The 144179-nt window shown below is 39.2% G+C and overlaps 1 protein-coding gene across 4 annotated transcripts; it reads left to right on the forward strand.

The window, feature by feature from the left end:
* Positions 1-8865: 8865 nt before the first annotated feature.
* On the forward strand, positions 8866-102877 carry KHDRBS3 (KH RNA binding domain containing, signal transduction associated 3). Of its 4 annotated transcripts, none has more exons than XR_010070085.1 (12): positions 8866-9382; positions 32917-33035; positions 44340-44456; positions 49735-49881; positions 54980-55119; positions 64477-64587; positions 65972-66164; positions 77376-77458; positions 93863-93921; positions 97860-98009; positions 99383-99439; positions 102162-102877. XR_010070085.1 is itself a non-coding variant. In XM_063327581.1 (10 exons), the coding sequence occupies exons 1-10, from the start codon at positions 9295-9297 to the stop codon at positions 97949-97951; spliced, it is 1149 nt and encodes a 382-aa protein (XP_063183651.1). In that variant the 5' UTR covers positions 8866-9294; the 3' UTR covers positions 97952-98627. The 4 variants fall into 4 exon arrangements, 1 of the variants encoding a protein (XP_063183651.1); XR_010070086.1 differs by having other exon boundaries at positions 64480-64587; XR_010070087.1 differs by lacking the exon at positions 64477-64587 and having other exon boundaries at positions 102162-102876.
* Positions 102878-144179: the final 41302 nt, after the last annotated feature.

The raw sequence follows: 144179 nt of genomic DNA on the forward strand, positions 1-144179 counted from the left end.
ACACTATAAAAATTCCAATACACTTTTGCAATTACAACCCGTCCTTCTGGATTTTTTTTTTAACATGACAGGTAAAACTGATTTTTATCTTTAAGGTGAAATTTTGAAATTACCTAATCTCTTTAAAGACAGCTAACAAGATATCACCTTATAACTGTAAAACAACATGAGGGGTTGTGATAAGTGTTGTGTTGTTTCTCCCCTTATCTCCGTGGAATGCTACCTGACACTGTGACCACTCAGCATTTAAACAACACATGATATAAATATTGTTTTCCTCCTACAGTGACACAATTAATGGGAGGATGAATCTTGATAAACAAGTTTAATTGATACTTCCATCCAGACTACTTTATCTCAAATAGAGAAATAAATATATGGCTACACATTTAATAAAATTATTATAAAGTATATAATTATTACAAAGAACTCAGGATTTCTGTTCTAACGCAGTATCATATTGCAGAGGAGGCACTTTAGATTTCAGTTCATGCCTGATGTAAAAGAAAACCTAAAAATGAAATCAGACTGTTACTGAAATGGAAAATACCTAGTCTATTTACTGTCTAAAACAAGAAATGCTAAGCTTAAAGAGATAATACTTAGTTTGGTCATTGCAAAAATTTAGAGAAAGCTAAGTTTAAATAAGGAAACATTTTACTTCAAAATATAAGACCAAAATACAATGATTAGAAGTTCCATTTGAACTGAACTTAAATTTATCATGTGATGGATTTAAAGAGCGATTTTCTTGTGAGACAAAATTCATAACTATAGCATCTGGTACAACTCTGCCTTGCAAGCTTAGGTACTCTCTTTTTCTATTACTAATAATTATCAATATATATGCAGCTGAAATATTTTTCAAAACAATTGTTTTGCATTTGTTGGCTACCTGCTTTGTGATATTACAAAATTAAGCAATGAGATACACACGTAACACATCAACATTTCAGTGTGGAGCTGGTATTGATAGGCGGCTTGAAAGCAATGGACCTTAGAAAACAGAACTACTTTGTGTTAAAAGTGCAAATGACGTTATTTGGAGCTTGACATAAAAACACGCTAGCCTTTTCAGCAATTGCTAGGGAGCTGAGCAAATCTCTGATGGCAACTGTTTGATGATTCTATTTCTGTGCCTTAATTCTCTGCATCACAAAAGATACCAAGAACATAGGATAGTGAGAACATTTTGCACTGCTTGATCCTTCCATTGTAGGACGTACGCCTGGCAGAGTGGGAGCACTTACAAAATCAATGTTTCACATACTGATTTGCCTGTATGCTTTGAGCAGGAGCTGAGCCTTGCTGTCTTTCCTGGCGAGTTCATCCTCTTTCATCTGTTGCCTGTAGAAGGTGCAGAAGGAGCCTGCTCCCATTCCTAAAACAGAAGACGAACGAGTTAAGAGTGCTTTATGATATTTTTTTTCCCAACAGTTCCTTTGGGGGTCTCCTACAGCTGCTGCTTTGCTTCGCTTCCTAATCTCACATCAGATACACAGGCTCTTGAAGGTCACATAAAAGCATTATTATTTTTATGTGTAATTTGGTCTCATCACAGTCTGCAAAGTTTTCATGAAGTATGTTCTGGCTCACTCTCGTAGAAGTAGCTGGTGTAGGTAAACACCCGGAATAAAAACTCCCATCTTACGGCATTTTAAACACATTTTTTTATGAAAGAAAAATGGACATTTTACTGTTATTCCTCCTCCTCCTTAAGAGAAGTTTAAGAAATGCTTTTTATAAAACTGCTTCATGATTACTGTGTCTGACTTAACTCTGTTTAAAAGCAAATGCAATAAACTACCATCACCAAATGGCCTCTATTATATAATAACTTCAGTTTACCCTAGCTCTCTGAGGATCTGAGCAGTCTGAACAATGATATTTTCTGATATATTATCAGAAGAAAAGAAACTATCTGCAGTTTTCATGCAGAATACTGAAAGAAATGGGCCACGGGCAGATCAGAAAAGAAGTACTGCAGAAAATAGTGGTATATAGAAGATATTAATGCAGCAGATTTCTTTCAGGGTTGGAGTGGATAATATTCTTTATCCTGGACAGCCACTCATTCCACTAGGTAACAAGGAAAAAGGCAAGGGTATTTTTGAAGCTCAGGTATCCAGTAAAATCACACAAGCAGACAGGAAAACACAGATTATTGTTCTGAACTGAGTTCTGTTTCTTTTTAAAGAAAACATCACCATACAAAGCTAAATGTTGTGAGACACATCAAGGTCTTACTAAGACAACTGATAAGTTATGGCTGATGAGGCCTTGGTAGTTAGGAAAGACAGTCTGTGAAAGACAGGCTTTTAATAGGATTGAATATAAGAAAAAAAAATTAGTAACAAACAATTTCACACTGGAAAAAGCTGTCCTAAGAACAAAGAGAACATTCATTAGCACACAACACAATGTGTGAAAAAAGGTGCAACGAGGAAGAAGACAGGTATAACAAAGACAAGGGTGTACGGGATTTGGCATCACCCACGTTCAGAGCAATAAAAGAGGTATGTGGGAGGACCAGATGCATCAAGGTTTGTAAGACATGTTGATTGTCCAGCACTAGAGAAAACAGTCACAAAGTGCACAAAGCAAAACACTTTTGTAAGCATGCTACACAGGAAAATAGGAAAGTAAAGAGCATACAATTTTGCAAAAGCTCCTAGCAAAAGAATAGTACAACATTCCTTTATAGCTACAGTTCAGGATCAAGAAAGTAGTAATAAAGAAGCATTTATATTAAAATACGACATAAGAGAAAAAGAATATAAAAAAAAGACTTTTCACCGTGATAATATTGATAACTTTTGCATCATTAGAATTATATGAAGTGAGTATTAGCAAGCACATAAAGGAAAATGTCAAAATCTAGATTTTTAATAAGTGCACATACAAAGCCAATAGGGGGACAGAGAGCTGTAAAAGCACTGCACCATATTTAAAACAGAATTAGAAAAGATTCTTTTAAGCTTACAAAATACTTCAGAGCAGAGAAAATAAAGTTTGTCATGACGCCTACAGGCACATCATATGATCAAGGGATATGTGCATGCAGTTCCAGCACTGTGTGCACTGTTACCATTGCCATTAGCAATAATGCCTAAAGGAAAGAAAAAAGCCCGTTGCATCATGGCATACATGAATATAATGAAAAAGGTGGTGAACTCACTGCAGTGTATTGCCTCAATTACTGCAGCAGAAACTGGAGAAACTGTTCTGATACAGTGCATTAGCTTTTAAGACATAAAAAGGACAATGAGGTGGAATGCTAAAATTTACCTGCTACAGGTGATGTAATTTTTTTGCTCTCCAGGTCTCATACATTCTATGTACTATGTGTTCTACCCGTGACACCAGGAGTTCAGGCCACGCAGAGTATAGCAACCCACTTTCCAGGTCTCTGGAAGACAGCAGTTCAAGAAAATATTTTTATCATGATTGTTGCACATGAGATTATTAAGGAAGGTACAATGATATACTAGAAGGACTTTCTGGAATTAACCATTATTGGTACTACACTGAAACAACATCAACAACAACAATAAGATTATGGCAAAATCTGAATGTCAAAGGCAAAAGGTATGAGGAAATGCAATCTAAAATTCAATTACACTTGGTGAAAAACTGGTGTTAATCATTTTGGTTAGATCTAGGAATCTAACGTATCTAACTTTCCAGAGTTAGGGCTTAAAGCAAGTAAAAATATTTTCTTCTTACAAGAGCTGAAGAACATAATGAAGATGATGACTAAGACTGGCAGAAATCTAGAGCGACTGGGGAGGGAAGGACAAAAATGGTATTAGGATCACAGTCTGAATGATTTCACAGATGATGTTTTCCATAACATGAAAGATTTAGTCATTTACTTGTTCTACTGTAGTATCTTAGCTCATTCAAGGAAACACACTGTAGGCCAATGCATAACAAGGAGAAGTTAAGTGTAGCCCCTCATTAATGTAAAATTGTGGTCATCATAAGAGTAGTTACTTGTGGATATTACACCTTTTTTTTCATCACAGATATGGGTACACCAGAAGAGTAGAAACTAAACATAATCAGTTCAGATTCAACAAAAATCTTGATAAACCTTTGGCTCTTTCAGTGCTGACCCTGTAATGCAATATGAAAAATACGAATGTACAACTTGAATGAGGCATATAATCCTTAAAAAAATCTTTTTTGCTTATCTTTTGTACAACACAGAATCTTTGAGGTTGGAAGGGACCTGTGGAGGTCATCTGGTCCAAAGCCCCTGCTTAAGCAGGGCCACCTAGAGACATTTGCCCAGGACTACGTCCAGATGGCTTTTGAACATCTCCAAGAAGGGAGACTCCACAGCCTCCCTGGGCAACCTGTACCAGTGTTCAGTCAGCCTCACAGTAAAAAAGTGTTTCCTGATTTTTTGAGGGAACCTCCTGCATTTCATTTTGTGCCCATTGCCTCTGGTCCTGTCACTGGGCATCACCGAAAAGAGCCTGGCTCCATCTTCTTTGCACCCTCCCTTCAGGTATTTATATACATTAATAAGTTCCCCCTGAGCCTTCTCCTCTTCTGCCTGAACAGTCCCAGCTTTCTCAGCCTTTCCTTATAGGAGAGATGCACTGGATCCTTCATCATCTTTGTGGCCCTTTGTTGAACTCTATCCAGGAGATAGAGTTGTCTTGTACTGGGAAGCCCACAGCTGGATACAGCTCTCCAGGTGTGACCTCACCAGTATGAAGCAGAGGATAAGGATCCCCTCCCTCAACCTGTGAGCAACAGGCCTCCCAGTGCAGCTCAGGATATCATTAGCCCTCTTTGCAGCAAGGGCACATTGTTGGCTCATGTTCAACTTGGTGTCCACCAAGACCACCAGGTCTTTTTCTGACAAGCTGCTTTTCAGCTGGGCGGCCCCCAGCATGTACTGCTGCCTGGGGTTATTCCTGCCCAGGTGCAGGACTTTCCACTTCCCCTTGTTGAACTTCAGGAGGTTCCTGTCAGACCATTTCTGATATTTAATACCATAAAACAAAGTATAAAACAAATGGAAGACTTGGATGAACAGGTGCATGTTTGCAGGAAGAAAATATCTTGTGTTAGGAAAAAAAAAAAGACTTTCCAGCATATAAATTCTTTGCCACTCTATTTGTAGTCACTATGTGAAAACAATATAACAAATCTTTTAAAAGAAACAACCTTAACATAGCTGATAAAGAAATAAGCTTTACTAAGGACAGAAATTGCCTAACCTTTGAACTATGGGGCAAAAGGTATAAAAGAGAAAGCCATGAATCTTTAGGAGAAAGCATCCAGAGCTTTTGAAAATGGTTCATGATGGGATGTCTTGATATGACAGTATACTCTGTCTATTTTTTCATGCTTTAACACACATGCTAGTATAAAAAGAAATAAATGGCCACATGAATATTGGAGAAAGGTAATTTCCATGTGCCTAATACAAATTGGCAAGTGATATATCGGAATACTAAGGAAGCCAGCACCTACTTAGCAACATGCTAATCAGAACTGTGGTGAGTCACACCAAGGACATATTCACTAGATGTGGTATTTGTGACAAACTATTTCCCAAAATAGACCCTGCTTCTATAGGTTTTCAGCTGTGTGCATGCTAATGAGCTGAAGTCTCAAATAATTAATGGTTCCGTAACAGTCTGTTGCGGTCTGAGCTTTAAATCAGGAACCCAGAGGTACATCAGAGGTGAGAACTACATTAGAGCCATGTAAAGTCTACCATGGTCAGTGGCAGCTTGATATGATCATTGAATAAATGGAGTAACACTAGTCATACGAAATAAAAATACAAGTGAACAGTAATTTAGGTAAAATTACAAATATTTAGGTATACTTAAAATATTAGGGACAAAGACTTGAATGGTGAAAACACTGCTTGTTATGCCAACCCAGCAAACAAGGAAAATGTAACTGCAGCAATTTCTACAGAACCTACACACCAGAGAGAGGATGCAGCTGTTTCAGCCTCTTCACACACAGTCCTCAGGTGTCCTGTTGGCTCCATCAAAAGGTTCAAGAAGAAAGAAAGTGAATCTCATCTCTGAGAGTGAAGGTACTAACATGTCCTAATTCTTACATTACATATGAATATTAATTTTGGCATCTACAGGCACACTGTCAGGTCAGACAACTGGTGCTTTAAGGGAAGTAATGGACATTACTCTGAGACCGGTTCTTGATTGATGTACGCCAACCAAATTAACTTCCTGAGGCTACCACATGCATATAGACAGCACAGCGGACCTGTAAAAAATTCTGTTTAGTTTACCATTGGGAAGTAAGGATAAAAACATTTAAATCATTGATTTTAAAAGTTTGGACTCCTGACTTTTAAGCATTTGTGAGTACTAAAGCTAATACTTACTGGGCAGTTCCTTGATGAAGCTGCTTTTCCAGCTTTGTGTAGATTTCAGTAGCAAGAAAGCAACCAGTCCTTAAGAAGTTGGTGTTTCCTGGCTTTCCTGGAGAGCAAGAGCTATGCTCAGCAGGGTGTTCCCAGCTAACCACATCCTAGGCTGCTTTCTATGGCCTGAGGCTCGTAATTTCCCATCCTTTCTGTCCTCCTCTTGTTTTATTACATTCCAGTGAATTTCACTGGAGAAAACAATATACTGCACTTGTTATGTGCAGGTTTGAGTTTGAACAATAGGGTAAAGTGTGGATTATTTTACAGTTCCAATATTATTATAGACCTGGTGAGAAACAAGTCTTTAGACATCCAGTAAGTCTTTCTCTATTGTAAACCAGAGGGAATTGGTATAATTCAGGAAGAAATACAGTGGTTTCTTGAAACACCAAATGTTTATTTAATCAGTTACCAGGGAGAACATGATTCTTTCCAAGAAAGGGACATTGTGTTTTACACCATTTGTAATAATATAGCTATCTCTGTCTGAGGTCCTCTATGCTGTAGAGGAACTTTAAATACATTTTTGGCTTTACTGGCAAAGATAGGGATTATTTTGCTCCAGGTCATTCAGTAAAGATTACACTCCTACATATTGTTCTGTGTCAAAGTCATATGTGTCTGCCTGTTTTGCAACAGATGGCTGCATTTCAGTAGTTTTATATAGAAGATGTATATGGAAGGTTGAAATAAAACATTCATTGTAATCCAACTTCTTCCAGTTCCTGGTATGTTTTTGTTGTATCCATCAAGCTTGATGTCATGCTGGAGAATTTTTAAAATATAACTTTGTAAATTTGTTTCTGTTAGTCCTGGGTCAAGATTTATTTGCAACAGTGGTAGAGAGAATGTAAATCAAGTATACTTCATATTGTAACATATCAGATGTTGGTTTATGAGATATTCCAGTCTGTAAAACACAAAAAGAAATAAGATACCTTAATATATGGCCTTTCTGTTTTAAGGGTAAAAGAGCACTTGTAATTCTGAGAAGGGAGCCTTAACCTCTGCTTCCGAGCTTTGAGTGATTTCTCATGCTAGCCTTTGTTTCAGAGCTTTTTTTCTCCCCATCTTGCAAGGACATGATTAAGATACATTGCAAACTTTTTTTTTTTTTCACCAAATACAAAAGTAAGTGTGTGATTATTTGATTCACAGAGATAAGAATATTTTCAGTGGTCTTTTAACTGTAGCTTGTCACTTAAAAGTTTCTTATTGACTTTTCTAGTAAACGTTATACAGAGAATAAAATGCAACAGAGCATAAAACAGAGAATAAAATGTTACTTCAGCATTATGATTTCATCTTCAGTGATTTACTAATTTTCCTCTTTTCTTAGCAATTTTGCCCTTGTGCTCTGTTTCAGAGAACAGTTGGTCTCGCTTCCTTTGGGCTTATTGTCACCAAAGATTCATTGATGAAACACCTACGGTCTAATGAGGAAGCTATGTAAAGCCTCAAAGCTGAAGATCAAAGAGAATAATGATCTAACATACCAAGTGTATCCACTGAAAAAACAGGAAAATAGGCTTCAGCAAGGGCTCTTAAACTTCACTTCTCTTTCATGGAAAATAGACTGCTACTGAACCACAAGCCCACTTACAATGGCCCATTGGTGTAATTCAGCAGAAATAACATTTTTCTGGCTAGTATTTACGAAGTGCTTTGCATTACTAGAGGTGTAAGTAAAAAATGCTGGATAAATTAAGAGCACCGCTGTTTGGAGGAGAAAAAGAAGTTAAACCCGAGATTTTGCTCCTCTTTTAAAAACCAGTCTTGCCTTTTTTTAGTTCCCCCTCCCCTTGAGATTTGAAAGGGAGGGTCAGGACTCTCTCCGGGCTACCCCGAGCCCCTCTCTCACCCTCTGCGGGCTCGGCGATCGGGTCCTGAGGAGAGGACTGGGCTGGGGGCAGGCGGGACCCCCTTCGCCTCGCTGCAGCTCTCCACTCAGGGCGCTCCCGCAGGCCGAACGCCCCCCCAGATCCACCGGTGCCGATGGGGCGATCGTGTGTCGAGGGGCCTGTGAGCTCTCGGAGGGACACAGCGCCAGCTCTCCTGTGCGGGGAGGGTCGGCTGAGGGTTTTAATGGGAGATCCCCCGCATCCCAACCACCCGCCGCCCGCTACGCTCCCCCTCAGGAGCCGCTCTGCGCGTGTTACCTCAGCGCCCCTCCCGCCCGCCGGCGGGGCGGGGAACGACAAGAGCGGCCACCAATCCGAAGCTGCGGCCAATGTCTGACTGACAGGCCATATCACCCAATGGGAGCGGCCATATGAGTAGGCGGGGCGATAGTGCACGGGGCGCGACTATCACCGCCCGTTGGGCGGGGCAGCGCCCCGGGGCGGGGCTGGGCGGACAGGGGCGGGGTTTATGGGCGGTTAGGGGGCGTGGCCTCGGCAGGGATATTTAAACCTGGCGCGGAGGGGGCTTGCTGGTTCAGTCGGCGCAGCGCCGCTGGAGGAGCGGTGTGAGTGCTCCGTGCCAGCTGCCTCACGGGCTATCTGGTGGTCTACGCGCCTGTGTGCGGGGTCCTGCCTGGGTCAGCGGCTCCCGGGGCGCGTCTCTTCCTCCTTCTCCCCCCCGCTTCCTCGTGCGCCTCCGCAGAGGGATTTCTCAGCGTCCCTTGTCCGGTGTTGGGGGGGGGCGTCCCCCCGGCCCGCACCTCTTCCCTCCCCGCTCCCGGCCGGAGGCTTGCGGCGCTTCCCTCTGGATGCGTCCCCGCAGCCCCGGGCGGGAGGCGGCCAGCGGGAAGCGCTGCCACCGAGGATTTACCGCCACTTGGGACTCGGACCCACGCCGCCGCCGCCGCCCCCTTCCCCGCGGGGGCACCCGGCGCTCCGGCTCCGCCGCCGCTCCAGGCCGCCGCCATGGACGAGAAGTACCTGCCCGAGCTGATGGCGGAGAAGGACTCGCTGGACCCGTCGTTCACTCACGCCCTGAGGCTGGTCAACCAAGGTGAGGGCTGGCGGCGGCCGACTGGGGCCGCTTCGTCCCGCCGCGGGGACGAGCCGGAGTTGGTGAGGGGGTGACTTTCCGCTTTGCACCGCTCGGTGGGGTGGGTTTTTTGTGTGTTCGGGCTGTTGGTGTTTACAGGCTCCTGCCCCTTCCCCTCCCTGGGCTGCGGGGAGCAGCTGAGGGGCCGCTGCCCGGGCTGGGCTCTGCCCGCCCCAGCCCGGCTTCCAGGGCTGCTCCAGCGCATCCCCCCGGGCGATGCCTCCCCGCATCTCGCCTCTTTCCCAGGTGGTTTTTACAGCCGCGAAGGCGTGATCGCTCACTGCTCGAGTTACACGTTATTCCGAGTTGGATGGTTGGGTAGAACAGCTTGGGTCTTCAGCGCTCTGCTTGGGCTTCCAGTTGGTTAAAACGCCAAAAGGTTTTCCTGTTTTAACCCTGCTGATGTGTTTCTGAAAAATAAATAGCTTATTGCTTAAATATGTGTGAGCCTTTTTAAAAAGGAGCCTACAACTGATGCCCTTTCCAAGGAACTTTTGGCTCTATAGGTATAATATTAAGGAACCAACAATACCTTTTGGTGAATCTTTTAAAAACCTCAAAGCATATTTTCTTTTGCAATTATATAACTCCAAATAATAAGTGATTCTGACCTGTTCTTCATCTGACATGTCAGATATGCGTTAAAGTGCTAGCTCTTTGTTTCGGTGATACTACACTGAATAGAAAAGTAATATGTGGTTTACAGTGTGATCTAATCTAAATTTGGCAGTATTGTATAATCGGCAGGTGACTTTCAAGTACAGCTCTGTAGAGGCAAACACTTGATACAGTGCTTGGGGTGGTCAAGTGAAATAAGTTACCAACTGATCTTCTAATATAACTTAATGACAGCACAAATGATTTTGGCTTCAATTGAAGTGCTTAGAGCTGTGCTAGTGTACTTTACTTCCTATAACAGGAATAGGTGTAAATCAATGTGGCTCCTTTTAATGCGTTGTTGTAGGTTTTTGATGAATAGCAAATGCCCATCACTAAATCAGAAGGAGAATCAACTATTGTCTGAAATATTCTGGAGTTAGGGGTAACTGTCAATGTTTCAGCTGTAGAATGTGTATGCCATGTGATTTGTAGCTGCATGTCTTTGGATGGTTGGTATTTTGCATATTTTTTCCTAACTTCATGAAAATACTACTGTTGATAGTGGGAGAAGGAGAATTATGTTAATAAATACGTATTTGTATTGCTTCCTGTAAATAAACTTTTTTAAATTTAGCTTGATGGCTGAGAATTTAAGGCTGTAAATTAGTGAAGTTCTTCTCCAGCTGCTGAAGGAACAGTCTTTTTTGCACATGTAAATTATTTCAGGAAGTTACAGGAGTATGTGACTTACTATTTTACAAACAGTGTTTATGGAAGTAGATATGACACTATGACTTTTATCAAAACTGACTTTTTAGGACCATGGTAATTTTTGAGGTTTTCACTGAAATGAGAAATTAGAGGGCAGATGAGCTTCTGCCTGCTTTTATCATGTAATACTTGGTATCTGCATGCATATTTTCAGCTCCAAAAATAAATTATATTGCCAGTGAAAAAAATAATGTGGATGGATGTGGATCTAATGTCTTTGTTCTAGTATGTCTCTAGATTTTTTGCTTACTTTGAGAGTGAAGTCTTACATTACATTTGAAGTATTTCACATGTTAGAGATAGCTAAAAAAGATTAAGGAGTGTGACTGTCAACTGGTTAACTGTGTTTTGAAATGCAAATTTGCATACTATCTATGTAAAATATCTATTTTGGGCAGTTGTAGAGTCACCAAAAAACCAAATAAGGTGAAGTGACTGTATAATACAGTTAGGAAATGTAAGAGGAGATGTTTCACGAACCCATCTTGTTATGACACTAACTTTGTCAATGATGGTTTTTTCTTGATTGTGACAATTTTGTGCAGCAAAATGAGGGCAAATATTAGTGGAAATGTATATATTATAGTTCTCACTTGTACTTCATGTGTCAGGTCCACTGAGTTTTTTTCTATGATAGTTCAGTGAGCAGGCAAATTAAATGGCTTGTCTAACTTCTTCAACTGGGTTTGTTTAGCTTTTCAATTTAGAATGAAACATGTTTCTCAGTTTGGCTTCTTCCAGATATGTGTGAGAATGTCTTAGCAAAGGTTTTAAGTGCTTAAAATAACCAGCTTAATTATGTAATAGCATTTTGATGTCATAATACAGATAGTAAATGTAATACTACTTAAACTGGAATACTGTAGATCAGCCAACTTTCTTCATAAACTCAAGACTGATTTGTAAGACTTGTATGGTTGAATTAAATCCTTCCAAGATGCTGAAGGAATTGAAGTGCGTGTACTGTGTAGATGGAAGAGCCAAACTGCTAACAGATTTCTAACCATGTTGAAAACTGGTTTCTAGGGAAAAGTCCCGTGTTTAGTCTTCCAAAATCTGTTAATTATACTTCTCAAATGGAAGTGGACACATCTGCGTATTATGCATATAATTACCAATTATAATTTGGGTATATACAAATTACATAATTTTAAATGTTAGAGGAAAAAAGTGGAACCTGAAATGCTTTTAGAGTTCCAGGGTAGCCCTTCAGTTGAAAAAGAACGATGTGGAGGTAACTGGAATGCTGCAAGAATACTCTCCAGGGCAGTATTATTAATCTGTATTTCAGAATTAAGAGATGCTAGCATCTCTTCTTTCCCTGACAAAACGTTGTTTTAAGCATTTTGAAAGCATTAAAATCAAAGATCAGTGTCCTTCATTGTTCCTGAATAGTGCATGGAAGTATTGATTTTTTTTTTTTGTTGAAAACTCTGCTAAAGTATTTGACTTGTCTCTTTGGGACAAATATATAAGATGTATTTCTTAAATTTTGCTTTAAATGGTCATTGAAACATTCAGCTGCTGCTTAAATTTTAGAACAGGAGACTAGACTATATCCTTCACTCTCATTAAGATGATTTACTTGTATACTTGAACATTAAGCCTTCCTGAAAAGGGATATTTTTACCTGTAAACCTTTAAACATGTTATAGATTGGCAGAAGACTTATTTTGCGTGTGTAGTAAGGTGACCATGCTAATAGGATTACTTTGCAGCTGGTACAGACAATGGGAACTGGAACATTATGTCCAATTATTATCTTATTATAAGTTCTGTAATTGAAGAACCTTGGGAAATAGGAGTTTCTGTGAAGTGTGAGTTTAGAACGTGTTTATTTGTATTTTTCCTATTTACAGCTGATATTTATGCATAATCTGAAAAATATATTTGTGTGTGAAAGTGATGCTTGTTCTGCAATCAGGCTGGTTCTTTGTGTGTATCATTGCAAAGCACTGAGCAGCTTTACTTTTTAACCTTTTTGAGACCTTTGTTTCGGAGGCTGACTGTTTGCATGTGGGGTTGTATGTAAATGTGCAAGTGCAATGTTGATTGTGACAACTTAATTTGCGAGTGATGCTGGTAAAAAAAAAAATTTGGAAGATCTCTAAGAGAAGAGTTACTTTATCTTCATTGCCTTCTCTCACATCTATGCATAGTACTGATTCATGACAAGTATTTTGTGAATATTGGGTAAAGTATGTGAAATTGCAGATGATAGAAGCTAACTGTAAATAAAACATGTTGATACCAGACAAGTTTTGTCACAGGGGAGACATTAAAATGAATGCCTGGCACTTGTTTGATCTGTGTAATGTTAAATATGTAGGTAGAGAGGACTCTGTAATCCAAGTTAGGGCAACTGAAATCCTTGTGAGTCCTGGTGCCATTGCTGAAAGACCGCTTTTACTTTTCTGTAGGCTGTACCCATGGTATTTGTCCTTCCAAGCTCATTTTAGCTACACTGAGATTTGAGGTGATGTCTTAAATTGGCGAGGCTACCTTTAAATTATTGTCAATGAGATGATGTACAGGAATAAGAAGGCTTTCCATCAGTAGATGGCTGTATGTGCTAGCTCTATATCGAATGACTTTGTGCCATGTGACTAGCAGTGATCAGCAGAGGCTTGCTGCTGCTTGTGTCAAATTCTGAGTAGGAGTTCAATAATCAAATAGACCAGTACCTCCCTAAATATCAGGGAGACTGGAGTGTGAGGAAAAGTGTACTGACTTTCTGCATTGTGGAAGATATTAACTCTCTGATTTTTTTTAGCAGGTGAGGGATAGCTTTGTAAAAAATCTTTGAAGTAGGAACTTATAAATTAAGGTTTCATACTGTTATTGATTTTGAATAAATATGTCTTGTTACGTAAGGGCTTCTGGGTCCTTAGCAAGGACTTTCTTTAAATTTTCACAGATCTAAAAGATGTATTTGATTATATGTAGTGAAGTGACATGTGTATGTTGTGATACAAACAATCAGTTTGCTACTGAATCATCCACTTTCCTCTGAGGACGGTCATTTCATGGCATGGAACAGATGTGTGGTGCTGCTTGTTCCCAGTCCCTAATGGTGTTACATGTACTCCGTTGCAGAATAACCTCAAACTCTCCTTTGTTTCTCATTGTAGTCTCAATCATATGAGCAACACTTGTTTCAAGTGTCCTTGCTCTTGGAGGCTGGAAAAACACTTTATGAAGGTCATAGGCATTTTGTAAAGCAAATATAACTGAAGAAAGATGATTGGGTTTTAAGATTACTTGGAGTGTCTTATTGATTTGAATAACATAGTAAATTTTGTAATATGCCTTTCAGAGAAAGATTTTTTTTTTCAGACAGCAGGTCACTTTAAGTCATCTTTCTTAGAGGTTAACTAGACAAAAGAAACTCTTCCGTTGTCTTCTAGTAATCAGACTTCAAAACAGTTTATGAAAGTGTTGGGGGGGGAATTAGTTGTTTGTCAGGCTCAGTGTGATGAGAAATTTAGTGACAGTAACGGGGAATGGATATGACGTGATGGTAGAACCATAAAAATCACAGAAGGCTGATGTTGGTTCTATTTCTGTTTTCATAAAACAGCATGAAAAGTAATACAGCTCGGAGTCAAGAAGGGATATTTCAGAGACTGTCCCTTGTGTCTCAGCCTTCCTTGTTCAGTAACACTTCAGAACTTCATGTTTTTCTAATGGTTGGCTATTTGCTTTTACTACAGTGAAACTGTATTGGGAAAGTCACAGGACTTATTAACAATTAGATTCCAGTCTTGGTCCCTTAAAAGGCTGGGGAAGTGATTTATCAGGTATTCCAGTCATGTTAACAGGGCTGCTGTGAAATGCAGCTGAAGATAATCATACATACTTCACCCTAGGCTCATCTGCTCTGAAGCATGACTCTAGCCTGCAGCCACTCACCAATGATCACATTTAGTCTAAAGCTGACTTCTAATTCACTTGCACACTTACTTTGGCAGTCAATGAGAGAGATCGAATTTAAAGGTTTCAAATTTAGACTGACATGGTTTGTCACTTTCAATCCTTTTCGACACCAGCCATGCAAATTAAAACTGTAACCTTCTGAGTACTTATTTACTGGAGAAATCAGAAAGAAGGTCACAGCACCAAATGGCTGCTCTCCTGGCCTGTGGCTTGTTTGACTTAACTTGCATGTACTTAAAATCTATGTATGTGACCTTCCTGCCCTCTGAGTTTTTCCCCCCTCTGACTTGAAGGGTAATTAAGAAACAAAATTTAGGATGTGCTTTGATTTGAAAGAATTAGGTACCACAGTTCAGACCTGAGTAGCTTGTGTAAAGTATTCAGTGTGGTACTGCATGACTTTTTAATTAGCATTTAGCAGTTTCAGTAAAAAGCATGTTTAAACAGATGAACTGGTAACTGACATGCCTAATATTTTATGGTGAATTAACCAACTGTTCTTAGCTGAGCTCTGCAGGAATCTTGCAAGCTTAGTGTTTACATTATTAATACTGTTTTTCAAATAGAAAATTATAAAGGATGTTTATACTGGGCAAGCGGAGTATCTTGATAAAGTGGGGTTATCTACCCCTGAGAGCTGGGAAGGCCAGTCTCACCTGCGCAATGGGAGCTGCATGGTGGGGCTGGCAGTAGTTCTGGGAATGGCTTAAAAGCTGCTAATTGTGAGCTCCATGTGCATCACTAGCTAGAAAATGAGTGTCTTTATGGCCTTAAGCTAAGGCTCTAAGCACTTACGGACTAGAGAATTTCATTTCATTGTGACATTCTAGGGCCAGAAATCATGCGTCTTAATCTTGAAGAAGATAACGGGAAAACTCACAATGCTTTGCAAGCTTGAGAAGGTCTGTAGGCCTCTTGCTAGTCTGCCTTACTGCCTTCACAGAGGTAAATAAAGGTGCTAAGAGGCCCTTCAAACTGGTAATGAGGTGTCTGGCCAAAAAAGTGCGAATGAAAAAATAAAGCACAGTGCTTTAGCAATGGATGATTAACTCTTAAATAGAAGAACGGGGTAGACTTTGCATCTCTTGGCATATTTAATTCAAAATGAGATGCATTTCTGGCCACCTAATCTTTACTAAATTGTTAGGCTCTTTAAACTGCCAGTGACTTGGGATATACAATAGGTATACACTGGCTATTTATGGTAAGGAGCAAATTAAAGAGTAGCAACTGGGGAGGTGGAATGAAGAAACATTTTTGTTAAGCTGAGACAGCTGTATTTTTGAGTGTTTCAACAACTGAGCAGTCCACGTGTTATTCTTTGTGTTTATCCTATCTGAAAATATTCCTTTGCTTGAACTCAACTCTGTCATATTTATCACTTACTGTTCTGTTTTGTGTTATTTTTATCCTTTTACCTTTTTGTCAAGGTAAAATTAATAAGAAACTGGAAAGTTAAATGGATTTCCTTCCTATTCTCCATTTCCAGTTGCTGTTTTGCTGGCTGCCTTCCATTTCTTATTTTGATGTGTTTATCAGGCTTTTGGCTTCAGCTAGCAGCTCTCAACAGGAACAAAGTTGCAAGGCAGCAAACAAATGTCAGTTTAATTCTTGCAGTTGGTAAATCTTTCACTTTTTTGGCCTATATAGGTGTTCTTTTATAGGTCTTCATTTTCTATGAGGCATTTCTTGACAAAATAATTGGAAACCAAAAAGATTAGAAATCATTTCAGTAAACCTATTGTTCTTGCACTTAATCCAAAAGAAAATTTGTTATAACAACTGCTGCTGTGCTGATCTTGGTATAATGTACTGACAGTGAAAATCCAAAGTTGCAAATCCTTTGAGGATTTACTGATTTTCTTCAACTTTATTAATCCATTTGGATTGTACAAAAGGAGTAGTCAGTAGAGGAAGATGCCTTTTCGTGGACAAGACAGAATCTAGGAGGAGGTCAAAATTGCTTCTGTTGCTCTGATGCTGCATTTACTGAATGCTTGGAGAGTAAATGCATCTGTAGTATCTTACTGCCTCATCCAGTAATGGTGCTCTAGGAACCAGATGTGTTTGAAAGCAAAAAGTTTTAGATATTTTCGGCCAGTTTCCCCTGCTGCTTTGTGATGGTGTTTTAAAAGGATGTAGAAGTGGAAGGACTGCTTTTAATGCAGTTATTCTTGCTTTCATGTGTTGTCTTTTTCCAGTTAACTGATAAAGGACAAAAGTTGTTACTGGTTCCTTTTGATCAGTGTCCTAATTAACTAGAGGTGGCAGTGAAGCACTGCTCTAGGCACTAACTAAAGTACTCATCCTTTCATGGTTTTTTATGCTTAACTATACCTTACACCTCTTCCTGAGTTTGAAGGAAAACAGATTTTTTTCTCTTCTAGACTTGACTTCACATAGTTTGATCACAATGCTCTTGGTCCATTTGTACAGTCATGGAAGTTCAGAAACCTAGAGTGGTTTTGCACTTTACTAATTAGTGACTGCTTCATGACCACTTCCAGCCTGTGTGGTTTTTTTTTTTAGGATCAAGAAGTCCTAATTTCAAGGAAGAAGGAAGTATCACAGTGACTTTTCTGTCTTCCTTACAGGGGTTCCCCAAAACTTTTGTGGTAGGTGGAGGAGTTGTTCAAAGTGCAATGGTTTCTAACTAATGATTAGACTTGGTTTCTCCCTTTAAATCCTGATGTGTGTGGAGGAGCTGATCTGCTTCACAGCAGATAGATTTCAGTGGTATCTTTAGCTCTAGTTAATGCTTGCTGCTTTTCTAGAGATATGCTAATTGATATCCTAGGCTGACTGGCCTGCAAGGTGAAGTGTGGCATCTTAGTACTAGATTTTAAGACTGGGAAGGACCACTGTGGTCTGACTTGTCTTGTGTAGCACAAATTGGTCTTAAAGATTCTTTTCACTTACCATATACCCTTGACCTTTTTATTACACCATGCATCTGTGGTCTGGAAAAATGATTAGGTTTTTATTGGCCTACTGTATAAAAGCATACAACAAAGATTTATGTTTTTAAAGCTTACTGTATCTGTTCTTCAGATATTTTTTCTGCAGACACTTGAAATATTCACAAAACCTCTTAATACCATGTGGAACAAATGTTGGGAATGACATAAGTGTTGTAATATAAAATGCTTGTGAGGGAACTAATGATCCTTTAAGATTTCTTCCAGCCTTTTTTTCTGTGAATCTGGGGATCTTGGGCAATTATGAATATGAACACATTTTGGAAAGAGCAGAAGTGTTCCACAATAGGTTTCCCTGTAGGATACCTACAGATCATCTTAAATACGGTGATGCTGAAATTTTGAAGATGCGATGATTTAAGATGCGATGCAGCTGCGCTTCTCCCCGCGGTGTGGAGCCGCGGTGCTGCTGCGCTGCCCGCAGGGAGAGCCGGTGCCCGGCCCGGGCGGGGGGGATGTGTGCGTGTCAGCCCCGCTGCGGGGACCCGCACACGGGCGCTGGGTGACAGCGGTCTCCGCAGCCAGACGTGTTCCGTCCACATCCTAAGACGCAGGTCCCTGCTGAAAGCGGACACTCCGTTGATTGCGACTTCAGAGTTCGAGAATCATTTTGCCAATGTTACTTTTCACATAGCGGATATAAACGGTTGATGCTCTAGGTGTAAAGGCTTTAATTGGTAACTGGTCTCTTTGAAATTAGCATTGGTTGCATCTTTCTGCTTGGCCATCTTGGACGTATTTGTCCTTACTGCTCATACCTCAAGCATGAGTTTAGGCTCAAAAATAGACAGAATGTTGTGGCTGTAATAGAACTGCCTTATCTTTGGACACAGGGCTTCCAAATTGATTGAGATGTGGATGGGGGCTGAAATAGCTTTGGCCTGTGCTGTTCTCTTGATGTATGCTTTAACTAGTAAGATTGCTGTTAGTCAGTCCAATTTGATAAGTGTTGAATGAAGTTTTAAAAGAAGTACTTTGCCAGACTTTTAAGATCTAAGCTCTTAAAATCCCGGAAAGTTTAGAGTTGGAAGAGGCCTTAAAAACCATCTAGTTACAACCCCCTGCTATGGGCAGGGACACCTCCCACCAGACCAGGCTGCTCAGAGCCCCATCCAGCCTGGCCTTGAACACCTCCGGGGATGGGGCATCCACAACTTCTCTGGGCAACCTGTGCCAGTGTCTCACCACCCTCACAGTAAAGAATTTCTTCCTAATCACGTTATGATCAGCTGATTAAATGGAGAGTTCAGGGAAAGTTCTATAATGCTGCTTATAAATAGTTTGTTCATAGATACACTTAAAGAATTTACAAGTCTCCTGAAATAATAGTCCTTGTTTGGAACACTAAGTAATAGGTCATATAGTTCAACATAAGGTTAATTAAAATTGCTGATGTGTGTTTCATTATCATATAAGTGGTAAGTAGCTGGCTGTGAGATCAGCTCCATGAAGAACTCTAGACAAATTAGCCTTTCTAAATTAATGCCCCTGATAGAAGAAAATGTATGTGATTTTCTTTCTTAACTAGTAGATCATAGTTTCTTTAGACTTCAGTGGTATGCTGAGCATTATGCTAACATAATGTATTTTCTGCCTCTAAGTAGTTTGTAGGACCTCCAGACACTGCTGCCTTATTTCTGTCAATGTGCTCAAAGCAATGACCAGAGCTTTCAGTGGCTGGTTGTATTGGCTGGAAGGCTACCTGTTACGATGGCTTGCATGAAGGTGATGCTGAGAAGTTAGCGGCTCTAGGCACTAACTTACGTACTCAGCTTGCTGGGTGGACTCCTGCTTGGTCTTTCTGCTGGGGAAAACAGTGACATGGTTAGAAAAAATTAATCAGAAGTACTTTTCTTTGCCACTTGAATAAGTAGGACATAAAACTATAGGCTTTCTGTACAGTCCTTTCAGAATCCTTTGCTTAACTTGGTATTATTGTATAGGAGTAATACCTGGCTAGAGCTCAAACCAGGAGTTTGTAGTGAGTAAATTTTTCAGGGTAACTCTTCATTATTCATAAGTCTGCAAGTCGTGCTAATCATGTAGGTATGCCTTGTCAGCATTTGTATGAGGTATTTTTGGGTACCTCATTTGGAAGGCTTTGGTGCAGTTATCAAAGGAGAGATTTGAAGCTTTTCTGCAGAGTCATCTGAAAAAAAGAGTGCAGATACATAGAAAGCAAACATAGTCCTTTTATTCAGATTTGGCACCTTAAAATGTGGCTGTGCATACTTGTCAGTAACGGATGTCAAGCTGTGTTGTAATGAAACAAATGTTAGAGCATTATTTTCCCCTTCATTTTATATATGACTAATTAGCTATTTGAGCTGTATCAATTATAGTCAATCAGCTTTTTGTAATAACCCATTTTCCCTCTTCACCTTACAGTATTTCATCCTCCAGACAGCTATCCTGACATGGGAGAAATTTTTACATGTAACTAATTGAAATACTAACAGAGTAGTGAATGGCAATTTCAGGCTAGGCTATGAAATGTAGAAATAAGAGCAGATGGCTCCTTCAGAAAAATAGATTAAAGAGAATAGATGCTCCTGGCCAGCTATGTACTTAATCCCTTGCTTCTTGTCCAGAGGTACTGCCAATAGATAGGTATTATGCAAGAGCAAAATAAAAGCTGTATGAATTTAATGAAAAGAAGCTTTTCCTCATTTGCAGCTCTTTCTGATAATTTAGTTTTATGTTCATATGTAAGATATGCAATAGTAAATTGAAATAATAACCTGTTAAACTAGCTGTGTGTTCCTTTGGAAAGGGATACTACAAAAAGGAACAATCCTGGGAATGTAGTTCCATTTATATTCAGCAAAGATTCATTTTAGCATTTCTGGTATTTCCTGGCTCTGTGGCACGCTGAGTCTTCAAACCCTCAGGTCAGATTTTGTAGAGGTATTGGTGCCTATATTTCTCCTGTTGGTTTGACAAAGACTTTAACTTCCCATGTTAAATGTCTTTTCCAGATTTATTATTAGTGGGCAGTTGGATCTTTTTCAGTTCAGTTAAGCACCTTTTTCTTGGGTTTATGTGAAGTAGCACATTCCAGCATTTTAGGTGGTTAGTCTGTTTGTAACTAGGTAAGTCATTCCTGCACTTGATCCAAAATCAATGAATCAAGGAGGAGTAGTGAGACTTGAAACTTAATATGCACATGAACCATTCTTTAGGAAGACTTATTTGTGGGACTATAAGAACACAGTGTGACTTCTGTTCTGGTCTTTTGTTCTTCCCAAATGCACTCTTATGTTTTGTTTCTCTCCAGTAGCAAGGAGTGATAGAACAATTTACCATATTAAGAGGTTATTGCTTTCTCTGGAAACTGGAGCATCAAAATTTCCTTTCCCATACAGAAGCAATTCAGACATCACTGGACCAAGAAATAATGGCACCTCAGGTTCTTGACACGTACATGTTGTTTCTTGGCAGACAGAAGTGGTGGAGGAGTAGGAATTTGAATATATGGGATTATGAAGGCAGGTGGGGGGGCAGGCAGGGCAGCTGCCTGTTTAGTAGCATTTTCCCAGCACTACTGATACCAGTGACCAGTTTGGCTTTAGTTCTGGTGTCTCAGCTTGAATGTAGGTGTACGTCCCTGGCTGTGAATTGTTCCACTGATCTTAAAGATGTCACCGGCCTGGTGCATGTGACACTTCCTAGTAGTTGATTATTCTGTGTGAAATCTGTAGAAATGTACTGGAATCTGCTATTCAAACTATTAAATACAGGAATTACTCCAATAAGAAAACTCATAACACAAACTGTCATCACCAGGAAAAGCTGTAGTGTTCAGTGAAAGCTGGGATTTTGAAATGAGCTGGATTAAAACTAAAACCAGTAAGATTTCTAAAATTAATTCATCACATAACTAATGAGATGATGTGGCTTCTGAAACTGTGCTTTTCCACAGGGCAGTAGATGTACAAGCTGCCTTTTTTTCCCTGATGATCTATCTTGCTGCAACCAAGGCCTGTAATGGATGACAAGTAATAAAAGTACTGCCTAAATAACTGTATCAAAAGTAGTGTTTTGCCTCTTGTCTGCTGGCATGGGAGTACTAGACTTCTGAAGGATGTGAAGCTTGTTAAAGTAATCCAGAGTGATGTGCTGTAGTTAGTCCCTTTTGTTCTATGTGCACCAACTAACTTCCATAGGTTTGTTTCATACATCTGTGGGCCAGAATGCACAAATACTGCAGGATCTTTGGGTTGTTACCTTTTCCATAAGTATTCTGAAAGCATTTTTCAAATTCTTGAGCTATACTTGTTTTATGGATTTAAACGCAACCCATCCACAATGTTATGTCCTTTCACACCCGCCTGCAGTTTCATATTCTTTCTGTACAAGTTCACCTCTTCACCCATCTTTCTTGCACATTAAGAGCTTGTGCTTTAGTAAAGTTGCAGCAGTGAAGTCTCAGGAGTCTCAGAGCGGTTTACATCAAAGGACCAGGAAACTTGTGTTAGAATCAACAAGCTGAGAAAACTATGAGCAGCAGGTTGACTCAATGCCGATATGCATGAAAGTAACTGTTGAAAACAGAATATGCTGGAGTAAATCTTTTACAGGCTCCAAAGCAGTGGTGGCATTCACTTGACCAGGGCAGTGCCACAGAACATATAGATGCTTTTCTCAATTTCCGTAGTTAGAGTGAGATAACACGTGTTGGTAGTGGTTACATTGGATTCAGTGGGTATGAGTCTTCTAAGCTGTGACAGTGGCTGGTGCTAACTGAGTTTCACTGAATTCAGTGTAGGAATTTAGATGTAGTACAGGTACTTGTGATAGCCTTGTCTCTGTTCCTTTCTCTATCCCTGTGTGAAATATGAACAATGACAAGTTTTCTTATTGGACAGAAAGTCTATTTTTGACAGTATGGTGTTCTGGGAAGTGATGGGAAGAGATGTGTGACTTTAGAAGAATGTGTACACTCCCAGCCATGCAGAGCAGAGTAATGGTGGGGCTATGGAGAGGGGAAGTAAAGTACTGCCGTACACTGCATCTGTGCAAATCTGTTCCTCTGGCCTATTTGATGATAATCCTATGATGCAACATGAAAATGTAGCATGCTTTCAGGTTGCACACAAATCATGGCTTTTTGGGCTACAGTATTTCATGAGAAATATGCTTTGGGTTGGGGACATAATTCACTAGAACTAGTATTCTTTAAAAATACCGAAGATGGAAAAAAGTCTTTCCTCTAAAAACAAATCCTTTCAAAACTTTTCTTAAAAAAACAGTAGAAATCAAACAAGTAGCTTGCTAAAACTTAGAATCATAGAATCTTCATGGTTGGAAAGGACCTTTGAGATCAAGTCCAACCATACACACACCAAAAAAAACCAACACACCACCACAACCAACCTACTATCTCTGCCCTTCAAAGCATGCCCTGAGGTGCCACATCTAGATGATTCTTAAATACCTCTAGGGATGGTGACTCAACCACCTCCCTGGGCAGGCTGTTCCAGTGCCTGACCACTCTTTCAGTAAAGTCATTCTTCCTAATGTCTAATCTAAACCTCCCCTGCTGCAACTTCAGACCATTTCCTCTGGTCCTGTCATTATTCACTTGGGAGAAGAGGCCAACACCCACCTCTCTCCAACCTGCTTTCAGGTAGTTGTAGAGGGCAGTGAGGTCTCCCCTCAGCCTCCTCTTCTCCAAGCTAAACATGCCCAGCTCCCTCAGCCTCTCCTCATATGCCCTGGTCTCCAGACCCCTCCCCAGCCTGGTAGCTCTCCTCTGGACATGCTCCAGCAGCTTGCACCAGTGCTGAATAGAGAGGAAGGATCACCACATTCAAAGTACTGGCAATGCTGTTCTAGTGTAGCCCAGGGTGATGGTGGCCTTCAAGCATACATTCCTGGCTAGTTACCTTGGCTTGTTAGAACTCCTGTGTCCCTGTTTGTTTGCCAGTCTGTTCTGCTGCATGGAGTTAGACCTCCACAGATCAGACTTTGCACTTTCCTGTGAACTAAATGAGATTCCTGTCTGCCCATTTCTACAGCTTGTCAAGGTATTTCTGAGTGTCATCATAACCCTCTGGTGTTTGAACCGCTTCTCCCTGTAAACTTGGCTGAAGCTGCACTCTATCCTGTCATCCAGGTTGTTGGTGGTGTTACATAGTACTGACCCTTGGAGCATACCACTAGTGTCTGGCCCCCAGCTGGACTCATTGAGATGCCACTAATCACAACCCTCTGGGCCAGACAAGTGTATTTAGTCCACCTTGCTGTCTGTCTGGCCTGTACCTCCTCAGTGTACATGAAGATGGTATGGGAGACAGTATCAAAAGCCCTACTACAGATGAGATGGACAACCCATCAGCTGCTTTTGTCTCATCTGTGGAGGTCAGGTTGCTGATGCAGAGATATCATATTGTTGAAGGCTCTGTTTGGTATGGTTTGACTTCCTTGTCATAAGCCCATGCAGACTACTCAGTCACCTTGTCCTTCATATGCTTGGGAATGTTTTTTTCAGGGCTGTTTAATGCATCACCTTCCAAGGGATTAAGGTGGGTCTTACCATTATGTTGTTCCCCAGATCCTTCTCTTTGCTCTTGAAGATAGGACTGACACTTGATTTGCCTTAGTCATCAAGACCATTCCTTGATGACCATGACCTTTCAAAAACGGAGTGGCCTGTCAATGACATCAGCCAGTTCCCTGGGTGCTTGTGAATGTTTCCTGAAATATCTGGTTTAGTGATTATTTCAAGTAAATTGTGACTTAGAGGTGTGAATTGTGTTTTATTAGGATTTATCAATAGGATATGACACCTTACTGAATTCAGGGTTGCCAGAGTGTGAGGCCGTACCCTGGCCTTCTGTTGGTTGAGATGGAGGGTGCTGGCAAAGCTCTAGAGTTGCTAAGACTGATTTTTAGAGAAGTAGGGGAAGCTAATACTGCTTTGTCTTGCTAATAGCTACATAAATCTTGCATAGTACTAGGTAAACAGTGGTACACTTGTGTAACTATCAATTATACAAAATATGGGGATGGACGATACCCTAAAAAAGATGTGTCTTGGTGTAGTGTAGGTATCTTCCAGCATTAAATGTGGTTTGTTTGAATTTGGCAGATTTTTAGACTGCATTGCTTTTGCCGGTGCCCTGAAAGGCTTTAAATATGGTCTTTAATAGTGCACAAGTCTGCCTTAGAGTTTGATAACTGGATATGCTATGGTTAGTGTTTAAGCTTGGCAATAGTTTAAAATGCATGTTAAGAGCTGCAGGTCATATCCATTTTCAAATGAGATCTGAATTATGCTTTTCCTCCTTGTTGAAAGTTGTCAAAGGAATCACAGAAAGTTTATTGAATAGTGCTGTGTGCATAATAAGGAAGAAAGGATATAGACCCTTCTTGATGACTAACCAAGATGACAGGTTAAATCTTGTGTAAGGGCTATCTGATTGTGTTCATACATATACATGAAAAAGATGGATCAGCTTTTTGTAAGGGCTCTTGATACAAAATATTAATTTCACTTTGTCTAAGCCCTATGCCCCAAGTAGTAGATAATCTTTATGATGGATCTCCTTCTGAAGTCCTAGATTTACATTTGAAATACACATCCAAAGTAGCTTTTTATCTCTGCTGCCAGTTGTCGTGTTTTCAGATGCTGCTTTTTGAGGAAATTACTTAATACGAACTCTTCCACTTTGTTCCTACCATACCATCTAAATAGTTTAGAGGGCTTCCAGAGCTTTGTGGCTTGGGGACTTTTTGTGCTGTCATATGGAAGCATGAAAAAGTATTTGCAGAAAGAGAATACTATTATCTATAGGCTATTGCTCATTAGACACAGTGGGTAAATACAAGACAGCATGGGTCCCTTTTTAGACACCTTCTCCATATTGGAAGAATCATTGTATGCCTGAGGCTTAAAGAAACCTCTGAAGGTCCAGTCTCCTGCTTAAACCAGGAGAAAAGCCAATGCTCTTGTCAGTATTTAGGCAGTAAGGTTAGGTGTTCCTGAAGCAGGGAGGACCAGGGAAGTTGAGTGCTTTTGTCCTGCCAGGATGCAGCATCCAAGTTTGAAGTGCTTGACTGAAGGACACTGGATATTCAGTGTGTATAAGTTGCCTTTGGAATTTTCTTATTTTTAAGTTATGGAGCAAATGAGTTGATGTTTTTGCAGTTAGCAGATTCCTGACTGTGCTAACGTACAAACATTCACGTTTAAAGAAAATTGTCAACAGTAGGTAAATCATATGTGAAATTTTAGCACTTTGTTATAAGTTCAGAAGTTCTCCTCACAATGAGGTAAATAATAATTTTCAGTGGGGTAGGGTGGGTATATGGGACTGAAGCCGATGTTTACATCTTGTTCTTTCCTTAGCAAGACTGACTGAATGTCTGTTCATGTCTTAAATGTTGCTTTTGACAGTTTCTACTGTGGTACTTTATTCCTAATATTAATCAGTCTGAATGGATTTTAGTATAGTCATTTTTGATGTGGAGGTAATAGGTGTTCAATTAGTTTTGAATTGCTTAAAAAAGCCTATTCAAAATATTTGTCATATTGGTGACTGAAATGTATTTTCAGATCAGTGCAGACAGTAGTACTTAGGCTGTAAAATAGAACTTACATTGCCTGTGAATGCAATTTAAATAAAGATTGGTTTAAGTCCTTCAACAGGGTTATTATTAATTTGAGTATGCTGAATGTTGTAGACATCATTCTAGCATGAACCACTTATTTTATTGTAAAGTCAAATTAGATTCATTGTCAGTTGCTTCCACAAAATTAAGGTGGCTTATAAAAGACAGTTATTCTGAATTCAGCTGTTGTAATAATGTGCGTTTGTTGAAACAAATTCCTGTGTTTCTTATGCACAGTTTGTGCTCATAACATATTACTTATGCCAGTTCAGAATTAGGACCTACTGTGGAGGCTAAATTTGTGATTTAAAAAGGCTTTTTTTGATGGCTGAGGAGGATACAGAGGTTTTTTCTGAAGTTCATGGAGGTATGGGGATGGCTGCAGTAATGGGGCAGCTGCATTAAAAATGGAAAACTTTGTTGCATTTTTGATTTGAGTCTTATAGACACATTCAGGATAGGTCTAGATGTAGCCATTCCTGATATATTTAACTCCCTTACTTTCAAATTTTTGAGGCTATATTTTATTTGCTTGATTACTCTAGTTCTTGTATTTGCCTTTTTCAGGAAGCTACGCCAATCAGTATTTGCTTTGAAAAAATCTTATGGATGGAAAAAGGGATGTTTGTCGAAGTGTTTACTTCAGAAAATGTTTAGCCACTGCTGTCTTAATATTATTTTTTTTTCTGGTGGATTGGGATGCTACATATAATTAAAACTGAGAATTCTGTGTATCGTGTGACTATGTAGAAAAAAAATGCTTTAACTAGGCTATGCTAGACATGTTTTAAGATACCCAAAAGCAGGAGGCTAAGTTTATCTCCTGTTTAGTGTGAAAATTGGGAGGGTCATCCAGATTCATACTGGCCAAGAGGACAGAGTGGGTAGTAGGTCTCTTAGAGGCTGCCTTTAGGAAATCTGTGGGGTTTAATAAATTTCAAGAGGCTTTCTAAAGTCTTAGTGTATTGATTATAGGCCAAGTTCATGTTGTGCAGTACTACTGTCAGCTGAAAGGACAAAAACCCCTTGTTGGAGAGGTACTGTTTCCGATAACTTTTAATTGCCCCATTGGTGGGGAGGAAATAAATGAGTCCAGTGTAAGAGAGGTATAATCTGAAACACAGCTGAGACCATTTTATGACAATGAGATCAAGCTGTCATCAATGTCATTAAAAATTGGACCTATCGTTGGGTTCATTCTGATACTGCACTTTGGATTTAGCAGAACAAGTCATGGAAGGACTGTGAGCAATAAGTCAACATCCAGCATAGCAGTCTTCCTATGAGTTGGCTTCATTGCAGATGTTCTGTCTGTTACTGTTTTCAGAATAGGTGTGCTTAAAATGTGCCTTCTGAGAATAAATATGGATTTTGTCACAATGAAAACTTTCCAGTAAGAAACACGATAGACTGCTGGGGAATTTTACACAGGATATAAAAGTAATTTCTTAATCCCAAAGACTGTTTCAAAAGTGCTTGCTGATACTCTGAACTGGAAGGATTGTAGAAAGTTTGAGGAAACTTAACTGATATTGTCCATGGTTTTTCCTCCATTAAGGAAAAATTGTTTTTGATATGAAACCCTGCTACAACTGCCTTGGAGTCCCCTCCTCTGGAAGCCTGTCTCTTACCAAAGCTTGGGTGTGTTCCTTAAAGGAGATCTTTATCAAATCTGAACTAATAAGCCAAAGTCTGGTTTTATAGTACTATCACTTTAATATTTTTCTAATGTGAAACCATAAGGGATCATACTGTCAGACCCAGTATCCATCTAGCTCAGTGATGTATCTCCAGCAATGGTCAGGAGCGGAAAGTTTTTTTCAAGTAAAAGGACAGGGAAAGTATATAAAGACACTTCCACAGCCTTCAGTTTGTCTTAAGAACTTTCTGAAGTGAAGATGGTGGTTTTTTTGAGTTAACTATGAAGTCTTGAGAATTTGCTAAGAAATACTATTGTTATTGGGGCATGCTTCCATAGCTATGTAACAAACTTGTTTGGTTGACTTGGTCTAAATTTTGATGTTTCTTTCTCTTAGCTACAAGCTAATACAATTGGAATTGTCCAAATAAAGCAAAATATATTACTGCTGTTGTATAGTGTTAGCAATTTCCAGACCTACTTCAGTGTATTTGTCAGGCATTATTTAGGAGTATTTATAAAAAGGATAATGTTCTTACAGTACTTGCGTTTTCAAATTTAATGTGAAAACTATTTCTAGTGAAATTGCAATGATGTTCTGTCAACACCTTGTTTTCTGAAGCCATGATCATTTGCATGACCTAGAACTTGAGCTGTGGATTCTTCACATTCTTCTCTCTAAAGTAGAAAAAGAATTAGTATGAAATTATTTGGATTTAATAGTGTCTGATAAGACTCCTGGATCTGAGAAAAATAATTAGAATATTTCTTAAGGACTTGCAGACAAATTTACCTTGCTCTTGTTTCTCCTGATCTTGAGTTTTGTAAACATTGTATTAAGGACAAATGCAGTAAACTTTATCTTTACTTTGAATTTGACATTTGATCTTACATAGATTATAGTGGTTTACTACAGACAAACACAGAGCATCACTTTGTTCCACAATAAAAGCAAGTGTATATATTGGCTGAGAGGGAGCTGGAATGCTGGTTTGTAGTTCTGCTGCAAGAAGATTAATTCTACCTAAAGATTAACATGAAACAATTCTACTTTGTCATTATCTGATGTATCTAGCAACGTTATTTGGTGAATTAACTGAGGAGTAATCATTGCTTAGATCTCTCTGCTATGATTAAATGTAAAGGAAAAAAAAAAATCTATGCAGTTATTACTTCATCCAGTTAAATTCGTGGGCTGTTGCATTAGCTGCATCTTTGGTCTGAGAACATGGGATTTTAATCTCTAGCATTATGGGAAGCTTTAATCACATGTTTATTTACTATTTGTGAGCTAGGAAATGTCATTGCTTCATGTAGCTAAGCAGTACAGAATGTAATCTAAGGATTAAGAGAAGTCAAATCTTCCTATCCATTTGACCTTGAAAATCTGATTGGATTTCCTGTGTGATCTGGCATGATTTTTCCCTAATTATCTAAAGCTTGATGTATGTGAATGATAGATATTGAATGAGCTGTGCAGATACGGATAAAATTCTAATGCTTAACTTCATTTCATATTCATCTTAGATCTCAGTGCAAAGAAATGACAAGAAAAACCCAGAAAAATTTGAGATAAAATGTAGTCTCAATGTAAGATATTTTTTCAGTAATTCAGTGGCCTTGACTATGTTCACTCAAATTGAAAGTCTTGTGATAGCAAGTGAATATGCATAAAGTTTAAGTCAGTTTGATTAACTTCAGACTATAATAGGAAAAAATTCTTTTATTTTGTAGTGCTGTGGCAATGGGCTATGGCTGTTTATTAGGAGAAAGCTAATTCATTTGACTTTAAAACAAATGGGGAAAACTGATCTGTATTGCTGGGAGCTGATTGGAAGCCTCTTATGGGTTTCAGTAGCTTCTTCAAGCAACTGAAAAGTTGATGAAATGGTGAAAGTTAAAAAATAAAGAAATAGTTCTTAAAATGGTCAATAAAAAGCCTGTAGCTGCTTGGGGTAGGAAAACTGATCTTGAGAGTAATGAATGGATTTACTTCAAGTTGTGATTACTACAACAAGAAGGGAATGTTCTTTCTATGACTCTAATTTTTTCGTATTAACTAAATCAAAATACTATAGAATTAGGAGTGTTTCTAGCACCAATCAATTTGTCGCTGTCAAGTCCTTCAAATACTGATTTCAAATAACTTATTTAAGCTAAAATATTTAGGAAATACAAGTACTACTGTATTGATTTTGAGGAATTTATGCAGCTGGCTCATCTGAGGAATGTTACTGAGACATGGTTAGAACTCTGTTCTTAACTCCTCAAATGCATTTTAATCTTGACAAGTCCATTTGAGACATCTGAATGTTCCTGAAACAAAACTCACTTTGAGGTTTAATGTTTCTTGGCAATTTCTAAGATCTTTAAACCACTGTTCATCCATAAACTTGTGGTTGTAATTTAAAATCCTTACTACTTCTGGAAGTACAATTTTTATGAAATTAAATTTTCAGGTAAGCAGGGGCATTGCAGTGTATGCAGTTGTGTACAATAGTATATGACTTAATAGGAGAAACGAAATGTTTGGCTTTACCAGTTCATAAAAACGTGGTGGGCTTTGATGTTAAAAGTACTTTTATTTTGTAAGTTTAGATTACTTCAGGAAAAAGTTCTTCATTGTAACAGTAATTATAATAATTGAAAACTTCTGAAGATTTTGTGTCAGTCTACCAGGAGTCTTCAGTGCCACTGAGCTGTTCCAAAATAGTACAGCACAGTGCATTAATTTAATTTTTAATCCTGAGTGGAGTTGAACCATTCTTTTGAGTTTTTTTCTGAACAAATTCTAGTCCTAACGTTTAAGGCAAGACTAAGTGAAGTCATATTAAATTTTTTTGTAACTGCATTTGCTTCAGTCATAACAAAATGGTTGTATTTTTATTACAATTTTAATATTTGGTATTTCTTAGAGAAAAATGTTGCTAAACAGCGTGCTTCAGATCAGTTTTGAGCTTTGAGTATTTATACTGTTAATAGTGTATACAAACAGCAGCATTAAAAATCAGTGTTGTGTTTGTTTTCCACTTGTAAAATATACAAACCTCTAGGTATCCAGTCTTGTTTTCCAAGAGAAATCAAAGACCTTTATCATAACTGCTCTTTTTTTTGTCAGGAGGCAGGGATGTTAAAAGTAAGTTTATTTGTATTTGAGTGCTGTGATAATACTACACCCTTATGTCTGAATGTGATATTAAGAAAGTTTGACTTCTGAAAAATACCAGTCACCTGCTTTGAGTGGGGCCATCATGCCCTATAAAATTTCAGTCTTAGTTTTACCTGGAAATGAACCTTCAAAGTAACTTTACATCTGTTCAATTGCCCATAATTCTCTTGTCCATAAAGTGGCATCTACAAAGAACATGTAAATTCCATTTTTACCTGTATTCAGCTGTTCAAATATGTTCCTTTGTAGTTGTAGGCTGAGGGGTTTGCAGTTTTTTTCTGAGCATGCTGTGACATAGGGGACACTTCAGAGGAAGGTTGCTTTACAGAATAATATTTACACTACCAGAATCCATAAGAATCAAAAACCTCCCAGGGACTTGCCAAGAATTGACAGTATAGCTGGGGAAGGCTTTTCTTTCAAGAAGCCTTCAGGTAGTCTGAGGTTAGTTTGGCTTTCTTAGTTCCTCAGTCACTGAACACTAACTTGCATAAGTGCAATTTATTTCCTGTTCTGTACTAGTGAGGTGAAAACTTACATAAAAGACTGGAGTTTCAGTTATTGGGAAAGAGGTTAGCATCTTAATTTTTATGGTAGGTGGGAATGGACTGGTATTAATTACACAAAGCTGCTAATGATGCGTGGGTTTTTTCAGTAGTAAGAAATGTGTTGGTTTGCTACTCCTTCTGTTTTTCTACTGGAAGTCATTTCAAACTAAATTGTCTTTTAAATTGTACCTAAAAGATGCTTTCTCCTTGTATTTTTTGATCAATTTCTTTGCACTTAAAGGTTTTTGTTAACTGTCTCCTGTTGGCATAACACCACATTCCCACTAAGGAAATGTCAAGGTCTCGATAAATGTCATTAACTTCCACTGGTTGAGTAGAAGGGTGTTTCTTTTTGTGAAAAAGTAACAATATGTAAAGATTTGTGAGGGCAAATGCTAGATGTCCATAGAAGAACTTTGGTTGCACTTCTGAAGTTGCTCGTATTTTGGTATGTCCTGTGCTAACATGTTTAACACTGCAACTTGCAATGTTGCTGGACTGCAATAGAGCAAAGACTTCAGGCAGTGCTTCATTTTTAGTCTCCTTGTATGCTCCTCATGTTTCTCCACCACTGAAATCTACAATTTTTCATTATCACACTGGAGAGTCAATATTTGGAGAGAACTAAATCAAGAGTCAGTTTTGTGTGTACCTCTGGAATGAGTAGAGTCATGCAGTTTGGGTTTGAACTTCTAAATCTCTCTTCTAATTCTGTTGTCATCGGTATAATGCTAATCTCAGATTTTTGGATATGAGCTATGTGCCTCAGTTGCATTCCTGCAATATTGAAAGATTGATTTGACACTTGCTCATAAGTGTGCTGTAGACAACCACCATTGAAACTGTACTTTGTTTATAGTATAAAGGAATAAAATAGTCCAGTATTAAATTATGCTGTAAGTTTTTGAATTTAGAAATGAATAAAGGTACTTAAGAATAGTATTTCCTGCTTGAGCCATGTAGAACAAATGTATCCTAAGTATTAAACTAAGAGTTAGCATTTAAAATGCAATGCTAATTCAAGGTGCTGATATGAACATGAGTATTGAAAAAGCAAAACATGGTTAACCCCACTGACCTATGTAACTAATTATAGGTATTAATTACACATTATGCCATATGCATTATGCCATACAGTATTAATTTTAAAGTTTTTAATTTATACTGCTTTTGAAGATTCTTAGCTTTTAGATTGTTGTATTAAACTGAGAAAATAACTAACTCTTTTCCTTTAACAGAAATTGAAAAATTCCAAAAAGGTGAAGGAAAGGAAGAAGAAAAGTATATTGATGTAGTCATCAATAAAAATATGAAGTTGGGACAAAAAGTCTTGATTCCAGTAAAACAATTCCCTAAGGTAAGACCAGTTTTCATATATGATAAATCTAAGTGCTTATAAAAGATACTGCACTAATCTTAACTAGTTTTTTTAACTGTTACATTGAAAATAGTATTGACAAGCTCTACTATTGCTGCTCTGCAGTCTGTTCTATAGAAGTTCTAAGGTAGGAATGGCTCTTTTTGGAATAAATGTGCAGGAATGTGGTGCTGGTCGCACAAAAAAAATAGTATGTTGGGAACAAATGATAAATGAATCATGTTTTCAGGATATCAGGATCCTCCTTTTCAGAATAGCAAAGGGAATGTAATATTTTTAAGTTGACTCTGCCAGGCTTTGAAACTCTCTTATTGTAGGTAGAAATACAGCTTAAAATGCACTGTTAAAGGAACTCGCTGTGTAAACTTTCTGCTTATCCTCTTAAGTTTCAGCCATTGTTAGTTAGTCTAGAATTAGTTAAATCTGCACTACTAAACTATACAGTCTATTCTGGAGGGGCGGTGGCTGTTTTGTTAATATCTTTGACCACCACGAATGTTTAACACTACTGCCAAGTATTACCCTGTGCTAAAATATTGCTACCTGGAAGCATTTATCCAACATCCAGTAGGCTGTGGAACTTTATTCTTTTGGTTAGGTTTTAAGGTTTGTTATGAAAAATCAGATTAGCATTCTCTCACTTGTTTGGAATGACTTTCTTCCTGCTAGAAATGTCAAGACTGCTTCTGTTTCTGCTCCTGGAGGAAAGGAATTCCTTCATTCCTTCCTCCATTTCTTTAGGAAGACTTTCACACTATCAGTTTCTTCCTCACAGACTATGCTGAGTAACTTGCAGGGATGGCTTTGCTGTTCGAAGTTTCATGAAATACTATTTTGAATTCAAGATTGCGTACCATTTATATGTGGGCACCTCTTTGGAACTCTTGACTTAAAATATATCTTTATGACTGGAAAGAGCTATGTACAATCATAGATATAAAGATGGGAAGGTAAGGGAAAGGGGAAGCTTACATAGCGTTTGTAATCAGGGTGTTTGTCTTACAGATGTTGATGTAGATATGTGGGCTCAAGGGGAAGAAAAGGCAAAATTGATATTAAAAAGGGAAGCAGTGCCTTTTGAAAGGCTCTGTTGCTTCTTTATGTAGTGTCAACTTTCTTTAAAGGACTAAATACTGGAATTCTTATTTAGGATAGCTAATAGGAAAGCCCTTGCCATCTTTTGAATGGGCAGGTGTGCTCTGCTGAGTAATCAGTGGTGATGGTCCATGGAGACTTCAACTGTCTGAGCTGGAGGAAAGCCTGGTATGTGCTATGGAAAGGAACCTGAATTTATATCCAGGTAGATCTTTGTAATGCTGTATGTCTATGTTCAGGCCAGCAGGATCCAGGGGGCAGAGTACAACTGCTGTGCAGAATAGACATGCCACGGGAGTTCCCATGGCTCCACTTGGACTTTTTCCACACAAAGCAGAATATGGGTATCTCTGTGTACATAAATCTCCCTTTTGCCAGAGAAAATAAAATCCAAAGTATTTTCTATTTAACCATATTTTTACCTCAATACGGGGGGTGTGTTTGTGTCAGTTTTTCTTGGAAATTTCTGTTTTATTACATACAGATGGATATTTATTTTTTAAGCTTACTCGTTAAAGATTCCATATAGTCAAAAGGATTTAAAATTTCTCACTGTGTAGTCTGGGAGGTAAGCATGAATTCAGACTTATGACAGGTACTCTTGAACTTCTCTGAAAAACATCCACCCTGAACCACAGTCAGTCACTGCAGTTTAGTATCACTTGTTTACTAGGACCAGGCTTCTGGTTTGTATTTAGATTTATTAGATATCAGAAATAATTGTATGAAGTGACATAGCTTCAACGTGGCAGATAGAGCCTTATTCTGGCACACTGTAGTCTGCAGTGAGTGACATGAGTTTTGAATGCCTGTACACAGGGGAACAAAGTCTCTTTGCATCCTAATATTTGCTCTGAAAACTAGTCCTCTTCCTGTTAGGTGTGTTCAGAGGAGGACTCAGAAATGAGGGGTGCTTTGTCAAGTCTTTTGGTGTAGATAAGAAATCATTCCAGCCATCGTGGTTTCACTGAGCTGTATTTAGAGTGCATGGATTGTATATTCAGATTCTGCAGAACTTAAGCAGAAAGCATTATGTGGTGCTTATAAACCTGAAATGATGTCTCATGTAAATGCTTTATGCCTCTGTGCCATTCTTTTCTGTGCCTGTATGCAGTCTTCTAGACCATTTTGCCTACAAGAGATGTTAGTACTAGTGCAAATGTGTCATTTGCCAAAGCTGCCAAGTGATACTTCCTCAGAAAAATAGTTACAAGATTTGGTTCTGATTTATGAGCAATTTTCTCCTTCCTCCTGATCAGGATTGGTGACACATGCTTCAAAAGAATGAAGCTTAAGACTTAAATATGGATGAAATCTGTGCTCTTCTGCATGTGAATATTGAATTTAGAGTAGTTTTCCTGGCAAGCTGGTGTCTGTTTCTTTATGCCTGCAGTCCACACTAATGCTGTTAGCTATTGTGCAAGATCCTGAAAAACAAACCTTCAGTATTTCAGGAGGTGTGAAAGTTCTCACACCTAATTTCTCAGTTAGTAAACTGAGAATGTGCTATTTGAAGCTGATCAAGTCACTACAATTGATAAATCTGCCAAACTAACATCAGGGTAGCAGTTTGGGTTGAATCTGGTAAACTCAGGTAGCCAGGAAGTGGTGAAGAAAAAATATTTGCCTTTATGAATAGAATAGTGCTTTCCCAAATAAGTGTTCCTGCTCTTAAACAGGATCAAAAAAGCAAGTTATTAAAGTTATTAAATCCTTAACAGGTTTATCTGAAAATGAAACTTAATTACAATGCAAGTGATTTTGCTAGCAGAAACTTTTCCTTTGTTTATATTTGCCAGTAATGACTCCAGCAAGCAAAGATGACTGCTGCTTATACAGATAGGATTAATGAGATTTCAGTCATAATTTGTGATAAATGATGTCTCTGGACCAAAGCAGTCCACCAGTGCACTACCCCCATTCAGACAGCTTCCTAGACCTGACACAGGGTTAACTAAGTTTCCTTTAAGTATTTCATTGCCCTTTCCCTCTTCAAAACTTCTCTCTGACTCCTTGAATAAATCATAACAGCTTCAACACAGGTCAGGCAGCCCTAGCTCTGATCTGATCAGCCTGGCATTGTAATGCCTGCTCACATTACCTGTCCTGTCAGATATATTCTCACGGGCTCAGAGCTGGGTCCTGGGCAAATTCAGCCTCATTACCTCTGACAGCCCTGGAAGGTGACAGGTTAACTGCAGCAGAAAGCTATTCCACTGAAGTTCAAAGCAGCTGGGTTTCTATTGGAAAAGAATCTGGTAGACCTCAGGTTCAAAAATGTAGCTATCTCACTTTTTTGAGCATCTTTGCTTTCCTTGAAAAAACCTTAAGAGTTTCTGGTCTTCTGCTTGGTGTGCTAACAGTTGTCTCTGTGCTTAACTTGCCTTCTACCTAACAGCTCTTGGTAGCTTCTGCGGTGCTATATATTTATATCCTTTAGCTGGGACCTTTTTGTCTTGCTCAGACTTTGGCAATGCTAACAGGCCTGATATCTCATACTGGAGCTGGTTGGGCTAAATGGTTTTTTTGTTGGAAGACATGAAAAACACCTTCATGATAGAAGGTGATAGAATAACCAAGACAGCCTGAATTTTGTCTGCTTTATGAAATGATTTGTCAGGATAGTCCTAGGAGTTAATTCAGTTTCTGCTTGAGGCTGGTTGTGCATTTGAATTAATTTCTTCATTTGTGTTCTTTCCAGACTCTTGTATACATTAAAAATACCTTAAGTCTTGATATGGTGACAATATTCTTACTTGGTAAGACGAAACCTTGTGGAACCTCTTCTGTAGATTGTAGGTTCAGTCAAGTCTCTTCAAAATCTGATCGTATACAGTCTGTTTATGAATTTTTTTAGATTGGTCCTGCTCTATGCATTTCTTGGAGAAGTCTGAATTGCTGTGATAGAGAAATTAATCTGAAGTATTTAGGTGAGGCTTGAATAAGCTTTGGTAATGCGTCTACGATCTTACTGTAACTGGGATGTGCTAGAAGCAAGGATTAAAGAGGTTAGGGCTTTTATGTAACCTTTTGGGAAAAGAGCCAATTTCTTGAGGTAGGATTCAGTTCTAAATCAAGTTATGTAGGAGTCACATGGATGCTGTATGTCTAAACTGCAGTTAGCAGCATGAGATCTTGTCAGCTTAGGTGATGGAGTTCAGGGTGATTTAATACATCTTGCTATTTGATCAACTGAATACCTCAACTGACTTTAGGTGAAGTGTGAAAATGTGACCCATAAACATGTACTTCATTGCATTTCATGCTTGAAAATAGTATTCAGACTTGCACAGACTTAAAGATAAAGGTAGAAAAAGTGAGCTGGCCATGGCAGGTCATGATGTGGTTGTCTTGGGATAGATCCAGAGAGTCCTTTCACCCATACTGCTGTGAAATCCCAGCATGTGTGAAAGCTGTTTCATAGCTTAGATATGCTCAAGTGAGGCAGGAGGGTGTTATCCCCCTCCCATGCATTTAATCAATATGCATTGTGAAGTAGCTTAGTTTCAGAAATCTGATTTTGCTGTGACAGTCTGTGAATTCAAGTGTTCTGAATTTGGAGGAAAAATAGCTTCCATGGATGGCAAATAAAATGATGATGGTTTTTCATGAGATGGATCAAAACTATGGGAACAATTACTTCCATTTTGTGACAGGCTACCATTTAAAAAAAATTACTCATAGAGCTACACTTAAATACTGGGTAAATCTCAGAAGTTGGTAAGAAATGGTCTGTGGTGTGTTCCCTGAGGTGATACTTTAAATATATATTCTCAAAAGTTACTGACTTAAGGAACTGTATCCATGTAAGTCTTTTAGCTCAACACTTAAAGTGAAAATACCAATTTTAAAATGTCATTGTCATATACAATGTATCTGTAGTTATGTAAAGTCATGGAGAGATTAATATTTTAAACACATGACTAGAAAACAATTTTTCAGAATAGCTTAGCTCTAAAGACTAAAAGGAGGAATGAGAAAATGTTGTTGTGTAACCATAAGTGACATGGAGGAACAAACATCACATGTAATGCCAGGGATAACTTTTGAGTGACTCTATAGTAATTGACCAAGCTTCCTGTTGTGAATAAACGTTTAAAGACCTATTACAGTGTTGTGTGAAGGAGAGAGTAGTTTGATGTGGTACAATGTAGAAGCTTGAAGTATTTACCTTTCTATAGGAACCTTATTTTCTTCAAATGGGTAAGAAAAACCTTGCTGTCTTCCTGGTTTCAGGTCATTGTAAGGGAAAGTGCTCTGAATCTTAATTTAAGTAATTTTGTTTTCCTCTAGTGATCCTATCACAGAGGAACCATTGCAGGAAACTGATATGCCAAGAAAGCTTTCTATGGCTTTAATGACAATGGCTTGCTTAGGGCTTTACAGGAAAGCATTTGGTCAAGTGTTTATACTTTCACTAAGTATTTTAAGCTGGATGAACCATTCTCAGCAGACTTGTCTTGGTGGGGATAAACAAGGATTACTTTTCCTATTATATCCCCCTTTCTGTAACATATACATTTAAAACACTGTAGCATTGGTGTTAATTCCTTTTTTGCTGAAATTCATGTAGTAGATTAAATGCTTACAAAAGAATGTATACTCATTTGTGTCATTTTTGTTGCTGTGTTTTCTCCAGAACTGTTTTCAGGGAATAGTTTCATGCAGTGATGTAGTAAGGAAATAAATCTCTAGATAACTATTGAAGTCACTTTGATTTGGAGGTTCTGGAGAAATGGGTGTTAAGCAGTGATACCCATAATCTCCATTGTACTATATCTGCAAAAATGCTTCTTAAAATGAGGACTTATGAATATCTAAAGGAGAAACCATTTTCAAACAAAAAGCTGATTATTGATTCATTTTTTATATATTTTTATATTAAAAATGTATTTGAAACTGGAGATTTTATAGTTATGCAGCAGTTTAAGATAATCTCTGGAAGGGAAACAAATATGTTTTTAGTATGGTTAAGCAGTATCTGTGGGCCTGTAGACGCTGTGGCCAAGGGTTAGAATCCTATATCTGAGGAACTTGAAGGGGCTGTTGCATTTCGTGGTGTGTCTTTAACCATAAAGTAAACCTGAGCTGTAGATATGGGAGGATGTGTTTGCAGTGATCAGAGGTTTTAGGAAGTAAGAACACCTCTTAAATCCTGTATCCTTTTGCTCAGACTAATGTGTGTCTAGTGATGCTTTGTCATGATGTAAGACTACAGATGTTATAATTTATCACAACCAGAGTGTTATTTGGCTTGAACTGTAGCTGGGTGGTAACAAGTTGCTGGTCTAGGAGCAACTTTGAGTTGGGGTCTTTATTGTTTTATATACCATTATCTGTAAGAACCTGATCCTTATCTAAGACATCTGAAGCATTTCAGGGTACAGACAATCCTTGATTTAACACAGATGATCCATCCAGTGTAGAATAACATTCATGGCTGGCTCTTCAGAGTTCAGCTGTTGTGTAGAACTGTGACCATGGCAATAGCTTCCAGCCCACCTTGCTCTGGAAAGCAGTGTGACTGCTTTAATACAAGGTTAAACTGAAGTTGGTGAACTTGAGGACGATTTTGTGTTTATGGCAGTTGGCAGTTTGGATATGATCGAGCTGTACTAGGGAGAAGCGTGAGGGAAGAGGAGAGTCTGGCATGTCTGACTCTGAGCCAGAGCTAGTGATTATGACTGATCTGACTTGTACAGAGGTGCTCAGATATCTTTTTTTATTACTTTTCAGTGCCTCTAATTCAGAGAGTTTGTAAGCTTGAGTTCAATACTAGACCTGAATTTGGTTTTTGTTCTTGGGCAAATAGACTTTAGGAATGTGAGGTGTGGGAAGTACCTATGAAACTTGTACATGAGCTATCTTGTGTAAGAGCTAGCTTGGATCGGCCAGGTTTATCTGCTTCTGGTTCACCAGCAGATAGGCTGGATTTGTTAATTTTGCAGTGAAAACTTGTGTTGCTGTGTGTCAGCTTTGTAACTTTGTGTCCTCATATTCCTTGAATACTGGTGATGAAGTGTATAAATAATGATAGTAACTTAGTGGTTTAACTCTGAGTGTTTCTCTATCTCTGAAATACATAAAAAAAACCCAAAAAACAAACAACCCTTTTGCTGATCAGATGTTTCCAATTTGATGTAAAAGGGGAAAAAAACCCAAATAGTTCGAACAAAATCAGTGCCTGTTCAAAGTAAATCTTTTTTTTCTACTGAAAGGATTCATTCAATATCATAAATGGGTTTTATTTCTGGAATAATCAACTGAATATTCCAAAGCTTTTTAGCTTTATGTTGGAGCAAAAAGGCTTTGGGAGTGCATTGTAAGCCATTTTTTAGTAACCTTCACTGTTTTTGTCTTTAAGCAATATCTAGAGGTATGAGCTTTCAAATCAGCAGAAATTCAGACTTGCAGCACAGGTTTCTCATGCTTCAGACTTGTCAGATCTAATATTTGGAGCCCCAGTGCACAGGAAAGAATAGTTCAGTGGATCTCAGGATATAGCTAATACATTTTCATGTTCATTTAGTGTGGTATCTAGAACATGTCATCTGTGCAGCTACTTGTATAGCTACCATAATGTCTAGCTTCAATGCTGGAGATTTTTTGGTTTTGAGAAGATGGCAGCTTTTAGTGGCATTAAAGCTTTGTAGGTCAAGATTTAAATAAACTATTTTGCTTTAATTAAAATGAACAATACATCTGGAGAAAACAATTGTGCTTTGGAACACCCAAGTGTTCTCTGAGCTCCAAAGCTGCCTAGTTACTTCGATTACATACAAAGTGGATTTCACTTTTGTTGCAGATATGCACTGCCATTTGTCATGATTTGTAGTTTGTATTTTCATTGTCAGGTAGTTGTTTGTTCCAGTTGGGAAGTGATATTCAGAGCTATGCATTGCATACTAAATACTTGCTTGCCTACTCCTACATTGCAGTCAAAAACTTTGAGTAACATTTAATCTGAATATTTTAACTAAGATTACTGCTAGAAATTTAGACTATATCAGACTGTAAGTATTCAACATCCTGAAGCAATTTCAGCATACTTCACTGTAAATGAAAAATCTTTTTTAAATGTATGCAGTGTTTATTTTTGTTCCTAATAACTTACAAGGCTATTTTAAAGTAAACCTAAGTAATCTTAAGTAATGCTTGAAAAATTGATGTGGTATTCTACTACATGAAAGCTTTCATTTGAGGTTAACTATGAACTCCCGGTTTATAAGTAATGATCCTTTATTAAAGGAAACTGTTGACAAGGAATTATTGCCTTGTGGAAGTCCAGACTTGTTATGAATTGTTTCCGTTTGTTTGCTTTCTTTGCAGTTATAGATTCAGTAATAATAAAATCAGAAGTCCAAGTTGGAAGTGACCTCTAGAGAACATGTGGTCCAGCCTACTGTTGAATATTCTGAATGTCTGAATATTCTGAATATACTGTTGAATGTCCTGAATATTCTCAGCAAGGGAGTTTCTACTATTTTGCTGGGCATCCTATTTCTGATGAATGTTTTCCTTGACTGTATCTTAGGACCTATAAGGAAAAAAGGAATATACCTAATAAAATAAACTTAAGGAAATTGCCTGAGGAATTCTTGATTTGGCCTGATAATTTCAGGAAAGACAAGTTCATGCAGGGCCTTAAATCTAGTAGCTTCTGTTGACTATAGTCATCCATGAGCAACGTGCTCAATTGTGTCTTGGTTCTAACTCTGGTCCACATTGGGTGTGGAACTTGCAAGTACTAAGGGGAATAAAATTATATTTTCATATTTAGTAAGCTTTTAATGCTTGCATTTCTCTTTGTCTAAAGATGAAGTAGGTGAAATGGAGCTGTAGACTTCCTGAGCTGTAGGGTGACTGCAGCTGGGCCTTTTTTGTGTCAGCACTTTCTGTGTAGCAACAAAGGATTGTTTTGAGCTGCTACCCCATAGTCAAGTAATTTCAAATTCCTCCAGAGGAATAGGGAGATAAAGGAGCCCATCTTGGCCCTTTAGTGACAGTGAAAGGAACAGTCAAAGAACTTACAAACCATTTCATAAATTTGAGGCCACAAATAAGTAGTTTAAAGAGCAAACAGGGTTAGCATCACTATTTTTCTTGTGTCTAAAAGCATCTTAACATGATGGTGTTGCTTGAGACTCCAACAGTTTGAGTATCTTGGTTTTACAAAGTTTCATTTGGAACAGTAAACATTCTTGTATAGCACAAGGGTATGGGGAATAAGGATTGTGGTCAGCTCATAACACTTCATCTCTGATACTCTTTCCTCCTCATGGTCTTTCCCTGCTCCATTGGGGGTTCCTCCCATGGGTTGCAGTCCTTCATGAACTTCTCCAACGTGGGTCCTTCCCACAGGCTACACTTCAAGATCTGTTTCAGGATATGTCCCTTCCTGAAATACTGTACCCTGTGGAACAGACTGCTCCAGTGTAGGTCCCCCATGGAGTCACAGGTCCTGCCAGAAAGCCTGCTCCTCATGGGTTCTTTTCCATGTGTCACAGCTCTTGCCAGGAGCCTACTCTGAAATGGGCTCTCAGTGAGCTGCACTTCCTTCAGGGTATGTCCACCTGCTCCAGTGTGGGGTCCTCCATGGGTTGCAGGTAGACAGCCTGCCTCACCATGATCTTCACCATGGGCTGCAGGGGAAACTCCACTCTTCTACCTGGAGGATCTCTCTTCCCCCAACTTTCTTCACTGACCTTGGAGTCTGCAGAATTTTCTCACATTCTAACTCCTCTCTCGGCTTCTGCACAGAAATTTCTACCATTTCTTAAATATCTTATCAGAGGTGCTACTAGTGTCACTGAGGCCTCAGCTTTGGCCAGCAACAGGTCTGTCTTGGAGCTGGCTGGAGCTGCTCTCTCTGACATGGTGTCAGCTTCTGGCATCTTCTCACAGAAGCCACCCCAGTAGTCCTCCTGCTAGCAAAGCCTTGCTATGTAAATCTAATACAGAAATAAATCATTACTTTCAGGAAGTTTTTACAACATTCTGCACAAACTTCCAAGTGTAGCTGATGTTTATCAGCTCCTGTGAATTTTTTCCCCAGTTAAAATAGTTGTCTGCATACTTTTGGTGAATACTGAAGTCTCTTCTGTAACTCTTCTTCAAATTTCATATACTTTCCAAAATGCAATGCAGTGATACACAAAAGCAGACTGCTGAATGTACACAGCTTTTCTCCCTGTGTGTGGGGCTGGGACTATATGCCCTATGGAGCATTGCTCATAAGAACTTTCACACATCCTGGCTTTAAGTACACTTTTGTGTCCTTGAAATGACAATAGGCAGTGTCTCCTTTCTTGTTGTCCGTTTATGAATGTTTTTAATACGTGTTTTCTTTAGCTTAATTTCCCTCTGAAGCACCTTCTAGGTTGAAAGAGCACCAGCTGTACGTTTTGGTGTTTTCAATATATGGAAATGGTTGGATTTTCCTTGTCTTCCTTTATTTTTGTGGCTCACCACTTCTCCCTAGTTGTCTCAATGGTGTAATGCCGTGGTTATGAACCCCAACTGGTTTTGGTAAACTTCAGTGATAATGGGGGTTGTCTGGCAGTTGAGAAGATCTTGAGTGTTGGTTCTGGTTTGGGACTAGACTTAAATCCTGATGTTCTCTGGATTTAATTCCCTGCTTGTTTTTTAGTGTAGGGTATATTGTATGGGTTGCTGTATTGCTTCATAAATCTTCAAGGGAGGATAAGGCAATTAAATATTTTCTGTCTTCAGAGCTTTGGTTGGTTTGTACAGGTTGCTGTATTACTTCATAAATCTTCAAGGGAGGATGAGGCAATTAAGATACTTTTTTTGTTTGTTTTCAGAGCCTTGGTTGGTTAGTATGCTATCTGAGATTGCTGCCAGCTTTGTTTTTAGGTGCCTGGTAACAATTGTTGAGAATTGAATTGCAGTTTGAGCATATCTGTTCTCAGTGTTGAATGTGATAAACAGAATGTTCTATTTATGCTATTTGAGTTCTTTGAGTTCAGATACATCTGTGTTTCTGTTGGCAGCTGGTGGAGCCACTGGCATGCTGTTAACTGTCCTACACATTTATACTTAATGGCTGTAGCTTATGATCTAATACTTGCTTGCACCTAGAACAAAAAGTTGCTTCAGTAAAATATTCCACTTCATTTATGCTTAAAAAAATCCAGTGAGCTTAATGACTTTTTTGTTTTCTTGCAGTTCAACTTTGTGGGAAAACTTTTGGGTCCACGTGGCAATTCTCTAAAGCGCTTACAGGAAGAAACACTGACAAAAATGTCTATTTTGGGAAAAGGTTCTATGAGGGACAAGACAAAGGTAAGACCTGAGTATGCTAGTAGAGTGCTTAATACCTGGATTTTGTAACTTTTCTAAAATCTTTGGGGGAGGTGAACAAACACGGTGACAAAAATTGGGGAGCAAGTAAAAAGCGTAGGATATCCTTGTGTTGGTTAGATTCAGATGGACTCTCTTTGCCAAGAAGTCCGTTCTCATGATGAGTATTTTGAGGCAACCATGAGTTGTACTTCACCCCCCCCAGCTGTGGTGCTTGGGGATGTAAGTGGAGCGCTACCAGTGGCATGTTCTAGATTCATCTTGTACAACTTGTAGCAAGTAATATGCAAGTGAACATGGCAGTGCCCTTCCTTTTGAAGGAACCTGACTTCTAGATAGAATCAAGCGTTTTTATGTAAAATATATTGTCATAGAATAATAGTCATAGAATGGTTTGGGTTGGAAGGGACTTTCAAGATTATTTAGTTCTAACCTCCCTGCCATGGGCAGGGACACCTCCCACTAGACCAGGCTGCTCAAAGCCCCATCCAGCCTGGCCTTGAACACCTCCAGGGATGGGGCATCCACAGCTTCCCTGGGCAACCTGTTCCAGTGTGGCACCACCCCCACATTAACATTTAACATTTAAATTTAATATAATTTCATAAAATTTCTAGACAGAAAGAAAAACAGCTGATGAAAGGAGATAAAATACAACCAAAAAAATTTCACAGTTCTGAGGATGACTTATGCAGCTTAAGCAATTGGCAAATTGCAGTTGTTCCTATGGGAGACATTTGGTTATAGTGGATGCATACATTACAGGAGCCAAAGTAGACAGCAGAAGAGAAACTCTTAGCTTGATAGGTGTATGTACAAATCAGTTTCACTCTTTACTGAAATAAATCTGGGTAAATTTGTAGTAGATATGTGTACATCAGTGAGGAGATACCATGTCACCTGTCTGGTAAGCTGCATTTTTTAATTGGAGTATTCCTGATGATATAAATTAAAAAAAATGGATATATTTCTTACCTGTAGCATACCATGTTTTATAGGCCTCCAGTGAAATCTTTCTGTGGTTACGTAGTCTGAAACTTAAAAGATACTGTGTGCTGTAAAGACTGATAATGACATGCATATGGAAGAGTGATTTGGAGGGCTGGCTACTGAATTTCCTAAACTATATATTTTTCAGGACATTTCTTCATCAGCAAAATATAAATATGTGATTTAGACTATTACTCTTTAACTTGGTCAAAGCCAAGAAATTTCATTATTCTGTGATAATTCTTCGTTTTAATTCCTTCTTGAAAATATTTTTATTAAATAACTTAAATATAAATTATGTTTATACAAATACATAAAGGCTTGAAGATGAGAGGGATTTTTTTGAATGGGAGCTGTTGATGTAATAAATAATACAGATAATGCAACTCTACATAATTTTGAAAAACTACAGTGCTAGTAACTTTAAAAGGAAATAAGACAGTTCAACCAGAAAAGAAAAAAATATAAACTAAACTTGCTTGAAGCTAGAATGACAAAGTCTCCAAGTTGTTTTAAGTGATACTTGGTGAATTTTATCAGTTACTGTGGCATGTGTAACATTCTTCTGTTGCTATATTATATGTTTCTACATAAAAACATGATGTGTCATGGAGTAGGAGGGCCCCTGAGTGTTTCTAATGGCTCTGCAGTATAAAAAGTTTGCTTTATTAAAAGCAGAAGCTTAAGCTGAAAAGTTCAGATCTTAACTTGGGTCAGAATCCTGGGGAAGAATCTTAAAAGTTTGTTTGAATCATGTGAACTTCTCTTGTTTCCTTTGGTAATGAATTAATTGTTCAAATTTTTATTTGGCTTTTTCTTGGTTCTTTAGTTGCCAGTCTAGATAACAGAATGTGTTAGATTAGAACGGACCTTTAAAGGTCATCCAGTCCAACCCCCCTGCAGTAAGCAGGGACATCTTCAGCTAGATCAGGTTGCTCAGAGCCTCACCAAGCCTGGCCTTGAATGTCTCCAGGGATGGGGCCTCCACCACCTCTCTGGGCAACCTGGGCCAGTGTCTCACCACCCTCATTGTAAGGAACATCTTCCTAATGTCTAATCTAAACCTGCCCTGCTCTAGTTTAAAACTGTTACCCCTTGTCCTATTGCTACATGCCCTTGCAGTATTTCTCCAGCTCTGACTGGAGAGTTGCCTTTTTTGAATGTCCAGTGTGTTTCCTAATAGATTTGGGTTTAAGAGCACATTGGGGAAATCTTTTTTCCTGTATCTTTCTTCCTTACTCCTTTAGCTGAGTTCTAGAATCAGTCTAGTTTTCTATTTCCATCACTTGTCAACATCTGGAGGACCTTTTCATGTATCTACTTGTGATATCCAATGTAAAAAAATCAGTAAATTTTTTAAATTAACGTGATTTTTTCAAGTTGTGTTGTCACTTTATCACTGACTTTTCACTAGTCAGTGCTGAGATACCTTCTCTAGACCACTCAGGCTTTCATGTGTCTATGGGTGAGTGAAAAATTAAAAGAACCCATTTCAGAATTTCTTTATTCATTACAAGACTGTTTTTATTGTGAATCCAAAGAAGTAAGTTAAAACCTTCCACTCAAATTGGTTATTCATATGTTAGCAATAGTTTGGGACTGGTACAGGCCTTTCAACTTGAGTATTCTGAATGGTTTATAAAATCAGACAGAAGCCAAATTTAAGGTAACGTGAAAAATACCAGGTAGTGCCTAAAGAAACTCAGAACTTCAATCAGTGATTTAGTGAAGAAAATGGACAGTAATATGAGCATATTTTGATATACTGCTATTCAGCTTCAGATTTAAAGCAGTGGACTTCTAGGGATGGTATCTGGTTCTTGGTAGCTTAAAAAGTAGGATGAAAAGCAAAAGGCTCTATAAATGCAACAGAATACGGGGCAAAGTGTATTAACTGTCTTTAGTAGGCATGTTGCCAGATGTCTTGTGTGGCTACGGATCGTAAGTTGTGCCTAGTACTGTGCATTGTTCGGAACCATGAAGGGATGAAATACAACACACAAGGTACAAAGGAAATAGAGTAAGCTTTCTCACAGGGCTCCCAGAGTGCAGTACTGCAGGGATGTGTCTACTGGAAACATGAAGTTAAAATCAGACTGTCCAAGCCATGAGCTGTTTGGTGTGATAAATGGAGAATTAAATGACAGATTTTGTTTTTAGAAAAACTAAAGGAAGTAGCCACCTTGCTGTCTTTTAGCTCCCTTGTTCCATATCTGCTTTACTTTCATCAGCTCTCAAATCTCCATTGCAGTCGAGGATAAAAAGAGTTCTCCATTTTGGCCAGCCACACAGCATCCATGTGGACCAGGCGAGCCTGGCCAGTGTGCGTATTGCCAAGTAACAGAAGGCAGAGGGTTTGGCGGGAGCTCTAAATACTGGTGGTGAAGGATACTGGAATGGGAACAAGCTGTGGTTTTTGTGTCGGTCATTGTGGGGAATAAAAAAAGCCTGAAATGCTTAATGTATGCCCAAGGTTGGGAGATGCAGGGCAGCGAGTGAGCTCATTCTCACTTGTGTGCTGTTAAGAGCTGTGGAGAGCAGCATGTTGCCAAGTCATGATACAGAACTGGAAAAAAAGCCACCAACTTTAATCACAGTGAACTTTACAAGTGAAGCAAGAAGAAAGAATAAAGTTACTTGAAAAGCTTGCTCACAGGAATGATTTTTAGAACGACCTGCACTGAAATTTCTTATGTCTTGTTAAAATTGCTGATTGAAATTCTTTTTCACTGGGCGCTGCACATGAAATTGTGACTCTTCTATTGCTTATTACTAGGCAAGCTGATTGATAACCACAGAAATGAATTTTCTTAATTTTTACTTCTCTGCACATCAACTACACTGTGATATTTTTTCCCTTTAAAAAAAGAGGCAGGGAATACTTCATAGCATGTGTATACACCAAAAATCATGGGGAACTCCACTGATGAAAACATCTAGCTTTCAGTGCTAGATGACAGTTCGTATGTCTTGAAAACTGTTCTGAAAGTAAATGCTTGGTGAAAAACAGTTCCTGTTAGAACTAAATACTTAAGAGCTGTAATGTTTATATTGGTTTACTTGCTATTTCTAAGATCTGTTATTTGTATCGACAAGATAATGTTTTTGCTGACAAAGTCTAACCCTGCTGACTCTGGCCTCTTACTATTCTTGCTGTAGATGCTCTAACAGCTGACTGGATTATGTTGTTTTTTTTAAGCATCCCCATAGTCAAACACCAAGCATGATGACAAGAACGAGAAGCAGAAATGGATTGACACTTACAAACCTCAACCCACAATTAAAGGGTGTGTGTGAGGGCAGATTTCAGCTACCATTGGAGCTATAATTTTAGTAAAGGATAAAGTACTTGGTGCTTGCTAAATACAATAAGCATCAAGGGAGAATTCTTAGGGCTTTGGATTTTTAATAGCAGAACTGCTAAGAATTTGATATGATGTTATCTGGTAATACAATGAAATTATTTTTAATGGTGGTTCAGTCTCATGGAATGCACCTGTCAGATACAGACAGGAAGGTGGGAGCCTGTTTGAGATTTAACAAATGATGTCCTTCAGGTCTGTGAACATTTTGTGTGTAAACACAAGTATTTGAGAACTCAGCTCCATTCCACTACACTGAAATCATGGTTCTTCAGTCGTGTTGAGTGAAGTAGAATAAAAGAAATAAAGTATTTTCTGAAATAGCTAGTGAACTCTTTAGTTTTTTCCTCTGATGTCCTTCTCCCTTGTCTCATATGCTCTTAGAATGTAAGAATGTGAAGAATGTACTCACGGGGTTGAAGTCTTAGTGAGAACAGAGAATAAATGAGAAGTATCTAGGCAGTGCAATAATACTAAGATTGAAATAACATTTGTAAAAGAACCTTGCTCTTGTGGAATATTAGATCAAATCTGTTTCTGAAGACTTTACTCTTGAGAAAAGAGGATTCAAGTTTACTTATGTTTCTCAGTGTCTTTTACATGAAACTGGTGCACTTGGGAAGACTCCTGGAAGCATTCTCCCGTGTGCTGCAGTTCCTGTATGTGAACAGAAGCTGATGGACCCTGTTTCGTGTGTTGCTAGTCGCTTACTGTTGATAAGCAAACTGATACTATTCTGGTATTTTAGCAACATGATTGGTTTGAAGTGTAATGTGATACTCTCTTACTTCTTGACATCTGAACGTAAATAAACAGTATGTGCAAATGCTTCTGAAGCAACTTTAACACTTGCATTATAATATGTTTAAAATAAGAAGGTGGAAAAAAACAATGTTTTTATCTCCTAGGAGGAAGAGTTGAGAAAAAGTGGAGAGGCAAAGTACTTCCACCTAAATGATGACCTGCATGTTTTAATTGAAGTATTTGCTCCACCAGCAGAAGCATATGCCAGAATGGGACATGCACTGGAAGAAATCAAGAAGTTCCTCATCCCTGTTAGTATTTTAATTTTTTCATAAAAATTCTGGTAGCCTTAAGTGAGAAATTGTCTGTAAAACTAACTTACTGTGTGACATCGGTCAGGTCATGTTGCTTATTTTCATTCACCTGTGAAAGTAGTGATCATGTTCACAAATAATTCTCATTCTGATATAGGCAGTTATTGGGTGAATACATAACTGTCCACATACACTCTCACCACATGATATGACCTTTAGTTAAAAAGCAACTTATTCTTGCTTAACTGGTCATGTGCAAAATATTTAAGCTTACAAATAATTGTAAAAACCCTGTAAAATATGGAAAAATAACTTTGGTTAAGGTAGAGCTTTTCCTTGTGTTTTCTATACACCTAAAGCACCAGCATAGGGTTCTGATTCACTAAGAATAAATAAATGTGAATAAAAACCCATAATCCTGGTTTAGTGTTCAGTGCTGAGAATCAATAAAATTGTCTTGTATTTTTTAGCAAAGCTAGTGATACATGGGTTATATGTGTATATTTCACTTGCAATGTATGGATGGATGTATGAAATGTGATTTCCAGTATAAGTTTGTACTCCAGGTTTGGGATATGTATATACAATGGTGTTGCAGGGTTTCCAGTGTCTTTCTACGGAAGATTCTTTTATTTGCTTTTCATGTAAGGACCAACCTTGATTGCTTTGTGACATTTAACTGCTTGGAACAATCCAAGCTGTCCTAAAAAGCTGAGGCATTTGAGGTGGTGTTACTGTGTGTAAAGTTCCTAACTGTAGTAGCTCTTTGGTGAATGTTCTATTTTTATTGGTTATCAAAGGAATGAATATAGAAAGCAAAGCATCCTCAAGGTGTGTTGACTTCTGTTTATTTCATACTCCTGCAAATGTTATCCAAGTGTTAGTCTTGATTTGTGGGGGACCTGGCTAAGGGAACTTTACGATGGTGTGTATCTGAGTGACAGCAGCACATAAATATTTGAGAGAGTGTAGTCAGTGTAGCTGTACTCTAGGACCAGCTGGGGATGTGTTGTGTGGCCACTGCAGCCTGGTGGGGGCAGAACTGACAGCTGTACTCTAGGGTGAAGCAGTTGGTGCTAATGACCTGAGTGCTACTAGGTGCATCTTGGGGATTTTAATTCATACTAAACCTAGTCTAGATCCATGAAACTTAAGTCTCCAAGTGACTGGAGTTGATTATGTGCTCCTTGAGTGTTTCTTCTGGCTTGTTTTTGTCTGAATGAAAGTTAATTCATATGCCCTAATACTACCACATGACACAAACCAAAGCTTGATAAGTAAGGATCATCAGGAGGTTCATTTAGTAATAGATCCTGATGTGAAATAATGTACTAATGTGGTTGCATGTTAAGACAGTCAACCCCCCCAAAAAAAAATGCCCTGAGAATTATCTTCTCTTATTAAGAAGCGAGTACCACATCATAACTTCATCTGCTCGTTCCAAATGGTTTTTGTCTTGATGTGTATGAAGAGGTAAATAAACATGCTACTGTTCAAAAATTCTAACTAATTAGATAGGAGATACTCAACAGAATATTTGTAGGGATGCTGGGCTGTCATAATATTGAAGGCTACTCTTCTTACATGATTCATGATTTGGTTGCATGAAGAGCTAAGGGAGAACAAAGTTCTTAGCTGTTCTTGTGAGGAAACATCTGTTTTCTTTTTAGATGAAAACATGCTCAATTTGATAGTACTTTTTGCATGTACTGGAAATAAGGATATATCTGATCCCACCCTGCTCCCTTCATCGGATATCTTATTCCTCTTCATTGAGCTTGATTCACCTAATATCGTAATAAATGGAGCAAGCTTATCAAAACCTAGCCATTCCCCTGCTGCTGTTAAGCCAGCGGAATTACGGACTGATAATGAGCAATTCCATTTATTGGTTGTACACTTCTCCATCTCAGTTTTTGATTGCTGCATCTGTATTGTACTGAGCTGAACCGATGCTACATAATCTTTTCTGAACTGTGGGATCAAGCCAACACTGTCTTCATTTCCCTTTGGCTTTTCAAATGTAATCTTATCAGAATGGTTCTAAATGCCTTAATCTCTTCCCCCTGCTCCCCCCATCCTCTTGCAGCAGCCAATCCAGGCAGCAATAAGGAGCACTTCGTCCTCTCTAGAACTACCATTTGGTTAACTGCTGACAAATGCAATGTGATTTTTTACTTTCTATAGGGTCTGTTGTGGCTTTCTTAGCAAACTATCAGTTTTATTTAAAGTAAGAAGTCCTGTTATTGGTATATATGGTTAGATCTTAATTTGTGTTATCCTTACAATGTAAACTAACTGTGTCTTCCAGCAACTTCAGATGCTGATTGTAATTGAATATGGTCATTGTTCAGTTTTCAGATCATGCCTGAATAAATGAATCACAACTGGTGCTAGAATGTAGGGTACAAAATATCCTTGTTGTAGCTGACTATAGCAAAAATGCCTTAGCTTCTCCTCTTGAGTCTTTTAAGATCCACAGACAAGCACCTTTGCAGTGAAGCTCAGCCTCCAGCAGCTGCAGTGGTGTACTTTCCTTTAAACTATTGGTATAACTCAAACAAGACATAAAACCTTCTAACTGGAATTTATTTGGCTGTGCTTATGTTGCCTTGATTCTCCCCTGTCTTCTGCAGGTAGAATTGTGATTTCTGACTTTAAGTATATTCTTTTGTCTTCCTTTAAATGAGCCACTCCCTTCATTTTGGCCAGACCCTCTGGTCAGCAGTCAGTTCGACAGTTAGATTGATGGCTGTTGTGCTGGGTATTAATTTATCCCAGAGTTACTTCTGTCAGTTAAAACAAAAAGCCGAGTACTTTCACCCTCACCTCTGGGTCCTGTATTATACCATGATTACTGCAGCTTTGGCCAATAGGACTTTTCTTAGTCTGTTTTGCTTAATTTTTGAGTAGTGGTAGTCATTCTTTTGACAGCCACAACATTAATTATGCTTTGTGGTTGGTTACCCGAGTTACTTGTTTTTCATGTCTTTAAAGCTAAGTATAGAAATATCTTTGAGAGAACAGCCTTTAGGAGTCCATTTACAACATGAGCAGAATTTACAAGTTTTTCCTAAAGTCTACCTTGCCTCCTGCATGTTCAGTTTGTAAGGTGTGATGATGAAACAGTGTTTAATGGCATTTGGAAGAGCTGGTGGGCTTTGCAAACTCACTTTTCTTTAAGCAAGCTGGTGAAAATTGTGTTTGTATAAAGGTGGCTGGAAACCTGGTAACTATTTTTTGATTACTGCTAGGGTAAAGACTATAGTTTTTTGCAAAACTGCATAGGGTTTTGCAGAGATCTGTCCTAACATTCAGTAAAAAGAATGATAAATTGGAATAAGGTTTCAAGTTACAGATGATCCCAAGGAGAGCTGCTGCTGGTGTATTGATCAAGATTCATCTTTGCTGGTTGGTTGCTGCTGCTAAATAGAGGATGATCTCAGGTGGACAGTCCTGAGTTAAACTTCAGAACCTATTTAAGACAGTCTGGACATAATGCTTTTAGTGCCACTATTTTAACTCTAGTAACTACCTTCAGCAATTGTGTGTAAAAGAAGAATTTCTTACTTCTGTTTGTGGAAGCTAGAGGAAGCGGAATGTTTCAAGGATAACAGATCTTTTGAGTTCAGACATCTCTTAATCTCCTTTCAGGTTCTGGAGTTCTGTTTCAGTGAGTTGTCTGATCCAAGGCTGCCTGATGGTGTTTTTGGTACCTGCTGAGTGCATATGTGTAATAAAATCAGATTTCCCATATCAGAAGTATCACTTCATTCTTACTAGAGGACCTATTAATATTTTAGAATCATAGAATGGTTTGGGTTGGAAGGGACCTTAAAGATCATCTAGTTCCAACCCCCTGCCCTGGGCAGGGACACCTTCCACAGTACTCCAGGTAGGGTCTCACCAGAGCAGAGCAGAATAGAGGGACAGAATCACCTTCCTTGACCTGCTGACCATGGTTCTTTTGATGCAGCCCAGGATGCGGATGGCTTTCTGAGCCGCAAGTGCGCATTGCCTGCTCATGTTGAGCTTCTCATCCACCAACACCCCCAAGTCCTTCTCCTCAGGGCTGCTCTCAAGCCATTCTCCGCCCAACCTGTATTTGTGCTTCGGATTGCCATGACCCAGGTGCAAATTGGCCTGGTTGAACTTCATGAGGTTTGCAGAGGCCTACCTCTCAACCCTGTCAAGGTCGCTCTGGATGGCATTTTCATACTTAGTGTGTATGTATATAGAGTAAAGTGTTTCTCTTTCTGATTCACCTTTACAGATGCATTCTTTGACTTTAAGTGGAGGAAAAATAGCAGAAAAATATGTGCAGCTCAAGTTGATTGCTCTATCTATTTTATCCTGTGTGATGTGCTAGTTTTGGAGGTTGGCTCAAGGTCCCTGAAAAGGCTCTTGTGTCTTTGAGAAGTACCATATTAATCCCATGTAAATAACTTCAGCTTTCTTTTTGATAGGCCTTGAGAGAAGATTTGTGTAGAATAAGAAACGAGCCATGTGTCTTCAAATTGTTTATCCTTGCATGTTCTGAAACTGAAACTTTTGGAGCTCTTATTATTAGATAATAGTGCATGCTTATATTGTATGAATGTCACTGTTTATTCTTTCTTTAACTCTTGATTTTAAAAGTGGAGATGTCTAATCTATTCCTTAGCTGTCAGGGGCTGTTCTCTACAGTGTATTTATTCTGTATTGCTTTGCAACACCAGGCAATGTAATTTTACTTGTTTTTAACACACTATTATTCTGCAACTGGAACAACAAACCAGGTCTCAGCTCAGAAATTGGACTTTGTTGTTTCTCCCTATCTACAGCATATTAATGTTGACACTTTAATTGGTAAAGCTACATGGAGGTAATATGCAGTGGGAAAGAAAAACATGCCCAAGCAAAAATTGCAGATATATCTATAATTATTTTAGAAATTTTTGACTGAATAATATGCCTGTAATACTCTGCATATTTGACTTTTTCAATAGGATGTTCAACTCAAGAGGAAACTTTCAGGAGCAGTGTTTGTTGATACTAACTTGGTGTAGTGGTTGAACTGTTTGGTTTTTTTTTCTTACTCTGCCCCCTGTTTTAGGACTACAATGATGAAATCAGACAGGCACAGCTTCAAGAATTAACATATTTAAATGGTGGTTCAGAAAATGCAGAAGTTCCAGTAGTTCGTGGGAAACCATCTATTCGAGCAAGAGGAGTACCAGTTCCTGCTTTGTCCAGGTATCTCAGTTGCCGTGGAATTCAATTGGAATGTGTCTGTTTCAAGCTTCTTCCTTCAAATGCAAAAGAACCCACAGAGTACAATAGTGAAATATGTGAAGGACACCCAAAAATAAGAGCAAAAGATAAGGGAAACAAAACTTGATTTGTTGAAGGTAGTATAGCTTAAACTGAATTAACAATGATGCTGAAATTTCTCTTAAATTTGAATGGTACCTAAGTTAAGAAACAATGTAAATTGATGTTCAGTCTTACTGTGGACAGCACAGCAAGACTGCTTCTGTGCTGCTTGACTTGTAATAATGACTTCTAACTTTCAGTTGCTCCTTCGGTGCATGTAGGGTCTGTGTATTGGCCCGGCCCTGAAACTGGTAAACCTTGCCTCAATTGACATGAATTTCAGGTCCATTTCTCTAACTTACAGAATATACATATTTTACGGTATTAAAGTTTTTATAGTCTGATAAAATACTGTTATGGCAGTGTTTTGTAGGTAGAATTTGAATCTAGTCTCATCTGTGTTTTGCTTATTTCATAAAAAAGGGGCTTTTGTTCAAGTCAGGAATAGACAAGTCTGCTGCTGCTTTTGCTTTATTTCTGACACAGGAGATGTTTTATTTTCACTCTAGCATCCCCAATCTTCCTTGCAGTACTGAGATGACTGCTTCAACTCCTTTGAGTCCTGAAGTGTGAAAACAAAAACTAAATAAAGTGCATAACTGTTTCTGTTACAGTACAGAGATTGTGGCTGCAGCAGCTAAGTGCAACAGTTTTCTACGGTGAACTATTTTCCTTCAGTGGTAGCTATGGTACTTATTAATGCAAGCTTGAAACTTACATTTCAGCGCTTTAAATAACTTCAAAATAGTATTCTGAAGTGTCTTAACTCAGATTAAGCATGTTGGGAAAAAAAAACACTAGGAATGATTCCATTTATACAGCTGTTTATTTACATGTATCCTGTAATAATGATTGCAAACACAATGCAGAATTAATCTTAATTTAGAGAATTTACACTTACTGTTGGTTGTATCATATAAGAATATAATATTTTCTCTGAAACAACAAATGTTTTTTCTTATATCCTTAAGTAATATTGTGTAATATATCTATTCTACTTTTCTTGATTTAATGTTGTTCAGAGTAGCAGTAATTATATACTAGCGTTCACATCTCTAGCACTGTTATCAGCCATACAAAAGTGCTTGCAAATTAGATCTCATTTGATTTTGGAGTTGGGTTTTTTGCTAATTTTACTTCAGTTCTTAAACGTCTAGTTTTAGCTTTCCTGTAGATGTTTGTAACAGCTCAGCTACAGATGCTGACTAGAGACGCTCACAGTTTTGTTTCCTTAATTTTTCATATATCCTTAAGCTAGTGTTTGATACAGAAGTTGTTTGGTCTGACTGTCACTAAAATGTCGTATCTAATTTCCACTACTAGTATCTAGCACATGAATGCATAATTAAATTTTCATACTACTGAATTTCTAACATCACTAGTTTCAACCTCTGGATTTTGGTGAATTATTTTTTTCAAACCTGCAATTTATATAAGATAATACATGCTGTTAAGTAGCTCACAAAATCCTTTGTAGTTCATCCTACTGGCCTACAACTGTTGAAGTGTCTTCAGGGTAAATTTAAAAGTTATTACTGTTTGATTTGGAAATGACAGCTAAAAACTGTATTTGTCATCTGCTTTTTTATATATGTTCTAAAGAAAACAAAGTTTGGCTTGTCCTTATTTCCCCTCAAATTCAAGGGCTCTGTTAGCATAAAAGATTCCTTAAGTGGAATTTAATGCCATTGCTACTGTGATACTAGAGCCATTGAGTTAAAGATCTTAAACTCACTTGTAATGCTCTGATTCTTTTTTAGCAAAAACTGATTTCAGTGAGTAATGCTTTTGTTGCAGGAAGGCTTTGTTAAAGGCTTTGTCTTAGCGCTAAATAAAACAGATTTAATAGCAAGCATCCCTGAGATATCTAGGAGAGATTGAAGCAAATCTTGAAAGGACTTGTAAAATGAAGTCTAAAACCTCCATCCTAACCTCTTTATACTCCATAGAATATTTTTCAGATACTAGCCTTGATACATGAAACATCCTGTTGAAGATGCAATAACTGAGTGTGTTTAAGATCCCAGTTTTAAGCCTTTATTATTCCTGAATAGTTTCACTTAAAAGAACCAAAGTACTAATTTATGCCTTTCTTTTACTCCTTATCAGACATGTTGAAACTGGAGATAATGCATCTTATCAAGTGCCTTCTTTTAAGAAGACTTGTTACATGTATGTTTAGCTCCATACCAAAATTTTTCTTTGTAAAAACAATTTGTTTGTGTTTGCATACAAAATTCTAGCTTGTGCACAGGTATTCCTGTATATGGTAAGTAAATTCATAATGGTTGTGCATTGGTATTTTATTCTGCTACTTCTGGCTTGTTCCAGATTTTCTTGACTGTGTTTTTTTTTAATGGCTAGAGCCAAGTAAAATTTTACGGGTGAGCGGATGGAATTCGATGTAGAAGGGCTGTATGTGTTTTGAGCTTTACCTGTAGGAATATGCTTTTCTCATCATTGATCTTGGGCAAACAGCTGCTTCCTTCTGCCCTCTTACCCCCATCTTTATTTTTCTTTGTCCCAATACAGTTAAAGATGACCTCCAGCTCTAATCACTGCACTTCTATTTTGTGATGTTTATGCTGAGCACTTAACCTCTTTAGGTAGCGCCTAAAGTGCACTCTTCTGTGCAACAAGACAAGGGACATGAGACTCTTTCCCTGGTGAAAGTCTGGGTTTCATTCCTTTGTTTTTATCGTAAACTGACATTATTCTTACATGGTTTTTTGGAGGCAACTGTATAAAATGAAGAATAATGCTAGTTACTTCTTAATTTATTGTGCTAGCAAGCTTAGAGGATCCATGATGTTTAATGTGATGCTGGTATAGTGAGTACCTAGCAAGATCTACCTCTTGGAATCAGTGTTTCTTTAATGCATTTGAATTCCCATCCTGAATCAGTGCAATGTAAGTGATAATACTACTAAAATGTGAATTGAGATTTCTGATTAACTAAAGACTGCAAATAAACATGTGTTAAATACATGTTAATGTACACCTGTAAGGACACTTCACAATAAAGTAGTGTTGTCTCTCTAAAACCTCACATTCCTATCTTCAGAATAAGTAAAAATAAGATTTAAGGGTCAATCAATTCTTACTCAAACTAAGATATATTGGATAAGTTAAATTCTAGAGGACAATAATAGTAAGTCTAAGAATATGGATAAATCTTCCTTGCTGGGGTAGGGAAACCAATTCATGTCACTTACAGGTGACATGTCACTTGTAGGTTAGAATTTGCTGTCTTACACCTCAAAGTAATAAGAAGTGATGTGGATCGCTGCTGTAACGTGTTCACAACTTCCAATTGTTCTTTGTTAGTCACCAGATCAAACTTAGCTCATTCCTGTTTTATGCCTCCAATCAACTGGTTTCTTTTTTGAAGAATAACTTCTTGTTGACAACATGTAGGACTGCAAAAGATTCTGTAGCACAAAAAATATCTGGCAAAGCCAATTCAGGATCCAGAACAAAGGCAGGTATTATGTTCAGTGTGTTTTGTTTCCTTAGTCTTGTGATAAATCTCTCATTTTTCAAAAAAAATGGAACATGAACATACATATTGCTGTTTTCAAATAAAAATGTGGAATAAAACTTGTGTGTTAACTTCAATGGTGATTTTTTTTTTAAAGATTAAAAGGCAGGAATCCTAGCTCTGTGAGTGGTACCTGGATATCAGTGTTCAATATTTTGGTACTGACACTTTGAAATGACAGGTCTGTTATTTTTCAGATATCTAATATAAAACATGAGCAAAAATATTTACTGCTTGAGGAACACTGACTTAGAGCTATTATGTTTACTACCCCTTCTGGAGGGGAGCTATTGAGAAGGGGCTTCATACCACATAAACTCATTTAATTGTTATTCTTTTGCAAAAACAAATGAAGGGAAGCTGTGAACTGACTCTGGCTGTGATTTTGTAATCAGTGTAATTTTACTAACTCAATCATCCAGAGAAAGGAGAAACTTGAAATAAAAAAATCAGTATAATACTAGACAGAATAAAGTGAAAAGATAAAGGAAGGGAGTATCAGCTAGATGCTATGCCTGCTATGGTCAAGGGGAATAACTCAGTTTGCTGGAAAAATCCTAGAAACACTCTGGGACTACTATAAAGTAGATATGTCAAATTATTGCCAAAAAAGGCCAAAGGGGTAGTCTTTAAGTAGTTTTCTATGGATGTATGTAAGTTGTATGAGTTGGTAAAATATTATTTTTGTGACAATCAGTGATTAGGTTAGTACTTGTGAATTAATTCACAAGACTCACAAATGTTCCAAGTCTAACCTAGTATAATGTGGGTCTGGTACTAGATTTTCTTTAGAATGTCTCTTCACACATTAAACTCTTTATTCAAACAGTAAGAGATTAATCAGTTACAAAATGTATTTTTACATAATATTTTAACTGTACACAGTAAGGTACGCTTTACTTTTTTATACATTAATTTCTCTTCTATAATTACTATACTATATTTACAAATCACACTAGCACATTCTAACACTTTTGAGAGAGGCCGGTTCTTCCATTCTTTAATGTATTCATGATAGTTTTGTAGAAGCTTATTATTTTCCTTTTCTCATACTATATTGGAAGTATAAATAATGAAATAACCTTATGGGGGGAAGATTCAAGTTTCAATAAAAATAGTTTTCATGACATTATCTTCAAGGGATGCTGTGACACGAGTTAAATTTGATTATTTCCCCCCCTGTTTTGCTTCACTGTTCAGTGTGTAGTGAAAACAAAAGATATTAAATAGTTACTGGGATTTGCTTTGTTTTCTAGTCCATGGTGCCTGATTGAAAAAGACCTTTTCACTGCAGAGCCTATAAGTTAATTATATAGCAATGAGAGTCATTTAACCACCTAAATTACCTGCGTGTTTAAGGGGGAAGGGTTAACTTCCTTCACTGGATTCATTGCTGTCAGATTAATAAATTCAGGAAAATCAAAACCAAACTGATAATAAATTTCCAATTTTCTCACGCAGCTGTAGCAATCTGGTTTAGGGCAGTAAAGTGTTTGTTTGAGTAGGACTCAACGTTCTTCGTTGTTAAAGCATGTCTGGAGGTGATAATGGCATTTGGCTAGAAGCTAGGATTTACTGAGTATGTTTAAGTACTATCTACTTTACTACAGTGTTTAGTATAAAATACAGTTAATGGGTACTTAAGGAGTAGGATTGCCTTCATGCAAAGAAGTCTGAGATTCTGGATAATATACTGATGTAAGATTCAGAAAAATAGTGTTTTCTTACAAATGTATCAACAGCAAACCAAACACTAGTGTCTCCTGTGATGCTTCAGTAGTTGTGTATTTGCAGTATCATAAATCTGAGGGATCACAGGCAAGGACCTCTTTATTTCAGGTGTCCTGGAAGTAAGACACATTAACTCTCTTTCAAAATACACAATCAAAGTATACAAAAAGCTTGAAGATGGATATGTGGGGGCTTTCAGTGCCCATTTGTGTACACCATTAGCCTGGATATATTGGCGGTCTCTGTACTGTAGATGACGTTCTTAATGGGCACTGGGGTAAAGAGGACATTCAAAAGACTCTTGAAAGGGAATGGGATGACAGCATGGTAGTGGGGAAGGAAAATAAAGGCAAAAAGACCCTTTTTCCGTATTTCAGAATATGAGCGGGTAGTCAAGGCTGACATGGGTGATAAAAGAGTTTTGATAATGTACAGTTCTCAAGGTTTGGGGGTGATGCTTTGTGCTATAATGCTATAGAGGTGGAAACAACAGTTATTTTTTTCCTCTGTAACAAAGAAATAGTGGAAGGACTAAGGGGGCTAACAGGCAAGGAAATGTGCTGGGAGATCGATCAAATTTCAGCTTCAGAAGCATTCTGATTGAGGGTTAATATAGCACAGTTTTCCTTATCAAACGGAAAAGTTATTTCCGGTAGTTCTGCTGCTTGTCATGCTTGACCAATATGATAGTGTTCTGTGGTGAAGTGACCGGCCTGGCAGGTAAGGGGAGAGCAGTTGGATATTGTCTGCTGTGACTTCAGGAAGGCTGTCTCCCCTAAGATTCTCATAGAGAAACTGTTGATGTATGGGCTGGATGAGGAGATGGGTGGATTGAAATTTGGCTGAATGGCTGAGCCCAGAGGATGGTGATCGGTGGTACAAAGTCCAGCTGGAGGCCAGTAACAAGCAGTGTACTGCAGGGGTCAGTGCTGGGTCCAGCCTGTTTAATGGTCTGGATGATGGGGCAGAATGTACCCTCAGCAAGTTTGCAGGTGATATGCATGAGGGTTGTGCTGCCCTCCACAGGGACCTTGACAGGCTGGAGAAGTGGCCTGACAGGAGCCCTGTGAAGCTTAACGAGGGGAATTGCAAAGTCCTGCACTGTGGGGGAAAAACAACCCCATGCTGGAGGCCACCCAGCTGGAAAACAGCTTGGCAGAAAAGGACCTGGGTGGTCCTTTTGAGTTGAGTGTGAGTCAGCAATGTGCACTTGCTGGAAAGAAGGCTAATGGTATCCTGGGCTGCATTAGTGTTGCTTTTAGTGAGGCTGAGGGAGGTGATCCTTCCCCCTCTACTCATCACTGGTGAGACCACACCTGGAGTGCTGGATCCATTTCTGGGCTCCCCAGTTCAAGAGGAATGTGGGCATATACTGCAGAGGTCAGCCAAGGGCCATGAAGATGATGAAGGGTATAGAGCATCTCTTCTGTGAGGAAAGCCTGGCAGCTGAACAGCCTAAAGAAGAGAAGGCTCTTCTGGGTGGTGCCTCGTGACAGGACATTGGCATATGTTGCCCAGAGGTTGTGGGTTCTCCATCTTTGGAGACATTAAAAAAACACAAACATGGTCGTCATGGGCAACTGTTTCTAGGTGGCCCTGCTTGAGCAGGAGGCTGGATCAAGATGACCTCCAGCAGTCCCTTCAAACCTTGACTGTCCTGTCATTCAGTGATCACTTTTCACAGGTCCAGTCCTTAGGGCAATCTGGTTCTATATTCTCTCCCTTTACATTGATATCCCCTGATTCTTACACTGGAAATAACTGCTGAATAATTCCTTATGTACCTTAGAATATCTCAAGTTGGAAGGGACACATAAGGCTTGAATCCCAATCCCTGCTCCTCACAGGACTGCTTACAACTAAAGCATATGCCGAAGAGTGTTGTCCAGATGCTCCTTGAACTCTGACAGGCTTGATTCTGTGACCACTTCCCTGGGGAGCCTGTTCCAGTGACCAGCCCTGCTCTCAGTGAAGAACCTTTTCCTGATGTCCAATCTGAACTTGCCTTGACTCAGCTTCATTCCATTCCCTTGTGTCCTGTCGCTGGTCACCGGAGAGAGGAGACCAGCACCTCCCCCTCTGCTGCTCCCCTTGAGGAAGGTGCAGACTGCCATGAGGTCTCCCCTCAGGCTTCTCCATTCCTTTGATTTCTATTGAGTTCTATCGTATAAGCCTCAGTTGTCACTTGTAGTATGAAGTGCCTTAATCTGCTTAATTGTTCCTTAGGTGTAAGCTGTTCTGTACTGTTGGTCACCTTTGACATAGTTTCTGATGCACATCCAGTTCTTTTCTGTTCTTTCCAAATGAAGAAACAGGTCTGTGAATACACAGTCGGGTAACGAAGTTTTCTGTGTTCTCTTCTGTTACTGAGATTTTATTTGTGTTTTTGCTATTCTGACCACTGCACCAATCTTAACTCTACATCTTCTATGGGTAGTGGTAGCACAGAACCTATTACTTCCTGTAATATTAAGATAGATAAATTAATGTATGTGTATTAACTCCCAAGTGTCCCCTCTTGTACTTTGCTGCTTTGAAATTTTTTTTTTTGCTATTTTCTTTTCCTTAACAGTCAGGTTGGGATTCAGATACTGATTAAAGAGCTAGGCATCTGAACTCCTGTTGTAGTTTACAGAAAGACAGTGCAATTACTTTTATTTGCACCTTTTTTGGTTGGTGACACCATCCAATGTGTTCCCCATAAGGAAAGGCTCTGCCGTTAGAACTTTGTCCAATCTTTCTTGATTGTGTAGATAAAAACTTAATGTATATGTACATACCTATCATACTGTTACTCACTGGTGATTTGGCCTCACTCAGGCAGGTTTCCTGATTCCAGAATGTTTGAAGGGCCTTTATTTTTTTTAGGCTTTTTACCTTTTTTTTTTTTAGTTTTCTGACCTGCTTTTCTGAGTATTTTACACTTGTTTTATTAGCATTTTTCCTTTGAGGTTAGAGATGGATTCAGCTTTTCAAGTGATACCTCTTTTTAATACCTGTCCTTACCCTGCTGTTCTGGCCTTACTTGAGCTCCTTTTGCCCTTTCTCAAGCTTTTCCTTTTTTTGACGGATCTTCCGTATGTTCCCTGACTTCCCAAGGGATTTCGCTAAATGTCTTCCCATATTGTGTATATAAATTTTACTCCTTTAAATCTTTTTAAACATAACTTATATAGCTGCCCTTTTTCAAATTAAGCGATACCAGAACCGATCTCTTGTTTTTGCCAAGGTTCCTGTTCATGTGGTTCCTCAATGTTTTGAGTCAGTTTCTGTCATTGTTAATGACAATCAAACTTCTTTAGTTCCCTGCCAACTTCTTAGTGAAATAGTGATTTACAGTTTCTAAAAAGTTGCTTTTAGCATCATACCCTGATGACTCAAATCTGCACAGTGGTAATTGAACTCTCCTGTTTACTGGGTTTCTTATCTCTGCATCTTTCTAGTCTCCTTCAGCCTGGTGCAGTAACCATCTGAGTGGTTAATACTGAATTATACATCCCAGATTGTTTAGCCCTCTTACAGTAATTCTAAAAAAAAAAAATAAATAAATAAGCTTGTAAATGGTCTCCTAGTGTAGGAGAAATATGATTTCCCACCTGTCACCACTGCAACCCTGCTAACTGTTTTTAAAATGCAGAAAAGACCTTCTCATCACGTGGATCTGGTGTTCTAATTACTCTTCATGAATAAGTCTATGCTGGCTCTAAAAACTGTACCATTTTTTTCCCATCCCTCAAACGTTTTTTTCCATGTTTTTCAGCATATCCCATTTCCTGCAGCTTTCACTTGCACCCTGTCTGAAGGATGCCGTGAAGATTATGACTAGTGATTCTTGAGTCTTTTTCTGTCCTCTTTTTTTTTTTTTTAACTTGGTATTGACTATTGTCTATGCCAATAGGTTCATTTCCCTTTCTTTGGCTTCACTTGGAAAGTATCACATTTGCTATTTCTTTATATTACTTCAGCAGGCTGTGTCTGGGAACTTCTCTGCTCACCCCTGCCCCCACTACAATGAAGTCAAATAAGCAGCTGGTACCCTGTCCTGAGGAGGCATTCTACAGATTAGCCAAAACCAAGTAATAAGCACAGTTTTAAATCACTTACTCTCTAGGCTTGTTTAAAATACTTTGTGACTGTGTTTTGATCATTAGTTAGAATTAATAAAATCTATCCTGATTGTGTCAAGTGTTTACGTTTTTGCATTCTTCATGCAGTTTCTCAAATACTAATTACTCGAGATAAAATGGTTATATTTTTTCTGATAATCTTACCATTGAGAAATTAAATGACTTATTTGAAATGGGATAGGAAATTTTAAGGCCAAATCTGGATCTTTATGATGTTGTTTAAGTTGGAAATTTCTACTGAAACCAGGACAGAGTATTTTCACTCAATTACTACCTTAGAGATTAATTAGATGATGGCTTGATAAGTAGAAAACTAGACTTTGTGCTTGTTTTTCTTCTGTGTATCTGCTACAGTATACAATAAGGGCGTGACTTCCTTGGAATAAGTCTATGTGCCTAAAAGCAGTCATTTAAACTCAATTAAACTCAAGTATAGCCCATGGGGTGAAATGATCTCCTTTAAAAAGGAGATGTCTATTAGTAATGTTTTAGCCATCCTGTTTAAAAGAGGATAAATGATGCAAATTTCTCACAGACTGTGCCTCTAAGTGTCTCCCTTTACTATAGGGAGGCGGGGGGGAAAAGTCACCTCTAAATGGATCAAATATTTCTGAAAATTGTTCTTGTTTAAGTCTCAGATTTTTCATGTATATGTTAAGTGTCCGAAGTAATGGAATGCAAGTTAATACCTACCATTCTTTCAGATCTTTAAAAACAAATATGCTATTATTTCTTGTTCTTAAATATATATAGAACATCAGGTTATATCCTATAATCACCCTGCACATTTGTTACATGTCTGAACATTTCCTGCAACAGCTAGAAATCTCTTCTTTAGAACGGGACAAAAACGTAATTTTCCTGACCCGCTCACTCGTAGGCGCAGTGTGAGCTTTGGATTGCATTTAGACGCCTGCGCAGGATCAGGAGGGAGTTGCAACTGATGCCTCTGTGCAGGGTTTGAGTACGATATAGCCTGACAGCTTCAAATTAACCTGTTATTCTGTGCCTGTGATTTCACATACTAGAAGTCAAATTCTAGTGAAGTTGACTGATTCCAGCCAATTGGTTTGGGTGTCTCTGTATGTGAGAATGGCTCAAGCTAGTGAGAAGTTCATCACTGAATCACGTGCCTAGTTTGTATCTTTCAGCATTTTTTTTGCATAATGTGTGTAATTGGATTAAAGCATACAGAAAAAAGACAAACTATGAACCTCTTTTAGACTATTTGTGGTGGTAGCAAAGCAAAATTGTCATGATGTGGGGGGAGGGAGCTGTTGAAAGGGAGGCCAAGGGTGTAGTAGTTAATGGTAAGTGGTCCATATATTCACAGGGGCCGTGGAGGGGTGCCTCCACCACCAGCGGGAGTACCCAGAGGGGCACCAGCACCCAGAGGAGCGCCTCCCAGTAGAGGACCAGTCAGTCGTAGCCGTGGACTTCTAGCGCCCAGAGCAAGAGGAGTACCTCCACCCGCAGGCTACCGGCCCCTTCCACCACCTCCAGCGCAGGAGACGTATGGTGAATATGTAAGTTGAGCTGTTGATACGCTGTGCATAAAGTGTATAATTTTGGAGGGGTGATCCTAACTCTCACTCTAGAACTCGGTAGAATCCCTTTAATTAGTACCTAATTGAGTCTTGCACCCAGATCTGCAGCAAATGTGGTCATCTCTCATCACTTTCTCAGGCTTGAACTGTTTCATATTAATAAAAGTTCAGGTTATATGTACTGCCATAAAGACGTTAACTGTTTTGCCAAATGCACTGTAATGTACCTCTTAAACGTATTATATTAGGTTTCCACTTTGCAAAAATCTGAAAAATCACATTGTCAGTAGATTTTTAATTCTCAACTCAAACTGAGAATAATATTCTACTCTTCTTCCTAAACCTATCTTTGGGGTCGTATAACTGTTCAACAATTAGACAATTAAAATATTTTTATGAAAGCTTCAGAATTGATCCTAAAATTTTAACAATGTACGGTGTATGTCAATAAGCCATACATATTTATCTTGATTTTATTGTATTAAAAATAATAAAAAAACCATATCAAAGTACTTTATATTCTATATGACTGAAAATTATAGATAGTTATGAATTGTTAGGGTAAACTTAATTTAAACTGAACTTACAGAGCAGTGAGATAAAGAAAAAACCTTATTAAATCAAAACCATAGTCATAAAATGGATTTAGTCTTACAGAAAAATAACATTTTTCAAGGGCGATGCTTTAAATGTTTTTATATATCTTAAAGCTTTTAGCATGCCCTCTTTACAGCCAAGTCTGTCTGGACTTTGTCTCTTATTTAGACTAGTGAAAAAGGAATTCCTGAGTTCCAGAAAATGGTTTTGCTATTTAGACACTTCTTGCTTTTCTCTCAACCTTTTCGTCCATGTACCTTCTCCATCTCTTCTTTCACTCTCCCACAAACCACCTAAATCAAATGTCAACCATTGTCCTTTTGATCAGAAACCTAAATTTCTGTGTAACATGTATAGCTCTATGAAGGAAGTTTAATGTCATTTATACCTGCACCTGAACAATTCAGAGGAAATTAATGTAGTATATTAATGTTATGAGAACAAGTACTTAAACAATGTATCTAAATGTCCTCTGGCCATATGTGACTTAACTGGTCAAAGTGCAAATAAGTGGTTACTTCGCAATGTTTTCAAAGGAATTAGTCCTCATTTAACAGCCTGTTTCCAGGGCATACACTGTAGAATACATGGTGATGTGGTAGAAAATATACTTTACATATATCTGCTATTTATAGCACGTGTATATAGAAGTGGCATGGAAATAACAGCTGATTGAGTCAGTGTCCTGATGTATGCTTTACTTCTGAGAGGGAATGATTAGAAAATACCACTATAAAGAAAAACAGTGCTTTGCTAAATAACTTCTAAAAAGAAAGTTCTCTAGAACTGGATCACTTATCTTCCAAACAAGATATCTTAACTGGGATAGAGATATTTAAAGCCGTAATTGATAAAGCAATGTTAACCGGTCCGTTTTAAAATTCCGTATTTCCTGTGTCTCTGTTGTTAAAATGGAAATTCATTAGAATAAAGTTTTGCTAGGACACGAACCATTAATGTATTGTATGTTAAATGTTACATTTAATGCATGGTATTTTTTTACCTGCCTGTTTGTAGTACATTATCAAAGTGCCTTAGCTGTATCTCTTACAGGTTAAGGTAACACGGTTAGGAGTCATTACTAGTATTTCTGTCCTTTCGTTACTAATTACTGTGTGGCCATATCTAGTATGAGGTGCTTGTCTGCCCACCTGAATATCTGAGCAGGGTAAGGTGTCACTGTTTGCTGAGAAGTGTCTGTAGAATGAAAACCTCGGTGAGGCTGTGGGTACCATAAGATGTTATTTTAAGCAGCATACAGTTTCAGAGCCTCGGAGACTGAGATATCCAGAGAGATTACAGAGCAGCCTTTAGAACTTTTCCATCGAGGGTTGGAAAGTCTGCCAGGATTCATGAAGCTTTTAATTCCCTTAGGCTTACAAGCCTCTGCTTTGTACTCATTAAAATAATGTGAAACTATGCAAGTTCAGAAAGGAGCAAACTATATTCTGGGTGGAAGCCTTCAACCACTTGCCTCCTGTAACTGTAAATATCTCAAAGATGCTGGGCTTTCAATACGTCCTTCCCCGTTTCCTCGGTGGTGTACTACTAAGTATACCTTGTGCCAAAAATGAGGCCATTATTGAGTTAAACAGCATCCATTTTCCTTCACTCCCTTTCCTAACTTTTTTGCTGTAGTCCTTGAGATAATTAATCTGACACCTACGAGGAATTTACTAAGTTCTGCCTCCCGCCTATCCTAATCTTCCCCTTCCTCTTTTAATTGTTTAAGAAGTTGTTCTTTAAAAGATAATATCAAAATGGGAAGTGGAATACCTACTTCATTCTGAAAAATTGGAAGGGTTAATTATGGAGGCAGTATCTCATGGGTACAATCGTGCCCCAGGCAAAAAATCATTCATTTGAATTTAGATGCATTTTAACGCAGGCTCGAGATGAACAGAGCCAGGTGATTATCGCTGTCCTGTGCTTGGAGTCCGTAGGGAAGTTGTCCAGAATTCACCCGTTACAGAAAGCTCTTCAGAGGTAGATTTACCTCCACTGTCTGTCAGCTTGCCGGGATGTTTGTAATGCTGGGTCTGGATGCTTGATGTGGCCTTTTTGGCTGAAGTCACACAACACATCGGACTAGCAGCAGTATCTGTATGTTTCTTCCAGTTGAGTATAACTAGTTTTTCCATTCCAGTGTTGCCAGTCTCACTTATGGATCTCTCTCATCCCCAGGACTCATTCCTCCTGTGACCTCACCATATTGTTAGTACCTGAAGTTTTGGAAGCCACTGAAATGACAGTTCCTTATCACTTTCTGTGAATATTGTCTTTTTAATAGCTGTAGCATCAGCTTAGATGATAGCGAAAATTCAGGCCTCTGTGGCCAGCCAGCTTTATAATCACTGTTCTAACCTCACTGCTGTGTTTGTGATAAACTTCCTGGGAAGGCTAACACACCTCCCATTTTCATGTCCTCAACTGCTCAGGTCAGGAGAAAGCCTAGTATGATGTGTGAAGCATGGCCAGGGTTATTTTCATAATAACCTGGATAAGGGAAATCATATTAAATGGTTGTTAGATTTATCAAAGTGCTTACAGGTAGTTTCAGGGACATCATTCTCTTAATTGTATGAGAATTTTTCTCTACTCATTGAACCAAACTGTTTACTAGCTAAAAATATCGTTATGTATTTGTAAGTCGATAATTTATTGTATTAAGAAATAGAAATTGTATTTGCTAGGTGGAGATTTTAAGCTTTTCCGTAGTTTTCAATAAGCAGGAAATTAGTAACAGTATGCTAGCAATTTGCTGTTCTTTAGTGTTAATTCCTTAGCCAATGTTCAGTCAAACCTCAGTTAAACCATAACGGTGCAGTCTCGGTTACTGTCTAGTAACAGTTGCTGTGCTCTGCCTCTTCCTGTTGTCCTCTTTTTTTACTAGCTTCAAACTTTGAGGCTTTTTCAAAATTAGTAACGCAGTAATGCATCTGAAGCTTTTTTTTTAAGATTGAGTTTGTATTTGCTGCTGTTTTCATTTTACAACAGTAAATATTTTGTAAAAATTCTGTAAGTTTTTCAGTTCTGTACTTTGTATGAATATATTAGTGATCGTGCCCTGTCCCATTTGAGCTGCTTAAATGTGTTAAATGCAAAGTGAGATCTGAGTTGATAATCAGATTTTTTTTTGGGGGGGGGGCATTAAGATTTGGACTTTAAACATAGATTTAAAACCTGTTGCTGCGGCAGTGTGGAATGTCTGCACTGAGAAATAAAACTCGGCAATCTAGCAAGCTATGGCCGAGACTTAGTTCAACACTACTTCGGAAAGCAATCAGATCTATATGTGTTCCTAGTGCGTGTTGGGGAAAGTTGTGGCAGAGCTTCGGATCTGTTCCTGGCAATTTTATTGATGTTCTTTTGTGTTCAGACAAGGGTTACCTCAGCGGCAGATTTCTCTAATGCAGTGACCACGTGTATAATTTCTAGCAGTTAATGCTTCAATTAGAATGCTTCAATGAGATTACTTTCTGTAATAAAAAATTGAATTAAGATGGAATGTCTACCAGTAAGAGACCTAGGGAGCCTTTCTAATGTAATGTAAATTGTAACTTGAAAGAGAACATTATGAACTATTTCCAATTACATGCAAAGATATTTTTTTCAACTTACAGATACAGACTTAGAAGGGTGCACAGAACACTTGGATACAAAAGGGATGACGATAACAGACTTCAAAATCTACTCGTTAAAATCCACATTAAGTTATTGCCTGATTCTGGAAGATCCTAAAGCCTTAGGGATTGCTAAGTTTGAAAAGTTTATAGTTCTCGAAGCATATGTGTCTGGATAGTTCCAGAAATCCATTGCTTTTACTGGTGGACAAAGCAGTGCTTCAGACTTCAGTTTGTAATTCTTACACTAAGTCTGTACTACGAGACTATACTCAACTACATATAATAGAAGGTACATATATGTTATAGATACTACAATAGTATGAGACTATGCTCATACTGTTTCCCCTGAAAAATGGGGAAGACCCAGAAGACATGCAACATGCTGGCTAACAAGATACCACTCAAACGATGAGCAGAAGATACAATGCTATATGTCTCCTCTTAATTTAGAGCTCAGTGTCTCTCCAGTAGTGGACGGCTCTTGGTTCAGATGCCGGTTGTGGATCTTCATTTTCCTTTGGTTCTCTCTAGAGATGGTGCACTGACCACCAGGATACTGGCTGCCCTGCTAGACACAGTGTCAGGAGCGGTGGTTTCTGTCCTGTTGATTTTGCAAGAAATCCTTACAAATTTGTGGGAAGACTTAAGGGAGGTTTGGTCTCAAGTGACATTTGGGTGGATGGCTAAGAACAGAAATCCATTTCACAATCCTATGATTGTTATAAAATACACATTATCTATCCATTAGTGAAAGAAATGAACAAAAGTCTTATTATTTACAGGTGAGAGCCCATTCAGCTGAATAACCTATAGCCTGTTATTTAGTGCCCTTTCCTAGAAAGCTGATGCAAATAGTTTTTTGGTCTCCAGCATTAAGTTTGAATTCTTTATCTCCTCATAGAGATCATACTAGGTTTAGATTTGAAAAAAACTGAAAATTAGGATTAAAAAAGCATACTGTGGAAGCAATTTCTTGGATCTATTAACACAATGATGATTTTGCAAGGTAAACTGTTTTTAATGTAGACTTTTCTAATTAACATTCATTTGCTCATTTACTGTCTGTGGTTGAAAAAGGAAAGATCTGTTGAAAAAGGAGCAAAAACTTTGTATACAATATGTAAACCCCCAATCTTTTATAAAGAAATGCTTCTTGGGGTTAAGGTGGCAAAGGTAAGGGCTAATCCAGGTGATGTGAGACTTTGCAAAGAATTTAAACTCTCCCTTAATTTATTGGATTAAAATGTTAATTTCAAATGTTTTTGTTTGCTTAATTGTTTTGAGTGTAAAGCTTTTTGTTTGGGTTCCTGGAAAAGGGTTTGAGGAAGCTTCATTCTTAAGGAATTAGAAAAACGATCTTCTGTCCATTCTGTCTCTGTTACCCTCTCTGGATAATGTCGTGGTTTCCACTTGGGTCTTCTGTCTCTTTAGGCAATATATTTACTGAGTTGTGGCTTTTCAGAAGTGCTAAGACTATTCTTAAAGTCAGGGTGAATTCAGGTAAGACTTTGGGAAGCAAGTTCATAACAGCAAACCATAATTTCTTGGCTTTTTTTGCTGGTTACAATGTTCTTTTTCAAGCTAAATAGGATAAGCAAGAAACAAATGTAACAAAAAAAATACCCAACAACCCTTTTTAAAGTTAAGTCCCTCAATTGTTTCCTTTCATTTTTAATCTTTTGCACTTACCTTCTCTGGGGTTTTCAGGGTGAGGTGGAGAGAGAATGGAAAATCTTCTCATTTTGACTGGAACTCAGGCTGTGGAATTCAGTGGAGTGTTTTTGGTGAGAGGCTGAAAAGCTTTTCCACCCGCCTGTCTTGAAGTTGAAAGTTCACCCATAATGTGCATATAAAATATTTTCTTAAGCTATTTTAGAGTTAAAGCTGCTGATCCAAGTTGACCACTTTCTGACTATATTATTTGAATGAGCATGAGTTGTCCTCCTGATTCTGACATTGCTCCCTGCTGTTGTATATAGAAAACCAAAATTGTTTTGGCCTGGTGGTAACTTGGTTTAAATGTTACTGCCTCTGTTCATTAGCAGCTCTTCCTTTTTTTTTTTTTTGAGGTGTGTGAAAGACAATCCACTAGAACATCTTTTATTCCGAGAATACCTTATTTGTTCTGCTTGAATATGCACTAGGCTCCTTCTAGATGAAAACAGATGAAAATCTACAAAATAAAGAGGTTACAGTCTGTGCACGTTTGCTGCTAGTGTCCTTAATGTTATCACTCAGACTTTAGATGGTAGTAGCTGCCCGTATTTCTTTTGGTTGTCCCATATTCCCTGTTGATTAAACGATGGGAGTGATGTTATTTCCACATAACAAAATGGCTGTTCCTTCCCTTTATAATTCTAAATTGCGAAAAAAAAGTTTCTTCATTGCACTGTAGTGATGTCTCATGTTCTTACTCCTTCAAGTTAATGTCTGCACAAACAGTTTTTCGACTGTGATAGCTTTTACCTAAAAGGAAGACATTCCTCCAGTATTCCATGATAAAGTAGTGGTATCAGTATTAATTTTATAGAATGATGAGGAAAAGAAACAACAACCTTTTAGTTGTAGTGATAACAGCCTTAATTTTTTTCCCTTGGATGGATTTCCTTAGTTGGGGAGAGCTGGAAAATTGATTTCTTATTGATTTCATGATTTTTTTTTTCCAGAACTGCAAATGACATTTTTGTTAAAATGAACTTTTTACCCTCGTCTGTCTTCCTGTTTCTCTGTCTTGTTCTCTTTGAAACATTGTTAATTTCCTCTAAAGAGGGCCCAAATACTAGTCCGTCATTGTCATTGCCAGCAGATTATCATTTAAAGCCACTGTTTCCTATTTCCCACGAATAAGGGTATGTTTAGAGTACTTAATTATTAGAAAGAAACACTGATGAGCAAAGCTTAGCATGATTTATAATGTTTTGGGTAGTGCAGAAGTTCTGGTGAGGATTGTTTTCACTGCTTTTATCATCTTTTTGACCTGTAATAGTCAGTTACTATTTAATATATTTGAAAGGTGCATATTTACACATTGCCTTTGGTTCTGGTCGTGAAAAATGTCTGCATTTTGTGCGCTGAACAATTACTGTTACCGGTGCTGCTCTTCGGATTTATATCAACTGCGGGCACTGCCATTGAGACAACTGCGGGCAGAAGCGCTCTTTAAGAGGAGATGTAATGTGATTCTGGCTTGTAGGCTGGCTTAATAAAGGAGTTATTATAAGGTTTGAGATTTTACAGGGTAATTTCATCTTCTTTTCAGAAGATCTGTCTTGTAATTCTAGTTGTTCTGTTACTTTGGGGGAAGATTCTTAAGACTGAAATTAACACAAGTCAGGACAATCACTCTTGATACCTTCCTACTTAATACTTCAAATGTGTGGAAAATACATTTTCAGCTAATTTTTTTTCTACATTTTTGTTATAAGCATGAACTATACAGCACACTTCCCTTCTTTTGATCAGACTAAATCTGATGAGTGTTAGTTGTCTAGGTTATCCTGAGAAGTAGAATAATGAGTAACAAACAAAATGCTCCCATTCACGGAATGAAAATGTGATCTTGTTTGGGCTTTTGTTTTTTGGAGTAGGAGAGGAAGTACAGTTTCACCACTAAACTCTTCCTGATTATGGAATACCTTCAGGAAGAGCTATTTATCGACTTAGGTCATTGGAGTAGAGAAGTCCAGTGTATTGCATTTGGTAGGTGGTAGGAACACAAATGCTGTTGTTCACATGAAGAATAATGGCTTTAAATATAAAAATGCTTTTATAAATACCTGAAATATGCCAAAAAAACAGCAGGAAAAATGCAATTAAAATATTCTTATGAAGGTGTAATTCTTCCTGTATTATACACAAAGAAATTTGTATAGCAATGCTTGTCAGTAAATCTGATGTACTTTAGTACATTGTATCTGTGCATATTTAAGGTCTGTCCTGTCCATTTTCATTATATATGTGTAAAAATGATAGTTGGTTTCATTTAAGCTAGCATGTTATTTTATAGTACTGAAGCAGGCCAGATGACCAAGGATATTTCACCTAGATACTAAGTGAAGTCAAAGAAAACATATATTGAAGCCACAAGAGGTCTGTGTTATGGAAAGAAAATACCCAAGTAGTATAGATTTAAACTAAAACGTAAAACGTTCTGCCTTTAGCCAACCTTATTTGTAGCCTCCTGAAAGAGAAAGTTTTCAAATATTGTATGACTAAGAGAAAATACTGTGTCAGACCTAATTCAGGGAAAGCTCTGAAAAATACTTCAGCTGCCCCTGCCTAATTGCTACTTCAAGGGAATAGTGCACAATAAACAAATGTTTTGCAATTTGAATCTCTTATCTCTAACAGAGCAAGCCTTTGAGAGCAGCTCTTTGAGAGCAGCTCTTTGAACCTATTCTATTTTTGCAGCACATGGCACATGAAATTTATCTGTTTTAATATAAATTTTTGGGTTTATAAATGTAAGTACAGTAATAAAAAGGAAGAATTGAGCCATTTAAGCAGATTGTTGTAATTGCAAGAGCACAGGTTGATCTTTTTAATGCTAAGTGACAAGTGTCCCACGTATAAACTACAAACCAGATATATTTCCATTCAGAGCTTATAAGAGCCACCTTCAACAATATAATAATAATGATGGACTTAATTTCTACAGTAATCAATTTATTAACACAAAATGGTGAACAGTAATGAGTTCTGGGCAGAATTTCTCTGGAAGAGAAATGTGAATACTAGAAAAACTCAAATCTGATATAGCATGGAGCTTCCCAACATTTTCTTTTTGTTCTGCTGGACATTTTGTTAAGGGTCTTCCTATTTCAAATTTACTTTGTTCCTTTGCCTTCAAGAAATCATAGATACACCACAACTTCAGAGTAGTCTGTTTTCCCATTTTCTTTCATGATTAATTTTTTAGTAAAGTAAGTAACATAAATGTGAAGAACAGGACCGATTGCTTAAGAACTCTCCAGTGATTCCTTAGTGGCGAAGCTTTCCAAACATGTTAAAACGCTTAATTTCAGTCCTCTGCTTTAATTTGTTGTCACTGCCGGGTGTGTGCGGTTTGAAGTTTGGGAGCCCCTCGTAGGGATGGCTGCTTCACAGTTGGGAGATTCTGTGAGAGAAGAACAAATGTCATGTAAATGTTCTGGAACAGAGCAAATAAGTTGGCTCAGCTTCTGCTGTTGATCAATGTCTGTATTGTTAACAGATGTCTGTGTATGGCATCAATAAGTAATAAAGTGCTTATTCGTAAGAGCTGCCAGGAGGCAATGTTTTTGTGGGTTTAGTCTGTGGCTTATCAAGAAAAATCCATGTCCGTATCAGATGGGCAAAGAAAATGCTAAGGTTCTGTTTTAATGTTTAGTTTCAGGACAGTGAATTACTGAAAGAGAAAACAATGCAATTCCTTTTCAAGTGGGACGATTTATCCGGGGATCTCTTTGCAACAGACAATTGGAAGAATCCTCGTTTCTTCTTCCATACCTATGAATAGGCTGTCACTCATTTGTGCTGGCAAATAGTCATAGACGCCCTTCTACTAATCACTGCTGGGAAACAATCATGTTCGCTGATCTAGCGGTGGTGAAGCAGTGTTGATGGGCAGACTGCCTGGTGTTCCATACAAGCAATTTCAAATGACTTGGCAAAATGCTAAAAACTCTTAGCAAATTCACGGTTTCCTATCAGTTGTTTTGAGGATGTCATTGGCTTCTGCTATAGAAAGCTTTCCTTCCAATGCCTAGAAAGCTGTCAGGTTCCAATCATTGGAGATGTTTTTCTACTAGAGTTGGACAGTCCATCATTTGTCATCCCTACCTAATTGATACTGCTGGTTGTTTTTGTTTTCTGTCATCATTGAAAGATTCTTAAAGGTTTCTCTTCCTGGTAAAGAGTTTGTTCTTTCATGAGACTCTATCCTTACATTGCCAGGGTTTGATAGACACTTATTCAGAAAACATCGTATATAAGATGATGCCTGACTTTCATTTCTCTGAGTCCTTGAATCTTCAAAGTGTCTCCTCATTAGATCACTCATCTGGCAAAATTGGACAAGATATGCCTAAATATCCGTTAAGGTCTTTGGTGTATTTGGACAGGATTTGGATACTGGGATTTCCTAGGAATCACTACAAAGGATGTGCCATTTCCACTTTTCATGGGTTTAGCTCGGGCTTATTATTGGATGAAACAAATTGGTGACAGTTCTTTGGATTTGTCATTCAACCGTTTCTGGGAAAATACAGCATTATTGTTACTTGGTTTTAGCTTAAACTTCTGTATGGCTTGTAGCTGGAGTTAGTGGTTTGTTTAACTTGGTATTTAAATCCAGTGCTATTTTGGGAAGAGTGTTACTACAGTGTATACTTAAATAGTGCGGATAATGTGGGAGGAGGAAGAAATCTTTACTCTTCGTTTCTTAATGGATGCTGAGCTCCCACAACTTGAAGAGTATACAGAGGGCGTTCAAAGAAGGAAACCAGTCATTCTTACTAGTCTTATCTACAGGGAATTTCCCCTACATAATCTCTATATAATATTGAATTTATTGTCCAGAAACAAACCAGCTACCTAAGTTGCATAGTATTTGAGATGTCTTGATTCTTGAGGTGCTTTCCAGAGCTGCTCTCAAGATCAGTAATTCAATCATCTCAAATGCAATTACGTGGAGACATGAAGCATTTGTACTGTCTCTGCATGAGCCAGTGTTAACTTAAAAAAAATCTCATCAAAGCACATTGCCAATAGTTCAAAATACTTTTAAAGTAATTATAGACTTAGGTGTGTGTTACCTCCTAAATGGAAGTAGTTTCTATTAATATCACTAAGATTTTGCCATTTCATGACATATGTATGTCATATATGATTTCAGGAAAGTATTGTCTTCTATATTTAGCACTAGGTTGCTACTTTGTTTCTGGAGTGTGCTTACGGTTAATATTGCCTTTATTTTATATCCTTTCAGGAGTATGATGACGGTTATGGAACTGCTTATGATGAGCAAAGCTATGATTCCTATGATAACAGCTATAGCACTCAAGCACAAAGGTAAGTCTCCAGATATGCTGTTACTACATTTGAAATATTCTACAGTTGGAAAGTTAGTTTTACTTAAAGATTTTTTCAATTTCATCTTAAACAGCAAAAATGTTATAAGAGGCTTATTAGAAATAACCCCCAGTGTTATTTGTCTCTATAAGTATAAAAGTAAAGTCGAGTAGTTGAAAAGAAGCAGAAATGAGAACTGCGAAGAGTTTTAATGATGTGAAATCATAAATCAGAAAGTTTTCAGAAGTTCAGGAAAACTTAATTCAGATTCATTTTGGGAGGGAGTAGGGGCAGGAAGAGGAAAAAAACTTTATAAAGGTATTAAATCATCTGAAACACAGAGCTGACTGTATTTTCTTACTACTTAAATGTGGTTATATTCCAGTATTTCACCTTTATTTGACTGTTAAAACAGCAGTACACTCTTTAGTTTTACTCCTTTGTGGAATTGTCTTTGTGAGAAATTTGAATCTCTTGCCATTTGTGTTCCTTTCCCCATTTTATTCTCAAGAGTATTTTTAAGCACATCCAATTTATTTTCTTAAAATGTTGCTTTCTTCAAAGAAGTTGCTATTTGAAAAACTCCATGAATTACAAGAAATACTAATGTATCCGAACGATGGGAAAAATGCTATGAAGTACAAACTACTTGTATTAGGTGATAGTTTGAACTTAATGGCAAATATCATGTGACACATTATTTATCAGCTTGACTTATCGTCCCCACTATTAGGTACTTCTAACGTGCACATCTGGAAAGGGACCTTCCGTGCACCTTTTACTGAGTTGTAATTTATTCTTGCTCTTATTCTCTTAGACCAAGCATTCCTAGTTAGTCAGTAGTAGATTTTGTAATGTCATCGAGAATTTCTTCAAACTTCTACGGCAATAAACTTCAGATAGTTGAAACAAGAATGTTGAGAAAATGGTAAAAAAAAAAATAAAGTGCTCTAGTTCTGCATTACTGCTTTGGTTTTTTTTGGAGTGATTAGAGCTTCAAAACTTGTGCTGTGGGAAGACAAAAACAGTAGGAAAGGGAGATATGGGTGGATATTGTGATGTTGATAAATAGATGCTGATTAGACTGTTTCACCTTCTGCTAAATATTTAAGACTTTTTTACAGTGTAGCTATATCTGAAATAGTACAGAACTGTTCACAGCAAAGTTGAAAACAAAGCTGTTTATACCTGATATCTGCTTTGCTATTGTGTTGACACACCTAACTTAAATTTTGTTGTATAATTATGGAATGGTTAGATTTGTAAGGGACCTTAAAGATCATCTAGTTCCAACCCCCCTGCCATGGGCAGGGACACCTCCCACCAGACCAGGCTGCTCAAAGCCCCATCCAGCCCGGTCTCGAACACCTCCAGGGATGGGGCATCCACAACAACTCTGGGCAACCTGTTCCAGTGTTTTACCACCCTCAGAGTAAAGAATTTCTTCCTAATATCTAATCTAAGTCTCCCCTCCTTGAGTTTAAAACCATTAGCCCTTGTCTTATCACTACACTCCCTGATCAAGGGTCCCTCCCCGTCTCTCCTGTAGCCCCCTTTAAGCAATGAAAGGCCGCAGTAAGGTCTCCTTGGAGCCTTCTCTTCTCCAGGCTGAACATCCCCATCTTTCTCAGCCTGTTCTCATAGCAGAGGTGCTCCAGCCCTCTGACCACTTTTGTGTCTCTCTTCTGGACCTGCTCCAACAGGTCCATGTCCTTCCTGTGCTGAGAGCTCCAGAGCTGGACACAGTACTCCAGGTGGGGTCTCACCAGGGCTGAATAGAGGGGGAGAATCACCTCCCTCGACCTGCTGGCCACGCTTCTGTTGCACGCAGCCTGACTTCCTCTTTGTTGTGATGTGTTTTTCCTGAGCTTGGAAGAGGTGATCCTTGAATATTAACCAGCTTTCTTGGCCCACTCTTCCCTCCAGGGCTTTATGAATATTTCCCTGTGCCCAACTATTTAGTCAATGTGAAAAAGCTTAGTGGAAAGTTCAAGTGTCATTATTGTTGAGAACTAACAGATTGAAAACCCCTTTGTGTCTCATACTTGGTTCCTACGGAGTCTTGTAAGCTACTGAAAACTGGCAAAAATAATATGACTTAAGAAACCAGCAGTGTAGGACCTGCAAAATATGAGGTTCTGTGGGATGTTACGTTTAGGCAGCAGCTGCTGATAATGGTTTTCTGTCCAAAAAGAAAATTACTAAAATAGTCCTCAGCTTTTATGTTGGTAATTCTATTGTTTTACTACTTATAGTGTTGGTAAATGGGTTTATTGCACACAAACGTTTGGACTGCATTACAAAGTCATTTGCCTGAGACAAAACTAAACATTACTTGAATTTGTTATTTTTCCATGTGAAGAAGGTTTTCACTAAGATTTTTTTTTCCTTTGAATTGAAATTAGCAGAAAGCAAATCTTCCAAGAAATGAAATTGCTGTTGTAAAGGGCTAATACATAAGAATATATATAAATATTCTTAGATCTAATATGTGCACATGCTTATCCCAGTCTGGAAGGAGATACTTCATAAAATGATTGCTTTGCTTTGTATTCTACGTGTAGTTTCACAATACGTATACTGTTAGATTTTGTTGAATCCGTTATCTTCTGAATGATTACTTCATTTTTTCCCTGTAATTTTATTAAGTGCTGCACGGTAAAAGAAAACAAGAAATTATTCACTTGTACGTTTCTCATGGGGTATCGACACTCATTTTCTGGCTTGGCAAAAAGATTTTTAGGATTGTATTGGCAGGCAAAAAGTAATAACTATAAACAGCCATCTGAGCTACCTAGAACAGCATTCCTATCTTTAATCTGAATATCAAATAGTAGCCCATATTGCAAAATGTCATTTTGTAACCACTAAGAGACACTTATCATATTTAGGTGCATTACAATGTCCTTACTGTGAAGGAAATTAGGGAAAATTGTATTGTTTTCATAGTTTGGTCTTATATCATTCTTGCTATTTTGCCCTCATAAAGAATGTGAAGAAAATACATTTGCGCACAGAGGGCATTCACGTGTTTAAAATGCATCATTTAGTGACTACCGTGTGTAAATAACTTTTCGTCTTTCCTCCTGTGAGTTGGAAATAGTAATCTTAAAATGCAATAGTATTTCTAGTATGTCTTCTGATATTAATTTCTCTGGAAGGTTGTGATGATGTTGGGTATTAAAGAAGAAATTTGAGAAATAGCTAGTAAACTGAAAAGGTGGATTTGCTCATTAAATTATTTGCAGTAGTTTTTCAGTATATGACCCCTCTGCCTGTGCCTCTCTTACCTGGTTAATGTTCACGAGTGTACGTTGTGTGTACAGTGTACATGTGTGATACAGTGGAGGCAGTTGAAATACTCGTTTTGGTTTTGAAGTTTTTGCCTATTTTAGCGATTCATCTGTTGAAGATGGAAATTCTCCGAATTTGACCATTCAGTAAAACACAACGTGACTATCCTTTAGTGTTTCTAATTTTGATGTTTCTAGTGTATTTCCCAGAAATGGCCAAATTTGAGATGGAATAGGATGGGTGATATGTTCAGATATGAAAAATAGCGCACTGTATATTTGTGTGCATTAAGGTAGATGAGACTTTGGATACCTCTGTAAACAATTCTTCCTTTCTATAGCCTAACTCCTTGCTGCTACCAAATCATGTGTGTTTAAAAGTTTAATGGTGTTTTATTTGACATTGTGTGCGACTGTATCCTTTCTGTGCTTAGCAATCTGAAGCTTTAGTTAAAACCCGTCACAGCACTAATGGGGAGAGAAACATCAGAGTTTTCTCCGAGTTCTCATCTACCTTAACGCCCTGTAATCCTATAAAAAATTATTTTCCTTTAAAATATTTTCTTATCCACAGGTGGTTGGTTGTGCAACAAAGCCCCAAATAGTGCTTCAGGATGTCTTTTAACAGAATTATTTTTTGTATGGTCAAAAAGACTTATCCCTTGGAGTTGTACTGAGCTTTACTAATATCTTAATTGATTTTTAGAAGAGATGTGTCTAAATTATGTGTATAGTTTTTGCAGAGGATTGGTAGGTGTTATTTTTACCAATATGAACTGGGATGGTTAATCAACCGGGCTGTTCAGTATTTTTATTAAAAAAATATACAATTAATTTAACAAAATATTTCTTAATTTCTGAAAACTAAAGGCTAGCAAACACTTAAAGCAGCCAAGACAGTTTTACCTTAGTAGAGCATAATGAATGCTGTCAAAATGATCATCATTTATGGCTGATAACTCAGTGCCTAGCTAAGGAGAGCAGCAAGACTAGGCTGAACGTTCCTCTGCCAGGCAGGGAGACTTCACATTATGCAGTCAGTAATTCCTTCATAAAATATCTTCTATATGCATATGTAGTAACTTAACATGTGCAGTTGTATGCTAAAAACCTCTTTGGGATCTTACGATAGAACGTGAGTTACAGGTGTGAAATGTCACACTCATGTGACTGCTGGTGCTGGTATTTTCTTAGGTCAGATGAACACAGATGTGTCAGCTCCCCTCACCAGCACATATGCATCCTTACTTACATGACCTAGCTGACTCTTAAAGGGCTTCCCCACATCTGTCTAGAACTGTAATCCTTTATTTGGATTTATTGCAGAAAGTAGTGGGTGTTTTAATGGCCTGATGTTAATGCTAGACCGATTTTACTATGAAAATTTAGAGAAGAATATTATGGAGGAAACGGGAGCATTTAGTTCAGTCTTCATTTAAATTTGTAGATCAGGTTAAAACATTTTCAGCATGAAGAAAAAAATCTATTCATTTTAAATCTCTGAAATATGTTTCAAATTGAGCAAAAGAGCTTTTGCCCCTTAGCGGCTCCATGTATGATCCGCACAAGTGTTGGCGAAGACAATAATAGGGCAAAGGGAAATGGATGCTAATAAATCAATTGCCACTGTCAGTTCACTGTTTAATGTTCTCCAGAATACATAAGATTTATCACGGAGGAATTGTAGAATAATGGTAGTGTATGGAAACAAAGTCCACCAGGGAGATGTACTACATCATTCGGATTTAGCGCTGCCATCTGCTTAATAGCATTGAGATGACTAGAGAGGTACTTATGATCAACCATTCATAGCAGTGACAGATGCTGCAGAAAGTTAACATGCCAGAGAACGATGTTTGTTGCTAAAATTCAGATTATGTGACAAGGTTGCCGAGAAAGCGGGCCGGGTTTGTTACCTCTCCAACAACATTAAAGGTTTACTGTGTGCTTTTAAGTTTGCTATCAAGAGAGAATGGGTAACACAGCTACTGTAGTATAAAAAAAAAAAAACTGCGGAGAACCCCATCTGTCTGCTTCATGGCACTCAGAAGTTTCAAACAACTTTAGGCTTGTCTGCTGGTATTTAAAACTGAATACTGCTTGTCTTGGAGAAAAAAAAAAAAAACAACCGACCTGCTTTTGTCTAGCTTCATTGTCTTTTTATCTACAACAGAGATCAGCAGCCTGGATCAGCAAACAGGAATAGTTTGTATAACTATATGCCTGTGTCTGTTTAGGGGCAATGCCATGGTTTACCCCAGCCAGCAACTAGAACCATGTAGCCGCTCGCTCACTCACCCCAGTTAGGATGGGGGAGAGAATCGGAAAAGTAAAAGTGAGGAAAAACTCATGGGTTGAGATAAAGACAGTTTAAAAGGTAAAGCTTTAACAGGTAAAGGTAAAGCAAAAGCCCTGCACATAAGCGAAGCGAAATAAGGAATTCATTCACTGCTTCCCATGGGCAGGCAGGTGTTCAGCCATCTCCAAGAAAGCAGGGCTCCATCATGTGTAGCGGTTACTTGGGAAGACAAACACCATCAATCTGAACATCCCCCGCCTTTCCTTCTCCTTCCCGCAGCTTACGTATGCTGAGCATGTCATCATGTGGTCTGGGATATCCCTTTGGTAGGTTAGAGTCAGTTTTCCCAACTGTGTCCCTTCCCAACTTCTTGTTCACCCCCGGCCTACTCACTGGTGGGGTGGTGTGAGGAGCAGAAAAGGCCTTGAGTGCTCAGCAACAACAAAAACCCACCAGTCTGCTCTCAACACTATTCTCATCCCAGATCCAAAACAGAGCACCATACCAGTAAGAAAGTCAGCTTCACCCCAGGCTAAACCAGGACAGGCAAGAAAGTCATTTGTGTAGTAATGTCGCTTTGTGTTCTTACAACTTATCTAAAACAGTTTTAAAATTACAAATCTTCAGTCAGGGTATTTTCGCCTTCACTCCATTGCAGAATTTAATCTAAGCACTGATACAAAAGAGGAGAGATTAGGATTTAGGGTAATTGCTGGTTTTGGCTACTGTTTTCTGCAATGTTTTTTGTTTTCCCCACTTCACAGAGTGGTAGGGGTTGGAAGGGACCTCTGGAGATCTAGTCCAACCCCCTGCCAGAGCAGGGGGGCGCTTGCCTATTAATGCTCTAGATCTGTCTGCAACAACCATTCTGCAATTGGCTTAAACGTAGTATTTCTCAGTTGCTCTGCTTGCATACCTGCCAGTAACGGCTACTATTCCAAATCACACCAAAATGTGGTACATTCCAATACCTGTAAGTCGCCTTCAAACCTTAGAGCCATGCAGGCTGGCTAGTCTGAATTGAGGGAACTGGCAAATTCTCTTTAGTATACCTATGTTTCAGTACCGCTACTTCATTCTGTTTATTAGAGAAGGTGTTGGGAAGGGAGAAGTACATACTGCAACTTTATTCTATTTATCTAAAAGCATGTGGTAATTCCTAAGCATGTTAAAAACGCAGCGTTACAAACACCGTGCTGTGAAGCCTTGTTCTTTACCACTGTTTTCAACGGTGACTGATTCAAGACACAAAATTGCTTTAAAATAGGGAGGACTGTGCACAAAGACCTCGTGGTTTGAAGGGTTTGAGGAACCTTGTCATTCAGAGCTTGCGGTGGTTACTGAAGAACTAAGTAACCAGATTGGGTTGAAAAGAGGACTGAAAAAGCCCCACCTTCAGATCTGGCAGTGGCCATTGTTCAACTGATGCCTAAATAATGCAAATAAATTGGTTTTCTAAAATCCTTCAAATCTCTCAATCCCTGATTTTATGCGGCTCCAGAGGCACCTTAGTTTTGAGAGAACCTGATTCCTATTATGTAGTTTGTGGCAAGACCCTCCCCATTTTTCCATTAGAACTCAAATTTTTAGGTACATTCTGAAACCATGCTTAGTAGTCCCACAAAAGATGACGACAGTATTGTTTAAAAGAGGAGGATTTTCATAAAGAGCTGAGTATATGGATTTGAAATTAGCTTATAGAGGTGTTGCTACTGGTATTCGAAAGTTAATTGCTAACATTTTGTTTGTGATGCTCAGTGTTTTAAATTTACATTGTTAAGTTTGTCAGCAATCACGCATTTCCAGGGTGTATAAATATGCATTATATGCAAAGCAGTGTCTGTTACTGTAGCTTTCCAAGATGTAATGCTCTGGATTTTAAGGCTAGGAGCTGTTTGTATTTCATGCTCTGGCTAATAAATCAAATCAATCCACAGCAGTTTGATTTCTGGGCACAGTGCAAATGGCTAGTATTTTGCAATTGTTGCTTCTGAACACCTGCTATGTACGAGCTTATTGGAGGTTATAATTCTGCGCAACTAAAGCCGCAAAAGCATTAGCATAAAGAGGCTAATGTGTCTTTTAACTGAAAATCCCTGCTATGTGGTTTTCCGCTTAAATTTTACGCTCATATTATTGGAAGAGATTTTCTGCAGTTTTTCAGATCTAGTTCTTCAGGTTTAGATAGATTGTTTTCCTTTTTTGTTACCTGTTAAAATGTGACATGATAAAATAATCGGACATGCCTCAATAGCACCGATAGTTTCACCTGTGAGTCTCGCATACACGTTTCAATTTTCTTTTAAAACCGGTTTGCAGAAATCTGGTCTGAAACCTCAGTAAGCAGGAATAAGACTAAGGCAATCCAAGCGTAATGATGGAAGAAAGCTTATCTTTAAAGAAAAAATTAATCTTAACACAAGTACATCACACGCTGCACTCATAAAATTGGGAAAGGTTTTTAAAATCCTTGTCATGTTAACATTAGTAAATTACTGTTTAAGAAATGTTAGGATTACTTTTAATTTGTACTAATTATGCTTAGTAAAGTGCTTTTTAGATACCAAAAATAATTTGTTTTCTTCATGACTTAGGTATTAAACTTGACTATGACTATGCCTCAATGTTTTCTAAACAAATGAAAATGCATTTTAAAATAAATTTAGAGACCTGTTGGAGAAAACTTAGGGGTGTTATAGTAGTACAAAAAGTAGTAGCATGAAATTTTAACTACTTGAGGAATCCAAAAAAGCGATTACTTAATAAAATTAGATTATTTTGTGTGATTGGTTTAATTTTACTTGGGTGATCCTACAGCATCTTAAACTGGGTGCTTGAATTACCACAATATAATTATAAGAGGACGAGTATTTTGTAGGATTTTTTTCCTTGACTGGTTGCATAGGTGAAAACAAGACAAATGAATAGGTCAAATAAGATCTTTTGAGAAGTCCTTAGAAAGAAAACTCATTAACGGTGAATATTTTTGAAATATAAAATGCTATACTGTAGTTATTAATGGTAACTCGTGGAATTAGTCATAGTTTTAAAATATTGTAATTACGTGAAGGCTTCAATTTAATTACAGTATGGTTTGTTTTTTTTAAAAAGGTACTTTAAGCTTGGATGGTGGAGGTAAGAAAAAGGAAGGAGTGTATTCTGTTGCTGGGCCTCAGCAGTATGCTGCAGCAGTGCTCCTAGATGTGTTGTCTTTGGGGACAGAGCCTGGATAATCAGACTTCCGAATCTTACAAATTAAAGTTATTATTCAGTTAGAAATAACTTTTCAAATGTCTCACATAATGAACTTCCTACTGGTTTCATTAGGAGATGCCACGACAAGGAAGAGAGACGACATAGTCTCTCTATGACTAGAGAAAGGGCAGCATCATAAATTCACGCTCGCAGCAGACAGTGAAGAATATCCATAGGGAAGATTTATTTTCCCCAGCGTGGAGTGGAGAAGGAACTTCACTGGAAACTCACGCTTTCTTGGAAGCCAGTGTCTACGAGTTGAATGAGAGAGGCATGAGAAATCAGGCTTCATCAGTTCAGAACATATTTTTGTCACAGAACACCTTTTTGTAGCTGAAGATTTGACACTGTTTTGCTGGTTGCTAGTCAACATACGATGTCTGCTTACTAGCAGTACTTGAAAGTTGCAGTTTTTTCTCTTAGATTGTCCTGTAGTACTTGGTTGCTTTCAAGGGAAGAAAAGTCTCGCCTCTTTGTGTTTATGAGGAAATATCTATTTAATTGGACAACTCCAGAAAACAGAGATGGTTGCAGGAAAACTTTAAATTGGTCTTATTTCTCCTGCTTGTATTTTATTTAAGAAGAAATACTGGGAGCTGTAAATTGCACTTTTAAGCACAATTTTGTCATCATTCAGTTGACAGGTGATGAAAAATACAGTTTAGTAACCATCATAATTTGAGGTTTGTGCTGTGTCAGATGCGATGTGCTTGGAACATACATGTTGATAAAAGCAGGAGAGCTCACATAAGGCCAGCAGACAAGTGTTAGCAGTGAAGTGGATTGAATTCTCTCTAACTCAAGAGGCAGAGATCTGCCTTATTGTACTGGGAGAGGCAAGGCTGGAACCTCGCCTGAGTGAGGGGCACTGGGGAGACACTGGAAAGATCTCAAACCTGGGAATACATTGCTTTTAAATCTGTCAGATGCTTATGATTTTGGAGCCCCGAAAACAGTAAGCATAATCTTTCTTTAATCGAATGCATTACTTGATGGCACTTTTATGATTTTTTTTTTTCTCAAATGCTATTCAATTTCAATTGATGAGTAAGAGTATCAAATTTATAAGAAACTGGCGAAAGTTGTACTGATACTTCCTGAGTGGTGTTTCTAATGGCAAAATGGTGACATACCGTCTGTGTGGTTTTTGTGGACGATGATGTATTAGAGGCGGTGTTCACTTGGACTCCAATCTGTGACAAGTAACATCATCTTGGATCCCTAACAACATCTTATGCAGGACTCGAGGGATAAGCAAGAACTAAACGCAATAATACCCACACGCAATGGATAGTCTAAAGGTTTTGACCCATACCTTTCAGGTCTTCACTATTCTCTGCTGCTTCTGCTGTCCCGAGTAGCCTTGTCTGGAGGGAAAGGGAAGAAAACGCATCATTTTCCATGTTAATGATTATGTTAGTTCTCATCTCCCTTCTCCATTTAGCAGTTGGAACACACTTGGTACACGCTTGGATAGTTTAAGACTCCCAGTTTAGTTTCCTCTGACACCAGTCTCGTTCACTTCCCCCAGACTCATTTGCCAACCAGACAAATGCATGGTGGGGATGGCTGGGATTTGGTTCTAATGCACAGGCTGAACCAAAATGTGATATTAAGGCAGCCTGAGTTTTTATTTTTTTTTGCTGGTGCTTTCTTGTTTGAAGTAGCAAATTTTTGACATTTTACTTAACATTTTTTCGTGTTTAGGAATGGATTGTTGCTGTATCCTATTCACAGCTTCAAGGTAAAGCTATAGCTGCCTCTGCTGTTCCTGAGAAGAAGCCTTATTTGTACTGCCTGCTTCAGTCACCTCTGCTACTTGCCATTTACCTTTCCTGTTTTGAGAGATAGGACATGGAAGGGGGAATACTAAATGAGTTCACAGACAGCAGTAATTGGACATTTCAGATCATAAAACTGTTGGCTTTAGGGAAATCTGTATAGTTCTCTGCCTGGCAGGTAGCACCAGAACACAGATGCCTCCGAGGGCATTTCACTATGCTTCAAAAGTGAAATCTATTACATCTTCTGCTGTAAAAAGTAATTTCTAAATAGTGATAGCTAAGGGAATCCTTGAGAGGGCACTCTGATCATCTTTTAGGATTATAGGTAATAGATTTCCTCTTTGTATTATCCATATGAGAGCACAATGGGATATAATTTAAGGAAGATTGCATCATTTTTCTGTATTTTATAAAGCTTTCACTTATAGGTCTCAAATGTTTTCTGAGATCATTATCTGTTTACAGACATAAACTGAGAAACAGGGATGAGAATATGTACCAAAAGCTTCTGCTAAGAAGTGCCACTTCTGCCACTAAATAAAAATCTGTCTGCAAGGTACAAGAAAAGATGTGGATCTCCTCTTGATATCCTGGTTTTGTATTGTCCTGCTGTTAATTGGGTTACAGAATATGGTGTTCTAGTGATCCACAAAAGCATTAAGAACAGGTACTCAACTCAGTGTTCAAGACAATTGTGGAGTTATGAGAAGCTTCACTACAGTGACTGTTATCTTGACAGCAACATTTGCATTACATTGTTCTTCCTGTTTACTGTAGATGGGTGCTTTTTGATATCAGAAGCAGCTGCGTCTGAAGAACTGGTAGGAATCTGGAAGGAGGATCTGGTAGGATTCTCAAGGGAGGTGATTCTGCCCCTCTGCTGTGCTCTGGTGAGACCCCACATGGAGCACTGCATCCATCTCTGGGGCCCCCTACATAAGAAGAACATGGATCTGTTGGAGTGGGTCCAGAGGAGGCCACAAAGATGATCAGAGGGCTGGAGAACATCTATGAGAACAGGCTGAGAGAGTTGGGGTGGTTGAGCCTGGAAAAGAGAAGGCTCCAGGGAGACCTTTCAGCACTAAAGGAGGCCTGCAGGAAAGATGAGGAGGGACTCTCTATCAGGGTGTGTAGTGATAGGATGAGGGGTGACGGTTTTAGACTGAGAGAGGGGAGATTTAGATTAGATATTAGGAAGAAATTCTTTACTGTGAGGGTGGTGAGACACTGGAAAAGGTTGCCCAGAGTTGTTGTGGCTGCCCCATCCCTGGAGGTGTTCGAGGCCAGGCTGGATGGGGCTTTGAGCAGCCTGGTCTAGTGGGAGGTGTCCCTGCCCATGGCAGGGGGTTGGAACTAGATGATCTTGAAGGTCCCTTCCAACCCAAACCATTCTATGATTCTATGGAAAGAGCTGCGTCCTTGTGGAAGAGTTCTGTTCAGATGTGGTCATATCAGTCAGGGTCTGCCATGTAAGACCTCTTGCTAGGGATATCCTCAACATGAGACGTCCTCTGTTCTTCCTACTTTGCTGCTGTTCTGTGCAACCTCTGTGTAGAAGGACAAAGGTGATGTTGGCACAAAAGGAAACCTTCATGTTTGGAAGGTTTTTTGGTCACTTTCTCAAACTGCCCTGACTTCTGTCTAAAGGGAGCAGTTCCGCAGTTACATGTGGTGATAATGTGCAAAAGAAAAATCAGGGTAATTTTTCCATTTTTCCCTAGTAAGCGTTACAGGAAGCTCAACTGGTTGCAAAGACTATTTTTCATCAATGAAGATGAAGAAAGTTTCAAGTCACTCAGTGCTTAAACCTGGTATCTGGCCATGTCAGTGCTTAAGACTGGGCTGTTCCATTAAACTAGAAGCTTTCAATCAGACACCGTTTACTCTCCCCGTAGCAATGAGGCCCCCTGCCATACTGCTGCTGTTTCAAACACAGAAACGGCATAGTGCTGATTCTAAAAGATGCCTATTTCAAATATAAAGGGCCATGTCAGTCGCATTCATTAATCACAATGTATTTTGACTACATTTATGCATATTTTGGAAATACTCTAGAATACTGGCACTGTGTGGCTGGCACGCCTGTTCTAGGATTGTCACAAAAATAGCCTAATGACCTATTCTGATATCTTCATGAGGGTTAGGTTGAAACTACCATTCTGTCTACCATTCCCAAGAGAATATCCCAACATTGCTACACAGAATAAGCTAGCAGTTAATATAGTATAAAAGGTAAGGGTTCCTTAAGACTTAGACATCATGTCAAAAGCAGTTGCTGCTATTTATCTTTTTTTATAAAGATTTGTTCTTCTATTATGGCTCATCAAGATATTTTCAGAAACAATCAGCTTAGCAGAAAAGCCTGAGAAATTCAGGTCATATTCCATAAGACCTTTGAAGGCTTATGTTGAATACCTCTAAATTAAAGTATTTTAAGACATTTCTCACAGCACAGTGATTCTAGAAAAGCGGCAGAAGCTTCCCAGTCCTCTGTTTTACTAGATAAAAAAGCTTCTGTAAGGCTTTCCTTCATCAATGATGCAGTGCTAAAATCTGAGGGTGCTCTTCTCTGTCTCAGGCTGTTTCTTGATCAGAGAAAGCAGACACTTTGCCCTGGCCTTATTTAAACTGCTTAAACCTCACTTCATGCTTCCTCTAAGCACTGTAGAATTAATGCCCAGCCTTCAGCAATTAGATCTGACATACTTGTTGAGTTTGTTGTTGTTTGCTAATCCTTCTGTGCCATTGTGTGATTCCGAGTTTTTATGTTGACATGGAAAACCAAAGCATTTTTTCCTTTGCCATCTCTGCTTCTTTCTTGTCAGCCCAAAGACATTGTGCTGGAGTGGGAATACGAAAGTTAAATATGAGTAGATATAAGCAAGGGCTCTGTATGTACAAAAGACCTGATTCAGAGCTGATACTCCAGTGTTGATTGCACTTGTACTGTTTACCTGATGGTTAGGAAAATGCTTGAAAACTCACCTGACTATCATGCAATGCAGTTATCCAGCTGCAAAGTAGACACTGTGGAATTTTCAGGTACTGCCCCCATCTGCCGCTAGGAAGAAACTGCTTGCAGGCAACTGGAGAAGTAAGGGAAAATTAAGAAAACTGAAGAAAATCACCTCGTACGAACTCAAAGCAGACTCCAGGTTTAGTGTTCTGGGTTAAACAGGAAGGGATCCATGGTATGGTTTTTCCCTTGTTCTGAAAGGAGGGAGGCACATGAGGTAAAGAACAAACCTATTTTGTGGTTTTGTTCTCCTTTTTATGATAGGAAATTAATAGGAAGAAAAGGGTTTCCCTTCCAGAATAAATCCATTAAAGGGAAATTGAGTTTGAATAGTCTCCAGTCAGAATGCCAAGATGCCAGAGAATATACATTAAAAAAAAGGTCAGTTTTTCTTTTAAAAGCATCCTTGACATCACACCTTCTGTCCAAAGGGAGAATTATTTAATAGAGCTACTTAATTCCTAACAATAGAATTGACCTCCACTATCTCAGTTAATGTCTTCAAGCATACAATTTACAAAGAAGTTTGATATTGCATGTTCCTTTGACTAACTTCCCATTTAGCAAGTGATTGCTTTAGAAAAAAAGAAAACAGTTCTGTAAGCTTATAACTTCATATATGGTACTAGATTTTTCTTTAATTCCTACCGAAAAAACTCAGTTATCTTGATTCTGGTTGTGAACTCCATAGGCCATGCAGATTGTTACAGGGGAAACAAAGAAAAATAAACTTTTTTAACATTTTCTTTTTTACACAGAACTCCTTACAGCTGTCTGTATGTACCCTTTTATTTGGGTCATAGTCTTTAAGTTGTCTTATCTGAAATTTGGCATTTGTTTAACGTACAGTTGAATTGAGAGAGTGTTGACGTTCCTAGAGCACAAATGAAAGTGGTCGGAGTAGGGGGTATTGGATTGCGCTAGCAACATTACTTCACATTATAGCTTGTGCTTTTTGGAAAGATTATCAATTTTGAAGGGTTTGTCCATGAATAAAGATGGGTTGTGATATACTTTCAGTATAAGTAAAAGACTTTTCCTTTCTGATGTTTATTCGCTTTGCAATTTACATGCTGTAAAATGAGTCATTTTTTGTTTATTAGATATTTTAGGTCTATGAAATGAAACCCTGCAAGAGCCGTTCTGACAGGACGGACAGATACGGGGATAGGCTCAGCTGCTATAGGCTTCTAAACTTGATGACAGCCTTAAAATAAACAATCAAGTACTGTGGGGAAGAACTGTGAATGTCAGTTTTAAGTTGGTTGTGAGAATAAAGGCTATTTTATCACTGGCTGCTACAGGACAAATTTTTTATGCTTCAAACTTTGCCCTTATTATTTTGGGGTCCTCATCACAGGGACTGACATACCATAGATAACACTTTTTGTGGGTCTTCATAGTGCATTCTAGTTAAGTTTTTGTTTAGAGAAGAATTATAGTAGCAAGAACAAATGCTAATCCACCCTCTTTACGTAAGCATTTTCACACAGCAGAACTGTATTATTTCTAGCCTGGATTATTTTGTGGTATTTAGAACTTTTTAGTTTAAAAAAACCCAACAACCCAAACCAAAACATAAGCAACCCAAACACTACAAATGATCTTTGTCTTTTGTCAGTTTAGAAGCAATTGTCCTGTATTATTTATTTTATAAAAATGCTTTAGCTGCTAATTCATGTTAAGGCTATAAATTGCTTTTTCTCTCTGGTTTTTGTTTCGTTATCAATCTAATGTTAGAAACATTTTGTCAATATTAGAAAATACTTGCTAGTGAACACTTATTAGTGGTTTCCTTCTCACTCAGAAGGTAAAGACTTGGTCACATTAGTTTGTAGAGCATTTTCCGAATATCGCCAGCCCTGGGTCTGGCTGTGGTTAGGAAAAAAAGGGAAAGAAACAATTAAGGGACTTGCTTTTGATGTGCTACAAACACCTCTAATAGACTTTTGTTCTGTCAACTATGTAAAAGACTGTACATAGGTATGCTTACATGAAATATGAAAGCCTAATGGAAAAGTAGTATGTAATAAGGCTTGTCCTTCAGTTTCCATTCAGTGGTCTTAATACAAGTAGAAATGCCGTTATGAAATGGAAGATTTTTTTAGGCCATGGTTATGGTATTCATCCGTACTTTTGAATCCTAATGGCTGCAGACTTCTGCTTTTAACTTAGTTGCTGCTGTTGTTTCTTGTCTTCCTATTAAAATGATAGCATTTACATATGTGCACACTTGTCGTATTTTGAAGACACTGGAATTTGTACATGTATAGCAACTATATAACCCTCTGATCAGCAAGTTGCTTGTCCTTTTATTGTATTTTTATCAGTAAATTCAAAGATGCAAAGGCAAAATACCGGGCAGCAGTAGGTAATGAACAGCAGTTTATATGACAAATGGTTGGTTCAGTACCTACACCTCCTATTCTTTCGGTGGCACTTGTAAGATCTTTAGCCTTCCCAACTATAAGTATGATTTTAAATATAAAATTCCCACATCCACGTTGACATTGCAGACCAGGGGCTCAGTAATGAAAAAAAATCCAAATGAAAGTACATATGGTTTAGTTTCTCTTCTAATTAATGAACAAACAGGACCTAAGCTGAAATTGTGTCACATGACGCTTACCTTTCTTACCTTAGGGCATGTCTGTATCCTTCAAACTTTCTTCTTTTCAGAGGTAGAATGATAAGCATTGCTTCTTGAATAACTACTTTATTTCCTGTTCTTTTTCCTACTTCCCCTCTCCCGTACAGTGGAGCAGATTACTATGACTATGGCCATGGACTGAGTGAAGAAACATATGACTCTTATGGTGAGTAGCTTTGAGCTGAGTGACTACAGTAGTAGACTCTTGAAAAAATAATCAAAGGAGAATTTCCAGAAGGCACACTTCAGTTCTGCAGTGGGTAACAGCTGTTCAGGGGTTCCTGCACTGGCACAGAGCTCCTCGTGTGGTTATTGAGAAAAATACCCAAGGAGGTTTCTGTGGTCTATTAGCTAACATTAGTCATGTGAAAATAAAATCAAAGAAATAAAAAAAAATAATGCGTACCTACCCTTCTCATATCTTGTTCAATGAGATTCGAGGGGATGTGCAACCTTTTTTCATGAGTTTGCAGCTGGAAGCACATGCTTCTAGTGTGGCACAACTGGCATTGAAACTTGGTACAAGGTAAGAATATGCTGAAGTTCTCAGCTGAATCGGGGCCTAATTGGGCGCAGTTAAGACTCGTATGGTCTTTTTGCGTTAGCTCATTTTCATGCATCAGTCTTGTGAAATCAAGCAGGGAGTCATTATGTAAAGGTTATGAAAGTACTTCAGGTAGCTAATAGACATGAGGGCAGTGGGTTACTCATATGGAGACAAAACAATGCGTAATGAAGCAAAAAACATATGCCAGTGGTAAAGATCACATTTTCTTAAGCTAGAAGTGTGTCAGTGACAGGTTTAATTAAAGAAATCTGTTACGGATTAGAAGCATAATGCATGTTAAAAGGCACCTTTGCTTAAGGGATAAATGTTAAATCTCTGGCTAGAGATCACAGAAATATAATCTAGATCACTCAAATCTCAAACATTTGATTGTTAGTAACTAGTTTAAAAAGAGTTGTAATTCTGCGTAATGGATGCTTCAGTGATTTTTAGAGCCCTACTTAAAATTTTCCATGGTGTATTTCTTGAACTCCATTTTGAAGTGCTTCCTGGTGAAAAATAAAATGACCCCAACTAAGTTGTGATAAATGCACCTAATACAGAAGTTTACTCAATGTAGTCTCCTTAAACTTCTTATTTCGCTTGAGGAGGAAGTCAGTTCATCAAAAGAAGAGATCACTTGAAATTCCTCTGTCCCCCAGCACTTTCAATTGGTCTTGATAGATATATAGCTTAAATCTTTATTTCTGCATTAAAATAAACTATTTGCTGTTATAAGCCTGATATTTCTAAGACTATTTTATGAATGAAAAATTGATGGGGGGAAAAAATGTACAAAAGTGCTTAATGCAGACAGTTGACTGATAGGGGAAAAATGTGGATTGCGGTGTTTAAGGTTGGAAATATGGATTTTTCATTGCTTTTGCATTTAAAATTGGTTTTCTATTTATCAAAGCACAGCCACTCAGAATATTAAGTGATGTATGTACTCAAGTTGAGAGGAAGACTAAATACCTTGAAGAATGATTATGGGTTACAGCCACTGAAGATTTTGCACTTACAAATTATTCATGTGCTTTATTTCTGAACCAGCTGACCCTCAAGTACATCCTTAAATGCAGAGTTAGATACTAGTAATCATCCTTACAATATATAAAGAACATTAGGTGCCTTGAACTAAAAGTCGTGAGACTGCATGGTGAGCAGATCACAGAATCCCAGTGTCACAGAATGGTAGGGGCTGGAAGGGACCTTTGGAGGCCACCTAGTCCAACCCCCCTGCCAAAGCAGGGTCACCCAGAGCGGGCTGGACAGGAACGCATCCAGGTGGGTCTTGAATATCTCCGGAGAAGGAAAATCCACAGCCTCTCCAGGCAGCCTGTTCCAGTGCTCTGGTGCCCTCAAAGTAAAGGATTTTTTCCTTCTGCTCAGACAATTTCCTGCTTTACAGTTTGTGCCAGTTGCCTCTTGTCCTGTTGTTGGGCACCACTGAGAAGAGTCTGGCCCCATCCTCTTGACACCTGCCCTTTAGATACTGATAAGCATTGATGAGATCCCCTCTCAGCCTTCTCTTCTCCAGGCTGAACAGACCCAGCTCTCTCAGCCTTTCCTCATAAGAGAGTTGCTCCAGTCCCTTGATCATCTTCGTGGCCCTCCGCTGGACTGTCTCCAGCAGTTCCCTGTCCTTCTTAAACCGGGGAGCCCAGAACTGGACACAGCACTCCAGCTGTGGCCTCACCAGGGCAGAGTAGAGGGGGAGGATGACATCCCTCGACCTGGTGGCCACACTCTTTTTAATGCACCCCAGGACAGTTGCCTAGTACCGGCCAGCAGGAAACAGTTCCTCGGGAAGTACCTTAACTTTTCCTCTTTTGAGAAGCTCAGGTGCCAACCCAGAGGATACAGGAAGAGTAACAGGGTTTTTTTTAGAATTCGGAGCCCTGAATGGCAACAGAATGAAAACTGATAAAAAGTAAGGTGACTCTTTACCATATTGATTTAGCCAATTACTTGACAAGGAGCAAGAATTCCCCTTAAACTGTAACCAAGACTGCTTTTTACGTTTCAACGGCTATTTGCAGCTGTGCTAAAAAGCTAGGATATTCTTTAATTCTTACGGCTCTGCCAATTGCCTTTACTGTCAGGCTGGGGTTCTTTTCCATACTTAATATGAGCCTTGCTTTCTGTGTGATTAAGCAAAAGTAGCAGCTTCTTGTGTATGTTAATTTATTATCAGATTCCTGTGGAACTTTGATGTATAAGTTTCTTTCAGCCTTACACCAAACTTGAACTTGTTCCTTTTAGCACCTAGGCAAATGTTCTGATCACCCAGGTGTCATATATAACCTGGGATCTTCAGGCAACCACCTGAATTTTTACAAATAAAGCAGCTAGGATGAGACTTTTACAAAGAGATTGTGAAATTGGATCCTTCACTTAGAGGATTCTTGTCACCTAATTTCAGATATCTGCTACCTGAGGAAGTTACTGTGCCATTCGGAGTACAAGGGTTCTTTGACTGTTTACTTTTATTTTTTAATTGACTAAAAAGACAGATGAATTGATGCCTGCATTTTAGGTTACCATACCCAGTCATTTGGATTACACCCTTAGTTTCTGGACTGCACTTGGACACCTGTCTGCTTAGGGCAGGGCAATTCTCCAAAAGCAGGCCCGAAAGCACATACGCGGTTTTCAGGCATGTTTGCTTTTGGGGTTTTATTGGGGTTTTTTTTGCTCAGGGTTGGTACTCTGAATTGTTTACCTGATTAGACTGTACCTGAGTACTGTTGCGTTATACTCTGCATTTGGTCCTGTGTCTTCTCTTTTGTTGTAAATGCATGGCACAGTGGGTCTGGTTCTTATTAACACAACAGTTTGCTACTTTTTGGTAATACTTATTACTACTAAAACGTGGTGAAACTATGAAGGATTGAATATAGCACAAGCTTTTCAAAAACTTGCTTTGTTGACAGAATTCAAACAAGCAATCTCCCTTCCCCTTTTAACTTTTTTTTATAATCATCTTCCTACTCCTTGTGTTTTAGAGGAGGTGTATGTTTACAGTGAAGTTGAATATTGCCCCTGGATTATTAGAAGCCACAGGTGTTTGTAGTTATACTTGAGGCTTTTCTCTATTGGATTGCATATTTGAATTAAGCCTAAATTGGTACTGATGCAAATAAACTTATTTCTGAGGGTAGCTTATTTGCTTCTACATAATTCATATCCTCCATTCACTTCATCCTAGCATAATTATTTGTAGGTCTGCTACGATAGCTGGCATTTCTTTGTATTTGCAACAAGCAGGTCCAGCTGAATGCCAGAGCCCTAAATATTTTTTGGCATTAACTTGTCACCCTCCTTACTGTTACCTGCTGAAAAAGCATTGTGGGGTCATAACTCTGAGTGTTGTTGTATGTACATGTAGATGTGTTGTACCCAGAGTTTTGTTATTCAAGTGTTAGACTTCACTTTGCACGCCTTGGTTTCAGAAAATAAAATGTCACTATCTAATTCACAGTTAAATAAGGAAAAAATAAGTACAGCGTCTGAGAACACGGGAAGGGGTCTAACTATATTGTCCCTTCTTGTAGGGCAAGAAGAATGGACCAACTCAAGACACAAGGCACCTTCTGCAAGGACAACAAAAGGAGTCTACAGAGACCAGCCATATGCCAGATACTGATTGTACTGTCTGATGTTGTGAAATATCCAATCTCCACCAGTCCTGTATACTGTTCAAAGTAATTTTTTCTATGAACAATCCCTTTTTATTAAATCAAAGCGCTTAAAAAATCTGAATGGATGGACTGAACTTAAAATATTTTGTCGAAAGAACAACTGGGACAGCAAGATATGTAAAACAAGGAACTTTGTTATTTCCAAACTGTATTTGAAAAAATAGGTGATCAAAAAAATAACCTTTGATTAACTAGTGTTAAACAAAAAATAGGTTTACTAAATATGTTAGTCCATTCTTTTAACATAAGCGTAACCTTTTATTTTAAAGGTTTTCAACAATTTAGTTTTTAGTTTTTATTTTCAGCCATTTGCTAGTATTTCTCTTTGCAAACATGCGTAAAAAGGGAAGCAAATTAGAAATGCAAATAATGTGGTATTTTGTAACTCAAGTCTTGAAATGTTCTGTAGTGTTAAGCAAAGTTTTACCCTTGCTTGATACTAAATAAACTTTTGAAAGAAAAATCAGTGTGTGTGAGATTAATTTTATGCTTTATCTCATAATAAAACTTCATAAATAGTAGTAAACAGGGAGAAATACGTTTAACAGTGATCAGCATAAAAGGCTCATATTAAACATTGCGCGACTTCTTTTAAAAAATGGTATAAACCTAAATGTATATTTATACTCACCGTAGATATAAATGCTGTTTAAAGTATCCAAATGGTATGGATCTGCTTGAGTGCCACATTAAATCAAAATATTTTTGTTAAAAATGGTTTAAAATAGCTAATGAATTTTCTGAAAAAGATGTGACTAGTTTTCATCTTGTTGAGCATTTTTTCACTAGTGCAACTTTGGAATTTTTATGAGAATTTTGGTACGTTAATGACCACCTCGCTCCGTGCTGGAAGCAATAAACACAAAGCTTTTAAAGACTTTCTGACTTGACTAATTGAGGTCGCTTTCGTCAGAGGCAGAGGATGTGTAACCCTTAAAACGGTCTTCATTTGCAAAGGTAAATAAATCAAATAAGATTTTAATCTCACTTAATTTATCTTAATATAACCAATAAAAACAGGGAGGCTACAACTTAGAAAGTTTCCTTGTAGAATGTAGGAAAGACTGTAAGGACACCTAAATTCTCATTTTAAAACGTTTAATTTGTGTTAGTAATCTAAAAAGCCTTAGCTTAGCTAGTTAAATTTGGACAAACTATTCCCTATTAAACAACTGTAAAACCTCATAACCAATAGTTTGTAATATATTATTTTTCCATAAATTCTAGTAACTTAAACATTACAAATGTTATCTAAAGCTTTTTGTTAATCATTAAGTTTCTATGAATTATAGTTTGATTTACATTGTTTTCTATAGTTTTTTATTTTAAAGTCTTTGAAACTTAGTAAAAATATCTTTTTTTTTTTCTTTTGTCAGGAAACCCACCACCTTGGACAGCCAAGAGAACAAAAACCTTAATCTCCTGATGCTTTGGTAGGTATCTTTACTCATCTGTGAAATTACTAGAGAAATAATGGAGCTTTTGATCGGGTCCATAATTCCTTATACACAAGGCTTTAGTTTACATCATGATTACAGGTACTGAGCTGGAGGCCAGCAAAAATCATTGGCTATGTTGAGTTCTGGAGGGAAAAATCGTAGTTTTAAACTATCATTAAATGGGACGTTAAACTGTCGCGGTGTGTGGACGCTGTCCTCTGGCTGTTTGTTTATTGAAAGGTAGATGTTGCTTTGACAACATTTCAACCAATTGAGTATTTCATTGGGCAGAGGAAGGTGAAAGAATATGAATGTAACTATGCTAGTAGTGTTCAAATGGGAACTTAAAACTCTCATCTGGTCAGCAAACACGTCTAAAATGATTTTTGAAAGCTGAAGAAAGCATTTTGTAGAATAACTTTTCTAAGACAACCATTTCTGCACGAGGAGCACACTGATTTTTGGCACAAATAAAGGAGGACAAGTCTATTGAGAAACATTATCTGAAGAATAGCTAGCGTTACTGTTTCTGGTGAATTCAATATATAAAGTAAGAAATAATTTGACTGTTTTTATGCTGAGCTTCTGTATATTTTAAATAGAACTGATTTTTTTTCCTGTATTTCCTACTCTGAATGGTAATTCTTCCTGCTAAGCCCATGATCTCAGTGCCTTGATTTGACATAACTTAGGTGAATACAGCTCTGTACTTTGAAATATTGCATACATTGCACGGCCTCTGTATACAACAATAAATTTAAGAGACTGCTGTCACAGGCTAGAGAAACTTTTTGTGCATTCAAAATTGTTCTAAAGCCACTTTGTGAGTATTTTAAAGATTTAAAGCAAAGGACCCTTTTAAGGTTAGGAGAGCTTGAAGATGATTTATGCCCTCTGGGGCTCAGAGGGCAAATACTGGATACCAGCTGCTAGAACTGCTATGGCAAAACTGAGTATATAAATATCTTTTAAAATATTTATAATTGAATTGGCCAAATCTTAAACCATGTAATATGAGTATACAAGTCATAACAAGTTTTCAATATGAAGTTTCAGATTAACCATATATGAAGAAACTTTGATGGGTTGAAACTAAAATACCTAGTAGAGAGATGGCAAGTAGATGAATCCGTGAATCAGAAGTGAATTCGACCTTCTGTATTATTTATCCAACTCTTTTTTACTTTTATGCTATCTTTGCTTAATGCCTCCTATATGGAGGATGACCGTACCAGTATGCATTTGTGCTGCTTTTCTGCTGCTCTGCCCTGAAGTCCTATAAACATTTAAATTGTTCCAGGTTCCCGTTTTGGGGGGAAAGTGTGTCCTTGTCAAATCATGCAGAGGCTGTTTGGGTGCACTGCTGTGTGACAGTGTCATATGAGTGGATGTTGCAGGTCATATGAGTGAATTAAAAGAAAATTCCCCTCCTAAGAGCGCAGCCCTTGATTGGTTTGGTCATGGGCCAGGTGTCCCTCTGACAGACGATGGAGTAGTCTGTGGCTGTGAGGTGCTCCAGTTAAGTAGCTGAGTCCCACCTTGACAGGAAAAATTAACCGTTTTAGTCCAGTTTTGTTTGTTCTTTTACTGAGTTGCAAGATCTAGATTTGACACATCTAAGAAAGTCTGCTTATTTTGCATGATAGCTGTATGAATTTTAAATCCATTAAGGCAGCCTTCCAGTACTTAAACAGGGCCTACAGGAAAGGTGGAGAGGGACTCTTTATCAGGGAGTGTAGCGATAGGACAAGGGGTAACAGTTTTAGACTGAAAGAGGGGAGATTTAGATTGGATATCAGGAAGAAATTCTTCACTGTGAGGGTGGTGAGGCACTGGCACGGGTTGCCCAAAGAAGTTGTGGCTGCCCCATCCCTGGAGGTGTTCAAGGCCAGGCTGGATGGGGCTTTGAGCAGCCTGGTCTAGTGGGAGGTGTCCCTGCTCAGGGCAGGGGGTCGGAACTAGATGATCTTTAAGGTCCCTTCCAACCCAAACCATTCTATGATTCCTTTTTCCAATGCTCCAAATAAATACATCTTATTTCTCCTATGAAAATTTGGGTTTCTATCTCTTAAAAATGTGTATCAGTTCTCACATCCTATACACGTGTGCACAATAAGCTGCATCAGTTCAAACAGCTGGCATTAGATCTTCTAAGAAACTACATATTTGTGGTACAAAATGTCCCTTGACAGTTCCTGAAATACCATGCACTAGCATTGTGTTCTGCTATTGCAATTTTTTGGTTTTTTGTTTGTGGGTTTTTTTTTTCCTTTGGAGTAATCTATGCAAAGAAATCCTTTATGTTTTGAAAAGAGGGAAAAATAATCTAAAAAGATCCTTAAATTTAAAAGAAAAACCCAAGCAACAATGTAGAAGGCAGCCTTTCTTTTATTGCGACAAACTAACCTAGGAGTGTTCATCCATTCTGGTAGGGTTTTGTGTTCTAACACTGGTCAACTTCTGTGTTACTTGTCAAACAAGTAATGGTAATGATTATCACTAACCATATTATTAATTTGCCTTTATTGAACCCTTTCATCACATTTGCACTGAATTTCAATGATAGCAGTTCCTGCAATGGTTTCCATAAATCTACATACATTTATTATATGCATAATTGCCTGATCCCACTGCTTATAATCTGACAGTCTTCAGAGAATTCATAGCTGGTAGTGTCGGGATGTATACAAATAAATTATATTTTGCTCTTTTTCAGGAACTTCTGCCATGTTAATTACGGACTGCTTAGAGCATTGTACTTACCCGTGTGCCTAGACAACGATGAGACAGGCTACGGAGTACGAAAACCCTATTCTGTATTTCTTGTATTAAAGCCTTAAAGTATATAATGTTATAGACTTTTTAAAATAATGGTATATTTAAACTCTTAATTGTTTAGTGATGCAACAATATTTTATTTGGAGCTCAATAAAGAATTCTCATCTAAGTTCCTGTTACAAAGCAATAATGCAAGCTCATGTCCCTCTAGTCTGTCTTTTCAGCCTTACGCAGCAAGTGTAAGAGAGCACGTGAAGTCTCATGACTAGAATTCAAATGCTTTTGGAAATAGCTTGTCTAATGTGTGAACTGACATGGATAAGTTGAAATGAAGATTAGTGTTTTATGCTGAAGCTTTTCTTCATAGCTAATTATAAATGGGCTCTACTCAAAACAAGACTCTTGGGTAGAAATGATGATCCAACTTCCGTTTTCTTCAGAAACTTTTATAACATGAAGGTGTTTTAATCCCTGTCAGTTATACTCTGCTGCTTATTCTCTTTCACTTGGTGTTTGATGCATAGAAATGTTTTCTCTAATATACAGTCACAGGTTTTTCTAGTAGTAGTCTTGGATGAGGCTTTTACACCTTGATAGATCTTGTACCTAACAGTCAAGTTTCCTCAGTGCTTTCTCTGTTTTATATTAATTGTGATTGTGATAATTTGTAACAGAAATAAAATTCTGATAGTTTATTTTCTTGTCGTCTTTTTCCTAAATACTCCTTGCGAAGATGAGTGTCCCATCCCTCAGTTATGTTTCTATCAGATGCATTTTTCTTCACTGAATCTCATTCATCCCAAGAAAAGCATAATTTGGGTGTCTCACTTATTTTATTTTGAAAATAAGCAGTATCACTTAGCAGTTTCACACCAAATGCCTGCTCTTCAATGTGTATTCATAACTTCTAATATCATATGCTGACTATTGAAGAATGGCTTTAAAATTTATGGGCATGTGGAGAAAATTAAGGTTTTTCTATTAAACCTGGTACTGATCAAAGTGGCTTAAGTAAGATACCATTTTTAATAGATGAAAACTTTGACAGTTAAAAAAAAAAAGTGTATTTTTAACCTTCAAATATTTAAGGTGATTTTATCAGTTAATGTTCTCAGAATCTGGAAAGACTTTTTCCCTCCCATCATCTCTCACTAGACTACAACTGCGTTTCTGTAATGTTTTCCACAGCAAGCAATAGTAATTATTTAAATTAGTAAACGCAAAATCCAAAAACCTTTGAGTAAGCGCAAGAGATGTATAATAATGATTCCCTTCAGACTGACAGGCAGGAACCTCTGGTGTGGAACAGCACCTAACATTTGAAATGCTAGCCAAGTATAAAAATTGTATATAGATCCTGTGGGGGGAATTTAGATAAGCAGAATGCAATTTCACTTGCTGTAATTCAGGCCGGACAACAGGATTGGCAACACAATCTCATTTGAGGAGTGCTATGAGCTTTTTAATGAGTGACACATCAAGCCTTCCACTCTGGAGTCGGGAACAACAGAGCTTCTTAATGTCAATACTAAAATATTTTGCTAATATGATTTACTTTAATATGCGGCTATCAAAGCTATCTTGCAGATCTGGTATTTTTTCTGAGATCTTGTCTGGTTGCTGAGTGGCCGAACACAGGAACTGTTAGGGTCCAAAGTGGGCTGGCTACAGTCTATCCAGCTCTCTGTCTTGCAAGTACTTTGCTTGATCTCACTAAAAACTCAAGGACTGACTGTTTCTGTGCTGGACTTCATTCATGCTGGTTTTTATTATCACTAAGTGGAGATTGATGTATTTCTTGTGGTTGTGTTTTGAGTGAAATGTGGGTACCATTGGGATAGTTCTGGCATTCACTTCAAGAGACCGGGTGTATATCTGCATCCTGCCCGTGCTGTTGTTGATGACTTTAACCTGCACTAGGAGGCGGTCCTGATGCTCTGCTCCGTGATACAGTTCTACATGACATCGCCTTACTTAAGCTTTTAAACAAGGACGTGAGCCTGCTGCTTCAAATGCATTGTCCAGTCTGCGTCACGGTCTTTCCAATAGCATTTCTCTTACTGTGGGGATCTCCGCACATTTAGGTACATAATAAATGTATGAAATAATATTCTGTAACAGCATGTATTAAAACAAGCATCAAGGCCCTACGTCTTTATTAATGATGTTGCAGAGCGTTCTTCTCAAGTTAGAACTTACCCTTCTGGGCAAAGGAACTGAAGATAATTTAAAGACCAAAATGCAAAGTTAATATATCTATATAATGATTGCTGATAAATAGGATCAAGTGTGCCCTTGAGTGGTTTTTGCTTCCATTTCTCCACACAGACCTTTGCTGGTTATTGTACTAATTTAGCATTACAGTTGGATTTTTGTAGCAGGCTTACAACTGTGTGCTGAAAGGCCCAACCATAAAGTAGAATTTCCAGGTTACCAGTGTCCAAGAACCTCAGTACTGCTGCAGCCGAGCAAATGCACACCAAGAATCAGAATATCTTTGACTTCATGAAAAAGATTAATTGGATGAATGGGCTGAGAATCATTTTCACAAGCTCAGCAGTTTTGTCCAAGACAGCTGCATTTGTTTAATGGGGAGAAAAACCCCTTTGGTAATGGAAATTATTGAAGGTATTTAGCGTTTAAAGCACATATTGCTAAGATGATAAATGTTTGTGCAGTCTCAGATACTTCAATGAGTTTGCGGTGCATTGACCCTTGTCTTCAGGCAGGTTTCCTCTATGGCTGCAAGTCAAGAGAACATCTCTGGCAAACTCGGGTTTTAAAAATGCTTAGAAACTGTAGCCGAGGGCAGAAATAAAGCTGCTTTGCTGTGTCGTTCTTTTTTAGGTTCCTCACTGGGAAAGTATTAAGAAAGTACGAAATCTCTGCATTCCTAAAAATAGCAAATTAGGGAAGAGGCTTAATGGAAACTTCCCCTTTTCAGTCAAAGATGTGCTTGAAAATTATGAAATTAAAATAATTTAGATTTAATAAAGGTTTATGACAAAATTTCACAGGAATCTTTATATCCAGTTATCAAAATAACTCATGCTCTTTCGAGACAGGAAGGTACTTAACTAAAATTCCTGACGAAAGAATGTTCTGCTCTTATTACCCTGAGAGAAATCAAATGTAAATCAGTCCTTGGAGTTGCGTTTCTGGTTTTGCAAATCTAAACCGTTAACTAGTTCTTTATGCCTAGAACCATTTGGTATTAAATAGCTAAAATGAGCTTATCTGTATATTCTTGCTGAAATTCAGAATCAAGAGAGAAAGTTTTCACCTGAAGTGAAATACTGGCCCCTTTGTGAAGATAAAGGGAAGGGTTTTTTTTTTTTTTTTTTACTGACCTTCATAGACGTTTTTTTTTCCCCCCTCACTTTTATGCAAAACACAGTGAATGGCTCCAAATGCTGAGTCAAGCAGCCAACTATGAACTCAATAGTTCATTGTCTGCTATGGCAAAAGAGTAAGTGACAACTTGTGCTATTGCTGTTGATCTGTTTGTAAAACATCCTGATGCCCTAAACATCTCATGAAGATCATGGAATCACAAAATGGTTTGGGTTGGAAGGGACCTTCAAGATCATCTAGTTCCGACCCCCTGCCCTGGGCAGGGACACCTCCCACCAGACCAGGCTGCTCAAAGCCCCATCCAGCCTGGCCTTGAACACCTCCAGGGATGGGGCAGCCACAGCTTCTCTGGGCAACCTGTTCCAAAGATGAAACACTCACTTTTTATTTGTTTGATAAATTGCCTTGTTTCTTCTCTCTTCTATTAAGACTTGGGGTTTCTTAATGTGGAGGTAACTGTTTTTTACTGAGAGAAAATATGCAGACCCATCTCACAGAATTCACTATTCTTATTAAGGATATATTAAAAAAAGGAAGGCAAATACATTTGTCTCGTAAGTTCGTTCTTCTGATAATATGAGTTCAAAAACCCATGGGTGAAGATGCTCTTGCTACAGATAGTAGGACTGCTACGGAATTTCACTGCTGAACATGCATTCATGCACTTTGGGCTTTTACTGAATTATTCTGCAATGTTCATATCGATATAAGTACTTACTGTTTTAAAAATTTGGTAGACCTTTCAGGATAGTTAATTACAGGCTTGAAAGCAAATGAGAAGACTAAGTATAAACTATGGTGAATGCTGTCTACGTGCATATTGGAAATCATCTGACTAATGATGACGATCAGAATTATCCACATCTGAAAGTTAACCTTATTCTGTTTGGTGTAAGTTTCACTTTCTCACAGCACTTGAGGCTCTGACTTGAAATGGTTTGAATAGAAAATTCCCTTAGATACTTAAAATATTCCAGTGATGATTTTCTCGTACAGCATATTAATAAGACAAGCGTGTGTGGTTTTTTCATTATTCTCTTGAAGACTGTATTATTGTTTCATCAGAAATAGAGACCCTCTAAGACTGACAGAATTAAGGAAGTACAAGTGAAGAAAGCAGAGATGATCCTCAGGCAGTTACTCCTCTTGAAAGAACTGCGGGATAAATGCACAAGGGATTGTGGTAAAGTTTTGTGCTGTGTTTTACGGTGGTGCTCATGAGTTGCGTGTACTTTTTTATTACGCTCATTACAGATTTGAGGAAATGAAAATGGAAAAAATAATAAAAACATATTATACAACAGGAAACCGGATAGGGGTGGAGAAGATAGGTTGTTAAAAATCAATCTAAATACTAAAAGCCATTTTGGATTTCAAATTCTAGAATGGAAGGGAAAAGCCTTCATATTCCAGAGCATATCTTCCCTGAGCTAGCTTGGGAAGCCAGGCAATAGCTGCTGATCTTTTAAATGTCATTTTTTGGCATAGACTATTCCAAGAATTATTCCCTGGAGTTCACTCTTGATTTAGACATATTTGATGTGAGGAAGTTGAAGTGATGCATCCTGGGTCAGAGGGGTAAGAGAAACATGGGTTGCAGGCATGGTCTATGATAACTACCATTTTTTTTTCCTCCTATACCTAGCTGGTCTGGCATTGGAATCCCTCATGTGGTAGGAATAACTTTATTATTTTTTGGTGATATCCTTCAAAGGTATAAGCAGATAATTTTTGTAAATGCCACAGTCAATACCCCTTTGAAAGGTCACTTTGTGTACTCCTGAATAATATTTATATGTGTGTGTACATAATTTAACGTATTTGGTAAGGGCTTTTCAGAAGAATAGTTCAAAGGACAGAAGATGATATCTTACTGTGAGAGACTTAAAAAGCTTGATTATCGTTTATAATTGCTTGCACAGGGAGAAAATAACAAGTACTAAATGACTCTAATCTGGTAGTGGAAAAAAGTAAGAGCTAACGCTGAGTGTAAAAGCCCTGCAGTTTTAAATGAGAAATTAGGTTCAAATGAGAGTGATTAACCGCAGCAGCAAGCTACGTACAGAAGAATGGGCTTCTGTTCGCTCTTCTACATAGCAGCCTAGATTGAATGATCTAATAACCATGTCTGAACTTGAAAGTCGTGGATCCATGATTGTTGTATAATAATTCTAACCATCACAAGAAAGTGGGGTTTTTTTCCCTGATTTGCAGGCTAATAGAGTAATCTGTGAGGGTTAAGATGATCAAAATACATCCTTATTAGCAAGGATAAATTCTTCTTTTCTGTATATGTATTATATATTTATTATATGTCTTACAGCCTTTACAAACAGTGAAAGTGATGGTAAATGGCTATTTACTGATTCTTGTTCCTCATGCAAGCAACATTTAGAAATCTTGTATATTGCTGTGGTTAACTTGCAAATTATGCTTTCTGAAAAACAGCACCTACTTATCAAATTAAGTCCCTAAATTTTGTTAAAGAAAAGAAACACGCTGGATTTTTCAGTTCTGATTTATGTATCTACAACTGAGATGACAAACTCTTGACTGTTTGCGTGGGCTCCCCTTATAGCCAACCAAGAGAAATGAGCCCAAAGGATAATTCATCTTTTTGAGACATTATCATAGAATCATAGAATGGTTTGGGTTGGAAGAAACCTTCAAGATCATCTAGTTCCAACCCCCTGCCATGGGCAGGGACACCTCCCACTAGATCAGGCTGCTCAAAGCCCCATCCAGCCTGGCCTTGAACAACTCCAGGGATGGGGCAGCCACAACTTCTTTGGGCAACCTGTTCCAGTGCCTCACCACCCTTACAGTGAAGAGTTTTTTCCTGATATCCAATCTAAATCTACCCTCTCTCAACTTGAGGCTGTTACCCTGTGTCCTATCATAACGCTCCCTGATAAAGAGTCCCTCCTCATCCTTCCTGTGAGCACCCTGTAGGTACTGGAAGGCTGCTATAAGGTCTCCCTGGAGCCTTCTCTTCTCCAGGCTGAACAACCCCAACTCTCTCAGCCTGTCCTCACAGCAGAGGTGCTCCGGCCCTCAGATCATCTTCATGGCCCTCCTCTGGGCCCGCTCCAACAGGTCCACGTCATTCTTGTGCTGAGGGTTACAGAGCTGGATGCAGTACTCCAGGTGGGGTCTCATGAGAGCAGAGCAGAGTAGAAGGGCAGAGTCACCTCTCTGGATCTGCTGGCCACAGTTCTCTTGATGCAGCCCAGGATGCAATTGGCCTTCCGGGCTGCAAGCACACATTGTCGGTTCGTATCTAGCTTTTCATCCAACAGTACCCCCAAATCCTTTTCTGCAGGGCTGCTCTCTACCATGTCATCCCCCAGCCTGTATTGATAACGAGGGTTGTCCTGACCCAAGTGCAGGACGTTGCACTTGACCTTGTTGAACTTCATGAGGTTTGCACGGGGCCATGCAAACCATGGATCCAAGAGATCCATGTCCTTCTTGTGCTGAGGACTCCAAAGCTGGATGCAGTACTTGGATGTTTAAACTTTAGATGTCTGAAGTGAAGCATGGTGACTCCCACTCATATTTCTGTTCCAAATCCAGCTTTGTTGATACCTTGAAAACAATAGCAATTGATGGGGCCTGGACATAAATAGATACTTGGAGAAAATCACTGAAGTCAGCCCTCATAGCAATGTGCATAGAAGATGTGGTTTGCTACACAGTATAGAGGGGACTATTCCAAATAGGTAGGAGTAGGTGAGAGGATGCGTCTGTAACCATGTTTGTTACCTGCTGTCTGTCCTCTCTGTCCTTCCTTCAGCAAAAGTTTCATGCTCTGCTTGTTGTAAGCAGAAATGGCAGACTGTGCGTTGATGGCTTCTGCGCCGAATGTTTCTGGGACACAGCCGCCTTAGCATATTTATCAGGACATTTTCATACTCTGTGTTTGTTTCCAGAGCCCTCTGTTAAACATGGCTACATGGTTTTGTTTGTTTGTAAGCATCTTAAATCTCAGGATTAACTAGAATATTGGCTGAGAGGACTTGTACAAAAAGGGAATTTGTGGTTATGCTAGAAATGTTAGTCCCTGCTTAAAGGAAAGGTTTAAATGGGATTGGCTGAAGGAAAGTCTAAAGAGTAGAATTTCTATGCATAAAAACTTAGAATAATAGGAAGTAAAAGATTTCCTATTTCAGCCTGGTGTCTGAAATATTAGTATCCAGCCCCCACTAATAACAGTTGGATGCTACACAGAAGGAAAATAAAAATCTCCAGTGTACTTATCCAGTTATCCAGAGATGTATAAGTAAGATTAGCTCTTCTTTGGAATGTGTGCAGGAAATCTTTTAACTAGGAAACAGAAAACATACAGCACTTCTGCTAATGGAAATCTAAAACTTAATACTTCCATGCTTCTAAACATTTAAAGAATTTGCTAACTTTCAAACGCTGTTGTGTTAAGGAAGAGGTGATACATGTAGATCATTTTGCACTACACAGAAGGAGAGCCAAAACGAGCGTGAAATTTACCATTGGTGCAATTTTTCAGGGGATACTATTCTTCCAATAAGGCTTTCTATTTCTATTGAACTTGTATAATTTTGCTATGCCTCAGAAACTGTATTTTTCTCAGAAAAACTTTGGTTTGCAGGAAAACAGGTTTTGGGAACAGAGTTACTATTTCATTTTAAAATAAATTATTTCAAAACTTTTTTTTTTTTTAAGATGTATATTTTTAGAGCATGACATTCCCTCAGGACAAGCCTGGTGTTGCTGGCATGTCCACTCAACAGACATGAGAAAATCAATCAGGAGGGAAAACAACAAAAAAGTAGAAACCAGAATAGCAGGACACTGACATAGAACTCTCAAACTGTAGTTCTTTGTATTAACATAGTCCCGGGCAACCTGCTCCGGGTGGCCCTGCTTGAGCAGGAGGAGTGGATAAGATGACCTCAAGAGGTTCCGTCCAACCTAAGCCATTCTGTGATTCTGTAACACAATAATGTCACTGCGACGGAGGTCTACCTGAATAGAAGACCTGTCCTGCAATGTATTAACTGTGTCCCCATCCCCCTCCCTCCCTACCCCCAAACTGGTTTCTGCAGGTGTACATATGGGGCACTCCATCCTATTGTCCAGTATTGGCTCCAGTATAAATCCCTGAGGCACGCTGTGAGGAACTGGCTGCCACTAAATCTTCAATCCAGTGACCACTACCCTTGGAGTCTGGTTATTTTTTTCAATACAGCCTGGTTTTCCAGTCGTCGTGGAGTCCATCCAACCACTCTTTATATACCCAGACTGACTGCACGTTTGCCACGCTTGTCAAAGTACATGATGTTGATGTCTTTCTCCAGATCTACCAAGCCAGTCACCACAGAAGGCAACCAGGTTGGTCAGGCACGATTCGCCCTTGGTAAATTCATGTTGGCTGTTCCTTGTTACCTTCTTGTCTTTCACATGCGTGGAACTGTGCTTCTGGGTGGATTTGCTCCATAATCTTCTCAGAGGCCAAGGTTAGGCCAGACAGACTGTAGTTCCCTGATCCTCATTCCTGATGGTGGACATGACATGCAGGTATCAAGAACATAATTCTTTTTCTGTAAATTTAATTTTATATATGTCGGGGGAGAGGGAGGTGGGATGAGTCTTCCCCCAAATATTCCTGTGTTCTTAATTACCTAGTACACTGGACTAGTTACTCAGCATTTACCCATCTGAAGGTAGTTGAGAGGAACCTGAAACTGTAGAGAACCTTCCTCCTTTCCCTTCTGTAAAATGCATGAAAAGGAGGTTCAAAATATGCTACGTGCTTTCTTGTTGTTACTTATTCTCTCAAGTCAGTCATGACAAAAGAAAGATGTTTACACATCATTTTTTCTCCCTCAGTCAACAGGCCTTGGGACCATTACAAGAGTTTTGTTCAGTGCAGTCTTGAAGGATGCTGTAAGCATCTTCAGGCTTTTCAAAGGTACCTACAGTGTCAGGGAGTGTAAATCCCTCCACTGTACATTGAAGCTTACATGTTTCAGGTATAATGGACCCACATCATGTGATCTTAAGTCTGGACTGTAGTTTTCTATGTTCCTTTGTAGACAGTTGTGATAGAAAGCGATTGAAGAAAGAGAGAGAGAGGTGTGCCAGGTACGATTTGGCTAGCCTGAGGAACATGAGAGCACTCCTCTTCTATGCTAGGAGCCTCATTTGGTTGCCTGATGTTGGCCAGCACCTCCTCGCTGACCCACATGAATGGCTTTTGAAATAATTGTAGTTGTTAATATAGTAATTGAATTAATTTAGTAATGAATAAACACAAGATGAAGTCTCTGCTCCCTCCTCTGTCTGTTCTCTTGTGCAAACACAGACTGTAAGTGAGCTGATTATAAATAAGTTCCCAATGATCAGCATATCTTAGCAGGAAAGAGTTGACTCCCTTATGCTACTCCACCACCAGACCCATTATTGTCATTCACTGACGATACCCTGTTCTGCTAATTCAAGTGGAGGGTTGTGTAAACGGGAATGCTGTTAATCAGATAGTGCTTGAGAAACAGCGCTACTTATTAATCATCCCTGCAGATCTTTTGTTCCACTGCAGGTACATCTAGAGAGCAGGCGACATTTTCAATTGTATGCAGGCATTTATTTTTCAAAGACATTCCTGATATTTAAACAAAAAAAAAACAACAAAAAACCCCCAAAAAACCCACCACAAAAAACCTAGCAAACCACAATTCATTGCTTACTTTCGAGCACCTGCAGCATTTCACATCTAGTGGGCAGAACACAACACTGCATAAGTTCACGTGTCTGTGAATGTATTGTTCCTATTAGCTCTGCGTAAGAGTCTTTAAAATATAAAAAACCTCAGCTATATTTTAGGATGGGCCTCCTGATCCACCTGTATCTTTCAAAAGATCAATAGTCAGAATTTTAAGTACCTGGCCATAATATATTATAGTTTGATTAGGATGGAGCAAGCCTTAAAAGATTCACAGCTTTGATTTAGATGATAGCTATTCGCCCAAGTACAAGTCACCAGTCTTGAAGCAAATGGAGTTCAAAATTTTGCCATTAGGGTAATATTTGCAAATCAGGGATGCTACATTTACCCAAAAAAGCAGACCTCTTAAGTTCATGGATAAAGATTGGGAGATCACTGTGGTGGGTTGACCTTGACAGGCCATCAGGTGCCCATCAAAGCTGCTCTATCACTCCCCCTCTTCAACTGGACAGGGGAGGAAAATATGATGAAAGGCTCATGGGTTGAGATGAAGACAGGGAGGTCACTCAGCAATTACCGTCACGAGCAAAACAGACTCAACTAGGGGAAATTAATTTAATTTATTGCTGATCAAAATCAGAGTAGGATAATGAGAAACAAGAACAAATCAAAAAACACCTTCCTCCCCACCACTCCCTTCTTCCCACTCATCTTCATTCCTGATTTTCTCTACCTGCTCCCCTGAGCGGGGCAGGGGGATGGGGAATGGGGGTTGTGGTCAGTTCATCACACGTTATCTCTGCCACTCCTTCCTCCTCAGCGGAAGGACTCCTCACACTCTTCCTCTGCTCTAGTGTGGGGTTCCTCCCATGGGAGACAGTTCTTCTCTGAAGGAATCTGTGACCCTCTGAATATGCACCTGCTCTGTCATGGGGTCCTCCACAGGCTGCGGAGTGGAGATCTGCTCCACTGTGGACCTCAGTGGGCTACAGGGTGACAACTATGGTCTTCACCAGGGCGGCAGGGGAATCTCTGCTTTGGTACCTGGAACACCTCATCCCCTCCTTCTTCAGCGACCTTGGTGTCTGCAGGGCTGTTTGTAATTTTCTTACTCTTCTCTCCCAGCTGCTGCACAGTAGTTTTTTTTCCTTTTCTTAAATATGATATCACAGGGGTGCTACCACCATCACTGATGGACTCAGCTTTGTGCAGCAGTGGGTCCATCTTGGAGCTGGCCAGCATTGTCTCTTTCTGACTTGGGGGGTGCAACTTCTAGGATCTTCTCGCTGAAGCCACCCCTACAGCCTTCCCTCCATTACCAAAACCTTGCCACATAAACCCAATACAATCACTCATCAAGCAGAACAGACTTGGGGAAAACAAATTTAGTTTACAGCCAATTAAATTAGATCCACGGGTGAGAAAAAAGGCAAATGAAAACACCTTCCCTCCACTCCCTTTTCCACCTTCCCCCCTCACTCCCGACCCCTCTCCCCACCCCGAGGGGCGCAGGGCTGGGGCTGGGGGTGTGGGTCCGTCCGTGCCAGCCCCTCGGGGCCGCTCCTCCCTCCTCACCCCTCTCCCTGCTCCAGCGCGGGCCCTGCCCCGGGCTGCAGTCCTTCAGGGACAACCTGCTCCCGCCTGGGCTCTCCACGGCCGCAGCTCCTGCAGGAAATATCCCCCCGCTGCGGCCTGGGGCCCTCCCCGGCCTGCAGGGGGGGTCTCTGCTCCAGCGGGGTCTCTGCAGGGCTGCAGGGGATCCCTGCTCCGGGCCTGCAGCACCTCCTGCCCTCCTCCTCCTCCGCCCTGGGGCTCCCTCTGCTGCTGCTCCCTCCTTGCCTTCCTCCTCCTCTGCCTGGGCCGCCTTCGGCCCTTTCGCAAACCTCTTTTCCCCCCGGCGCCCCCAGCTTGGCTGAGGGGCTCAGCTGTGTCCTGCGCTGGGGCCCTTGGAGCCGGCTGGGACCGGCTGGGACCGGCTGTGTCCGGCGCGGGGCAGCCCCGGCCGCTCCACACACAGGCCGCCCGGCAGCCCCACTGCCACCACCAGGACACAGACACATTTGTCATCATCTTAAGCATATTTATAGTAGCCTCAATCTTTCGTTATTACTTTTTAGTGATTTTTCATTTTATAACCTACATATCTCTCCATTTCCAACATGGCAGAAAGCATCAGGAGCAGAAGTCCCACAGTGTTTGGTGTAACTGTCTTCTGCTGGGCCTGCGAGTTCCCTGCCTGAGAGGCCACGTACTATGTCTCAGTCTTCTACAATAACTCTCTGAAATTATTTCTGGTGATGAGTTCTTTTCAGTTACCAGGGTGCTGTGCTCCAGGATCAATTCTGTGTTGTTACAGTACTGCTATGGTCATGCATAATGCTTTGCTGCAATAATATTCTGGGGATTAAATAAACTAGAAAAAAAAAAAAATGTAAGGGGTATTGACCTCTGGATGAGGTTTGTTTGGATAAGTCCCCCCTCCTATCTCATGTACGAATGTCTGATTAAGATATCTAAGCATTACTTGGCACGCGAAGCTCGAGATGGCTGTTTGGAAAGCCTGAGTACATAGGGCTGCCAGACCGTGGGTCCATATGGAATGGATGAGAGGAGCAGGTCTGACTCCCATATTGTTACAGATGGTGGTGGTGGTGGTATAGATCAGGCCTCCAGTGGGACTCAAAAGCATCTGTTTATCAGTGTCTAAATCTTTCACTTAAGCCTAAGTTTTGCATATGAAGGTCACCTCTTGCTCTCCCGAAGAGGCCCGTGGGTTAGCGGCAGGGTGGCATACTCCTGTCATGCAAGCAGGTCATGCAAAGCCTATGAAAACAGGCATTTCTGACGACTTAAAACCTGTGTAGGAAGGTAGTAACAGACCACCAGCCTTCTGTTTATAGCAGTGATTTGTGACCTTCACAAGAAGTGCTTAGATATTCCTTCTTTGGATGCCTTTTACATGTATCGATTCTTTAATCAGGTGTACCAAAATTCCTTTATGGGGAAACCCACCACCACCTCCTAAGCCTCTGGAGAAGCTGGTTATTTGTCTTTCAGATTTTCAGCAACAGCATTAATTTTTCACCCTGTTTTCCCACTTTGAGAAGCAAGTGAACCATATTGCTAAGCCTTCTAACGTTCATCCAGAGCCAGGTATTTATTATCTCAGTTCAGGCCCCTGTTGACTCCGTGGGTTGCACAGCTTTTGATTCATATTTGGATTGGTGCCTTTCCTGTTTTTTGGATTTTTTCTCTCTCTCTCTCTTTTTTTTTTTTTTTTTTTTTCCCCCCCCACCCTTCCTCTTTCTGGAAGCAGCCCAAGTTATTAGCACCAGCAAACTCAGTCTGTAACCAAATGTTGCTCCTCAATGAAAATGTATCTGCAGTGATGACACTCGAACAGCACTCACAGCAGCAGTATCAGAGCAAAGGGCCCTATAAGGGGGTGGCTGCCAGGCTTCAAATAAGATATCAAGCTTCAGGCTTTGCCACTCGGGGCTGTTTAAAGGCCTTGTGGTATAGGAAACCTAATTCCCATCTCTGTCCTGATAATCTGAATGGGTAATGACTGCACAGTTTGTCTAGCAAAGTTACTGATGCCGCTGTGCTTTCACGTGTGATTTTTCCTTTCCTGTCAAGTTCCTGTGTGGCATCGCTGTGTGGTGTTACACAGCTGCTTCTCTCTGCCCCAGAGATAGCTGCGTTTCAGCAGAAGACAAAACAATTGCTGTTCTTCAGGCATGTGAAATTCCCTGGGAGTAAAGAGCTTCTAATCTTCTGCCTTATTTGACTTTAAAATATTTTTCAGACATCTGCGGATTTAAGAGCCACGGTTTGGATATTGGTAGGGATGTGTCCTTAAATTATTATATCCCTGCAGAGGACTATTTTTTTTCACCTGCCCCCACCCAGGAAAATAATTTAGTGAGCTCTTCTAGAAGAGACAGACTTTCGGGCTTACTAAATCAGACTAAATGTTTGCAATTAAATTTTACTCTACTGGAAGTCATTTGTATTTGAAATTGGAAAAAAAAACAGCCTTAAGATTCTACCAGATGTGCACCTCTTGCCTGTTCTTGCGATGAGTTATATTTAATTTGAGTTTGTGTTTATTCCTATTGTATTTTTTCATCTGACTTCCACAGTTTACACCAGCAGATGATCTGACCTAAGTGTTTCGGTAAAATTACATAATAAGCCAGCAATCTCTGATGCAAACGAGACGTTAAAAAAACCCCACTCAAAACATAACCAAACACCAAATATCTATTTTCTCGAGAAGGAAGATGCACCATCTTGTCAATTTCAGACAACACAGAATGAGGACAATGCAGAAGTGACCTTGATGCAGATAACTCATTCCAGAGTAACCACGTGTGGTAGGCAAGGTTCCTCCTTCCTGTTGCAGAGACAAATCCAGTCATGAGCTGTTTTTATTTTTCAGCATTGGCCAAGCCAACTTAGAAAATTTTCCTTCAAAATACAGGGATGCTAATTTCCCAGACCCTTGGGATCAGTCTTTGTGTACATGCAGCTCACCGAATAAAAAGCTCTTCACACAAAGGCTCTGCATGCATACGAGATTCTCTTTCCTGCTCTGTAATCTCCATAGCCCCCGTCATCACAGCAGCCTTACTTTTTGAAAGGACTTCTCCAAGCAGGGTGTTGGGAGTATCTCCACAATGTGGAATAAGCATCTGACATGAGAGACAGATTCACAGAATCGTAGAATTGCCTAGGTTGGAAGGGACCTTTCAGGTCATCTACTCCAACCATCAACCGAACTCTGACAAAACCCATCACTAAGCCATATCTCTAAGCACTATGCCTACCCGTCTTTTAAAAACCTCCAGGGATGATGATTCAACCACTTCCCTGGGCAGCCTGTTCCAATGCTTAATAACCCTTTCAGTGTAAAAATTTTTCCTAATACCCAGTCTAAACCTCCCCTGGCACAACTTGAGATGGGTTGCGTTTCATGAACAGGACAAAAGATGGTTGTCACTGGCATGGAGGATAAGGTGGAGTGCTTCCCAAAATGGTAGACATAAAATAATGAATACACACAAAGCAAAGACAATTAAATAGGTTAATTTAAATAGGTTAATTAAAAGTCATTAAATTTTATATAAGATCCTCTGATTCAGAGTTGAATGGGCCATAATAAGTGTTGAAAGGAGGCATAAGTTTCTTATGTGCAGGTGTCTAATAAAGTTTCGTTTCATTCTGTTTTGCAATGGTTGATTCCACAAAACTCAGTTTTGTATCTGGAAATTGGCTACTAAAACTCAATGAGAAGAATGGTGCCCGGATTGGACACTGAGCTGGACTGGGGATGAGAGTATTTTAGCTAGGAATATTTAACAGATCTTCCAGTGACAAACAAAGCCAGTTGCTTTTAACCCTCAGCTCACTTCTATTCTATTTCCTACCTTTCATGTTGTGTATGTTGCTGTGGGACTTGCTATTTTATGTGTATTTCTGCAGTGTATTCACCTATGTGTTGAGAGGTATCTCCTGAGTTTGTTTTCTTTGCTCTGAAAAGTTTAAATGGTCATTCTAACTCTCATTTGAACCAACTCTAATTGCCGTTTGCTCATTACTAACTGTAAAAGCAAACACTGGAGTCAAGGGTCACACCAAGTGGAGTGGTTCTGTGGACACAAACCAGCGGAGTGCAGTAGAAGATCTACGTCTGATTTTCTTCATTTTTTTATGTATGTAGTTGAGAAAAAAGAGTCCTTCTGACCTTTACAGGTCAGACGTTAAGTTAATCTGACATGTTGAGTTCTACTGCAAGACATTATTAACTGTTAGCTAAACTACTGTGTTATGAATGCATTGAGGGCAGCACAAGAAATCCCATTCCTGCTACTAATGTCCATTGCCATTCAGCAGAGGAGGCTCATATGTCCTTTCCCCCTTAAAAAATGTAAATCCAACAATTCTTTCTGCAGCTGGATAAAGGGATCTCAAACCTTGTTTAAAAGGCCACAGGAGACAGTGCCTGCCCTCCCTTTCCTTGTGTGAAAGCGTTGTGTCAGCTCTTAGCAGTACTATTTCTAGGAAATCGTCACTGATTTTAAGGTTGAATTTTGCAGCCTCCAACTTTCAGCTCTCGGTATGCCCTTGCTAACAATGTCAAAATAAAGTTTAGGGTATTTGCATGTAAGCGTATGAAATGCAGTAGCCTGATCTGCTGTTACTAAGTGTTTTCATTATGTACTAGACAAGCGTAGGTGATGAGAATATTGCATTCTCTTTGATTAGCAGATGCAAATCTAGAAGGTAGCACAGTGATATCCTTCCTAAAATTACATAGCATGTCACTTCACATGTGCCAGAACTGACATGGCAGAGAAAGCCTTTCAAACTGAGGAAGGCTACCAGAATCTGGCCCTAACAGCACAAATGCTACAGTGAGAATAGCTATTAGAAGAATAAACTGCAGTGATAACACATACGAAGGCTTTAGGGGGAAAAAAAGCAAACAAAAAAAACCTACCAAAAACCAAAGGGTGATTCAGGTAAAAAGGTGTCCTCGTATTTAAAATTCCCTGCATTGTTCATTAGCTCGTGCCTTCACAGAGCTGTCTGTGGAGACAAATGGATATACCGCGCTCCATCACAGAGAACAGCACGGGGGAAGAGGGAGCAGCTTCGCCAGTCTAGTGGGACTGAGAGCTGTGCTTAGCAAAGCCAGCTCTTTTGGTCCTTTTAATAAAATGACAGTAATTTGACAGTAATAAACATTAGGCTGTCAGTGTAATGTAGCAGTTTGCAAATAATGTTGACATTATCTTATGCTTCATGTCAGAATGTGGGTCCGCTTTATCAGCTGATTAATGGGGAAATTGGATGAAATTCTTTAAATCTGACAAAAAGGAGCTTGGATTGCACTGGGAATGAGTTGTCTTTTGTTTTCCTCTGTTCTTTTTAAGCCCTGGTAATGCTTTTTCATCTCCTTTTTGTTGTCTTTTTTTTTTTCTCATTTTGAGCATTTGTGCAAAGCTGTGACAAGTTGAACATAAATGGTAATGCTGTCTTAACTACTGGAAGTGCCATTTAAAGAAGTCCCAGAGTTTTTTTCTAGAAATATACAGTTCTGAAGTAGTGAAGGTTTGGTTTTTGCTTTGGTGGCTTTTGGGGTTTTTTTGAGGGGTGGTGGTTTTTTTTGTTTTTGTCGGTTTTTTTGTTTGTTTGTTCATTTTTTTGTTTATTTGTTTTGGGTTTGTTGTTTTGGGTTTGTTGTTTTGTTTTGGTTTTGTTGTTTTTTTTTTTAAATTGCCTTGATCATTAACTTCTGTCTACCTACTGTCAAAGATTGTAGGCTATTCCTACGTACTAGTGACAAAATACAAATTATGCTCAGCCTTCCAAAATTCATATTAGGGCTGAGGGGATTATGAACACAGAAATTTGCCATTGCCGTGCCAGGGATTTCCTTTGCCATTGCAGCCCATCGTTGTGAGCCAAGCAGTCTGTCACAACCTGCCTTCTCAACCACATCCTTACAAAGCTTATACTTTTCACAGAATCTTTTTCTTTCTTGTGGGATTTCCTAGAAATGCATCGACTTTAACTAATAGGCACTGGGAAGATTTGGACTTTGCATACATTTTGTAACTGTATGTGATCCAAATGCATTTTGTGCCATTGAAGATGACAATCAGAAGCAGGCTATCGGACATGTGTGCAAATGCCAGACAAAATTATCAACTGGCTTCTTTTCAGAAGGGAAAGTATCACCATCTAGTATCCATTTCAGAGATGTTTGAGGAAGCTGCTGGAAAAACGTCTGACTCATAATGATTTCTGTGTGTGCTGAATGTGGAGAATGACAGATCTTCCCATCTGTCCGTTCTCCCATATGGCTCACACAAAGGGAGTATCCAGCACCACCGTACCCATTTCAGAGAGTCATCAGGTATCCAGGTCAAATGGGACCTCAGGAGATCTCTATTCCAACCTCCTTCTCCAAACTGGGTCTGCTGTGGGATTGTATAACATTGCTCAGAGCTTTGTCCATTTGGGTCCTGAAAACCACCAACGATGAAGAAGGTGCAAAGTACCCGGGCAACCTGCTCCACTGCCTAGCTGTCCTCATGAGGAAAAAAGTTTCTCCTTATATCCAGTCTGAGACTCTCTGAGCTTGTTGTCTCTCATCCTCCCACCATGCACCACTGTGAAAAGCCTGGCTCTGTTTTCTTGACCTTCCCATGGGTACTGGGGGCTGCTGTAAGGTTCCCCCAAAGCCACCTCTTCTCCAGGCTGAACAGTGGTCACTCTTCAGGCTCTTCTCAGGGTGTTACAACCCTGATCATCTCAGTGACCTCCACTGAACTTGTTCTAGTTTGTTGATGTATTTTCTGTATTGAGCTATTTAACTCATACTTAAGGCAGCTGAAATATAACGTGAGCTAACCGCTTAAACCCCTGTGGAGCTGGCACCAAGTGCTCTGACCAGTTCTGTGGGTGATAATAACTTGCCCTTTCCATCTCGGAATCCCATGGGCAAGAGGACAAGATTATCTTGCTTCCTAGATGAGAGATGCAAACATATTACCCAACTTGGACAGAGGTAGTATAGTCATTCAGTGGCACAATCACGATTATTACCTGAATCCTTAGTCATTTTCCAGCTTTGCTGGACTGGACCTCAAAATCTATCTGATTTTGCTGGCATGGGTGGCAATTATGAGTGAATCGGGAATAAGTGTCAGTAAGTACTCCCAAGAGACACTTGACACCCTCTACAGGAAATCCAGCAGCCAATATTAAAAATCAATTAGTATTTCCACAGCACAACCTTTGCCATACAATGTACAATGACCTTTACATGCCAGAGAAGAGTCAGTTTAACATACTATATAATGCCAGATGGTAATGTCTTTTCTCACTTAGGTCGCTTGTGATTAAATTTTCTTAGCCACCAATTGACCTTTATCCATCTCCCGCACTTTAGTGGATGGAAGTTGGTAAAAGCTAATAGGGTATATACACCACAGTGTGACAACTTCTCATAACAAGATACAAGCGGGCAGTGAGATGTGCACATCTAAGATGCAGTCATTTCAAGCAAATTTTGTCCAGATAAAGGAGTAATTATTGAGATGAAACCAAGTTACTTTTGTGTCCATCATGTCCTACATGTACATTTTCCATTCAGTGGGAAAGTGTACATAAGTAGTCCTCTTTTCACTGTTGGGCTCTGTTGGAGCTGTTCAGTAGATAAATGTTTTCCATTTAACAAGAGAAGGATGAGACATTTGTTATACCCCGGCTGGTGTCCTAGTAAACACGGAGAGAATTTACCCTCATTCTCCACCTTTGGAGATCAGTCTATAGTCAAACGACATCCAGTAGTTGACACTGTGCAGAGCCATAGTGCAAGAAATGGCCTTTGCACTAGTTTTTTACCTCCTGGCTGATGCAGTGGCTTCCCACGATCCAGATATTTGCTGGCCCTAGAGGTCTGGCAGATATGGATCCAAGGTCAGTAGTAAAATGAAGTGTCACCATACTGTCTTTTCCTTCTCCCACGATCCAGTGCATATGCCACCCCAGATATGAGTGACACGTAGATTACTTCAGCTCGTTTGCCCCATTGGGAAATCCTTGCCAAGGGGAGGACTAGTTGATATTTCTCTCTAAAACACATATATATTTATATTTTTTCAACCTCTTCAGTTCAACCTGAAGAAGGATTTATCATGTACAATTGCCATTTCACAGGAAAAGTTTGAATTTTACAAGGCCCCAGCATGCACATGGCACACTTGTCTTTCCTGGTAAGACTTCTTAAGGAAGTGTTTCTGTTTCTTGTAAATGTTCCTTACAATAACTGTGTCCAGGATCTTGAAATCTGGTTAAAATGAAAGCTGATTTGAGCTCTCCTTATGGAGCAGGCTGCGATTGACTCTGTTGTCCAGTAATGCAAACACAGCATTCAAAGGGTATTTTTGAAATGAAGCAGTACATCATTGTAAGCAATTGCTGCTGCAGCTTTTCACCATATTTCTCTTCTATTGAAATAGTCTGGAAGGAAGGAAGGGAAGTGCTGTTTTATCACACACCATTCCTATGGGCTCATCTTTTCTTCTCATCTATTGCAATTGTCTTTTAGAGCTTTCCTTTGGCAAAACTTTCCTTAAGATATTTGTTGTTTGTTTTTTTTTTTCTCTCTAGATCCCGAGGATGCCAGCATATGGCAATGAAACACCACCACTGAATTACTGTCTCTTTTCATGGTAATTAGTTTAGACTTTTGGACTGCATCTATCCTAGCTAATTGAATGGTGCCAGGGAATGTTCCCAGGGACGGGAACTTGATCGCCTGTCCTGTTAAATGGTTCCTGTTATGATTTTGGCCTCAGCCAGCTGGCACTCTCCCAAATGCATCCTGGACATAGTTCGGGAATCAGCACAGACCAGGGACCATTCCCAGTTAGCAGTTTGGATGTGCTCACCCTGTTTCACAGGCCGGGAGAGTTTAACAGTACAGCTATGGGCAAATCTGTGCCAAACAATGATCCCAGACACATATAGCATAACTACCTAACCATATTGTAACCCAAAAGCAGTGTCTCCCTTTCCCTCTTTACCTAAAAAGAACCCCGATTACAGTTAGTTCTTAAAAAAACTTATGTGCTTTTTAACTTGTATAGCACATAGCTTGGGAATCACTAGAACTATAATTTTCTCTGACAGCTAAATCAGTGCTGTTCATAAATATATATTGCCTTCTAGTCATCGATTATGCAAATACGGGCACATATTGCATGTATAGGTTGGACCTGCTCCACAGAGGAATCAGGACTGTGTAGTGAAAGTGCTCCAAAGCCTGGACAAATTGCTTGTTGCAGCGATGAGGAGGTATATGATGAATAAGGAAGAGAATAGGAGGAGGGAAGGGAAGATTTCTTGCCTATCACAGTTGAATACTGAACTGAAGAACTGGATACTATCCAACGTGGTGTTCCCAAGAGGTTCTCCACAAGAGACTCAGAGCCAGTAGGTTAACCTACAGTGGAAACTTTTACTAAGTTATTGTTACACCTCAGAAAAGTGCCCATTGTCTGTACTTGCAGGTTGTAGGCAAATTCAAGCTGGGCTACAAAGAGCCTTTCTTTAATTCCTTTCTTTAATAAAAAGGTGTCGAGGACAATGAAACAGCAATTATGTCTTTGTGAAACAATCATACATGGCTTTAGCCAGATTGATTTTCTGGGTACTCAAGTAGAGTGTATCCTGTGGGATTTTCTGTCTAATCAGGTGGCAGGTGTTTTCATGCAGAAACCCTTCCTTCTCTCAGAAGACCTAGAGAGGCAGTCCTCCTCCCATGTATACATCTCCACATACGGCTTTTGTAGGCGACCAGAAATTCACCTTTTAATAGTGATTGCTCGTACTGAAAGCCTGCCTTGTAGTTTGCATCAACCATACTTTCATACAGATGATGTGGCTTTGATACCACATGCAGATGTTGTCTTAAAATGATCTTAATTTGATTGCAAACTGTCCAAGTTTCAGTGCTCTGGCAGGAAGTTTGCAGCAATAGATAGAATTTCAGTTCAAAATTCGGAAGATTCTTCAAATAATTCCATTTTTAGGGAATGTGTAGTTGTGTATTAAAAATTCTATTACATCAAATGAGGACTAATTTTTATATTATTAAAGATGGAATACGATTTTTGGTTTTCATTTCAACCAGCTATTAATATTGACACATTGTTAAAACAACCCTGTGCTCCAGAAATGTACAATTAAATGTCCGCAGAATGTAATATCAAGGATAGCAAGTATTATTGATTAATTTCGTGATACAGGTTTCAGTACTCACTTTAAAGAGTCACTCAATAGTAGTTATCAAAATATATGCAGAGGACAGGTGAAGGTTAACAAACTGTCTGTAGAACCCAGCTCACAAAGTAAACTCTCAGCTATGAGTTCTGTGCGTGACTTATTACTTCTAATAATGTAAATATGTGCATATTAGAGGCCCTATTGATCATCAGTAGCTACCTTTCAAGTCAGAATTAACAAAGGTAGTAAGACAAACACAGAAAATAATAGCCCATTAATCTAGGTAACAGAAGGGAACTGCAAAGCTTAGCGCTCATTTGAAAGTCACTAGTAGAATAGAGTTTTATTCTACCCCTGTAGTAGCTACAGAGCGGAGGAGAAGGAAAAGTAGTATCTTTCTTATTTGTCTGAGATTGGTCCCGCAAGTGGTACTACTGCAAGCCCACACATTTTCTTTTTATCCCTATTATTATTTTTCTCAATTTCCTTAACATCTAACAAGTATTTATTTGTTGTCACCGATATACAGTAACTTCCACTACAATCAGTTTACTGAATGGAGGGCAAACATGAGGATTCCTTCTCTGACACAAAGATGCTCTAAAACCACAGGCAATTTGATTAATCCTTCTCTGCTTCTGTTTTTCCTTTTATCACCTTCCCTGTGCATTAGAAACATTTATCTGGAATGGTACTTACCTCATCTTGTTCCAACTGATCTTCCCACTACAGCTGCATGCTCTAATGCCTTATAGTAATACAAATGAATAATGGCTCTTACACACCAAGGAAGAATTTAAAATGAACTTCCATTTTGGTAAAAAACCAACCTCCTCCCTTAAAAACAAACAAATAAACAAACAAACAACAAACACATCCTTTCCCCCTAAAACTTACCATCAGTAATTAATTTCTGAAGTTTCATATTTATGAAACTGCACAGAAAAAATCAGACCTTCTGGAAACTAAAATGTTTTTTATACATAGAATCATAGAACATCTTGGGTTAGAAGGGACCTTTACAGGCAGTCTAGTCCAACCTCCCCTGGAACAGGCAGGGACATCTTTAACTAGATCAGGTTGCTCAGAGCCCTGTCCAACCTGACCTTGAATGTTTCCAGGGATGGAGTATACCACCTCTCTGGGCAACCTGTGCCAGTGTTTCACCACCCTCATTGTAAAAAATTTCTTCCTTATGTCTAGTCTAAATCTACCCGCATGATAACTTTCATCTAAACTGTACCAATTTCACTGAATTTACATTGCTGTTTGCAGTTGTTTGAGGTGAATGGGACAGTGAGGCAGGTGGACTGCGTCACACAGGTGATGGATGTGGTGGAGGTCACTCAAGTTGCCTCCTGCCAGCTGAAATGGGAACCCACTCCTTTCCATGGATGGATGTGGTCAGCCAGGCACCTGCAACTGTGGGCTGTTAAACTCACCTGATCACATCAACTTGCACTGTCTGTGAGGAATTAGAATTCTTTTCTTTATTGCTAAAGAGAAAAAGAGAAGGAATCATGGGCTATAAAATGGAAATTAGCACACTGAGCTCTGTCACTGTGGTGACCATCTGTGTCTGGCAGGCGAGCAGATTCATTTAGCTGGTGGAAACACATGATACGCTGAATTACGGGAGGGGAGAAGACGGAAACTTGAACCCACCTGAGCCCTGTAAAAATACTTTTCTTCATGATATGGCAGCTTTGTCATCTTTTACAGTGACTTACAGGTGATAACAAACCCCCTCTACGTGGAGTCTAGTCTAACTTTCTTATTGATTTTTCTCAGTCCTGTGTGCTTGTTTAATAAGAAAAATGTTGCTCAAAACTCAGTCTGATAATCTTAAAGATGTTATTTGCTTTTTTGAAAGGTGAGCTGGATTATGATTAATATGGTGCATAGCGAAAACCTAATAGAGTCAGTGCTCCTTTATATCTCACAGTGGTCCAATCCTGGTGCGGAGAAGAAAGTAACAGTCAAGCCTGAATTAAACACTCTCAGCTTTCATGTTTGTGCAAGGGATTTTGATTTATTTATTTATATTTGTGTGTAGGCCCCCGTTCAATCACAGGAGCTAACGTCATCCTCCTGCACAGAATGGGGACAAGAAACTCAGTTATCTACCAAGTACAACGTGCTTCCCCACTTCCCCTGTCCCTTTCCAGGGTCAGTCTCAGCACTGGTCTCCTTGGGCACCCCTCTCTTTTGATGATCAGATGAGTAACATGGTACACATTCTTCTCTGAGTGGATCAGAGATACTTTTTACAGGTGAGTGTAGTGAATGCATGACAGTTCCTCTATTTCTGGTTTGCACTGGGAGCCTGTGACAAGCAGGGACTTCATGGCACCAGCACAGCCTCGCAGGAAGAGTACAAGTGAACCTGCCACCCTATCCCTATCCCTCCCTCCTGTCCTTTCCTTATTCCTTCCCTTTTTAACCAAAATCACATCCCATCAGCGCACCAAGACTCTCAGCAACTTCTTTAGGAGTCAACTTAGTATGTAACTAGCCACCCGCCAAATATCTCTTGCGTCCCTTCACTGGAAATGTGGGATCATTTATCATGAGCCTGGAGAAGATACAGTTTCTCCTTGGCAGGTGAGGCAAGATGGATCCCAACCATGAGTTCTGCCCTTCCTTGCTGGCTTTCAGAAGGGGCTCTAATGCCCCCCATCAGCCATGAACATGTTGTAGGAGGTCTGTGTGGAGTCTTTCCTGTAGAAGATACAGGAGCAGGAGTTGTTCTTGCTATTGGTTTGTAACAGCTCAATATAACAGTGTTTTAGGTAGCAGAGTTTTACTGGAACCGCAGTTGTTTCTAGTGCTGCTGACTCTCAAAGACAAAGCATCGTTCATTACACACTTCCTCTTGAGATAACAATGTACATTTGTCATGTTGTGCAGGAGCCTACAAACGGCAGTGCCTGCTTTGATTTTCCTCTTGGCATCCCAGCTGGGCAGTGATATGTTGTCTTGTCATGCTGAACCATCACTTTGTTTTGATATTTTTTACACCATGACACAATATTTCCCATCATCTTACCTTGAAATCGGAGCTAGGCCTAAATGGATGGAAAAAACACTGTTAAAACTTTCTTGTTAAAATGGAAAAATAAAAATAAAATATGAGTAAGCCTTTATGTGTTAGTACTCATAAGGGAATTTATCTACAGTGTGGTTTGGTTTTAACTCATAAATTTAAACTGATGGTAGCTTTTTGCACTGTCAAAATGTACAAAATTACTTATAAAAATAATTTTAATAAGCCATCTACTCAATACAGTAAAACTTCTGCCATGTTCCAAATAGGATCACAAAGAAAATCATTCAGTCTAAAAGCCCATTCAGTATTATTTTTTCTTATTGATGCTGGGAGGAAGTCGTGATGTGCTTTGTGAATTCTCACCAGAGATGTTTGGCTCTTCGGCCAGGACTCATTCTGCTGAAGGAAGAGAGCACAATTAAGTAACCTAGAATCATAGAATCATAGAATCATAGAATCATAGGGTTGGAAGGGACCTCTGGAGATCATCTAGTCCAACCCCCCTGCCAGAGCAGGGTCACCCAGAGCAGGTTACACAGGAACACGTCCAGGTGGGTTTTGAATGTCTCCAGAGTTGGAGACTCCACCACCTCTCTGGGCAGCCTGTGCCAGGGCTCTGCCACCCTCAGGGTAAAGAAGTTCCTCCTCATGTTTAGGTGGAACTTCCTATGTTCAAGTTTGTGCCCATTGCCTCTTGTCCTGTCCCCGGGCACCACTGAAAAGAGCCTGGCCCCATCCTCCTGACACCCACCCTTTAAGTATTTATAAGTGTTGATAAGGTCACCCCTCAGACGTCTTTTCTCCAGACTGAAGAGACCCAAATCCCTCAGCCTTTCCTCATAAGAGAGGTGTTCGAGTCCCCTAATCATCTTTGTAGCTCTCTGCTGCACCCTTTCCAGCAGTTCCCTGTCCCTCTTGAACCGGGGAGCCCAGAACTGGACACAGTACTCGACCACACAGTACTCAACTGTCACAGTACTCAACATACCAGTGACACTGTGAGGCAGTCATGAAGCACAACGAAAACCCACAGTAACTCATGATCATTGGTCATCCCTGCTAGAGAGCTGCGATTAAAAAGCATTATTTGCAGGGTTTGTTTTTTGTTTCTTTCTGTTATCTCTCTCATACACATCAGAAAGGTACCAATACAAAAATGGAACTGCAGAATATTTTAGGTAATGCAGTCTATTTTTTTCAGTAAGTGCTGCTGCGAGCAGTGAAACGTGCATGGTGGAGCCTCCGCTGGTGTGGACTCTCATGTCAAGATAATTGTTCTCATTAAACATGTTTCTATGGATGAAGAATTCATAACATTCTCCTCCCATGTGGATTCTCTGATGCTTAAATTATAGTTGAGGTTGGGGTTCACCATTCCTTGGGGAGTACATTAAGTTGGGTCTTCTTTTATATATTTCCACAAAACATGAAGAATCTGGTTGTTTAAATTTATGTTCCTTCTCCCAGTCTGGGAGGCAGAAGAATTTAATTCACTTCCCTTCTCTACTCACTCTCTTGCCCCAGTGACTGTCCCATCGTGCAAGCATTTCCCTCCGACCTATCTGTTCCTTTGTCTCACATATCTTAAAAGGAAAAAGAAAAATGAATGGAAACAGACAAACAAACCTAAAAAACCCCTAATTGCCTTTTCAACTTCTGCCCCATGTCCCTCCGCTGCTCTTATTAAAGGCGCTGTCTACAGCCGTTGTCTGAAATGGTTTGCTACAGCTAATCCCACTGTTCTGTTGATCTTGCAGGTCCTTATCTTCAAATTTAGGTCTTCATCTTTCCAAAACTAAAGGCTTTTGCAGCCATTCTGACATTCCTGCCCAGGTTTTGGTCGGTTCTTGTTCTGATTAAGCAAGATGCTTCTCTGTCACTCCGTCATATACAAGCTTGCCTTTGTCATATCTTTGCAAGTCACTGCTATCAGGAGTGCTCTCTCAGGCTGCTGCTTTGACCATGTTGCCCTTCTCATGCCCTTTTTGCAGTTCCTTCAGGATTCTCCTTTCTTATTACAAGAAAGCAGAACCAAAGCACCTATTTGCCTTAACTGAACTAACTGAACTTAACTGAACTAGCCACCCAGACTCTTTCAGTCAGTAGCACGTCAGCTCCTGCCTCTGCTCCACCCACGATCTGCCAGCTTCCACTTGTTGCTCTTTCCCTTACTGCTGTGTGTTTATCATAACAAATGGAAAATTCATAGCCTCGTCCCCTCAAAATACCCTTAAAGTCCATCCTCATCATGAATGCTGCAAAAGACTTAAAAACATTATGCATCCACCCCCTCTGCAACCTGAATTTTTGCTGTTGTTTTCTTGGTTTCCCCACCAGATGTTCAATTTCGGCTCTACTGTAAGTGGGCTTGGGGTAGAGACTGTCTTTTTGTCTGTGCTGTATGTGGAACAGGACACTGACCTATCACTCTGGTGAGGGTTTCCAAGGACTAACAAAGATAGCAATGAAAAAAAGACGGTATCTGAGAAAAGTAGATACTACATAAAAACAAATAGAAAAAGTGTTTTGAACTTTATTCATATTTTCATCTGGTATCAATGACTTCTTATGTACTTTGAGGCCAGAAAGAATCACTTTCATAATCCACGTGTTGTATCTTGAGGTGCAAAACTACAAATCTACAGTGTAAATTCAATGAAAAAAATCCCATTTTGACCGAAATTTTTCTCTTCACTACCTCTCACATTAAAATTTGGCTTCTTTTTTTTCCAGTTTATGTTTTCTGCTGTACCTTTTTCTGCTAGGTGAGAAAGACGTTCTCTGGCGAGTATTTTACCTCCTGGCATTCAACTCTTGAATTGAATGAGTTTCCATTCCTAGTCCTGCTATCAACATTCGAATTTCAAAGTCTTGACTAAAGAGCAGATTCAAAATTCTACACAGATGTGGGTCTTGATTTGTGTACTGGTTTTGTCTGGGATTAAGTTAATTCTCTTCATAGTAGCTTATATGGTGCTGTGTTTTGGATCTGTGATGAAAACTGTTGATAACGCAGGGATGTTTCAGTTCTTGCTGAGCAGCGCTTACACAGAGTCAAGGCCTTTTCTGCTCCTCACACCACTCCACCAGCGAGTAGCCTGGGGGTGCACAAGAAGCTGGGAGGGGACCCGGCGGGCCAAAGGAATATTCCATACTATAAGATGTCATGCTCAGCAATAAAACTGTGTGTGTGTGTAGAAAGTTTGCCAGGGCTTTTCTAACTTTATCAGTTCTTATTCTTTTTTGCATCCCACTAAGGGTGTGAGTGGGCGGCTGCATGGTGTTTAGCTGCTCACCACGGTTAACCCACAACAATTTGTTCCCGAGGCAGGAAGATAGCTGGCTTAGCCTGCATGGGGCACTTCTACCCCTTCTTCTTCTGCCAAGGTGGATAGGAACTATCAGATGACAAATGACTGGTTTACTGGTGATCGATGTGAGACTTTGCCTTTTAAGAAATCATCCATGAGTCTTCCATTTATTTCCCAGGGACAGAAATAAGAGCATCAGTTCCAGTAACCAAATGATCCAGGAGATCGCAGTGTGACAGCAGTTAGGTCTACAATTATTAGGGTTAGGGAGACAGTATTTCTGGAGGGCACTGAGCCTTATTGGACAAGGGACAACCCTGTAGTGAAGAACACATGATTCCTATCTTGAATATATTTTCACATATGTTATAAATAAAAACTGTGGCCTCCAATTAACCCAAGTTCAGTGCTTCTGTTTTCCTTAAATTTGTGTTAAGTGAAAGGGGTCAGGTTTAGTATTATTTTAGCTTTTTTTTTTTTTCCCCCTTGAACTTCATAGAGTATTTGTAGCATTAAATATAAAAACAAATGAAATGAGGATTCAACTGGGTTCATATATGAAACAAAACACTTATGTTGGCTACCCGGTTGGAAAGCAGTCCGACTTCTCAGTGTGCGAGAATTTTTTTCACAAATGTCCCAAATCCAACTTGGTGTGGTTTTGCATTTTATATTTTAAGGTGTTTTGGTGTATGGTTTTAATCTCGGAAAACTTAGCTTCAAACTGGATAGACGTTAAAAACCCACAGTCACCCAAAAGACTGTTTTAGATGACTACGAACAGAAGATAGCCCCAGATGGGTGTTTCTCTTGAACTTTTCTTCTTCAAGCTTACTGATGCTTTCCCTACCATAAGTCCCATATGTGCAAGAAACTGCCGTGTCAAGTTTCACAAGCCTTTTTCTTTTGACCTTCATTCTTTTTATTACCAGATCCATTCAACCAATGCCTGTTCTTCTTTCCCCTCCCCTTTTCTGTCTGAATGGCTCATCTGTTGCATCCCTTCTGGCACTTAACTTCTGAATTGTGTGGGCAGGGACTCTGTTGTTGTGATTTAGCTTTATAGCATCTGGTCCTAAGGGACTCGGATCCCCAGTGATGGTCTTTCAGCGTTCCTGCTTTCCCAGTGATTCTGTCTCATATAACAGGCAGCTCAGGAATTACCTGAAAATATACTAAGCATATAGCCGAATGACACATCCGAAGAGAATCTGATTTACAGCCAAATCTTTGTTTATACAAAACAAACCATGTCAACTCTATACTTTCTTGTTGAATAGTTCAAGTTAAGGACAAAGGGTCAGCCTAAATTTACCATCTTTGGTTATCTCATCTCATGCACAGTCTTCATATTATTTTTATGCAGTTTACTTAGACATGCAACAAATAAAGGTCATTTCCTTCTACTTAGAAAAAGTTTTATTGCTTTTTTTTTTAAGGAGTGACCTTATTGCTAGTGAAGAGACAGATAGACAGGCAGCTCAGGTGTCTGGAATAGTTTATTCCAAAGTTTATCAAGCACAGTGTGCATGCCATTGATAGGCCACAAGCAAATACAGAAAGAATGAGGTAGCTGCTCCTGGTGGCTTCTTCAAAGAGATATATCTGAGCCAAGGGGTAAGAACACATGTATTTCTTTCTCCATACCTGTGTGGCCATTAACATCCAAGAGGATGAGTGAGAAACAACTGGTGAGGAGTCATCTTCTGGCCATGCCACAAGCTGACTGGAGAGATTAAGGTGGTTTATCCCCCACCCTCCGTTGCTGGCTTTATGGTGGTCCTTGTCTTTGCACAAGAGATGATGCTGTTACGCTGGGACTTAGGAGACAGTTGCCCCTGTACCATGAAGGTGGCGCTGTACTTATTTCAGAAAGGTAAAGAAGGGGAGGGGTAGCTGTCACTGGGAAACTGTAAGGCAATCTGGCATGAAAGCTGCATCTCACTCCTGCAGGAGGTGGTTCTGCAGAAGTGCCAGGAGGCTTGAATTAAGAATGTGCCTGAACATCTGAAATATTTAACACTAGACAACCTCTAAAATTAAAAATAAGGAAAAGGTATATTAAAAGAAATTCCGTGAAGACACAAAAAAAAGACTGCTACTTTTAAGTATCCTTCGGGGTAAGTGAAATACAGAGAGTTTCATATAATGGGATTTTTTATTGTCAAAACCAAAAAGAAATGAAATAAATGTGCAATGTCAGACAAAGGTGTCCAAGAAGCTGTCCAAGAACGATCTCTTCCATCTTGGGTTTTATTTTTCTTTGAAGTCCTTTTTTAAATAGCAGTTTTGAGATCATATTCTTTCCTCCCTCTAAATCAGAATTAAATATAAAAGTTCTTTCTGCAATTGTTTGCTTCAGCCCCAGCATTGATCTGTGTATCCTGTAATGACTGTAACATTGTTCAATATGTGAGTACACTGAGAGCAAAGTAAACTGTAAGCAAAAGCGTGCACCAAGATTTTCGCTGTCCTACAGGTCACCATCTCTGTGCTTGGTGACAATTACAACGATTGCACCAGGAACACGTCACTTGCTATTTGATGCCTGCACAATTGGCAGGGAAATTTCCTCTTTATCTTTAGGGATTCTCTGGAATAGTGGAGTTTCTAGAAAAGGATCAATCTTCCCAAAATGAAGTAAGGAGTTGTTTCCCATGTTATTACTTTTATAAGTGGAAAATAGAAGTAAGAATAACACTTTCACAATAAGACTATGGTAAATTATACATGAACCTTTAAAAAAGGATCCTATAAACCCTTTAAAAAACCCAGAGGATAGATTTACTATGGAAGTAAAGAAAAAAAACCCAATCTTTTTCAAAATAATTATTTTGGAGTCAAGTGACATAACCTGCAGAACTGAAGCCTGAAAAAGTCAGCTTAGTAAGAAAAGTGACACAATCCCTACAGAGAAGTGTCACAATCAAATTTCTCTGCTCTGTACATAGCCACATTCAAATTTGTTCAACAAGATACAGTACAGGAGGTCCTGCAAAGCAGAACTTCTTTGCAATTTCCATGGCATTGAACCCAGTAGATTGATGATTTAAACAAGCTATCTGGATTTCCGAGTAGATATGTAATCAGAATGGAAATGCACTGGAAATTTTTTTTATTCACGCTACACTGGATTTATCTCACCATAAAGACACTTTGCAATGTCCTTTTCTCAGGATCAGTGCTGAAATGTCATTCTAGCTAATGCTTTGCATAAAAAAGGGCATATTCTATGAAACGTGAAGTTGGCTCTCCTACCAGTTAAAAGAATCAGCCCTGATGAAGGATAAAATGATAAAGAATACAAAACCTCACATTCTTGGCTGGGAAATGTCAGTAGTGGCTTTTGCTTTGTGGGTGTGAAGAGGGGTGGGAGAAGCTATTTTAAATTACATAATTAAAGAAAAGGAAAATGGACTTGCTGGCAGCATCAGTGAGCCAAGGATGTTGTATATGGGCATTGCCCACTAGCCTCAGTCCCTGCCCGTACTACATTTTGAGAACTGTTGCCTGATAATGGCTAAGAAGATGGTAAATTGTGATTGCTGCTACTGATTGGAGAAAGATTGCAGCCGCAATTTTTTTATGCTAAAATTATAGCAGCAACAATAATAAAATTGCACTTTTTGCCTTATTTTAACCATACCTGCCTGCTTGCACTACTTGTAGCTGTTATTTAAGTGAAGAAGCAATATTAATCAACATAACGGAAGTACTGCAAATTCCTACCTGGACATTCCTACATCAGTTTAAATCAAACTTATTTAATGTTTAACGCAGGCAGGAATAGTATCTGGTGAAATGCTAGCACTGCTGTTTTGCAGTACGGCAGAGAAGCCAACGCAGGTATACAGAGATTCAGCACAATCAGTTTATAGGTGTATAAATGCGTACATGGGCTCACATCTGAGTAGTGTAAGACGGTAATGCCTTTTGCCTAGAGGTTGCTGCCGTCTTAGCTGAGAGGTGTAATTCATTCTCCAAAACCTCCTTGACTGTTACAGTGAATTACGAATAAATAAGTAAATATATAAACATCCCCTCCCAGTGTTTAGTCCAGTCCACTTCGTATTGCATAGGAATGGACCTGATAAGACAGTAATTGGAAACTGAGAAATGGCAACATGTGAGACTATGCATTGACGTCCTGAACAAAAAAATATCACTTTGCCTGTGTACCAAAGCTGGTTCAGCCTGCTCCCAGGTTTTGGATTAAGGAGTCTAGGCAGGGAAGTCTTTCACATAAGAACTGACATATTTTGAAATGTTATTTTACTGCTTGTCAGAGTAAAAATACAATTGAAAATTACCTGTGAAAGGGGATTGAGCCCTGACTCTGGAGCTGATGAACAGGAGCTATGGAAACCCTGGAGACCCTGAGTGCATGGTGGTCTTCTAGCTAGGAGACAGGGAGTTTTGGCTCTTGAGGATCCATGAAGCCTCTCTGTGCTCTGATCTTGCCCTATCTGTCAGGTGAGCTGTCAAGAAGCTGTGAATCATTGGAAACTTTGGTAACCTGGCCGACGAGCAAGTGAACTGAAAGGTTTGAAATGGGCAAACTGGTAGGGTGCATATGAGAAGCTTGTAAAACCAACCATCTCCTCAAAATTGCACAATTTTGGCTATTCAGCAAATTCTGATAAGAAAGAAAACTTCAGCATTACTCTGGTTACACTCTTTTTGATCTATAGTTCTACAGAAGCAAGAAAAAGGAGTTGTTCTTGTTTTGTCCAGACATTGCCAAAGAAATAATACTAAATACCATTATCGCTCAGAGTAGTGTCCTTGAAATTAATGGAATAAAGCATCCATTGGCTTTAATGGAAGCAACTTCAGACTCATCTGCAGTTTTCCAATTTCTATTCAATGCTTGTATCACCCACAGGAATTGCTAAAATGTTGCTAAGAGGTTAGATTAGCAGAAGGGAAATGGAGACACAGGAGATGAGATCCCATATGGGTGGGTTTGACTCACCAGAATACATAATCAAGTGTTTATCTGCTTTTGCTGGCTACAGAGCTATTCCTAAATCTTTAAGATGTTCACCTAGGTCCTGATTAATCAAGGTAATCAACAAAGATAAATCAATTAATCTATCAGGTTTTCATTAATGGTGATATTAATAGAAAAGAGTCATTGAGGGGATAAATCTGGTTGATATAATCCTAATTTGTCCATAGACATGATTCAAACAATATTCTACACCTAAGAAGGTGCTTAAAATCCCACCACGTCTAATTATGTATGAACTCTCAAAAGAGGGCTTTTGTCCTTCCCCCCAGAGACAATTATGGCTCTTTATTGACCATGAAGTTTTACGGCCTTTGTACTTCTATTACCCATTGCTTTTGCATGCAGATTACAAACAAGTCTCAAGGGCATGTTGCCAGATCAATTGCAGGAAGTAGGATTTATTTTCCTTTAATGATAATAAGACAATATTTACATATACAGTAACAGAGTGCTCAATTCTGCACACCTGATTTTGAAGAAAAAAGGGGTGCCTGGGCAACTGAGTGGTATTTGTCACAGTCTTACAGACACTGTCTACAGGCAGCTCCACCTCTGTTAGCTACATCCAACTTTGATGATTCTCCACATTCTCCATGTACAAGATTAATTAGTTATCCCACAGAAGATTCCATTTTCCTTTAATTTGGTAATACCTCCGTCAATGTATACTTTCTTGGAAATCCTCTGCATCTGTGAACTGTCCATTTTCAAATAACCTTTTTAACTGTGTGTTATCCATCACCTTTTATTTTACTTCAGGTGCAGATTAAGACCTGGTGTTGTCTTCTTTTTTTTTTTTTTTTTCCTTTTTTTCCCCAGCTGTGGTTCAGGATAGCCTTAAGACACTCTTGATCACATATATTTTCTTTAATTTTCCAAGATTTCTCGGCATCCCTAGCAATGCAAGTTACTCAGCCATAGTAAGAGAGTCTGTATGTATGTATGTGTACATGTAACACTTCTGTAATTGCTTATCACTACTATAGATCTAGTTACAACAATGTTGTTGGTATTTATCAAACTTGATTAATAAAATTTTTCACATCTCTTTGGGCTTCAAGATAGCACAAGCAAAGATGATGTCCTTACCCCTTTCTTTTTATCTGGAGGAAAGCTCTCCGGCAGACTTTGCTGTCTTGCCTTACCTCCCCCTGCCCAGGGCAGAGGCTGAGGGGGACGAGGGGCTGCTGACAGAGCCTCTGCGCAGCGGTACCCGGGCTTCCATCTGCTCAAGGTTGTTGCTAAGGAACGTCTGCTGCAAATAACAGCGGCGCCTTCCCCCACCTGCTCCCACGTCGGCTCCGAGGGCTTCGCTCCCTCTCCTTGACTCCACAGACAAGGAAGCACCAGCTGCTGCTGCTGCAAGATTGCATGGAAGTTTTTCTCTTGCCTTTTTTTTTTTTTTTTCTTCCAATCAATCCCTAAATCTTTCAGAATTTAAGCACCTGCTGCCACCCCAGAGGCAGCTTTTTAGCATGCTCCCTCCCCACTATGCTAATGTCAATCGTTGCAGAGTATTTTCCTTGGGCTCGCTTCTCACCTGATTTTCCTTGATGTGGTGTACCACATCATGATTCGGGCCTTCAGACCCAAATGATTTGTGCATGGATTTACTCTGAAAGGGTGAGAATTCATGTAGCAAGTTCCCTTCCCTCCCTTCTCCCTACACAAACGCATGTACTACTGCCTTTCAAGAGGTGTGATTTGGATCTCATAATTCATGTATGCTTGGAGGGAAATAAAAAAGCATGTGTCAGACTATCCTCATACTTTAATGATTACTCTGTTTGAATTAATTATACCCCTTTTGGTATTTTTTGAAAGGTCTGTGGCTGATGGTGTGAGATTTGATTTTATAAGAACAGAAAAGCCGACCACTCATGTGATTATGAAATGATATACAGTTGAGCAAAGATTCTTTATCTCTACTGAGAGCTAAGAAAAAGTTCATAGGCAGAGCACCCTACTATGAATAATCTTCTTATTTCTAATGCCACCCAGCCATGCAGACTTAAAGATAAGTACAGATGAACTAAGAGAGGCTGAACCTATTAAATGTAATGGAAATGGACTTTAAATTTGGTGAATCAAAATTTTGCATTAACTTTTTTTCTTTAATACACTTAAATTGCCACCATAGCAGTTCCATTTTCCTCATCAAATTAGTTAAGTGGGAGATGAAGTGATGCAAGTTCTGATCTATCAAGGAATCACAGCCTCCAAGATGAAACAAGTGAAATATGGAAATAGCTATTGCAAAGCTAGGCCTGGTGCCAGGGGGAAACGGAGGCTTTTATTCTTCAGAAGTTCTTCTGAAAGGAAGCATGTACCTCCAGTGAATACAGTGTTATCCACCATATTCTGACATTTCTTTCTGTGTCAGGTCCTCCAGGCCATTTTATTCCCTACTTCAGGCAGCGCAAAAAGGGACTTGGGGCATCCATCACCTGGGAGAGGAAGAGCCTTGGAGGAAACATGATCTCCATCAGAGCTGCTGCAGGAAATCTCCCACAGCTGATGATGTTTAATGCAGCTCATTGTAAGACTGGTACTGCTGGCCTGGAAGGAGCTGGGAGGCTGGGGAGCCACCTCTGAGTGTTTCTGGGAAAGCTACGGCACAACGTGAACTTTGTCTGCAAAGACTGTGGAGGGATAGTCTGCCCAGTCTTTACTTGCCCCCCCCGGGCCAGGGCCGGGAAGGCTGCAGCCCTCTTGTGGAGTTGGTGGTCTTTGTAGCCATGACCGTGTCTAGAGATGGTCATGAGATGCTGCTCATGAGCAGCACAACGTGGAATGAAGGGAAATACGGGAGATCCATGGTTAGGTTGGATAACTCTCCCTCCTGACCTCACACTTTTCGGTGGCATACACACTTATGAAAACCTTTTCCTTTTTTTTCATACAGATTGCAGTACCCCAACAGCAACAAAAGAAACCAAACCACACAAAACACAATGTATTTGCAACCAGACATGAACCGATAATGTGAATGTTGCAACACTTCAAAATCAAATGATCTTCATAGGAGAGACTACATTAGAGGAATCACAAAGGTTGTGTTTGTTTGAGTGTTTTTTCTTTCATTCCCAATTAATTTCCATTTCATTTTGAAAGCAAACATCAGAAAACCCAAACCTTTGCTCTTTCTTCTTTTAGTAATTCCTCTGTTGTAATTCTCCCCAATTAGCAAGGCAGTGCAAATTTAAAATATTGTTGAAGTCAGCAAAATTATCTGAAAGTTTTGACCTTTGACAAAAATACTTCTCTATTTAAAATCAATTTGGTCTCATCTATGCTGTCCAGAGTCACGATTCCATGAATAATAAAGTGTGTGAATAGCTTGCCTCTGGTTACTGTCCTCATGAGTCAGATGTCCTTAAGTATTAGCAGGTTTGGGGGCTATAAACACTGTGATTCTTCTCTTAATTGAATCAATGGGATTTCTGTTAGTAATTTCAGTGGGAATTGCATTTTTTTAAATGAAATCTTCCCTATTTTTAGGGTTTCTCCAAGTCTGTGGGAGGATTCCTTTCATCTTGACTATAGGTTTAGCTCAACTTTACACTAGACGGGTGAAACAAATTGTCTCTTGAAGTACATCAGGTACATCAATTACCCTCAAGAAAACTGATATTGTATAAAATATCTCTGTTTAGCCAGTAAAAAAGAGAAGCAACCCCAACTGAAGCACCTCTGCCAGAGTACGTCACAGGAACACTCCACCTGGCCACAAAGAACTGAGAGGCTCTGAAGGTCCGCGGCTCTGAAGCACACTGTGTAGAGATTTCCAGGCTGGCTTGTGTGGGCCATTTTTGTATCTATATTGTGTAAAATGCTCTAATCCAACAGCATTTGTGGTGCTGAGCGAAAGCAGTTCACCGCATTGTTCTCTGCCCCATGCCATGAGGGTGCACCGTGGTCAGAGCTGCTTTGCAAATCTCTGTCCTTCACTCTGTTGCATTGCGAAGACACATGCTTTCTTCATCACGTCGGGGAGGTGGTTTCCTTTCTTTTCTGTTTTTCTTGTTGCAGCTTCTGTTATTTGGTGTTATCAGAAATCGGGGATTGGGGTGTATAAATTCTTTATTTCCACTCTTTTTTCTTTAGCATGCATTGATTATTGATATGGCAAAATGACTTACCTACTTACCCAGTATATTTTCATTAATTAAAACTCCAGGTGCCCAGAGACATTTGTGTCCGAGAAAAAAAGGGAGTCCCAACCACTTACACAGGGAAATGTGAAAACTACGATTATAATATCAGTCTAGGTGGATGGTGATGATTATTCGACTGTTCCAGCTCATGCCCCACAATAAACCAAGTCTGTGGCGTTTGTCTCTGGTTTCTCTGATCCCCCTTCCACTGTTGCAAAGACACAAAACAAAATAATTGTGTATTAAGGCTGACAACTCCTTATTCCCTATCCTTAAGTAAATCCCCCTAATATTCAAGCTAAGGAACTGATTATAGGGTGTGCTGTTGGTTGTTGGGTTTTTTTTCCCTTTTTTTTACCATCTGTCTGCTGTGAATACATCTGAAAACCCTGGCTTCACCAGCTAAAATGTACTCAGCAACTCTTTTTTTTTTCTCTTCTAATTATCCTTTTAATTTGCTTCTGCTCAGCTCCCACACCTCCTCCCCCTTACCAGATTGTTTATATTTTTCCAAAGAGCTGCTGAGAGTTGCTTATCCTGCTCTTTGCACCCTTTCCCTGCTCCTAATTCCAGAAATTGCTGTCTCTTGTCCCCCCCCTTGCTGTGATCTTTCAGGAGTGAAGGTGGATCACGACCTTCCCAAATGTTTGTGAAAAATTGCCCCATGAAGCAATAATCTATTATATTAAGAGTATTTTCCTGTTACTCAGCCCTCCTTATTCTGCATTGGTAACTGGGATATATTCCAGTGATTACAGAGAGGTTTGGTACAAACCAATAGTACTTTATTTCTGGAGATAGGTACTTCGTCCAATGATGTCACCAAGCTACAAAAGCAGCTGCTGAGATTTGATTCACAACATCCCTGTTAAGTAATACTTGAGTGGCTGGAAAAAGGCAGCCCGTAAAGAAATCGTGGGACTGACCCTGGGAAGAGTATTATCAGTGAAAGATTTAGGAATAAAACTATGTCAACTTCCCAGCCTGGGGGGCTTGATCTGGGCATGGATGCAGACAACTAGCGCAAGGTCTAAGTGAGACTGATGTGTCTAGATCCAAAATCGCATTCCCGCGACTCTTTTTCAGGCACCGTTCACGGCTGGTGACATTTGAACTCTCCTGCCTCTTCAAATATCCTTGGGCTTGGAACAGCCCGCTCCGAGCCCCTGCCTCTTGTCTAAATGTAATCAGGAAGCAGGGACGAGGCAGCGCGAGGGCGATGTCTCCTGAGGAGCTCCGTACAGTGTTTCAGATCTTACCTAACATACAGTGACAGAACTGGGTTCCTCAAGAAGCTGTTGCTGGTGGTTTTATGTAACAGCTAACTTCATAAACACATTTATAGATATCTATAAAAAAGCATTTTCTATAGCGCCTGCATATAAATTGATATGAATTTCATGTAACATGCATCATACACATAGAACAATACATGTGAGGCATTCATAACAAATTATATATAGCAAATATATTGTGTAATTGTATAAAAATAACAATATTTATATAATATAATAACATATGTTTTATATAATATAAAACCTACCAAAAAACCAACCCCAACCACCAGCGACTGGAAGATCCATTAGTGAAACAGATCCTAGCCTAGGATTCAAGTATCCAGTCTCTGTCGCCACGTATGATCTGTCCTGTTTGTGTTGGAAGGGCAGAGAAGGGAATACGGTAGTGACAAACTCCAGTCCCCTCTTCAAGCTGGACAACTATACAGAGTTCAAGAGTAAGTTCTGGCTTGTATCAGGAATAGCGTGGCCAGCAGGAGCAGGGAAGTGATCGTGCCTCTGTACTCGGCACTGGTGAGGCCTCACCTCGAGTGCTGTGTTCAGTTCTGGGCCCCGCTGTACAAGAGGGACATTGAAGTGCTGGAGCATGTCCAGAGGAGAGCTTCAAGGCTGCTGAGGGGTCTGGAGACCAGGTCATATGAGGAGAGGCTGAGGGAGCTGGGCATGTTTAGCTTGGAGAAGAGGAGGCTGAGGGGAGACCTCATTGCCCTCTACAACTACCTGAAAGGAGGCTGGAGAGAGGTGGGTGTTGGCCTCTTCTCCCAAGTGAATAATGACAGGACCAGAGGAAATGGTCTGAAGCTGCATCAGGGGAGGTTTAGATTAGATATTAGGAAGAATGACTTTACTGAAAGAGTGGTCAGGCACTGGAACAGCCTGCCCAGGGAGGTGGTTGAGTCACCATCCCTAGAGGTATTTAAGAAACGTGTAGATTTGGCACTTCGGGGCATGCTGTAGTGGCAGAGATTGTAGGATGTTTGTTTGTGGTTTGTGTGTTTTTTTGTTTTGTTTTGGGTTTTTTTTGGTGTGTGTATGGTTAGACTTGATGATCTCAAAGGTCTTTTCCAACCATGAAGATTCTATGATTCTATGATTCTATGTAATTTTACCAGACAAGGAGCATGTAAGTAGAGAACAAGGGTGGGGAAATCACTAGTGAGAGGTGGAGAGGGGGAGGTATGTAATCTAGTTTGCAAATTTTCTTTTATGGTAAATTTTTGCTGTATAAAATACGAGGGCATCCTCTGCTGTAGGTTCTTGCTCCCAGGTTGTTGTTCTTGGAAACTAAGCCCCCATTGTGCTTTGAACCTCCCCCGCCCCTGAATCTGCTGCATCAAGGGATTTCTTTTCCCCTTTTCTGAATACTGCTTCATTGTATCTGCAAGCATAGCCAAGAAATCAGCGTATGTGGCCCATGTTATATTGGTATATGGATAGCAATGCTGGAGAACAGCAAAACTTGATGATGAAACACATTGACTTAAATATAAATTGGCTGAAGGTATGTAGAGAATTTCCAGACTGCAGAGAAAAAGTAATTAGGAAAACACTAGGATAAGACATAATAATGTTATAGGGTGATGGCTCTAATAGTCTGGCTATACGTTAAGAATAAAGCTGGAAATAACGTCGCTGATGCTATAAAAATAAAAGTAAAAAGCAAAACAAACCAGAAGCAAAGACAATCGAAAATGCATTGGATGGCTCTGCTAATCAAAAGAGATCAAAAGAGGTCTAAAGAAGTCCTGAAGCCAGTATAAAACTGAAAGCAGTGGAAGGACATCAAGTTTTGAGCTCTTGTTGCTCAACACATGTATCCTAAAGTTGTCAGTTTTTACAATGCTGTGATGTTTGATGCTGTGATGTGTCTGAGTTTTACTTTCAGATCTGCTGTTAAAAAGAAATTCCAGTCCTACAAGGAGAATTATTTATGTAGTTATTAATAGAATAGAATAGAATAGAATAGAATAGAATAGAATAGAATAGAATAGAATAGAATAGTAGTGATTAGATCTTGAATAGATAATCTGAACATATTGATCCCTTAGAAAAACCAGTAGTAATGGGCTGCCAGTTGGACTTTGTACCAGTGACTAGATCAGGGAGCTAGGAGGCGAGAGAACATATGTTTTGAGTGAACATTGCAGAGTAGAAATGGAACATTGTCTTTCAAGTCCAGCCACCTCACATCCAAATATTTCATTTCATCAAACTGATTCAAATTATTACAGTTCAGAGATATTTCGCATTGAATGATGTATACCTAAGCTGCCATGGTGCATCTGGGAAGAGCAGTCCAGAGGTTTCCTCTCTTCCTCAGGCTGTTTTCTTCACCTTGCCTATCCTTTCAGAAGAGCTTATAGCCTTTCATCACAGCATTCCAGTTGTGACAGTCATCCCACCACGTTTCCGTGATGACAACTACATCATAGCTGTCCTGCTGCAGAGTGGCTTCTGGCTCATCCCGTTTGTTGTCCACGCTATGTGCATTCGTGTAGATGCACTTGAGGTGGGCTACTGATTTCACCCCCATCCTTGGCCCTTTATCCCTAGGCTCATTACTAGTGGGCCTGGTTTTATCCCCTTCCCCCTTCGATACTAGTTTAAAGCCCTGTCCGTCAGCCTTGCTAACTCTTGGCCTAGTACCCTTTTCCCCTTTTGGGATACGGTTTTCCCATTCTTAGCGAGCAGGCCCGGCATCCTGCAGATCAAACTATGGTCACTGAACCCAAAGCCCTGCTCGTAGCACCAGTTTTGGAGCCAGTTATTGATCTGTCTGATTTTCTTGTTAACCCATCCGTCAGTCCCCAAAGCTGGAAGGGCAGAGGAGAACACAATTTGTGCTCCCGAACCCTTGACAAGCCGTCCCAAGGCCCTGAAATCTTTCTTCATTGCCCTCAGACTTCTTCTCTCCAGCTCCTCACTGTCTGCCTGTAAGATCACAAGAGGGTAATAATCTGAGGGCCGTATCAGGCCAGGAAGCTTCCTGGCTGTATCCTTAACACGGGCCCCAGGGAGGCAGCAGACCTCCCTGTGGGAAGGGTCCGGCCTGCATATGGGACGCTCTGTTCCCCTCAGAATGGAACCCCCTATTGCCCTCCTCCTGCTCTTCACGGAAGCAGTCTTAATGCGTGGAGCTGGCTGCTTTGGCGACTCCCTGAATGGAGTTCTATCAGTATCCTTAGTTCCCTCCTCATCTACCTCCAGAGGCCCATATCTGTTCTGTACGGGCACCTGGGGGGGCATGGGGGGTCCGGAGGGGGCT

This window comes from Chroicocephalus ridibundus, chromosome 2 (assembly GCF_963924245.1).
Source record: "Chroicocephalus ridibundus chromosome 2, bChrRid1.1, whole genome shotgun sequence".
NCBI classification, from domain to species: domain Eukaryota; kingdom Metazoa; phylum Chordata; class Aves; order Charadriiformes; family Laridae; genus Chroicocephalus; species Chroicocephalus ridibundus.

What these genes read in the sequence shown, in the direction of transcription:
- KHDRBS3 (XM_063327581.1), top strand. Translation starts at nt 9,295, where the DNA reads ATGGACGAGAAGTACCTGCCCGAGCTGATGGCGGAGAAGGACTCGCTG. An exon ending in TCAAGAAGTTCCTCATCCCT is followed by an intron (nt 49,882 to 54,979) that starts GTTAGTATTTTA and finishes CCCCTGTTTTAG; the next exon opens with GACTACAATGATGAAATCAG. An exon ending in AGGAGACGTATGGTGAATAT is followed by an intron (nt 66,165 to 77,375) that starts GTAAGTTGAGCT and finishes ATATCCTTTCAG; the next exon opens with GAGTATGATGACGGTTATGG.